This window comes from Chionomys nivalis, chromosome 2, assembly GCF_950005125.1.
Source record: "Chionomys nivalis chromosome 2, mChiNiv1.1, whole genome shotgun sequence".
NCBI lineage: Eukaryota > Metazoa > Chordata > Mammalia > Rodentia > Cricetidae > Chionomys > Chionomys nivalis.
The window spans coordinates 35,619,281-35,754,665 of record NC_080087.1 but is presented as its reverse complement, the minus strand read 5'-3'; the positions used below and the strand labels follow the sequence as shown (position 1 = coordinate 35,754,665).

The following is a 135,385-nucleotide window of genomic DNA, read 5'->3' as shown; positions in this document are numbered from 1 at the left end:
TATTTGATAGTTTTGAGACAGGATATTTTTTTAGTCTAAGATGACCATGGACTCACTACGTAGCAGATAATGACCTAGAATATTTGATCTTTCTTTTATTGTGGGATTTTCAAGCAGAAAGATGGGACACCACTGAGGCTTTCTGTTTATTCGTGCCAGCACTAGCTCAGAGAATTTACATTCGAAGATGGAGCCCCTAGCCCAGAGGGTGTAGCCTTATATAAGCTACCCTAGTTCCCCTTCACATTCGGTCCCCCCCTTTGTCTCCCTTACATGGTAACATACATTCAGACTGGGTGATCTATGTTACAGGGCCATGGAGTCACAAACACCCTCATATTGCTATCCCTTAGTTATGAGAAAAACTTTACCACATTGCCTCCGCCTCCTGAATGCTGAGATTACAAGTTTATGCTGCCATACCTGGTTCATGTGATGCTAAGGATTGAGCCTGGGGCTTCCTGCTTGCTGGACAAGTAGTCTACCAACCAAAATACATCCCCAGCTGACATGTGTGCATCATGCTGGCAGCTCAAGCGCCTCTGCTTCAAGTGATGGTAGCCCAAGTAATTCTCTTGCCTCAGTCTTCTGAATCCTGAGCTTACAGACATGCTTCATCATGCCTGACTTTATTACTGTGAATTTATTGTTAATAGATGTGGAAATTTGTCAAATGCTTTCCTTTCTATCTCTTATGTCTTTTAGATGATCAACTTTAATTCTTGAGAAAAATCACCCGTTGGAGTCATAGACTGCTAAAGTTCCTTTAATCTTGTGTGTGTGTGCGTGTGTGTGTGTGTGTGTGTGTGTGTGTGGTGGGAGGTCCTATGGAATAGTACAGACTGCTAAGCACATGCTACTCCCTGAGAGCTCCTAAACAAGAAGCTGGTGAATCCCCAGTATAGCCAGGCAGAAGTTTAGTTTCCCAGCAAATGTAACGGACACATACAACCACTGTATATCATTGTTTACTGTGCCATAGCTCCTAAACACTGAGATGAACTATTCACTTTTCCTGTTGGAGAATAACCTAAAGCCTTATATTCAGTATGTAGCTTGCTAGGGATGTGATAAGAAAAACTGGGAAGTTTAAACAACAGAAAATTTGTGATGACAATTCTGGAGGCTAAAAGTCTAAGATGAGGGTGCAGTCAGGACTGGTTTCTTTTCTTTCTTTCTTTCTTTCTTTCTTTCTTTCTTTCTTTCTTTCTTTCTTTCTTTCTTTCTTTCTTTAAAACCTTTCTTTTATTTATTCTATGTGTCTTTTACATCATGTATCTTGATCCCATTCATTTCCCTATTCGTTTGCATCTGTCCTCTGTCCCTGCATCCGCCCTCCACCCCTGCAACCTTCAACTCCCAATAAAACAAAATTTTAGAGGAAAACAAAAAGGAAAAAATAAAACTCATCATGGAAGCTGTAGTGTGACACAACCAGACCCGCAGTAAACCCCTTTGTCCGTTCACTCGCAAGTGTTCATTGCCGAGAGTCATTGGTCTGGTTCGTGACCTCTCGTTTCTACTACACTTTCAATGCTGGGCCCTCACTGGAACTCCTCTTGGATGCCCTGTTGTTGCCCTGTGTCGTGAAGATCCTGCAGCTCTGTGTCTGCAGGTTAGGTTCTTTCAGATTTTCTGGTAGATCATAGATAGGGTGGATGTTGGGTCCAGTCGTAACCCTGGTTGGGTCTGGGCAGGTTCGGGGCTGGTCTGCCCACAGTTCTTCCCTATCCTCACCACCAGGGGGAGCTCTCCAGCATTGCCCTGGATAATTCGCCTCTTATAGCAATGAATGCGGAGTGAGGCCAGCTTTCCTGCCCTCGGGATTAGTTCTCCCACCTTTGCAACATCAGGGCCAGCTCTACTGTGCTGCCCAGGCGAAGTGCAGGGACAATTCTTCACCTCTACACCTTTAGGGCCAGCTCTATTGTGTTGCCCAAGCGAGGTACAGGGACAACTGTCGAGTGTGCTGCAGCTGGTGAGGGGCAGGGACAGCCCTCCCACTCTTAGGACTCCAGGGCCAGCTCCTCCATCTGTCTCAGGCATTGATGGGCAAGGAGTGGAGAGGAGGGCATTTCTCCTCTGCTGCCATGTCTCAGATGAATAACGGGGAGCTATCCCTTGCTCACAGCGTCAGGGTTGGGTCACCCTTACCTCGGACCACTGGGCAGCTATGCTGTGCTGCCTAGGCCAGAGACAGGGTTCACGTACCTGAATGCTGCAGCTGATAAGCCGGGGAAGCGGAGGCAAAGTCGTCAGCTCTCTTCATCTGTTGCAATAGGTAAGGGGCAAGCGGTAAAGGGAGGCATCTCTCCCACTCTCACACGGCCGCATGACGGTGGAGTCATTGGGACAGTTCTCCCACGATTACAACGTGGGAGCTGGCTTACCCACGCCTCTGCCAACAACGCTGCCTGTATTGTGTTACCCAGGTGAGGGACAGGGCCTGCTCTCCCAAGTGTTGCAGCTGGTGGGAGCAGGGGCAGCTCTCCCCATCTTGTAACCTCAGGACCAGTTCTCACACCCTACTCAGGCATTGATGGAAGGCAGGGGGAGGGTGGGGAGGGGACTCTCTCCAGCCTATGCTACTGTGGTGATATCTCATTTGTATTTTAATAAATAAAGTTGCCTGAAGGTTAGTGAAAAGCAGTCACACCACTCAGCCATACAGGCTGGACAGTGGTTACACACACCTTTAAACCCAGCACCCACACTAGTTACCCACAGAGGCTGGGCAGTGGTGGTGTGCACCTTTAATCCCAGCACTGGAGAGGAATATACGACAGGAGGAGACAGGTCTCACACCCAGTCTCATTCTGAGGGTTTGTGGAGGCATGGTTTTTGCTTTGAGGTAGAAGTAAGAGCCAGTGGCTGGCTGCTTTGCTTTTCTGATCTTCAGGTTGAACCCCAATATCTGTCTCTGGGTTTTTATTAATCATGCTACATGCCATGACAGGAAAAACAGGTGAGGGGCCAGCTCTCCCTTGCTCATTGCTTTAGGGCTGACTCACCCACACCTGTGCCAATAATAGGGCTGGTTTCTTCTGTGGCCTCTCTCCTTGACTGGTAGATGGACATCATCTTGAGTTTTCTTCTCATTGCCTTCCCTTTGTATGACTGCTGATGTCATTGCTTTGCCATCTCCTCTTCTTCCTCCTCTCCTGCTTCTAATTCTAATGATAGGTTTCATGTCTCCCAGGCTGGTCTTGAACTAACTTTGTCAAGCTGCCTCCTCTTTATGTATATCTATAGCCCTGTGCTGCTGTCAGTGGGCATCAGTCAGTGGAGAGATGTATAGCTGGTTGAGGTGCTGAGAATAAGAAGCTGAGAGCTTGGCCCTATCAGAGCAGCTGTCACCACAGCTGTAGAGGAGAAGAGCCAGCAGACAGGGAAGAATGCTGGGAAATGTACCTTCTGGAAGTGATATGGATATCACCATAATGAATTCATGGCACTTGTGGATACCTTCACCAGATCAACATCAAGCCAACCAATATACTGGCATAAACAGGCTAAATGATCTTCAGGCCCCACCCCTTGCTGAAGAGCTATATGCAGTAGATAGTTTTGAGGGAACGGAGAATCCTTTGATTTTAAAGATATGGCCACTGGTAGGCTTTCCATCCTCTAGGGGAAGGCACCACATCCATGCACATGTGAACAGTCCTGACTGATCTAGTGGGTTACAAAAGGAATAAGACATGAAGTGGGGAAGGGGGCATGTTGAGACAATATGCTGAAAACTGGAAGGGCAAATGGGAATATATTCAGTGTGTACATATATGAAATTCTCAAAAATAAAAAATTAAAGATGAAATTATACATTTACTTATGTATTCATGTGGAAGTGCTCTGGTGTGGGTGGGGACGTCAGAGGACAACTTGTGGGTTTTAGGGATTGAACTCCGGTCACCTATGTTTGCCTTTACCTGCTGAGCCTTCTTGCTGGTCCTCTTTTAAAACAAACCTCACCTTTTTATACTTGTTTCTTCTGAAGACATTTTCTAAGTTAAATCCAAGATTCAGTTTTAGCTTAGTTAAGGTTCCTAAAAGATTAAGGGAAACTCTCAGGTTGCTAAGGGTGACAGCATGGAGATGTCTCCGTCCCTGCCACCACTGATAATTGTGCACAATCGTCCTGATCCAACCTCCTTAAATTTCTTCTAAGTGTCTTTCTTATATAGACTACAGTTAGTAGGTCACACAACAGAGTTTCAGCCGCCCAGAAATATTGTCCTGGCCAATACTGGAAGCAGAATATGAAAACAGGACATCTAAATACTGAAGGACAAAAAGAAACTTCAAGGCTAAGGCTACAACTCAGTGGTTGAGCATTTGCCAAGTATGCTCAAGGTCCTGGGATCAGTCACCAACCCTTTTAGAAAAGACAGAAAAAAGAAGAAAGAAGGAAAGGAGAAGGGAGAGAGAGAGAGAGAGAGAGAGAGAGAGAGAGAGAGAGAGAGAAAGAGAGAGAGAGGAAAGAGATTGAGGTCACAGTAAAGAAACCTAGTAGACACCACGTTAACCAGCTGATCAAACATTATCATCAATGAGAAAATGTGAATCATGTAGCTGCCTGATAGGATGTCATGAGAACATTGTGCATTTTTTCTCTTCTGCCAACGTTGCATAGTGTTAATCTACTTCATGAGGAAATATGAATAGAATGAATACTTACAGACATTCTCTGAAGCAACTGCATACTTCATGGAGAAATAGCAAGCTAAGATCGATGGGTACTCTACAAGCTAACTGGTGTATTACCTCATGAGTGAAGAGAGTTAGGGAATGGCTGAGAAAGGCTTCGAGAACGAGAGGCCTATTCAGTGACAGCTAACACAACCCATGACTCTCAGCAGCATTTCTTATACTAAAGGAAAGTTGATGAAACCTAAAAGAGAACTTACGATTAGATGGGAGACGCAGACCAATGAGAGTCCCTGACTTTCATAGCTGCGGCAATATAGAAAAGTGCCTTTGCTTTGAGCACGTGTACATACTAAGCAGCTGCGGGAAATCTAAGAACAAGCTGACAACTCACTGCCTTAGCTCTGTCAGAAATTTGGGGGAACCAGTTAAAACAGAACGGTGGTGTTGAGGTTTGGATGTGGAATGCCCCCAATATACTTTTGTGTGTGAATGCTGCCCTACCCGTCTCTGGAGAAAGTGGGTCTCTAGTGATGGCCTTGACACTTTATAGCACAGCCTGTTGCACTCCCTGCTCACTCTCTGTTCCCAACAGTAGACACAATGTGACTGGAGGCTTCCTGCATCTACAGCTGGGGGCTTCCTGCTCTTACACCTGGTGAATTCCTGCTCCTACACCTGGGGGCTTCCTGCTCCTGCAGCTGGGGGCTTCCTGCTCCTACACCTGGGGGCTTCCTGCATCTACTCCTGGTGGCTTCTGTGGCTATAGTTGTAACTTCCCTGCCATGATGGCCAGTTACTGTGAGCCAAAACAAACCACTTATCCCTAAAGTTTCCTTTGTCCAGGTATTAACATTTTTGTTACGTTTATTTATACATGTTCATGTGTGCACCCACATGCCACGGCATATGTGTGTAAGTCAGAGGACAATGCACAGGAGCTGCTTCCGTCCATCAACCACGTGTGAGTTGAGGAGGGAACACAGGTACTTGTGAAGGAGTTGTATCCCAACAGGGAGAATGCAGCTAAGACATACAGAACGAATCTGTCAGGACCATAGAAAAGGGTGATCATCCAAAATGTTTTTATCAAAAGGGATGCATAATCTTTCCTTGCCGAGTTTCTCACGTGACAAATGCAATCACCCCCCCCTTCAACTATGGGAATATCCAAACCCACAGATGTGCAGATCCCTCATAGACAATGATGTAGGCAGGCAAAATGGCTCAGCGTGTAAAAGCACTGAAACGTGAAGTGTGCAATTTTAAATTAAATAGAAACATTCAAATAAAATTTTATCACAAAAGGCAATAGAGGATCAAGTGCAAATGGATTCTGAGACAGTTTCAAATAAGGTTATGGTCAGAACACCTGCCACAGTGCATAGTATGTCTGAATATACACAGAGGGTGGGGATGGAGAGGGAGAGACAGAGAGAATAGGGGAATCTATGTAAAAATAAGATGAATAGCTAAGCAAATATTTTCTTATATTTTATAGATAAAGGAAGTAGGAGAGAGGAGATGAAGAAGGGATGGAGGGCCTATGGGAGAAAGAGCAGGATAAAGGATGGGGGATCAAGAGGAAGAGAAAAATCTAAATGCAACCATTAAGGCAACTGAGCTCCAACCCTGACACCTGAGTTCCCCCCTCAGAACTCAGGTGGCAGAAAGAGAGAAATGACTCCTGCCAAGTGTCCCATACCACTCCGTGTGTGCACTTGTATGCAAACACACAGCACACTAAACAATGCCAGACTGTGTTAAATAACAGTATGTTTGTAAGATTCAGTGGTTTTAATGGCAGCAGTTTGACAAATGATCCTAACTACCTTGATAACCTGGCCAAGGTCAATACAGTTTCTTTTACGCTAATCTCAATTAGTAATATTAGCTCTCATATCACACAGTAAATATGAATAGATGGATAGATATCAATTAATTAATATGAGTTGTACAATGAATTCCAGCTAAAGAAACAGCAGCAGAGTTCAACACAGGAATTCGTGTGTTGTCTGTATTGATAAGATAATGAATTTAAGCCAGCTGCTGGAAGAAGCTGCTTCTGCAGAAGCAATAGGGAAGAACTGGGTCCAGAGCAGAACCTTCAGGTCCAGGTCCAAATGAGTGAGCAGATAACCAGCAGACAGACTTCTAATCTGTCAAAAGAGGGCCAGAGCTGAACTGAAACTTCAGGATAGTTGAGAGTTCTCTTTTCCTGACACAGACCTATCTTGTATCAGATGGCAGATGGGTGTGGGACATCGAATCACCTTGATAGTTGTTCATCAATTTATGGAGCCCAGATGGGGGAGTCACACCCTTTCCTTGGTCCAGCATGTCAGATAAGTTATTAGGCCTGGTTTCTCTGATATGATTTTAATATGCCCATATGTTCCTACAATCCCAATTCATTGTGAGAAATGTATAGGGTGGCATCCTTCCTGCTTCCAACAAATCATTTATCAGTCTGTGATAAGTGGGTGGCTCTGAATTGATTGTGTTTTTGTGTGGTTTCTGCATCCACCCTGGTTGATTAACCTGGACGTTCCTTAACCCACTCAAACTGACACCCATCCTCCAATGTCAAAATTGAGTCCAAAGTTGCCTGTAAAATGGAGTCCCTCAGGGCGAGGCATAGCCTGAAAAACCATTGCTTTATAGACGGTCAAGAAATTGAGCACACGGCATAGTCTAAACTCAACAAAAACAACCAGTTTTCTGCTGCTGAGGCTGCAAATTGCCTTGGATGTATCTAAACCAACACAAATTTATTACTTTATAGTTCTGTTGATTATAAGTTCAGTATTAGTCACTCTAGGCAAAAGTCCAGTGTCCGGTTATCAAGATGTCTGGAGCCCTCTCTGAACTTGGTAAGAAAGAGTTTGTGTTATGGCTTTTCTGGCTTTACTGGAAGGCACACACATTCTTTAGCTAATAGCTTCCTTCCTCCACTTTCAAGTTCAGAAACTTCCCAGATTTTTGGCCTTTTTTTTCCTCTATTTACATCCTTTTCTGACTCTCAGGAAGGTGGACGCTCCAACTTAAACAAAGAAAATGAGATTTTCCTTTCTTCTATTTTGTTTGAAAAAACGCAAGTCTCTTTTCTGAGCCTATTAACGCAAAGGCTAAATTCTGTTTACCAGACACAACTGGAAATAACATTTTACCAGCTCTCTCCACATTCCTTAACTCACTCAAATTGTCATAAAATCAAGTGCTACAGTAACTTGGACCTAGTACTGGGGAGCGACCCACAGGGAGAGCAGAGAAATGTAGGGGATGTGGGGTTTTTCTTCACTAGCGGTAGGGAATGCTGGAAGCAAATTATTTCTGGGGTTTGGCATGGGAAGTAAAGGGAACTAACTTTATTTATTTATTTTTGGGTTTTCGAGACGGGAGTTTCTCTGCGGCTTTTAAGTCTGTCCTGGAACTAGCTCTTGTAGACCAGGCTGGCCTTGAACTCACAGAGATCCGCCTGCCTCTGCCTCTGCCTCCCAAGTGCTGGGATTAAAGGCGTGCGCCACCACCACTAACTAACTTTGTTGACATCAAGGTATGAGTTGGGGGTGAGACTAATAGACTGAAACGACACAAAGATCTGCAAAAGTCTCATACTCACCCGGGTCAAGCTTACTGAATACCTGAGCAAACTGTTTGCATCCAGGTTTATGTGTACACACACATACATAAACACATGTACATATAATCACACATGTGAATGTACATGCGCGAAAACACAACTACAGTTGTGGAGTTGCAGGAGACATTCCTGGAGAGCCATTCTGCATATCCTTGTAGAGGAACATCATGTAGCCAGTTCAGTGTCTGTGTTTGTAACAAACAGTGCGGGTCGAGGCAAGGGAGGTGGCGCAGCAGTACCAAGTGACCTGGTGAAGAATTCAATTCTAACCAAAAGGAGACCTGGCCTTCACCTTGGCTTCTAGGAGATCATGCCCTCGGAAGGTGAAGTCTGGAAGAAGTAATTTGGCTTCTCTAGGGGCATGGGTCACCTATGTGGTCTAACTATGAATCTAACAATATGGTCTTAACCTTGAAGTATCACTTCGACCTCTGGAAAACTGAAAACTGAGATGAGCTACAAAAGCTGTTAAATGGTGTCTATGTGATGAAGTCCTGATTTAGCTTAATTTCTTTTTTTTTTTAAATTGAGCTATATATTTCTCTCTCTTCCTTCCCGTCTTCCCCTCTCCCCTTTTACCCTCTTCCATCCTGGCTTAATTTCTGTCACTGTGAAAAATACCCTGACCGAAAGCAACTTAGGGAAGAAAGTATTCATCTGGCTTACAGTTCCCGGTTATAGTCCATTATTACAGGGAAGACAAGGTAGGAACCTAAAGCATCACAGTCAGGCATTGAAAGTAAATATGTGTGACACCATGACATGCTCACATCTACACACAATATAAATAAATATGTTCAAAAATTAAAAAAAATACAAACAAGCAAACAAAAAAGAAAGTAAATGTACGGATCTTCATTTGCTTGCTGCTTTCTTCCCTCTTACGTGGTCTAGAATACTGGCCCTCAGGAGGTAGGAACAGGAGGATGGCAAAGTCAAGGCTACCTGGGGCTACACAATCAGTCAGTATCTTAACAAACAAATATTCAAAAACAAGGTGGTGAGAGCTGACTCATACAGCTAAAGGCAGGGTATCGCTTCAGCCAGGGAGGCTTTTAAAGGACTCGAATTTGTTAATTTATGTCTTAGCTTTAGGTGTGGACATTATCTTTTAAGATTATTATATTTTCACCAGTGAAATCAGTCATCCATAAGGAAGAAATGTGAAACTTATACATAGCTTAAAAGTAATAGCCGGATCTAAGGCACAGTTACACCCCCTCGTGGAAGGTGCGGGATTTGGTTCAGCTGGTAGAGTGTTTGTTTAGCATACACAAAGTCCTGAGTTCAGTTGCCCAGCCCTGTGGAACCTGTGCATGGTGGTACACTTCTGTGAGGCAGTGTCAAGAGGTATAAATAGAAGGATCAAAAGTTCAAAGTCATCCTCAGCTGCACAAGGAGTTTGGTGGTAGTCTGGGTAACACGAGACCCTGTCTTTTTCAAATAAAGCCTCAAGTAATAATAGCAGCAGTAATAATAAACCAAATATTTCAGGATAAATATCTAGTGTGCCCTCACTGGATGAAGATGGGAACATTGCTAACACCTCAGTGTCCCACGTTTTAGTACCATCTCCTTCCTCCACCCAGAGGCAACACTTAGAGGTGGGTCACTCTCTTCACTGTCTTTAGGTTTTCATCCAGTAAAAAGTGCGTCTTCTTTAGCCAAAGGTGAGTAGCAAGGGAACAAGTGAGGTATAAGGTAAGGACTATGTGACTATTGCTAACAAAATCTCCCTGGAGAATATAAGCTGGGCAAGGGGTCTCAGCCAGAGCCTGACTTTAGTTTCCCAGAGGTTTGTAACGGTAATTTCCCTTCTGGGAAAAGCCAGTAGAACAGATCAGAGAGTGAATAAGTCTTGGGAAACACAGAGTACACAGTGGTCTGGGTGTCTCCCTGCCTATCGGATAGTTAGCGCAGATACAGCTGCTGGACTGGTTAGCATGTGTTTCCCAGTTTCTAACCTTACCTCTTTGCCTCTAGAACCCAGGGGCAATGTTCCTGTGCAATGAAACGCAATGACTGTCCTTCCCTTACTTAAGCAGTCAGACCGTCAAAGGTGAGGGAGAACCTGGGTAAGCACAAAGTACAGACTCTGGTCAGCTGGCTTCACGGCCAGACTCTTGGGTCACTCTCTACCGGTCTGAACTGGTTTCTTCCTTTGTCCCTGCACATCTGCTGTGCTGTATTTTCTTTTGTTGCCCTTCTGTTTAATTTCTGGGCTGTTCTGCTTTGATCTAATGTCAGATCACCAGCTTCCTGTAAGCGGTGTCTCCTTGTTCTATAGTGCACTATCTCGTTTTGGTATAAAGGAGGGTGTAGAGTCAAAAAAAAATGCATGTCTTAAAATGTTCTTGTATTTTTCTCTTGAACAAGAGTGTAGGCTGTATGTGGAATTATAGGTTGAAGGTGGTAATTTCTTCGAAGGAGTTGTTCTCTGGTCTTCTCTCTTTTATCACGGCTGTTGGGAAATCTTAAATTCTTTTGATTCTAGAGAGATTATAGGTTCCTACTTTTCTCTTGCCTGAAGCTTAGAAAATCCAACCATTACTACTGAGAGTTTTGGCACACAGTGGCCCTTTAAGTCATAAAACACATTTCCTTTGGGTCTAGCAAAATTTCCTCAACTAATTAGTGGGTGATTTTTCCCTTTTGACTTCTATCTCATTTCAACTTTTATTATTTAATAGAGGCTAAATTCTCTATTCTAAGATTTAAATATCTGTTACCGTATGGGCTGGTTAGTTTTTCTCAACTGGACACAAACTTGAGTCACCAAAGAAGAGCGACCCTCAGTTGAAGAGCTGCCTCCAATAGATTGCCCTGTGCATGTCAGTGGGGGCATTTTCTGGATTAGTGATTGATGTAGGAGAGCCCAGCCCACTGTGAGCAGTGCCACCCCTGAGCATGCGGGTCTGGTAGCATGAGAAAGCAAGCTGAGAGAGCTGCAAAGAGCAACCCAATTAGCAGTGACCCTCCCTTGTTTCTGTTGTAAGCTCTTGCTTAAGTTGCTGGCTTAACTTCCCTCAATGACAGATCATAAACTAAGAGGGAAAAAAATCTTTCTTCATGAAATTGCTTCTGGTCAGTATTTTAAACCAACAGCAAAACAGCAAACTGTATACCAAGTATCTAAAATATGTTAAATTTGTTTTCCTCTAAAATTTCTCCTTGTACTTGTTTTATAGTCTCTTTCTTTTTATTCCTTTCATTGTCCTTCCTTCCATTCCTCCCTTCTTTCCTTCCTTCTTTGTTTCCTTGACAGGATATCATGTAGCCAAAACTGGCCTCAAACTTAATATGTAGCTGTAGACCATCTTTAACCATTGGTTGTTTTGCCTTTACATTCCTAGTGATAGATTGCAGTGTGAAGTACCACACCCTGTTTATGTGGTATTGAGCAGTGAACTGAGGGCTAAGTGCATGCTAGGCAAGCACTCTATCAGCTAAATTACATTCCCAGCCAAGAATTTCTTGATTCTTCATATGTTTACTGAATTCTGCAACCATTAATGCAATTCTAGACTCTTTTTTTTAAAACTAATGTATATCTCACTCTGTAACTCATGCTGGCCTCGAACTTGGGACCCTTCTGCCTCTTCTTCCATAATGCTGACATTACAGGTATGCACCACTTAAGTGATAGTTCTTAAGTTCCTCCATTCCTTGTATATTCTTTGTTACCTTATTTTGATTGTTATTGCCTTTTTTCTGCTGCCTTTGTGTTCATGATTGAGAGTAGAGACAGAAAGAGCTGGTGGAAACTCTGATCTGATGGGTGGGTTGATTTTAAACACCAACCTGTGGTGGCTTGAGGCATGTTACCTTGGGAAATTCCCAAGGTTGAACATTCTAGGCTTTCTCTTTTGGCAGGTCCGAGTCTGCAGAACAGACACTTTCAGTGTAATGTAGGTGAATAAGATTATGAAGGCTGCCAAATCTCTGCTTCCAAGTGGAGCAAGAAGTCTGTGTTTTCAGCTTTCAGTGTGTGCAGGGTCTCTATCATCCTGCTTATATATATTATATATGTATGTATGCACACAGATGGATAGACAGATGGATGGATAGATACTGTTTTTATATCTTTGCAGACTGAAAAGAAACTTAAATATTTCTCTGAACCCTGTCCTTAGAAAAATGTACTTCTTCCTTTGTTCCCTTGGTACATCAATACCACTTGTACAGCATGCACCACACTATACTATGGCCTTCATTGTTTGTTTCTTTACATGAAAGCAAATTCAGAAGCTCAACATTCTTACACCTGCTAAGTCCCAGCACAAAGTTTGTGGCTTGGTGGTTTACGTTTACTATTCATTACCCTAGATGATATAAAAGCCTTCAAAGTCCCCATATTTCCTGGACATAGCTTCCTCTGAGGTAATGGCTAGTTCTAGAATTCTGGGTATTGAAAAAGACTGGATCACCAACAAAATTATACCTACTAAGGTTTTCAAAATTGCTGTGGAACAATCTTTGTGCACTGCAAATATGTATTGCTCTCATTGGTTAATTGTCAGAGTCCCGCACTGGGGCGACATCTCTGGGTCTAGCTTTGACGGGGTTTGTACCTTCTAGGGTAGGGGCATGTGTGTTAGAAATGTGAGACAGAAAAAAAGAGATACAAAAGAAAAAAGACAGAGATGCAGAATAGGGTCAGGAGGGCAGTCCAGTGAATACTGAATTTGTCCATGTTTATTTCCCATATGCTTATATACCCCAATCCAAAGGGGGGGGGGGAAGAAGGCAAAAGACTGCTTTACCATGATACAAAAAATAAACAGTAATTACCTGCTTCAATACCTGAAACATCAATTAAATCTACCCTGAATTAACTATTCTGTTGTTTAAGCAGGATATGCAGCGACCACACCTTAGGCCCAGCATCCTGTAAGCAGCCACCCCGTGGGTCAAACCTCCTGTCACTACCTTGGAGAAGCAAGAATAGGCCTGCGCTCTATGACCTTCCATCAAGGAGGAACAGATCCACTTCTGTGGGCTCCAACAGTTAATAAAGAACTGGCTGGCCTACAGCTTGTCAGGAAGAGATTGGGTGGGAAAGCCAAACGAGGAGAACAATGGGAAGAAGGGCAGAGTTTGAGGAGACGCCATGAGATGCTGAAGAAGCAACATGGGAAGTTCATACATGAGGTAAATGAGGCTCAGTGAAGCACATAGATGAATGGAAGGGGGTTAATTTAAGTTATAAGAGCTGGCTAAAAACAAGACTAAGCTTTCGGTCAAGCATTTATAATTAATACTAAATCTCTGCATGGTTATTTGGGAGTGGGTTGGTGAGACAGAGCTGATTGGCAAGACACAGAAACTTACTCTGACAAATGGCACCCAAACATTCGTTCACCTACCTCCACATAAAACCTGAGAAAGCTTTAAGAAAAAGTTCCAAACACACAAAAATAGAGTCAAGTGTGGCTTCCTAGTCTCACAGTCTCATGTGGGCCACAGTACAGAGACTTGTCTCCCGGCAGCTGCCTATGGGATGGAACCAACTGCCAGTGGCCATGTGCTACCACCGTGTGCAAAGCTGAGCAGTGCCAACAGTCGACATAACAACTCAAGACTAGTCTCATGTGGTCAAAAAACAATACAGATGCTCAATAAAGACAGACTCAAACAAAAGAAACTTCTAAACAGGTTAGAGTATGTTTAAACATACGCATAGGATTGAAAGAAACAAGGGTATATACAGTCATAGATTAAGACATAGTTTAAAAATAATAAAGTACTTAAAAAGAAATAAAGTAATAAAAATTATAAGCCACATGAGGATGGAAAATACACAGGGGGTCTGGATCCTGTATGTTATTGTGCTGTCTTTAAATTTTTTGATTGCTGAGGAACAAGTGTTAGTTGCTAAGACACATTGGATTATGGAAGATGCTAGATTAAACCAAACTATATAATTTAAAAATATCTTGACTTCAAAATGGAATTCAAAGAATATATTGTTTGGAGAAAGAGCTTCTGCTTTTGTTCCCACAGAAAGTGAAAAGCTGTGAATTCTTTCAAGGTTAAAGATGATCAGGTTTGATCGAGGAAGACCCCGCCTCTGAAAATCCTGAATTCATACATTAAGAAATAAGTCTATAAAAGCTACAAGACGCATGATGGTATATTTTACCTGCTCAAACATAAAATAAAAAGTAATTTTGTTTTGGGCTGACTTGTGTACAATGCACAGTTTATGCATAGTCAATATTGATGATACCAATAAAAGTTTATGTATTTTCAGAGCAGGAGGACAAACACCAATAAAGATGAAATGCCCAGGTGATCCAGCATCTCAAAATGCATATATTGCATTCTTCAGAGTTCTGCATCCAGAACAGCTTCAAGGCTGATGGTTGAGAAGATCCAGCCTTACAGAATACTCAAGCCAAAACTTAAGCATTATCATAAATTTTCTCAGGTTCCCCCAAAGATGCCTGAGCCCCTAGACAACAGGAAGCAGACTAGAAAAAGCAATGCCCACATTCCCAAAAGGTGAATTATGGATGTTTGTTATCATTTAATGGGGCTGGTTACAAATTATTATTGGCTATAGTCAGGAAAAAAAGCAAGTCAAAGGAGTTAAATTCAAAGATCTGTTTCTAAAAGGAAAAGGGGCAATATGATATAGGAATGACAGGAAAAACAGGTAGATTATTAAATCCACTTTAAACCTGAAAGGAACTATTTTTCTCAAAATAATTTACGTTGGTATGGATTTTGGTTTATTGGTACAAATTTAAAGTTATTTTTCTATACTATATGCATGCTCTACTCTTGCTTGGGGTATTGTCATTATAAAGCTCATTTAAAATTGTAAATGTAATTCTTGTCTCACAATTGTTCTTATTGTCTATAGTTCTAGTAGGCTAGAGCTGAAGCTTTTCTTTTTTAATTAGACAAAAGTGGGGGATGCTGTGGAATAATCCTTCTGTATACTGTGAGCATATGTTACTCTCACTGCTAATAAAAGTTTATTGACTATAACTAGACAGGATTTGGGGGGCAGAGAGAGTGCTGGGAAGAAAAGTGGAGTCAGGGGAGTCACCGGCCAGATGCAGAGAGAAAACAGGACATGTACCAAATGAGGCAACAAACAATGAGTCGTGTGGTAGAATTTAGATAAGAAATACATTGATTTGGGTAATAAGAGTTAATTAGTAACAAGTCTAAGTTGTCAGCAGAGCATTTATGATGAATATTAAATCTCTGTGTGGTTATTTGAGAGCAGTTGATGGCACAGAGATGACCAGCAGCCTGGAAAAAGAAAGTCCACCTACACAAAATGTGTTGCAGTTTCATTTACTAGACATTTATGTATTGGGCTTAAGTCTCTGTGTTGTTGTTGTTGTTGTTGTTGTTGTTGAAACTATTAAATAAGTTATTTGATAAATCTTCCTTGAATGTCTTGTAGTTGACAGAGGTCTCCATAATAAAAAGCAGAAGTGATTTCATCCCTGTCACCAAAGAGTGGACAATGCCAGAAAGGAGTTCTAGGGTTGAGGAAAACAGCTCAGCTCATTCCATGTTTCAAAGAAGTGGTGTGGTCCGTACTTAGTCCAATCCATGGGCTGCACTAGGGGACTGCTCTCCAGGATTCTGGAGAACTCAGTCAACATAGTGATTTTAGCCTATCTCTCTAGGGGACTTTTCTAGAATTTGTCATACATGATTCCCTCACAAAAACACCAAAGACAAGAGGAATCTATGAAAACCTGAGACATTTTTAGAAATAAATTACTTCTGAAATTTCAGATGAACAAGAAAGGTTTTCAAAAACTTTAATGTTTGTTTCATTTACAATATCAATTGGATATAAATTTTCATGTTTACATGGGAAAGCCCAATTTTTTTCTACTTTAGGATTTTCCATAATTATTTTTGAGGTACTTCTAAATATCCCGTTACCTAGTAGGAAGGTCTGTTAAAACTCATACTTAAAATTGTCCTAAAATTTAAGGATTCTAAACCTTAAGTTAGAAGCCTTAAGTTTAAATCTTTAGTGGTTAATGACCGCTGCTAATTCAATAGGCTTTGTTACTTAGTCTGCTTGCCTTTGATCTGATAAAGATCAGACCCTGACAAGGATAATACTTAGAAGAGGCTCCCAAGAGCCTGTCCTCTATTAAAGGCATTGTTTTGTATAGCATAAAGACAAATTCTATACAGTATTTCAAATATATATATATTGGTTTTTCGAGGCAGGGTTTCTCTGTAGCTTTGGAGCCTGTCCCGGAACTAGCTCTTGTAGACCAGGCTGGTCTCGAACTCCCAGAGATCCGCCTGCCTCTGCCTCCCAAGTGCTAGGATTAAAGGCGTGTGCCACTACCGTCTAGCCAGTATTCCAAATTTCTAATTCATAATTGGTAATGAATGGACATCAGTTTAACATCTGGAACACGGCTGTGTCTCGGATGTTCTCTGCTGTCAGATGTACAAAGATCTGTGTTCAGTGTGCACTACAGGCTTGTACACTACCTGTCCCTAACTAACCAGCTACAGAGCACAGCCCCAGGAATAGCAAGGAGCCCAGGAAATGCCTGTGAAATACCATTGCATCCTATATAAAACTTGGTAGGGCCCGGGTCTCCCCTTGAGGACAGTTTCTGGTCAGTTAAGTAAAGCATTCTGTTTGTTCCTGTGCTCCCCCTGCCCTGCCTGGTGATTAGCTGTAGGGCATTGTTGACTCCATCTTTGGCATGGTAATTTCCCACCTGCCTGGGCGGAAATCCTTGTGCAGCAGCTAGGTATATAAGGACTTCCCCAAGGTTGAATAAACAGCATTCGACTGGTCTCCTTTCAAATGACCTAGATCTCTTTGTGTGTTCTTTCAATCTCCAGGCTCTTGCCCGACTTGCATATGGTACAGTGGCATGTGAACTGTACCGAGGGTGTAACACAAAATTGGGTGTTACAAAACTTAATTTTATCAAATAGCTCTTCATATACTTCCTTTCCAGGATCCCCATTACAGTTGAAAATTAATAATGGTCCTGCTTATGCTATCAAGTGATTTGAAAAATATTAATATTAATCATGTTACTAAAATCCTTCTTATTTTCCACAGGGGCAAGCTATTGTTGAAAAACACCATCAGATACTTAATTGACAAATTAAAATAAATAAAGAGGGGGTATGTACACCCACCTAAATACTCATATACTATTTGGCATGCTGACTTTAAATTTTAAAAACAATTTTATGCTGCCCAAAGACATTTGCCCTAAAGAAAACACAACCTAAAGTAATGCTAAATTAAAAGCAAGTGTTTAATGTTCTAACATTGAGTCGAGTTTATGCTTAGATCTTCCCCAAAAATGAACAGTCACAGATGGCTCTTGATCTGATCCTTCCAACCAGGACATCCAGAGATCATTAGACAAATGAAATGTCTGAAGGCAGATGACAAGTTCATCAAGAGGTGATGTCCTAAGAGAGAGAGTAAGCTGATAACTTGGGGTGACATCAGGACTTTAACTCATCAAGATGAGACTTTGGGAAAACAAAACAAAACAAAAACCCAAGACTAACCCAAAATTGATACTGTTCTGTTTAATGACTGTAATGAATATTAATTCTCATCAATACAGAATCCAAATGCCTTTTATCAGGGGAGATAAAAGGCACATCTGAAACAGGAGACAGTACGATATTGCTTTGCCATGCTGAAGTCTGTTTATAAAGGTTTATGTAGAATAGGTCATATTACACCTATTTTGCTTACAACAAAATATTAGCAGAAATTAATCCACAGATGGATGATTGGGGATGGTCTTCCTCTTTTCTCCATCCTCTGTTACCTATTCTTAGAATTATGCTTACCTGTATTAATTAGACTAGTTATAGAGGCAATGCATTCAGCATTGGCTGCTATTATGGCCACTGTTCTTTCTTTAAAAAAATTAGAAATGAGGAGATGTTGGGGGCACAAAGATTCTTGTGCCCACAGATCCCTAGGGAAACCAATAATGCTAAACACACAATGAAGAATAAAGTACCTGTTTTCCTGCCCAGAAGGCTGGGAGTGGATTTTATTAATAAGTTGGTGACCTTTTTGCTGTCTGTGGTAGACCTCACCCACCTTTTGCTAGAGGGGCAGACTTCACCCAACGCCCCCCACCCCAGAACATTTGTCCCAGACTCTTCCCTCCCTGAACCGTTACCCATCCTTCGGGGAGATATTTCATTTCTTTATGGCCTACCGACCTCTATGCTATCAGTCAGAGACCATGCTAGATTCTAGGCCTCTTATAAATAGATCTCATCCTCATGATCACATGGACTTTGGAGTTTCTAAGCAGTCACACCTTAAGCTTTATTGTATACCTGAAATTGAGATAACTGTTGCCTGGAAACCTCTTCCCAAATGGTACTGTGTTTTAAATATGCTGACACTGAACTGCCTTGCATTAGACTCCTTGGAGTCTGATACAGGGAGATGAAGTCAGTCTGAACGGGGTATTCATTCTCATCTTTTCACAGGTTCGCTTCTCTGTCTGACACCTGCAGAGACCTTCCTGTAGCAAGCTTTCTTATAGTACTATCTTTGGACTTCCAGCCCACAAATAATGACCCAGAGATTTTTTTTAATTAATGATGAAAGCTCAGCCTTAGCTTAGGCTTTCCCCACTAGGTCTTATAGCTTAATTAACCCATTTTGTTTTTTAATTGACGTTTTGCCACTTGGCTTGGTTACCTCTTCTTAGTACAGCACATCTGACTTGCTCCGAGTCTATTGCCAAAATTATGTTCCTAGATTCCTGCTTCCAGTTTCTCTCTCTCTACTGGAAAATCCTGATTATTCTTTCCTGCTTAGCTATTGGCCATTTAGGCTTTTATTAAACCAATCAGAAGGCACATTAGGCAGAGACAGACACATCTTTACAGTCTAAACAAAAGTTCTGTAACCCCACCCTCATCTGTTCAGTATTGTTTTTATATTCCCAGGTTATAAAAATGATGGGGTTCTCCTCTCTTTATTTCCTTCCCAGTAGCCATGAGCTGGGTGACTGCTTCTACCTAAGCATCTTTTCCCCGATGTCCTACTGTGCCACAGACCCTAAGTTACAAGGCCTACTGACATGGACAGAAAGCTCTGAACCCATAAGCCAAAATCAACCCTTCTTCCGTAAGTGATCTCAGATACACTGTGACTGTAACAGAGAGGAAACATAGAGATGAAAGCAGAAGGGAGGAAAGAGGTTCTGGAAGACATGAGATAATTAAATGCATTGTGAAAATATGGGGATAGAATCAGTGGTGTCTCCTAGATAACAATGATGCAAAATGAAGCTATGTCTTGGGGAGAACTGGAAAACAGTATCTGAAGGTGCAGCTGTAGTCTCAGAACCAGCAAACATCTGGGGTCAAAGGCATACAAATTTTTTGAACCATCAAGGTTGGGGATTGAAATCAAGGTAGTGGCTGAAAAACCAAGAACAAAGATCCTAGTGTTCTAAGTAAAGGGGAATTTTGTTTTTAAATGAGGCAACAATGCTTCATTTAAACATTAAAAACAAAACCAATGTAAACAGAGGTAAGGTTCTCCAATGAATTTGATTGGAAGCTGGGAGATACAGGTCTCAAGGAGCTGGCTCACTCTTTCACAAGGTGGTAATGTCCAAAACCCACAGGACTGACCAGAATGGACCTGATGGAGAAGAGGCTAAAGCTGTTATCTCAAGATTAAATATCCTATCCGGTGAAGTTTTGTTTTTATTCCTGCCCCACCTTTTTTTTTTTTTTTTTGGTTTTGAGAGATAGGATCTCATGTAGCCCAGGCTGGCTGAGAAGTCCCAGTGTAACTGAGGATGGTCTGATCCTCCGGATTCCACTGCCCAAGTGCACTATTACAAGTGTTTGTTGTCATGACGCCCGGTTTCATGTGGTGCTGAGGAATGAACTCAGGGCTTTACAAATTCTAGGCAAGTACTCTACCAAGTGAGGTATGGTTCAGTCCTCAGGTTTTACTCTGACCACTTCTGAGTGATTAAAGAAGGACCATTTACATTCCCATCATCATCATCATCATCATCATCATCATCATCATCATCATCATCACTATTTCAAAATTTGTTTGTTTGTTTTTGCATAAGTGCATTTGTGAGTGCAAGCATATGCCAAGAGAGTGCAGGAACCCATAGAAGACAGACGAGGAAACTGTATCCTCTGGAACTAGAGTTACAAAGATGGGTGCTGGGAACCAAACCCAGGTCTTCTGGAAGAGCAGCCCCCACTCTTCACTACTCAGCCACCTCTGCAGCCTTTACTTCTATTACTGAAGGTAATTTAAGAAAAATCAACAGCTTATAGTTGTTACCACGTCTACAAAATATCATCACAGTAACATGCTAGAATAGTGCTAGACTCACTAACAACATTTAATTGTCTCCGAGTTGACAATTAAAATTAACAGTTGCAAGTAGAAAACTCAAGCACGTCACAAGCAGCCGAGGTTTTCAGAACCCAGAAGCCTGCACGAGTTCAAGATGTATGGCAAATGCTTTTAAATCTCAGTGGCTCCCATTTTAAAACATCTTTTGATACAGGCTCAATCTTTCCTAAAATTTGTGCCATGCAACAATTATAAATTGTATCGCATTTCTGAGATATCACTATCCAAGAGATCTTATCCAGGTGACCAAACCTTTCTGTCTTTATCTGTAAACTTTATTTGCAAGTTTGGTTACATAAAGAGGGTGTTTGCTGCAGGGAATCTGAAAATGAACCCATAATTTAAAAAAAAAAAATTTTAGCTGGCACTGGCTGTATGTAAAATCCCTGAAGGACTATTACAAAGTACTACTGACTTACCAAAGCTCTAGAAGATTCTACTTAAGAAACACAAATTTCAAAATTTAGAACAATAGCAACAATAATAAAACTTAAAAACAGACCAAGACACATCAATGGATGTTGTCTTAGTTAGGTTTCTGTTGCTGTGATGAAAAGCGACTTGGGGAGCAAAAGGTTTATTTCATCTGACAATTGTAGCCTATCATGAAGAGAAATCAGGGCAGAAACTCAAGCAGTGTGGAACCTACACGCAGGAACAGAAGCAGAGGCCACTGAGCAATGCTGCTTACAGCTTTGTTCCTCATGGTTTGTTCGGTCTTTCTTATATAACCAAAGACTGTCTGTCCAGGAGTGACACTGCCCACTGAGTTGAACTTTCCCACATCAATCATTAGTTAAGAAAATGCCCCCACAGTTCTGTCTACAGACAACCTGATGGAAATATCTTCACAATTGAGATTCCACTTTCCCAGGTAACTCTAGCTTGTGTCAAGTTGAGAAATATTAACCAACACAGTTGACTCCTTGTCAGCTTTGTTAAGTCGGGAGCATAGCCCCCAGCCCCTGGCATCTGTCCCAGCCAACCTGGCCTGGGAGTTGTATTGGTCTGGACTCCAAATCCCAGCATTCCAGGTCCTGACCACCCCCTGGGGTCAGGACCACTCCCACAGGGTATTTAAATGAGATCCCAGAGGAGAAACACACGGTTTTCAAGTCTTCATGAGCTCCCTGCTGTCCTGGCAGGGAGCCAGGACCTGGAATGCTGGGAGTGTCATTCTTAATAAAACAATAGGCATTTTGATTTGGTTTGATTTGACCTAATTGGATTTCTTGCGCCGGCAAAGCTGCCCTTTTCTTATTAATTTTTACTTATCAAGCTTAACACACAAATATATCACCATCAAACCATAAGCTTTCCTTTCGTTCTGCCCTTAAGATCTCATTAATATTAATATCAAAATAGCAAACACAATCCAACTTTTAAAAGTCCCATAGCCTTTAAAAATTCCAATGACTTAAAAGTTGAAGGTCTTTTTTATAAGTACAAAGTCTTTCAACAGTAGGGTTCTGTAAAATAAATAGCAAGTTAAATATTTTCTTACTACAAGAGGGAAGAGCCAGGGCACAGTTACAGTCAGGTCCAAGCAAAACCAAAATCCAACAGGGAAAGTAACTGAGTGTCTGGTGTCTGCGGCTTACTCACAGTCTTCAGAAATCCAAAGGCCTGGACAACTTCACTTCCCTGGCTCTGTCATTTACAGAACACACAGCTCATCTTACAGGCTCAGCTAGCTACTCCACAAATGCTGCTCTCCGTGGTGGTCACCCCACAGTCCTGACAACTCCTATATGCAGGAATCTCTTCAGGCTGCACCCTCACCAATGACTTCCCATCTTCTCTTCAGGGACTCTGACTCTGACACAGGGTTCCTAGCGTCAGCATCTTTCCATGACCCCTTCGATCCCAGGTTCTCCGCTGTCGGGGAAGCTGCACCTTCCCCAGTCTCTCACAGCACCCAGCCTCAGCTGCTCTTTTTGGTTTGTTTATTTTTGTTTTTCTTTTTTGAGATAGGGTTTCACTGTGTAGGCCTGGCTTTCCTTGAACTCACTCTGTAGCCCAGGCTGGCCTTGAACTCAGAGATCTGCCAGCAAGTGCTGGGATAAAAGGCACAAGCCGCCACCACCACTCTCAGCTGCTCTTCAACCCGACAGCTCTGATGTGACTGAACCCAGTAATTTGGGAGAGACTCACATACATACATTATCAAGTTCTGCCAGCTTGAGATGCAGTTTTTTTTGGCCCCCTCTGGATTACAGGGTGGGGAGATGGTAAATTAATAGGAAGGAGGCTGTGAAAAACCAATGTGCAGACCTACTGTGCTCATTGTTGTTTTTTTTTTCAACTTGACACAACCTAAACATATCTGGGAAGAGAGAATCTCAAGGATTTGGCCTGCAGAGAAGTGTGTGGAGCATTTTCTTGATTAATTATTGATGTGGGAGATCAACCCCTGTAGGTAGTGCTATATCTGGGCAGGTGACCATGGGCGTATAAAGAAGCAGGATAAACAAGCCATGAGGGGCAAGCCTGTAAGCAGTACTCCTCCATGGCCTCTGCTTCAGTTGCTGCCTTGAGTTCCTGTTCTGGTTTCCCTTAAGAATTGATTGTAAGTTGTAAGATGAAATTAACCCTTCTCCACAAGTTATTTTTGATTACGGTGCTTATCACAATGATAGAAAGCAAAATAGGGCATCTACTCTCTGGTTAGCCAACTGAAAAACACAAAATAGAGTTTGGTGGCAGATGGCTAAATAATGTTGATCTTGTATTTAATAGACCACTAAAGGAAAACTCCAGTGCCAGGTATGGGATCCCTCCATGGGAGTTGTTACTCTAGGAGGCTCCAAAGGCCCTTTCCTCAAATGTAGGCTTTTGTAATGTCTCTTGATTGTCCACCAGAAATAGACGAGATGATCCTACTGCCAGAGATACCAGACATCTTGAATATAAAACATAAGTAAACCAAGGTGTAACTGAGCTGGACGCTTCCTTTCGGTTAGATGGCTTTCATAGTGTCAGATGGTATCTTGTGACCTGCTAGGGAGGAGAAGGCAGAAACTATCTGACCCAGCTCTGAACATTGAACTGCAATAACAAACTGCCAGGCAAATGTACCCATTGGTGTAATAGCGGTACAAGTATTGTGAGGGTAATTAACTGCTCCCCAATTGAGTTTATAACCTCCCCTGTGAGAGGGAATCCATACCCAGTCTGTAAGCCCAGTCAAGAACTCATGTCTAAAGAACTCATGTCTTAAACTCCAGCATGAAATAAACTAGTGGTGCTTGGCTAAGTTGGCACAGCTTCAAATTTTCTTATAAATATCTGCATTAGTACGTGCAAGGAAAGGGTATTATCAGCCTTAATCAAAGAAACTTCTGACTACAATGAGTGGAAGGAGGTGAAGGTAGAGACACATGGTTGCCCATTTATATCATTTATGCCATCCCTTTAAGGTTCAGGGAACTCTGCAGGAAAAGGAGCGAGTATGAGCCAGAAGACAAAGGCTTGTGAAGTGCCATTTCTAAGCATCACATGGCTATGGCAATCATGAACTCATGGTAAGTGTGCTCATTGACACTAGGTTACACAAATCAGGGTCAGAAAACAGTCAGCCTTGAGGGGGAAAGGGGCCACAGGGCTTTACCAGTTACTGATCAACTATTAGCAACTAGTGCATTTTGGGAGAAAAGGAAGCATAGTATGTAGCTGTATATTTACCAATGAGTCCACCAGAGTCTAATGGATAGTTCCAAACCTATGGCCACACAGAAAGACCTTGTTAATTCTGGAATATAAAACAAGACAAAATGTTAAGGATATGGGAAAAAAAGAAATTTGTGGAGAAATGGGAGACTAATGGAGTAAAATGGAATTAAGAGAGGGTGTATTGGGAGAGAATAACTTGAATGCATTATATGTATGTATAAAATTCTCAAGGAACAGAATTTATTAATTTAAAAAGTGTGCAAAACCTGGATTTGATTATCTCAATGGAATCTTCTTAGCATTTTTTTTTTTTTGAATTTTCAAGACAGGGTTTCTCCGCAGCTTTCGGTTCCTGTCCTAGAACTAGCTCTTGTAGACCAGGCTGGTCTCGAACTCACAGAGATCCGCCTGCCTCTGCCTCCCGATTGCTGGGATTAAAGGCGTGCGCCACCACCACCCGGCTCAATGGAATCTTATTAATCTGAAAATATTTCTTTTGTTTTAGCAGTGAATGATCCTACTTCTATATATTAGGTTTGAGTAGAGGAGGAAATGATGGAAAACAATTAGAAAAACCTACCAAGCCATCACAAGAAACTGGCTTTGTGATACAGATGCTTTACTTGAGAGAGTGGCTTTAATAACTTGACAAGAAGGAACTTGACGTGCTTCTTGGAGCTATTCTTAATGTTTCTGAGTATTTGTATAGCAAAGCACATTCTTTTCATATTTATCTTCCACCATATCATATAGTTAGACAAGTTAGCCTAAAGCAATGTTTTCCATGGGGTTTACTCCACCTTAAGGGTTTTAAATAATCTTTATACAAGAAAGGAGTTCTCATGGTTTGTTTGACAAGGCTGTGATTACAGGACTAGCGTTCCATGATACCTCACTTTGAGAATCACTGGCTTAGCATCATCAAAACTTGAAGAGTTTGTTATGACTTTTGACCCCACTGTTACTAATTTAGTTTTTCCATCAGTCTGAACCTTCATCTCAGTGCAGAGTAAACATATTCTAATGATTCAGTCTATATATATATTACTATCCTTGCTTTTGTATTTTAAATCTTGTAATCACAAAGTTAGGAAAATTCTTGAATCCTCTCCTCTGTTAAACACCATAGATTTATCCATTTAGGCTCCTTGGCTCATGGGCCAAATAGCCTCTAAGCATTTCCATTGGTGATTATGGTTGTGGGAAATATAGCCCTTTAAACTTTTCTGTCTCCTTTCTTTTTTGTTCCACTGCAAAGCGTGGGTCAGACTTAGCTGACTACAGTGCCTGTGCTTGGATGGCCACAATCTCAGCGGTAACCTGGGTCATTTCTGGGCTACATGCCCTGAGCTCTCTTTATTCTTCCCACCTGCTCAGCAGTGCAGAGACTACAGCTAGGGAACCACAGCACTGCTGCTTGCAGGGGCAAAGGTGAGTCCTCATTTTGGCATCTCCAGACCTGGAGCAGCCTGAAGGCAGCAACGGATATGCTGCTAGTGTGGGGTTGGGAATAAAATATTTACAAACTCTAAAAATCTTTTCCTTTGTTGTTGCAAGGGAGAGGGTCGCTTGATTGTCCCAGTTGCCCGACTAGCTTACACCCGAAGTAGCCACACAAAGGCTGTATTAATTAAATTACTGCTTGGCCCATTAGCTCTAGCCTCGTATTGGCTGACTCTTACATTTTGATTTAACCCATTTCTATTAATCTGTGTATGATCACGTGGCAGTGGCCTGCCAGGAAAGATTCAGCATGTCTGACTCTGGTGGCTCCATGGCAGTTCTCTGACTCTGCTTTCTTCCTCCCAGCATTCAATTCTGTCTTCCCTGACTGCCTATGTTCTGCCTTATTAAAAAGCCAAGGCAGTTTCTTTATTCATTAACCAATAAAAGCAACACATAAACAGAAGGAACTCCTACACCATTTCCCCTTTTCTGTTTAAACAAAAAGGAAGGCTTTATTTTTCACATAATAAAATTAAATATAACAAAACAGTTATCAAGCAGGAAGTCAGCTAAAATATTTATATCTACTTTATCTTTTATCATAACTAGGGAAAACTATAACTATAACTATAAATTCTTCAACTCAATCAAAGACTCCAGAAAGATATAATATTACCTAAGTAAACAGGAAGTGCATTGTAAGCAACTTCCAAAACTCTAGAATTGAGAGAGACATCTCGCTGCCTGGACAGTCAGACAAAGTTTTTCTGTACTGCTGGGGCATCCATATTCAGCATAGAGGCCCATAGTACCCAACAGATTTTTTCATGAAGCAGGAAATTTCAAAGACAGTTTAGTTATTTTCTTCTGTATCCTGCAGAATGTCTCACAGACTCTCATGAAGCAGGAACCCCCGAAGGATCATCTCACCTTGAGGCAACTTCATCAGTCATCTCTCTGTGGGTACTGAATGTCCAGTGAAGCAGTCCAGGCAAGAGCAGTTTCTTCCCCAAATGGCTCAGGAGCCTCTTTGATGCCCATCTTCCTCTTGAAGTAATTGGTGCTACCAGGAGCAGACGTGTTTCATTGTCATGAAAAGTCCTAAGTTACTAAAACATTTTAAATGCCACATTCTGAAGGTCTCTGAAAGATTTGAAGAATACCTATCTAACTGAAATATATCTCTATACATCTAGAAAATCTAATTAACATGACTACAAGCTTGACTATTACAGATGATTATCCATTAACAACCTATACTTCTTAATTATACATTTTTTAAATGAACTGCACGAGCACATCTCAGTCAAGAGTAGAAATATACATACAAGATTGACCTTAAATTTGTATCAATAAACCAAGATCCATACCATACAAATTATTCATATCTGTATCATATCCTCCTTTAAATGTAAATAAACATTTATAGACAATATTTGCGAATATGGTCACAGTTCTATCCATACTGCTTCCTACTGACTGGGAGCTCTGTTACTCAGGTTTTTCATGGTGTATCCTGCGTGCTAAGTTCATCTCAGTCAGCAGTTGCGCGAAGTAATTTTTTGAGGGTATTCACGGCAATCTTTCAGGGAGATGTGGTCTACCATACCATATTGGTCTAGAAGCAATCCACAGGTTCTCATCTTCTGTCAAAACAAAAGAAGAACCTCTTTTCCCAAGTAACATGTCATCAGACCCAAATTCTGAATCAAGATGCCTTTATAATATACATGCTGGTTTAGCTTAGCAGCCCATACAATGAAATGTCTCTCTGTACTTAGCTCTTTAGTCAAAAAATTAAAAGAAAACACAATTTTGGCTTTAAAGCAGCAATAATGGTGGACATTGCTGTGGCTGCCATAGTGGCTATGGCTGCTGGAGTTGCCATTAGTCAGTCAGTTGATTCTGCTAGTACAATGGATAGATACCTTATAAGGGCAGGTTGCAAATGCCTTGGCCACTCAAAATAAATACTGCAGTTAAATTTGCAATTGGTTTTAGTTCAAGACCACTGTAAGGTTACAACTTAGCAGCTACTGTGAAAATGCTTAATGCTGCTATTCATGGACCCTGGAGTGCACAATTTACAAATTAACTCATAAGATTATTCTAGTTAGCAACACCAGGGTCCTCCTACCAGTGCTGAGACCTTACTTTTAGGTTAGGGCTCCAACTTGCAGGCAGACTCATTAAGGATTGAGCAGGCTCAGCCTCTTTGGAGTGCTTATATGTGCTGGACTGTCATCTTCATGTTTTCATGGTGCCAGAGCCAGAGGTAAGCTCAGGTCAATGTGGCCATTCAGAGAGTCCTCTTAACTATTGCCCAGAGGATCTTTCAACATAAATCTGGCTGACACATGGTGATGGGTGACTAGTGAGCCAATGACAGGAAAGGTTGTTTTGGGGGGCTGCCCCAACCTAAGACAGGAAATGTGTTTTGACCTGGATGCTTTCCCATGACGGGTAAGGGGTGTCGCCTGATGTCCAATGCCACCTAAGACAGGCCTAGTCATGTAATTTATAAAAAAGGGGGATCTGTAGAGACCACAGGTCTACCCCTCCTCCCGGGACTCGTATTGAGGCTAGCTTGCAGTTTCTGACTAAACATCTCCAGCAAAACATCCTGTTTGTTCCAGTGCTTTCTTTGCCCCCCCCCCATGGTTAACTATAGGGCTTTATTTATTTATTTATTTATTTATTTATTTATTTATTTATTTGGTTTTTCGAGACAGGGTTTCTCTGTGGTTTTGGAGCCTGTCCTGGAACTAGCTCTTGTAGACCAGGCTGGTCTCGAACTCACAGAGATCCGCCTGCTTCTGCCTCCCGAGTGCTGGGATTAAAGGTGTGCGCCACCACCGCCCGGCTATAGGGCCTTTTCTAAACTCCATCTTAGGCCTGGTAATTTTCCACTTGTCAGGGGGGATTCCATTGTGCAGCAGCTAGGTATATAAGGTTTTTCCTAAACTTGAATAAACAGTATTCGGCATTCTCTCCTCACAAATGACCCATGTCTCTTGTGTGTTCCTTTAATCTCCAGGTCCTTGCCCAGATCGCCAAACTGTACCATAGAGAGTAATGCAGGTGTTACAATTGTAGCTATATGATATATTATATACTACTGAGGGAAACCACAAGAAAGATGTTATCTGAAAAGTGAGAAAGACTTTGGTACGTTGTCTGGAAAGCAAGGGGAAAAGCAGGAGATTGAAAGAATAAAGAAGGAAAAATGGATTGAAGGTTTATAAAAAAATTATAGAAAGTCAGAATGGATGTGAACTAAGTTTGCTGTGGTTTTCTCATACCTGCAAATACTGAACATGATTGTTTTGTTGAAGTCTTTTTTTCAGGCATGGAGCTGAGACAGAAATGGTTTTAGATATTTTTGTTGTCTCCTCTACCCATCACTGCTGTGGCCACATTTGCGGGCCTGATTTCAGAATTTATCTGAGTTCTGGTGACTGGATTTGGGTTAGCAGAAATTCGGATGACTTTTTGATATATGTAGTGTTAAAACTGTTTTATGCCATTCTTTTTTGTTTGTTTATTTATTTTTGTTTTTCGAGACAGGGTTTCTCTGTAGCTTTGGAGCCTGTCCTGGAACTAGCTCTTGTAGACCAAGCTGGTCTTGAACTCACAGAGATCTACCTGCCTCTGCCTCCTGAGTGCTAGGATTAAAGGCATGCGCCACTACCGCTTGGCCATTTTTTATTGAAAAGTTGGCTCATGGGTTGCCCTGACACAACGACAAGGAGAAGAAAACAAAGCAGAACAGTCGCATTCTGTAGCTTCAGATTTATAAGTTTATTTTGTTAGATATGGTCAAAAATCTGTTAAAATCAAAATAAAACTAGTTAAATGTTAATTAGTAACACTGGGAATTGACAACTTAAAATCTATGCATGGATAATTTTAAAGAAACCATAAGGCATGATTCCACTTAAGTTTTGAATTTTCATTTTGCCAGAGTTTAAAAAAAGAATGCTGCAACATGTCTCTAAGATAGTTTAGATTGGGATAATTTTTTTTATCTTTGTTTTTTTTATTTTTTTTTTATTTTTTATTGTTTATTTATTTATTAAAGATTTCTGCCTTCTCCCCGCCACCACCTCCCCTTTCCCTCCCCCTCCCCCATCAAGTCCCCCTCTCTCATCATCCCTAAGAGTAAGTAAGTGGTCCTTGGACTTCCCTGCCCTGTGGGAAGTCCAAGGACCACCCACCTCCATCCAGGTCTAGTAAGGTGAGCATCCAAACTGCCTAGGCTCCCACCAAGCCAGTATGAGCAGTAGGATTAAAAACCCATTGCCATTGTTCTTGAGTTCTCAGTAGTCCTCATTGTCCATTATGTTCAGCAAGTCCGGTTTTATCCCATGCTTTTTCAGACCCAGGCCAGCTGGCCTTGGTGGGTTCCTGATAGAACATCCCCATTGTCTCAGTGTGTGGGTGCACCCCTCGCAGTCCTGAGTTCCTTGCTCGTGCTCTGTCTCCTGCTCTTGATTTGGACCTTGAGATTTCAGTCCGGTGCTCCAATGTGGGTCTTTGTCTCTGTCTCCTTTCATCCCCTAAATGTTTTTCTTTGGGTTCACCTTCTTAATTAGCTTCTCTAGGACCACGCATAATAGGCTCAACGTCCCCTATTCATGGCTAGAAACCAAATATGAGTGAGTACATCCCATGTTCCTCTTTTTGGGTCTGGCTCACCTCACTCAGAATGGTGTTTTCTATTTCCGAAAGACCTCAATATCAGTCTGAACACACTGAACCCGATAGAAGAGAAAGTGGGAAGTACTCTACAACACATGGGCACAGGAGAACACTTCCTACGTACAACCCCAGCAGCACAGACATTAAGCGCATCATTGAATAAATGGGACCTCCTGAGACTGAGAAGCTTCTGTAAAGCAAAGGACACTGTCACTAAGACAAAAAGGCAACCCAATGACTGGGAGAAGATCTTCACCAACCCCGCAACAGACAAAGGTCTGATCTCCAAAATATATAGAGAACTCAAGAAAGTAGACCGTAAAGGGCTAATCAACCCAATTAAAAAATGGGGCACTGAGCTGAGCAGAGAATTCTCAACAGAAGAAGTTCGAATGGCCAAAAGACATTTAAGGTCATGCTCAACTTCCCTAGCGATCTGGGATAAATTTTTGTATGATGATTCATGTCCCGTTCTGAAAACAAGGTTTAAAATACACACATATTGGCTGGAGAGATGGCTCAGAGGTTAAGAGCACTGACTGCTCTTCCAGAGGTCCTGAGTTCAATTCCCAGCAACCACATGGTGGCTCACAGCCATCTATAATGAGATCTGGTGCCTTCTTCTGGCATGCAGGCCTACATGCAGACAAAACATTGTACACATAATGAATAAATCTTTAAAAAAAACACACACACACTCACACACACACACATACACACAAGATTTAAAGTATTAAAGCTGCACTTCAATGTTTTTATACTCAAAAAATGTACCATGCTCTGCCAGCTAGACTTTGTTAATTTAAGAGTCTCCAAGGTGATGATGATTATAAAGACATAATGGAGACATAGGAAACAGCTGAGGTTTACAAATATATGGTACGACTAGAGTCCCAAAGAATGTGCAGTTGCAAGAATGGACCTTAACAGTTTTAGAAATTCCAGTGCAAGGTGATAGTCACCAGAAGTACTAGCTACAGTGAAGTAGAACATGCTGACATCTAAAAGACAGGCTATGTTTATGCCGTTGAAGACTAAGTAAGGAGGTACTTTATTTTTGATATTGCAGGAAGACATTTAAGAAATTTTAATATTTTTAAGACCAGTTAAGGCTATGGGACATCTGTGCTTATAAAATATTTTATATTGTCACTATTTAAGCTTAAAATAAAAGGCTAAAAATTAGGGTCAAAGTCATAAGCACCAAAAGCTAACCAAAAATGGAAATGTTCATTTCTTGTGATACAGAAGAAAATGATCTAGGCAGTTTGACAGAGGGCTTGGAACAGTGTCCAAGCCTGTGAATCTCAATCTTTTGAAGGTTGTAATTTTTTTGTATTGATATGTTGGAGGGAAAGTCACTTGTTGGTTCCCAGCTTAGACCCAAAATAATCACACAGAAACTGTATTATTTACATCACTTCTTGGTCCATTAGCTCCAGCTTCTTTTTGGCTAACTCTTACATATTAATTTAACTCATTTTTATTAATCTGTGTATTGCCACGTGACAGTGGCCTACTAGCTAAAGTTTCGGCATGCCTGACTCTGGCAGCCAGGTTCCATGGTGTCTCTCTGACTCTCCCCTTCTTTCTCCCAGCATACAACCTAGCTTTCCCTGCCTAGTTCTGTTCTTCCTTGCAATAGGCTCAAAGCAGTTTTTTATTCATTAACCAATAAAAGCAACACATAGACAGAAGGACCTCCCACACCATTGATACTAAGAAGAATAGCAATTGAAAAATTGTTGTTTTCAAAGGCTCATACTTAACAGAGATAAAACTACAAAGTCCTTTTCTCGAGGTCAGGCATTCAGATAAAGCTCCCATTCCCATTCAGGTTGCTTGAAAAAAGTTCTTATTCCATAAAAAGGGTGTCACACTCCTTATCTTTGGCAAAAGGAACTCATAGCACTTCCCTAACACAGCTGCAGTGCCTTAGAACTTGTCAAGGGCAATGCTAGTCCTTCAGCTCCCTCTTGTTCCCATTTTGACCTGTGACCTTTTCCTTCCCTTCCCAGGAGACAGCATTAAAAGCTGGACACAAACTTGTTCTGTTTTTACCCTTGGAATGAAAAATTCAGTTTCTTTATTATCTTCAATTCAAAATCATTATTTTTTAGGGCTAAACCCGGCAGAATATAAAGTTTTAGGCTTATGAAAGCTGTTAACTTACTATAGACTGTTAGGAAATACAAAGTAGTCAGTCATCCTTAAAGTACTGATATAATTAATTACTGGGATAAGCCTTATTTAGGTCCCTGTATTTGTTTTCTAAGTCAAACTTAGAACACGTAATGAGAAACAAAGTTTGTCTAATTAGCTATACCTAGGCAGCCCTCATACTTCAGAGATCTGCAGAATATGGCATTTAAAATAATGATTAAAAAGTTTATTGTATTAGATAGAGACTCCAAGATCCTAGCAGTGACCCAAGGTCTCCAAATAAGATCATGGGACACCATGATGTCTTCACCTGGATTATGATGACACTGACCACTGGCTGAGATGCCCCAGTGCAACACCTGTTGCCAGTACCCGGTCCAAACTGTGGGCAAACAGCAAGACATTGGGTAATTGATTGCACCACTTTGGTATAGACAAAATAGGGTCAGTCTTTTCCATGTCCCTCTTCCACAGGGGGGAAAAATTGCCTTATGGGACTGGCTAAGACTGTAAGACTGCTGTTCTAGATACTTCTGCCTCCAATGCTATGGAGACCTGGGTATGGCTAACTGTATATGGACTCTGGTCCCTGTCAGCTTTTAATAGATTTGTAAACTACTTGGTGTGTACTCAGATATAATTTAATCATCCTTTTGGGATTTCTGATAGTACTGATGGTTAGGCTAGCTATAACTTTGTTAGCTTAGCTTAGCAGCAGCAGGCAACAAGACTATAGTCAACTTGTTAGTTCATTTTATGTATATATAGAAGTCAAGCTTTACTTTTTCTAAGGCTACTAGATCTTCTTGATTAAAAAGGATGTTTTAAGAAATATAAAGTTCTGAAGATATAAAAGTTCATAAGCTTAGAGGGTCTAAAAAGTGACTTAAGATTAAATACAGATTAAGATATGGAAAATGTTTCTGATTTCTTTCCCTTCCATGATATAGTTCTGATAAGCTGATAGAGTAATGGCTACTTACTGTTTGGGTCACAAGCTCAAGATTTAAGATTTATTCTGGTTGTCATTTAAATATGAACTTAAAGGTGTTTCTCATCAGGTCAAAGGCATCTCTGTACAATTCATACCTGGCTCTCTGGAAAACAGAAAAATATAAATGCTTCTAATCAAAATCTGTAGTTTTTGCTAGGACTCAAAGGTATGAATCTATGCCTCTATTTACAGATATCCGTTATTTGCTTTTGTCTATGATATGAATTTCAGTATGGGCCTAAAAGTTTCAAATGCATTATTTTCCTTTAAGTACATAAATTTTAAACTTCTATTCCTAGTTTAAACTTATCTCAATAAAGTTCGACTTGGCTGGCAGACACATCTAAGCATCAGCTGCTGACTACAACCTGCTCTGAACAACTGCAAGCCCTGGACTTCTGAAAGCTGATGTGAACCAGTCCAGCTGAAGTGAATGCACCCTGTCTCTTCAACAGAGACAATAAACCAGATGCTTCCAATAAGTGCCCCATTGCCTGAGTTTCCTCCTTATCTTTGGCTAAGCTTTCAGTCTACTTGGGCACTGTTGACAATGCCCCAATGTCAGCTTGAACTAGTTGCAAAATGGAACAGGTCATCCCATGTTCCCTTGCCCAAAATAGGTTGAAAGTCGGAGACAAGGAGGAACTCCCTGGCATGGGGGACAAAATGGCTACCTATAATGCCCGTTGATATAGCAGACCAGGGGATATTGTGTACTAGTCAGGCTTGTTCCGAGAATAACCTATGTCACTCATAAGGAGTTCCTAGAACTCATGCAGCAAGGATGAAGCCAGCCCTCAGGGTTATGGAGACCTAAGAGAGTCTGTGACAGCCCTCACCCTTAGCCTACTTTTGGGTGCTACCCTGGGGGGATTGGGTACAGGAATCTCAGCACTAGTAACCCAGAATGTCCCTGGTGGAGGTAGTTTTGCAGAACAGGAGGTGATTAGCTCTTCTCGTCTTACAGCAGGGTGCTCTCTGTGCAGTACTAGGGGAAGAATGTTGTTTCTTCACAGATCATTCGGGAATCATCAAAGACAACATGGCCCAAGTTAGAGAAGAACTGGCAAAGTGGAGACCAGGCAGGGTTGGTTTGGAACCTGCTTTAGTAGCTCCCCTTGGGTTGACCACTTTCATCTCTACTCTCTTGGGACCCTTAGTAATTCTGCTTTTGTTATTGCTTTTTGGGCCTTGCATTCTTAACGAATTAGTGAAATTCATGGAAGACAGGTTGGGTACAATACAACTTATGGTCCAGAGATCCCAAATTTACAGTCCCCTCAGGATTGAAGATGCTTATGAGTTAACTGTCAGGAACCCATGACTGGGTTCACTATAGTTACTAGAACAAGGGGGAATGAAGGACAAAAGTTCCTCCATTTTGTCCTCTCCCTCCACCTTGTGTCTTGTGTAAGCTATTTTCCGTAAAACATTCCAGTCCTCCTCAGTGATGGCTAGGGGCAAAAGTAACAGGGTAGCCACCTGGAAAGTACAGATAACTGTAGAATGTCCCACCTGAAGGTCAGCCCATAAGAAAACTTGACAAGCAACAGTTGAGGGTGAGGTTCGAAAATAAAAAATTTGTGAAAAATCCCTAGGCGCAAGTCAATCAGGATTGAACTCGGCACCCCAAACCCTGCTAATATAACTTTGCTGGTTTTTGCCTTTAAATAATGCTTTCTAGAAGGGTGGAAGGGTATCTCTTCTTGCTGCTGAGCTGACAAGGTCCCTATCGGTTTGCACGATAATAAACCTTGCTTTTGCATTTCGGTGAGTGGGTCTCCCTGGTGGTCTTTTGGGGTCCTCATGGACTGGGCACAACAGCTTACAGTCAGAGATTAGTCTGTTATCATCATGGCAGGGAGCATGATAGCAGGCAGGCAGACAGTACTGGAGAAGTAGCTGAGAGTTCTACATTCTGGTCCTTAGGCAGAGAAAAAGAGACAGAAACAGAGACTGGGCCTGGCATGGGCTTTTGAAATCTCAAAGCCCAGTGCCAGGGAAACTTTCTTTAACAAGGCCACATCTCCTAATACTGCTAATCCTGTCAAATAGCATCAATCCATGGTGACTATGTATTCAAATATATGAGCCTATGTGAATTATTCTTATTCAAATAACCACATATACTATTTTGTATTTGTTTTAAAATAATTTTTTTTGCTTGTTTGTTTTTCAAGACAGGGTTTCTCTGTAGCTTTGAGGCCTGTCCCGGAACTAACTCTTGTAGACCAGGCTGGCCTCGAACTCATAGAGATCCACCTGCCTCTGCCTCCCAAGTGCTGGGATTAAAGGCATGTGCCACCACTGCCCAGCCTAAAATAATTCTTAAATTGTGGACATTATAAAATGTAAGACACAATCTTCACAGAATGAACAGACGTCATGGTTGTTTCAGGTTTCCATTATAGCTAAACATTTTCTGTTTTATTTTAGTCAATTTATTGACTTAATTATATATTGGGAGGGTTGTTATGTGTTCATGAGTGCAAGTGCCCTTGGAGGTCAAAGGCTAAGAACCCCCCAGAAGCTAGAGTTACAGGCAGTTGTGAGCCTTCTGATGCAGGGATTTCGTGCTGAAAATTGAGGATGAGTCCTCTATGAGAGCAGTATACACTCTTAATTGCTGAATCTTCGCTTTAATCCTTACATTTTTTTTAAGTAGTTACTTTATTTGTGTGTATGTGTATGTGTGTGATTGTGTTCTTGGAGCACTGTTGTTTACATATGTGCGCATGTGTGTGGCTAATACTCTTGGGGCCAGAGGAGGGCATCAGATCCCCTGGAGCTGGAATTACCGGCGTTTGGGAGCAGCCTGATATGAACGCTGGGTACTAAAATTCTTCCTCTGAAGGAGCAGAATGTGGTCATAACTGCACACCATCTCTCCAGCTCCCAAACGCTTTATTAAATGCACTCATTTTCCACCGTAACCTGAAGTCTATATAAATATACCAACTTCCTGTCACACGGCTTCTTGTTTGAGGTTACTTTCAAGGAAAACAAATGATCACTTTCTCATGTCTCTAAAGTCAGCACTTGGGAGACCGAGAGAGGGGGACTTGGAAAACGTGAGGACACCAGGCAACTGTGTAAGATCCTGCTTCAAAAGAAAAGCTAAATCAAAATGCAGAAAAGCAATGGAGCTGGGGGTGGAGCTCACATGGTAGAGTGTTTGGTAGCTGGTATGAAATCCTGGGTTCAATTCCCAGCACTTGGCAAATTGAGCGTGGTGGCCCTTGCTGTATAATCCTAGTACTCGGGAGGTAGTGGATCCTGTCACAAGCAAACAAACAAAACCAAAACAAATATTAGATTTTAAAAACATTGATTAATGTATTATGCATGCTATCTACATATCCTGTCTACTGTAGACTATAATATCTCAGGCTAAAGATCAGTTGTCCACAATGCCTCAGAAATGGACTTTACTCTGTGGGCAACCCTCTTCCGCCACGGCTTTCCCCTCTCGGATTACCCAATCACTCCAGAGCTCTGATCTCTGGTATTTAAAAGGCAGTCACAGCTGTGGCCCTCAGGACAGTTTCTTTTTTCCCTGACTGGAGAGAGGAAAGAGCATTATTGTCTTCTTGCTAAACAGGTTTGCAGGGCCACTGGAACAATGGACTCCAGGCTAACCTTAGCCACAGAGGAGCCCGTTAAGAAAGACAGTCTCAGGAAATACAAAATCCTTTGTGTGGTGAGTACAGTTGTTGATTTTAGTCTTACAAGCTTGGTGGCAGATGTGAGGTGCATGCCTCTCTGCTTGTGCTTGCTCGTGTTGCTATTTAGGTTAAAATATTAAGTAACCGTGTCCAGCTTTGTCCTTTCTGACTGCAAAGCAAGTTAGCATTATTAATTACAATCCGTCAGAACTTTGGATTATAATTGGTGAGTATTCTGCTAAAAGACAGAAAACTAGAACACTTTGCACTGTTCTTTTTTTTCCCACATGTTTATAGTTAGAGTTCAGGCCATTTTTGAATGGTATGAATATTGCAAGAGCAAACATTCAGTGAATGAAATCATTACCAGATATGTTTTGGGGAACTTGATTTTATCAGTATTTTATTTCTACTTAACTTCCACGTAGAGATAGGTTTTTGTTGTTTCCTTTCTCATTTTCATCTTTTCATATTGTCTATCTACTATCTACCCTGTCCCAAAATATAATGTTAAAAAACTCTTTGGTTTTATTAGTCTGTTTTTGCCCTTCATCATCAAACTTTGGGAGAAGTGGGGGACTCTGTCCAGCACCCTAATTTCTCATGGCTCATTCCAGTGTCTGCTCTGTTTGTCTTCCCGCCCCCCCCCCCCCAACAACCCTGCACCATCTCCACTTCTAATTTGAATGGCCCTGGCTCTAACAACAATGCGTGGATGCATGGATGTTGTTGAAGCTTACAAGGAGGCTCGTCTTGCCTCCTTGACAATGTTGAAATGCTCATCTTTAAGACTTTCTTGTTTTTTTTTTTTTTTTTTTGGCTGATCTAACTTTATCTTCACTGAATGTTTTCCCTCATCTTATCCGTTTTTTTTTTTCTTTTTTCTTCTGACAATCTCTGTGTTCTCTTGTGATATTAAGTCATACCTGCCCTCCACCCAAGACTAAGCCATAATCTCTGACTTCTTGCCAGGTCTTGCTACCTTACCTTGCTCCTATCCAGCACCACGTCTGTCTTACTGTGGTTTTTCCTCTGACTTCTCTAGGCTAGCACAAGCCACCACTCCTTTCTCTAGTGTAAACGAGAGAAGGCAGGAGCAATGAGCACAGTGATAATGATAATCTAAACCCTCAATCAATTCTCAGTATTAATCTTTCCAGGAATTACCAAGTGCTCTTTGCAACTTTTATGCTATTAGCTTTATCTCATCTTGTCAACTCAAGGAATCAAAATCCCTTGGGAGCAAAACTTGTGTCCTCTGTGTATTTTTCTTTTCTTACCGAGGCACCCGTGGGCAGGCACACAAGCTTGGGTTTCACCTTACAGAAGACCTCCACTTCTCTTTCTTTGTGAGACAGGGTGTTTCTCTGAGACCTGGGGCTTCCTGGTTAGGAGAGTCTGGGCTGTCCTTGGAGTCACAGGGATGTTCTTGTGTCTTCTCCTCAACAGAACATGCCACCAGGCCACACTCTTTTGTGATTTGGCTTCTGGATACTGAACTCAGATCCTTGTGTATTTATTTATAAGATACACTCTATACTGACTAAGTTATTTCTAACCTGGAGATTTCTTTTTAAATCTTTCATGCTCAACTTCCTTAGCGATCAGGGAAATGCAAATCAAGACAACTTTAAGATACCATCTTACACCTGTCAGAATGGCTAAAATAAAAAAGACCAATGATAGCCTTTGCTGGAGAGGTTGTGGAGAAAGGGGTATACTCAACTCATCCATTGCTGGTGGGAATGCAAACTTGTGCAATCACTTTGGAAAGCAGTGTGGCGGTTTCTCAGGAAATTCGGGATCAACCTACCCCTGGACCCAGCAATACCACTCTTGGGAATATATCCAAGAAATGCCCTATCATACAACAAAAGTATATGCTCAACTATGTTCATAGCAGCATTGTTTGTAATAGCCAGAACCTGTAAACAACCTAGATGCCCTTCAATGGAAGAATGGATGAAGAAAGTATGGAATATATACATATTAGAGTACTACTCAGCAGTAAAAAACAATGACTTCCTGAATTTTGCATGCAAATGGACGGAAATAGAAAACACTATCCTGAGTGAGGTGAGCCAGACCCAAAAAGAGGAACAGGGGATGCACACTGTTTGTTAACAGACGTTAATTATTTCCCTTGTTTTCTGATGGACAGCACAAAAACAAAAGCCATGGCTAATGAGCAATGAGGCACTTAAGGATTTCAAAGTTCTACTGGATGCCAGAATCATTTCCTACAACTGTTCTCCAAGGAAAAGCCTAGTGAAAAAAACAAAAACAAAACAAAAAAAAACACCCTGGGAAAGAGGACAGTAAACACCTCCCGTGGTTTTAATCACTGCTTTCATTCAATATGGAGTTAAGCATACATTTGAATTATTAAAGTGTTTGAACTTTGGACATGTGTAATAAATGGTGTGCAAAACATTTTCTCATGGAATTAGGATGTATCTTCGTCACTAGAGTCCTGGTTTAGCATGCACCGAGTCCTGGGATTGGTCTCCAGCACTGCGTTAGGCGGGCATGGAGGCACAAACCTGAAGCCCCACAAGTAGGGTGGCAGGGTGATGAGTTTAAGGCCATCCTTGGCTACAGAGTGAGCCTAGGCTACAGAAGAACTGCTTTCAAAAGCAGATACAAACAAAAATAAGTAATTTTTTCCAGATCTCTTTTTATCAGATATTGAATAAAATAACATGCTTTGGTCATTGTTGCATCTGGTGTCTTTTGTAATCAGATAGTGAATTTTGTAATTTTGCAAGCTGCTTGTACTTAGTATTGACCGATGAAGGAAGGATGTTTCTCTGCCATTTTGTCTATATTTAAAAAAAAACATAGAGATGACTTCTCCTTCTTTTTGTAATAGGTTCTTCTTGCTTTGTTGGTGATTGTGTCGCTTGGATTAGGCCTGGGACTTGGGCTCAGGAAACCTGAACAGCAAGGTATATCCCCTGGCATTTTTTTGCCAAAAAAAAAATCAAAAATCAAAATCAAACAAACAAAATAAACAGTCTCTTCATTCTTCTGGCTTTAATTCATTCAAACTTGTTTTTCCCCAGGTCTGTTTGCCCCACCTCCACCTCACCCTATTTGCCTCATAATCAACTTTACTCTTTGTTCTTTCTGGACTGTACTCTTTCACCCTCACGTGCAAAATGCAAAGCAAAGTAAAAAGAACTCTGGTAACTAGTTGTCGGCATTCTGCCTCAGTTCCCACTGTAACTATAAATACCCAATGACTCTGTCCTGCCTCTGGACCTCTGCTGTGGCATCCTCTTAATGCCACTAAGTCCAATCCCTTGACCTCTGCTTTCTCCAGCCTTTAGACTTTCACTGTATCAGCCTCTTCAGCTCCCAAAGTCTTCGCTGCTCTGCCTACCTCCTCTGTGCCTTGAGAGTGTGTTAATATTGTCCATCTTTCACCTCCCGCTATGTGGTTAATCCATACCAAATTCTTAAAATGTAGAACATCATAAAAAGCTTCATTTTTTCCTTATAAGAAGCAAAAAAAAAGGAGATACATGCGTCTAACTATAAAATCATATTCCCTTTGTTTTTATCCTACTTGTGTGAATATCAAATATACCATTTATAAATAATAATAGCATTTTCTGTAATTATAAAAAAATTTATTTAGTATCATACAAATGTGCATGATATTTATGCATGTGGTGTGTGTGTGTGTGTGTGTATGTGTGTGTGTGTGTACACACCACATGTGTAGAGACCAGAAGACAAGAATCTGGGGAGTTTGTTCTCTCACTTTTTCTGGGGTTCTCAAGACTGAATTCAGGTTGTCAGGCTTGTACGAGAAGTTCCCTTAACTTCTTGAGCCATCTTATTGGCTGGTCTTCAGTAATTCTTAGTAGATTGTGTTGGTGTTTTTACTAAGGTGAACTATAAGGCTGTTTTTAACTCATTGGATACCCCTTTCCATGTGCATTTGGCTCCATTGAGAAAAATCTTAGCATCTCTTTGTTAGGGAGGCTCTTGGGAGAAGCTAGCTGGCAGTTCTCCAGCCATACTGTCATTTAAGAATTTACACACAGTTCTTCCATGCAACACAGGAACACTGCAGAATTTTTTTTTTTTTAAAGTGAATACTAGCTGGAAAATTCCCGCCGTCTTTGTGGCCACTGGACTGCTGTGTCTCAGGAGCGCGCTGCCGTCCCTGGCTGGAATGATCCTTAGCAAGCTGCTTCAGCGGTGTTCTTCATACAAATGGGCATCATTTCTTGACTGTTTTGTCCTCCAGACTGCATAAGTTGACTGCAGAAGGCATATGCTAATCTCTGAACAAAATCCCCTATTGTCTCAGATCTTTCTCCTGTTCCTTACTTCCTTATACCTACTGGCTGGCTTCCCAGATGGTTCACCTTTCTCCTCTCCTCTTCGTCTCAGGTTCTGAGCCTTCCTGCCAGCATCTCAGTCTTCCCTCTTCTCCCACTCAGGGCCCCTTCCACCTTGTTCATCCTTTTCATTATTTCTTGCAATATAGCACAGTCAGCTCAGTTATTCTTTATTCATTCATGTCTAATCCCTTCAGCCCAAACGTGGAACAATTTTTAACCATTCTCCACTCCATGTAACCCTCATTTGCAATGTAAATTGTTCCTTGTGTGGATTTTAAAAACGCGTGTGTATTCTTACACACTTATCGTCATGCGTGCACATATCTTAGTCACTAAAAATTGAACGTTATCTTATGTTCTATGATTTTCTAATTAGGATATAGTGAAGACAACAGACTAAAATCCTTTCAAGAATGTACATTTCTAGACTGAAGATGAAGCCCTGTTTATACAGTTGGTTCAGTACTTGCCCAGCTCGTGTGAAGACCAGGGTTTGGTACTCAGGACTACATAGACTGCATGGGGTGCACACCTAAGGTCCCAGCACAGGGAGGAAAGTAGGCAGGGAGATCAGAAGTTGAAGGTCATCTTCAGCCTTGTAGCATGGAGGAGGAGTGTGTGTGGGTATGGGTGTGTGGGTGTTTCCAGGGAATGAGGATTGAAACCCAAGCCAAGAATATGAAACATTAAGTCAGACTGGTGTGTGGGAATGGATGTGGGTATGAAGGAACTTTTGAATTTTGAGCTCATGGAAGGAAAGAAGCGGGGATACTTTCCAAGAAAGAATGTGTGTGTGTGTGGGGGTCCTCTTTCCCTCTCAGTCTGTCAGCTGTCAGTCCGAGAGGGGAGAGAGGCAGAAGGGCAGACAGAAAGCTTTGTACACGGTTTGTGAGCACAAACAGAGGCCTCTGGAGACAGACGGTGAATCAGCTCAACTTTATTCCAGAGCATAAGGGATATATAGGACTTGGGAGTCTGGGAACAAAGCCCAATTTTCAGTAAGTGGCATGCTATTATCACAGGCCTTGGTATGTGGCAGTGGAGTTCTATAGCAGAGCCCCCAGCACAAGTCTTAGCAGGGATCTCTGTGAAGGGTCAAGCTAAAGATGAATCAGGCATCTGAATTCCTTCAGTCTGAGCCCTGAAGTCTGGAGTAGGCAGTAGAGTGGAGAGTCCCTGGTTTTTACCCATTCTCTGATGTTTAGCCTTGTTCTTCCCACCCTACCCTCACTTGAAAATGCTTGGCCTTCTATCATTGACAGCTCTGTTTTTAAGGTTCTGGGGCAAAACCTTTGCCTTTTCCTAGATGTCCTCCCATTTTGTGCAATTGTAATTCCTTCTTTCTGTTAATTCTCTTTCTGTTTTTTTCTCTTGCTTCTGTCTTCTGTTTTTTGGAGTTTGGAAAAAGCGATCCTCACTATTTTTGTAAAATTTGTGGGGGGGTTGAGAAGTTGAGATTGAAATGCAAGTCAAATATAAATGAGAAAACGGTATGATTTATGTTTCTCTTCTTGAATAATAGTGTAAGTATTTCTCAAAGTCATTAAAGCCATGATTCTCAGCCTGTGGGTCTCGATCCCTTTGGAGTTGCATATCAGGTATTTACATTATGATCATAACTGTAGCACAATTACAGTTAAGAAGTAGCAAAGAAATAATTTTATTGTTGGGGGTCATCACAGCATGATTGCAGCATTAGGAAGGTTGAGAACCAGTGCATTAAAGTCATAAATAATAGAATATTAAAAGAACTCTTGGTATACAGAAATGTTTGAGATGTTTAATATATATGTATATATATATTCATAATAACTTTAACCTTCTATTTTTATTGTTTTTATTGCACCATGAATTTTTCTCTGCTCCCTATTTCTTCCTACTTTCTTCTGTGGCCCCCATGCTTCCAATTTACTCAGGAGATTTTATCTTTTTCTCCTTCCTACGTAGACCCATGTATGTCTCTCTTGGGGTCCTCTTTGTTGCCTAGGTTCTCTGTGGTTGTGAACTATAGGCTAGTTTTTCTTTGCTTTATGTCTAAAAGCCATTTATGAGAGAGTACCTTTTATATTTGTCTTTCTGGGTCTGGGTTACCTCACTCAATGTGATGTTTTCTAGATCCATCTGTTTGCCTGCAAATTTCAAGATGTCATTATTATTATTTTTTTTACTGCTGAGTAGTATTCCATTGTGTAAATGTATCACATTTTCTTTATCCATTCTTTGGTTGAGGGGCCTCTAGGTTGTTTCCAGGTTCTGGCTATTACAAATAATGCTGCTATAAACATAGCTGAGCACATGTCCTCGTGGTATGATTGAGCATCCTTTGAGTATATACCCAAAAGTGGTATTGCTGGGTCTTGAGGTAGGTTGTTAAAGAAGTTGGTGGGAATGCAAATTTGAACCTTCTAATGTATATTGACATTATTTTACTTTAAGAATATTCTTGCAGCTGGGCATGGTGGTAAACACCTTTATTCTTAGAACTTGGATGGTAGAAGCAGGTGTCTTCATGAATTTGAGGCCATCCTAGTCTAGATGGAGAGTTCCAGAGCAGTCAAAGACACATAGAGAGCTCCCACCTCAAATAATAATAATAATAATAATAATAATAATAATAATAATAATTCTTGTAATTACAGACAGTACCTGGGAGAACTTTTGTGAATATGGATAGTCATAGCTTTTTCTGGAATAGAATAAGAAGTGAAATCGCTGAGATTAAAACAAGAAAGCATAAAAAAGATATAAATTTTAAACATATGCAAATGTATGAATTCAAATTTAAAATGTCTATGTAATATCATCCACTAACAATTCATGAGCAACCTCGCTTTATTTTTATATTTATCTACTGCTTCCCTTCAATATTATCTTAAAACAAAAGTCTGGAATTATTTTATTTTCAAAAATATTTCAGAGTGTATTTCTAAAAGATATAAGAAGCCGGGTGGTGGTGGCACACACCTTTAATTCTAGTACCCAGTGAGGCAGAGGTAGGCGGATCTCTGTGAGTTCGAGGTCAGCCTGGTCTATACAGTGAGTTTCAGGAAAGTCAGAGATACAGAAATTTTAGATTTTACATTGTAAAACAGAAAACTTTCCCTTTTTTTTTAATAGAGTTTAAAAGTCATTGCTTTGACTTGACTGGATAAAAAGATCCCATAATTTATTCACAATGATTTATTCTGCCATCCTGCACAGCTATAATGCTTCCTCCTCTGAGATTATTACAGTTATATTCCTGTAGAAATTTTATGTAGATATATTATTTTAATATGTATAAATGATATATATGAAACAATATAATTACATTAATTATATAATAACATGCTAATGTTATATTTTTCTCACAGTCAGCCACCCTTTCTCCTCTTTCCTTTCCTTTTCTTTCCTTCTCCCACCTTTTTTTTTTGTTTTTTTTTTGTTTTTTTTTTTTTGTTTTTTCGAGACAGGGTTTCTCTGTGGTTTTGGAGCCTGTCCTGGAACTAGCTCTGTAGACCAGGCTGGTCTCGAACTCACAGAGATCCGCCTGCCTCTGCCTCCCTAGTGCTGGGATTAAAGGCGTGCGCCACCACCGCCCGGCTCTTCTCCCACCTTTTTAAAATGAACACTTGAGTCCTTTGTTTCACATGGTCATATAACTTTTCCAGCTGTTTTACCTCTTTATACCTATGGCAATATAGCCTATGGACTGAATTACTGCAAAAATTCCACCATATTTTTCCTATGTTCATGAACCTTTTGTAATAGTACTTTGAAAATAATCTGACTGCTGTTTCATACATTTTGGGGTCAAATAGAGTAGGCTCAGTTTGAGAGGTCTGCCACTTTGAGAAACACTCATTTCCATGCCTTTCCCCACTGTCTTCATCCTGCCTTATTACTCTCCTTTCTTTTTCTAACATTTCTTTTTTGGTACATTTTGAAATGAGTGGTCTACAATACTCTTCTTGACTTCCAAGACCCTTGTAGTTTGTTTGGCCTCTACAGTTACCAATTTTTGTAAATGAGGCAAGCATATCAGGAGACTCCACCTTGCCCCTTGCAACTGATCAGTTGTCCTAGTATAATGAAACTCGCTATTACTTTGTTAACATTTGTTTGAAAAGTCTTTTATTAATGCAAAGTCTCTGCATCCATGTCTTTGTTTCCCCAGCCTTTCACTCTGATACTCATGGCATGGTTTGAAATATAACAACGCTAAAACAGCACTTTTGTGTTCTGGGGCTGCAATAGGTAGATTACTTGCCTACCATGTTTAAGGACATAGCGTTCAGTCCTCAGCACCTTGTACTGTGGGTGTGGTGGCATGTGTCTCTTATCCCAATGGTCAGGAAGATGAGTCAAGAGGACCAGGAGTTCAAAGTTACCTTGGATTATTTAGAGTTTGTCACCAGTTTGGACCACATGACACCTTGTCTCAAAAATATAATTTTGAATGGCAAATAAATAAATAAACTTAAAAATATGTATTGTTTTCCAAGGAAGGGAGATAATGCTTGCAGAACTAAATTTTCCCAAACATACTACCAAGTAGTCTTTGCCTTCAAGTGACTCTCTAGGAATACAAAGCAGAAGCAAGTGTCATAAGGAAATTGTACATAGTATGTTTTTAGTTAGTTCTCATTCAATTCATAGTAAAGATAACTAACATTTAGCAAGGCACATACTTGGTTCAGGGTACATCAAGGAAGATGGACAGAAATGTCCTAAGAACCAGAGGTCGGAGAGGACTGTTGTAAAACTGTCTCTGGACACGACAGGACTGATGTGACCAGGAACCCACAGAGGCTGTGGTTGCCTATCCAAGATCTATTTATTTTTTTATTTTATTTTTTTATTTTTTATTTTTTTATTTATTTATTTATTTTTATTTTTCGAGACAGGGTTTCTCTGTGGCTTTTTGGTTCCTGTCCTGGAACTAGCTCTTGTAGACCAGGCTGGCCTCGAACTCACAGAGATCCGCCTGCCTCTGCCTCCTGAGTGCTGGGATTAAAGGCGTGCGCCACCACCGCCCGGCCCTAACCAAGATCTAAACAAGATCATTCCTGTCAACAGGCCAGCATGGATGGTGGTGATCATAGGGAGATATGATTCCCCACTCCTGTTTGAGAAGTTATTCGCAACTTATGCTTGCTGGGGAAGAAGAATCAGTTTTTTTTTTTAAGCTTTTGACCCCTGGTAGGATGACCATGATCTGGTACATGGCCCCATACTAGTGTGTGTGTGTGTGTGTGTGTGTGTGTGTATGAGTGTAAATGAATTGGATTCAGTGGACTATAAAATTAATAATAATAAAAAGACAGAAAGTTTGGGGTGGGGTAGGAGTTGGATCTGAATCTGGAAGTAGTCAGGGAAAAGACATGAGGTTAATATGATCAAAATATAACGTGTGCATGTGTGAAATTCTCAAGTACATAATAACATACATTAAAATAACCAACATTCTTCTTGTTTAGCCATGAATATGCTGGTGATTTCAAGACTAGCATCACTAGTTTATCTCTCAGACTCCCTAGTGGGTATCTATTTGCTCAAATACACAGAAGCACTGAGCTTAAGTTGTTTAAAACTCTCGCCCTGCTTGTCAGGAGTCCCAATGGGTGGGGCTATATCCCTACATCATTATTCTTTTTATTCTACATATAAAGCTTCTCTCTAATGCACTTTCCTTTTTCTAGATTACGTTTGTGTTTTTTTTTTGTGTGTGTGTACTTTGCTGTTATCTTCCTTTAGACTCTCATCTTTCTGATTGTTAGTTTGGGTCAAAATCCAGTCACTTGCTTTCTAAAATGCCAATCTGAGTTGCTCTTACTCTTTAGCAATTTCCCCTCATCACAGTTTGGCCTCATGCTTCTTAGCTTGGCATAAGCAGCTTTCTTCTCCCTGCACCAGTCTGTCTATGTGTTTGAACTCTGTTAGCCATTCCGAACCACTCATTGACCTTCTTGGCTTTGCTAATTTACAAAAGCCCCACCCCCAGCCTGAGTGGAGTCATCCTGCCCCTTGCTAGCGTTGATCCTACCCTCTGTGTAATCCCATGCATGACTTGTGTATACCTTTTTTTCCTTATTCAACACAGCGTCATCACACTGAACTCTAGTCTAGTCTCAGTCTGGGCTAAGTGCGTCTATATGTTCTCACCGTCTAAGGATGAAACTCCAGCCGACTTCTAAACGTTGCTGTTCTTTGCCTTTCATTTGACAGGCAGCTGCAGGAAAAAATGCTTTGACTCTTCGCATAGAGGACTGGAGGGCTGCCGATGTGACTCAGGGTGCACAGGCCGAGGGGACTGCTGCTGGGACTTTGAAGACACCTGTGTGAAGTCAAGTAGGGGCTTTAGCAGTCTGTCCACTAACTTATTAGCTGTGCTGCCATCATCCTGATCTCCACCCTCCACCATGTGTTTGTTTCCAGGGCTACCATAACAAAGTACTATAGTCTAGGTAGAGTCTGGAGGCAAGAAATCCAAGAGCTAGATGTTAATAGCATTGTCTGTGGAGGACAAGAGTTTTGTGCCTTTTCTCTGGAGTCTGGTTGGTCATTGGCAAGCTTCGACATTTGTTGACTGGCAGTACCCAAACTTCAAACTCTGCTGTCACTGTCACGTGATCTATGACTCCTCACATAGCCTTCTTCTGTGTGCTCCTGTTTCCAACTTCCCCTTTTTATAAGTAAACAATATCAGGGCATGGTGGTCCATACTTGTAATCTCTGTACTCAGGAGGCCAAGCAAGAGGGGTTTCTGTGAAGATGAGGCCAAACTGGGGTCTATAGTGAAGGTTTATCAAAAGGAAACAGCAGCCGGGCGATGGTGGCGCACGCCTTTAATCCCAGCACTCAGGAGGCAGAGGCAGGCGGATCTCTGTGAGTTCGAGACCAGCCTGGTCTACAGAGCTAGTTCCAGGACAGGCTCCAAAGCCACAGAGAAACCCTGTCTCGAAAAACCAAAAAAAAAAAAAAAAAAAAAAAAAAAAAGGAAACAGCACCAAAACAGAGAGAGAAGAGGAGAAAAAGAGACGGAAAAATGTCAGCCATTGCACTGAGGATTGCCTTACTGACTTCACTTTCCTTGATGCTTTGCCAATTATTTGTATGTATTTGCAAGTATTCACATATAACAGGGATTAGGCCTTCATTATCTCTTAAGACTGCACAATTCAACCCACAGCATCTTCTTTGGATGTCGGCACAAGACGAATTATCATAATTTTCCCCTTCTCAGTGCAAAACAAAGAAGCCCACACTTTGACTGCAGATGAGGTATAACTGTACAGAAAGTGAAATGATACATAATGACCTGGGTTTATATTTATCTCTAGGATGCTCCTATTACTTCTGTCACCAATTTCCTTTCTTTATTGGCTGTCCTTAGACAAGGCTGAGCAAGGCTTCTCTTATATATATTCATAATGCATCAGTGCTCTTGATGCGTCACCATGTTGAATTCCTACATTTGAGTGGGAATAGGGCTAGGGTCCCGATCATCTGCAAACTCAGAGCACAGGTTCAACTTATGAAGCCTCATTTCTCTCTGTATCCAAGCAAGGAAAGTGGAGTCATGACTTTTTTTTTTTGTTTCGTTTTGTATGGTGTATTATCATTTATTGAAGCAGCTAAGTCAAGAGGTTGACTGTATTGTAATGACAGAGGGGGGGAACGCATGGCATTTGCAGTCTTTGTTTTGTTCACGTAAGTGCTCAGGACTGACTTGCATGCTTTTCCAGCTCAAATATGGACGTGCAATTCTTTCCGCTGTGGGGAGAGCAGACTGGAGTCGAGCCTCTGCTCCTGCGCAGATGACTGCTTGGAGAGGAAGGACTGCTGTGCTGACTACAAGACTGTGTGCCAAGGTAAGCAGAGGGTGCTGGCGAGTTGGCTTCTCTCACTGTGTGTGCATGCGCGCGGCGGGGAGCGGGGAGAGAGAATATTTAACTATTACTCCTTATAGAAGAAAAGATAGAATATATCTCATAGATGGATTAAAGAGCCTGGAGTCTTGTCATCATGGAGACAGCAAGGTGTTTATAGTCCAGTGAACATACCACGTATACTTGAGGTTTGAGATACTAGATGACAAATTGCAAGAATAAAGTGTGTGGCGATGGTTACATAACATGGCTATCAACTGTATGTTGAACAATCTGTGTCCTGAGTGATCTAAGGACTAAGAGTCCTTAGGGATTTATTGCCAATGCAAGATCCCAACACAAATCTGTGACTCCTGGCCATGCCAACTTGCTTCATAGAGATTAGAAATTGTTGGAACCTCATTAATGCTTCAGAACACCCGATGAGCTATGAAAATTATATATTGCACAAATATTAAACTTCTTCACACTCCAGACCCTGTTCCTGTGACTCTACACTCCATTGAGTTAATGTTTTTAAATAGAGAAATCAAGTTGGATTCTAAGTTTTGAAGCAAGAGGCAGAAATTAAAGTGTAAATGATGCTAGAGCTGGGACAACTCTTCACCTTAGATAAGGTAGACTCTAGAAATGGTGGAAGGAGACCATGGTGCTTTCAATAAGAAATGTCTCCCACAGACTCAGGATTATAGATGATTGGTTCCCCCAGTTAGTGGTGCTATTTGGGGATGTTCAGGAGGTATGACCTTGCTGGAGGATGTGTGTCACTGTGGATGGTTTTTCAGAGCTGAAGTCCCCCTACCACTTCCAGTTTGCTCTCTCTGCTTTGTATTTTGGTTAAGGATGTGAGCTCTCAGGGTTTTGCTCTGGCTGCTATGCCACTTGGGTTTAAGCGTTCCTGCCACGACAAATTCATATTCCTTTAGAACTTTAAGTTCAAATAAATTCTTTCTTCTTTAAGTTGTCTTGGTCATGATGTTTGACCACAGCAACAGGCAGAGAAATTAACACACAGGCCCAGACCAAGAGACTTAAGGCAAGGCTTCTTTGCTTTTTAAATTAAGACAACTCCTCAACTTAGGTAAGATATATAGTTCTGACAAATTCCAAGACAGAGAAAGCAAGGTTACCGGAGAAGTTCCCTTCTAGACCTTTTGTGTAGATAAGGACTTTCAACTGGTAGAATGTCCAGTCCCTACTGGCCCATGGCTGAGCTTTTTGGTCAGCACTGACTACTGGGTCAAGGCAAGGTTCAAGGGAGATAGATAGTCTGCTTCTTCCTGAGTAGGATGCATTTGCAATGCTGTGTTTTTAACACAGGAGATGGGGACATGCTCAGGCCCTTATTAATTTCTTATTTATGACTTTTCTGTGACAAAATAGGTGTGAGCCTTGGGAACCCCCCCAGCACATTATCATTTTATCCTTCATTTGGGTGACTCCTAACTGTCTTAGAAATATAACTCGCTATAGTCAGGAGCAGAAAGAATATTTTGTGTTGATGTATGAGTCATCTTATATGAAAAAGAATTAAAAATAATAAAAAACAGGCTTACTGGAAAATAGCCTAAAATGGTAACAATTTCCAAATGCTTAGTAGTGAATATTGAGTCATACATTTTTTCTGAGTATTTTGAAAGGCAAGTATGGTTTCTGGTTGACTTAGTTTTCTAATTTCACTGACCGTAATTTTTCTTGTCCTTACAGTCCTCCCTTGTCTTGTCCTAGTTTTGCAACTTTAATATATTATCTGAAGGCTTGTGCTGAGATCATGCACAATTTCTTCTGAATTCCCTGCTTGACTTTTACAGGAGATGGGGTTGTTATAAATAGTGCGGGAGTTTAGCCTTGTTCACATTCATTAGTCTGGTGAAAATAATCACCTGTTTATTTTCAAATTAAATTTAGATATTTCTCACTCTAAAGACATATTTACTTGTTTATATTTAAACAAACAGCTTCAGAGAGTAGTGTAACGATAATTAGAATCATTTGGGAGCAAGAACTTGCTCGTGGCTTTTATATCTTGGCAAATTTAGAAAACTTTGAACACTGTGATTAATTTTCACGTGCAGAGGTCGAGAGAGCCATCTGATGTGTTCCTCATGTCTGTCCACACCTATCTTCAGCCCTTATCATGCCATGGCCAATCCCATCTTATACTGACAAAGCATAATTTTTATAAAGGTGGCATGACTTGCAGATAAAAGCAGAATGAGCAAGGCAAAGGTTTCCTGACTCAGCAAGATAAGCCACTAGATGGTAAATCTGCTTCAGAGAGAAGCGCGTATTAAGGATGGAAAGATCACTGAAATAAAATCACTGAAATTGTAGCCTGGGGGGTTGAAATTGTTTATCCATTTGCATAGCAATTTGGTATTTATTTTCTATTATGCAAGAATTCATCACTGTATATTTTTACTTGTTTTCTACTAGGTATATGTTACCATGAGTTGTAAAAGGAATAACCAGATAGACTCACATTTATCTAGGTAATTGAGTGCTGTATAGACTGTGGATTTTTAGGTAATTCCCAGTGGGAGACTAGCATGGAGTCTAAGACCATGATGTGCATATCTCCAAATCTTGCATTTCCTTTTCTTTTGCTTTCTAAAATAGTTTTACAGATATGAGTGCTTACCCCACATATGTCTGTATACCATGTCTGTACCTGTTTTCTGTGGAGTCCAGAAAAAGGTGTCAGATCTTCTGAGACTGAAGTTAAAGATGGTGTGAGCCTCACTGTGGGTCTGGAAATTGAAGTCTGGTCTTCTGCAAGAGCGGCTAGTGCTCTTAACTGCTGAGCTATCTCTCTAGTCTTGTATTTTCTTTATTTTACTTTTTTTTTTAAACAAAAGTATACACATCACTGTCTTCCCTCCTCCTCTGTCTCTGTTTTTTTTTTCTCTCTCTGCCTTTGTCTCTCTCTGTTTCTGTTTCTCCCTCAAAAGTTCAGATTATTACCAAGATGGCATTAGCATCACTTCTCTGGAATATTTTCAGTATTTGTCTAAGAAAGATAAAATTTATTAACCTTATAATACTACCTATAAATATAATTACTTCTATTCATCAAATATCTAATCTATACTCAAAATTTGCTCTTTGTTTCATAATAGATTTTTTAAAAGATGTAAGCAAAAATCAAATGGGTGCTTGCTATTGCAAGTGACTGATAGATTTCAAGTCTTGTAAAAACAAACAAACGAGCCATGCTTCCCCTCTTTGTGCCTCTGACATTTTATATGCTGGAGAAATGAGATCATTTGTTCTAGAGAGTTTCCTAGTCTAGGCTTTGCTGATTGAATGCCTTGTGACTTACATAATTTATCATTCCATAAATTCCAGAAATGTAGTAGTTAGAGCCAGAGTACTGTTGAAACTCTGGTATTTATTGATATATTGTAAACTATATTTTGTAAGGAATGGTGTTGCTTCCATTATGATGTACATTACGCCTGCCTGTATCTTCTGTGGGAGATGGCATGAGAAGCTGCACAGAGTCACATGGGTCTTCTGTCATTTCTACTTTGTTAGTTAGCTGGAATGCTCTATAAAGGAAAGCATTCATGCCGCAAACTTTTCTTGTTAAGATTTCTCAGTATTTTTTATCTGATAGCAAAGATCTCAGTTAGCTACTTCTTTTCTTCATGGTTTTCTTCTTCTCTTCTTTAGGTTTTGTGTCAGTATTTATTAAATCTATTCTATTATAGCCGTTGTGAAAATATCTTTCAGGTGGGGTGTAAGAAAAACAGACCCATTAATGAAGAAATATTCTTTCTACTGAAGGACTCTTCTTTGTTTCTCTGGATAGGGTGGCTTCCCTTCCTGGCACTCAGCAGTGTGGATCACTGGTCTCACGTCTTTAGAGGCCACTGCCCTCATCACTACATGACATCGGGCATATTGTGTTCTGGAAGAAGTTAGTCATCCAGTGATAACAGTTAAAGAGTTAGAGAAGATACACCCAACAAATCCCTTCTTTCTGTTTGTGTGTGACAAAGCTGTCCTAAACAATGCAATCTGCTTTGCAGGAGAAGCCCCATGGGTGTCAGAAGCCTGCGCCACATCTCAGGAGCCCCAGTGTCCAGAAGGGTAAGCAGGAATGGCACAGGACTTCAGCTCCCTTTAGTCATACGATGCTTTAGGAAGAGGCCAAGTAGAATTTCCACACTCTCTTCTCCAAATATAATCATTCGTAGAAGTTTGGGCTCCTAGTGGGTTCACACTCAACAGACATTTGTTTGCTTTGCTGTTGACAAATCACTTTCGTGTTTTATTTTATTATGTTCATGCCCCACAATAACTAAACACATTTGTTGGCGTATACCCACATTCCCAGGGTCTTAGGGGTAAGATTGGAATTCAGACTAAATTTACTCCTGCCGGGACTGTTTTCAGTCAATTGACATCCTCACAATAGAAGTATCTTCCAATTGAGGGAGGGGAAGGGAGTTATGGAAAGAAAGGCTCTCAGTGACAAGAAGACCTTTGTCAAGTCATGTCCACCCACCGTGCCTCTCCTCCCACATATATATGACTGTTGCTCCTGGGACCTTGGTGGTGCCTAGAGCCATGTCCCTTGTCACTTCCCCCTCAGGGTGAACTTTCTTTTCCTCCTTTGTCCCATGCCCTTACTTTTCTAGGCCCAGCAGTTAGGGATGACAGTGGGGTGGCAAAAGATGAAAGGAGTACCGGGCTTTATGAAGAATCAGCGTTTTAAAATAGCGCCATTTTATTTAAATATGTATGGAGCCTGACATGGCGGTATGCCAGCATAAGGAACCCCAGCTACTTGGGAAACTGAGGCATAAGGATCACTTGAGCCAAGGAGTTGGAAACCAGTTGGAGCAACAAAGAGAGTAGATGTCTTTCTTAAAAAAAAAAAAAAAAAAAAAGGACAGCCAGGTGGTGGTGGTGCACGCCTTTAATCCCAGCACTCGGGAGGCAGAGGTAGGTGGATCTCTGTGAGTTCGAGGCCAGCTTGGGCCACAAGTTTGGGCTAGTTCCAAGACAGCTCCAAAGCTATAGAGAAACCCTGTCTTGAAAAAACAAAACAAATAAAAAAAATTGTATTAAATCACAGCTCTTGAAACAGAGATCTTGGAAATAAAATGTCTGAGTTGATAGATACTAGTCTAAAGAGACCAGGTTCTTGGAGAAGAACATACAACTTTTTATTTTATTTTTTAAAAAACAATCTTTTTTATTTTACATACCAATGAATCCCAGTTTCCCCTCCCTCCCTCCTTCCACTCCCCACCTTCTCCCCATCTCACCCCCCATCCACTCCTCAGAGGGGGTAAGTCCCATGAGAAGTAAACAATGTCTGTCACATCACTTTGAAGCAGGACCAAGGCCCTTGTCTAGATTGAGCAAGGTGTCCCTCCATAGGGAATGGACTCCAAAGAGTCAGTTCATGCACTAGGCAGAAATCCTGATCCCATTGCAATGGCCCCAAAATTGCCCAAGCCATACAACTGTCACCCAGATTCAGAGGGCCTAATTTAGTCCTATGCAGATTCCCCAGTTATCAGTCCAGAGTCCAGGAGCTCCCACTAGCGTGGGTCAGCTGTTTCCGTGAGTTTCCCCATGGTGGTCTTGACCCCTTTGCTCATATTATTGCTCTTCCCTCTCTTTGACTGGACTCTGAGAGCTTGGCCCAGTGCTTAGCTGTGGGTCTCTGTGTTTGCTTCCATCAGTTACAAGATGAAGGAAGAACCCACAACTTTTAGCACAAAAATTTGGTAGAAGTTTGAAAGGCTTCACTGGCCCAGGGAAGAGAGCAGAGTATTTTTAATTTATTTTATAATTAATATGCACATAAAGTACACAGAAATATGGAAATATGGAGCAGACAAGGATAGTATCTGAGTTAAGCTTATAAAATGTTTATTACGTATATTAATTATCCATAACAATAGATTCCACTTTGACATTTTCATACATGTACATAATATATTTGAATTGTGTTCTGTTGGGGGCACAAAGGTTGTGCTACCCACAGATCACTAGTGAATCCAGAAATTTCAAACCCAGAGGGGCCTCTATCTCTCCTTAGCTCCCAGTTAATAGAGCCCTTAGGGGAGATGTCACACACATACTTTATGACCTCCTAGATTCTATAAGCCCACCCTCATGATGGCATGTATTTTGTGAGGGACTTTGTAAATGCTCACACCTTAAGCTTTACTGTGTACCAGGAATTGGAATGCTTGTTGCCTGGAAACCCTTTTCTAAATTGTACTGTGTTTTAAATATGCAGACAATGAGCTGCCTGGCATCAGACTCCCCAAATCGGAGACAGACTGACCAAGTCAATCTGAACGAAGTTTTCATTCTCACCTCTTTGAGGCTTATTTCCCTGCCTGGACACCTGCAGGGTCCCCTCAGTATTCACCCCTTCACCCTCTTCTTGTCTCTTTCACTCCTGTTGACCCCTTTGTTCTTCCAGCTAGCTTCCTTTAACCCACTTTCTGATCTTTTGTGTGTATGTATGTGACCAATGCATTTGATTAGGGCCCTTTGTAAGGGTGTGGGTGGGAGTTGGGTTACAAGAGCTGCGCCTCGCCGTGTCTACAGCATTCAAGAAAATGTCTCTCCCTCCCCATCAAACATTGTCTGCATATATCCTCAGGGAAGGACTGAGGCTCCCTAAGCAGCTCCCCTTCAGTGCCAGGGTGTTGATAGGTCCAGTCATGTGGAGGTTTTGTGAAGGTAATCATAACGGCATGAGTTCAAGATTGCAACAGCCATGTCTGGAAGTCAGTATTACACACATGCATGCACGCACGCATACCCTCATCGAACTTTTATATATATATATATCTGTCCCTTTTTTCACGTTTCCTGAGCCTTGGAGTAGGTGACATAGACATCTCATTTGTGACTAAACATTTAAAAATTTATTCTCAGCACTTTGACCAGTTATGAGTCTCTGTGTTCACTGCTGACCTCTGCAAAAAGATGGTTTCTTTGACCAAGACTGACTACAGCGCTGTTCTATAAACAACAGTAGCAATTTAGAAGACAATTTGATAGACACAGCATGTCCGTACCAAGACAACAACACTTTCCCCTAAGTTCACAGGACAGATCGTCCTTTTTCTTTGACCGTGTGACTGGTTAATCTCCCTTCTCCTTTCTCGTGGTTAAATTTAGGGAAACCCTCACTGAGAGATAAAGTTCCTGCCTCTCTGTCATGCTATTTGACTTATGCCAGTTTTTCGATCCATCAGTCCTCTTCAGCAGCCTCTAGAAGAAGAGCAAAGTTGTACAACAAAGCTTGAGTGCTTGTTTTACCCATGGAGCTTTGCACTAGGCACTTCTGACCTTTATCCAGGAAGCGGAATATTAGCGACACGGGGATGGAGAGATGGCTTGGTAGTCAATGGTGCTTGCTGCCCTTCCAGAACACCCTGGTTTGGTGGCCAGTGCCCACATCTGTCCATATATTTTCTAATATAAGCAGCACCGTGCCACTTTATTTTTAAAAGTATTTGTTTTTAATTTGCAATCACGTGTATAAGAGTGAGTGTCCATATGCAGGTCCATGCACTGACTGCAGTGGCTACAAAAGCCCGAGGAGGGCATTGGATTTCCTGCAGCCGGAATTACCTGTGAGTCATCTGACGGGGATGCTGGGAGCTGAATTCGGACTCTCTGAAGAGTAGAATGCACTCTTAATTTCTGAGCCGTCTCTCTAGCCCCTAGTTTTGCTTGTTGCTTGGTTTGTTTATTGAGATAAGGTTTCTCTGTGTAGCCCTGGCTGTCCTGGAACTAACTCTATAGACCAGGCTGTCCTCAAACTCAGAGATCTGCCTACTTCTACCCCCAAGTTCTGGGATTCAAGGTGTGAACTACCAACCCTCCCCCATTTTTTGACATATTTTCTACATATTGGAGTTCAAATGGTCCAGGTTTTTCATTTTATTTATAAATCAAGATATATTTCATATATCCTCCTATTTTAAGCATAGGATACAATAAAACTTGGACACAAACCTCAATAATTAGCAGTGAGAACACATAAGATACAGAATATTTTCACCTCCCCAATGAGATGCCTTGTGTCCCTCCCAGGCCTCTGCTCCCTGAAGGTTTCTGAGCTCCTTTCCCACTGAGCCCTGATTTAGACTTTCCCATCAATGGAATTATATCACATATCCTCTCATGTTTGGCTCTTCTGGCTTAGCACAATGTTTTTGAGACTCAAGCATGCATTGATATCAGCTCTCTCTGGACATGTGTGCAGGACACTGCCTATTTAAACATTAGTCCCGTTCTCTTGTTGTGCGATTGCTATTGGTCACTTGGCAGTCACACCTCCTAGAAAGCCTGTTCCCACCTCATCAAGACTAAATCTGGTTTCCTTCTGTGTGCTTGACACTGTACCGAGATTCAGCTCCTGGCCTTCGCCAGCTTCCTCTCTGATTTCATTTCCTGTGTCTTTTTTACACCTTTAGACTCAGCGTCTAGCACAATGCCTTGCTTTAAATTCTGTTAATTACTCTGCAACAAATAAATCTTCTCTGAAACCAAACAAACTGGTTTTCTGGTTCCCCTTTATGGTTTCTTCTACAACGTGAAAACAATGGCAGTACTAGTAACTTTTTAAACGTTACTCCGTCATAGTGAGAAAGTAGAAGCCATTTTGTTATTTTACCTAGCACCAACATTCAGACTTGCTTTTAGTCATCTTTATGGTAGTTTATTAGAATTTCAAGGATTTACTCTAACAAAATTTCTTTTAAAAATATGTCTTGTTAAGAAGCCGTGGGATATATAATTGCTTGAACACAGAGGTGAAAACTGCTTTGCCATACTCACTGCTTTCTCTCTTTTTCTCGGTTTGTTTTTTTGAGACAGGGTTTCTTTTCTATAGCCTTGACTGTCTTGGAACTCACTTAGTAGGCTGGCGTCAAACTCAGAGATCCCCCTGCTCTGTCTCCCAAGTGCTGGGATTAAAGGCATGTACCACCATGCATGGCACCATATCCATTTTTCAGGCACTATAATGAAAAACAAGTCTACTGTGTTCATAGTTGCTATTTGTGAGAAAGCCACACTGTGTTCATAGTTGCTATTTGTGAGAAAGCCACACTGGAAAACACCCAAATGCCTGTCAACAGAGGAAGCAATGAGGGAATGAGTTGTGATTCATTCATGCTTTGGAAACTAAACAAATGTTACAAGGAATGGTATATAATTTTAAGCCTCAAGATAGATTAATTTCGAATATGATAAATGTCAAACAAAAGATAGTGTAGCCCATATAATATATGCTGTGTGATTCAATTTATGTATAAATTCAGTATCAAGGTAGGAGCAATAGTTCCTAAAAGTCAAGCTACTTACTGCTCATCCTGGTTGGAGATGGTGTTTGCCAAGAAGGTGAGTAATGGGGAAAGGAATCCGGGAAACTTCTGGGGGTATTGTTCATGTTCTGTTTCTTGATCTCAGTGATGGATGGCTACATGTTAGAGTTTGGCAAGTCAAAAAATTTTGAAGGTATGTGTCAATCACATATGAACATGTCTATCATGTAGGCAAAAGTCAAAAGCTAAAGATAAACAACAAAATTTAAAAATACAGTTCATGCCTGTAAGTTCAAAACTGCTATTGAACAATTTATATTAAAAACTTGTCGAGAAGAGCTTTAAAATTTGTGGATGTGTGTTAGCATCCCAAGATGTGAGCATAGAGTCAAAGAACGAAACGTTAGCGTGAGAAACATATCATGAAACCGTTACCACATTTATGTCCTGGGAACATCCAAAAGGTGGTTGAAATTCAGCGACTGTTGCTTGACCTGGGACTGTTTTTCTGACTGTATCTTCTAAGTGTTTTCTAATGTAGAGAATGATAAGTAGTACTAAGAGAGCGGATGAAGTTTCTGATTTCCTTGTTCAGGTTTGACCTGCCACCGGTTATCTTGTTTTCCATGGACGGCTTCCGAGCTGAGTACTTGCAGACCTGGAGCACTCTGGTGCCGAACATCAACAAACTGAGTAAGTCTGGGCAGGCGACAGAGCGCCACCGATGAAGAAACCCACTTCTCCTGTCTCTTCCCCTCGAGCAGCGTCCGTGCTTTGTCCTACCCCAGGCCCTCTCCAGATCTCAATGATTGACCCCGTTGCTCTGTATATTTTCACTAGGGAAAGGTTTTCCTACATTTGGTTCTCCTTGCCTTTTTTCTTAAGTAGCATGCTCATCATTTTGTTTATTTCGCTATGTCCCATGTTCGAAGGTAGCTTCCGAACTATGGAACTCCATTATGTATACCAAGTCAAATGTGGCATTTATCAGAACTGGGTTCCGTGGCTGTGAGTCAGGAAGACAAGGGCTTGAAGGAGCCTGGGTTGTTGGGTCAACCTGGCATCTACCAACAGTCCACTAAAGTCTCCAATGTTCAAGCTCCATCCCCACTTCCAGTATCAGATTGCATAGAAAGCAGATCGGTCCACCATTCACAGCTGGGAGATGTCTGTCAGGCAGTTTCTCTTCTCCCTCGCTGCCCTAGCTTGTCTGGAAGATGGTCGCTTCCTAGCAGGCAGGACTGCCATCAGCTCACTGCAGGGCTTTAAGTTATGATCCATACGATCCTTATTGACACACTGCTACGCTTCTGAGCTAGGGCACTTGGCCCTCATGAAAATCAACACAACAATAGTAAATAAAAGCCTGAGGTCACAGTCTCCGTTCAGACTCCTGGGCTCATAGCATCCACTGCCCTATAGTTCCTGTCTTTCATTTCTTTTCCCCCAGACTATCTTTTATCTCCAAAATTCTTGAATACAGTCACCATTTTATTGATTTCTTATTTTGATTTTTCTCCAGACTATTGGAAAGTGACTTTGTAAGTCTGAGTAAGATTGAATTTTCTGAGTCTCAGTTTCCTTACTGGTAAAAAGAGGCGACCAGAGCTGATTTCTTTGGTTTATCCCGTTCCAAGATGACACAGAGAGGCAGCCTGCTTCTCTCTGCAACACAGCTGCCCCCTCATTCAGACAGATCTTTGGCAAAGGACTGAGAATTTTCAGTGCAGAGCTCACCATTCTCTGCTGAACTACTTGGGTCTGGAAAGTCAACCAACACCTCTCATCTAAATTTACTCTCATCTAAATTTACTTGGTAACGTGGACCTGAAATCCTGTTGTCAAAAGGGAATTTGATGGAAGGTTGAACTGAACCTGTTTTCAAGTGGAGTTAGTTGATTTTATCATCCCACTGATAATTGGAAATGACATTAACAAATATTTCAACCAGAGTTTCTGGTTTCTGCTTTAAATACATTTAGTCACGTATTTAGTTCATCTTGTTAGCCAATGTGTCAAGACCTCCAACACAACTACTTCCTTGTCAGTTTCTAGGGAACTGGAGTATAATTGTTTGGATCTGGAATGCCCCTCCCCCACAGGCTGTACTTTGAATACTTAGGTCTCAGCTGTTGGCTTTATTGCAAGATGTTTGGAAACTTTTGCAAAACGTTTAGAGCCTAACTGGAAGAAGTCAGTCAGCATGTCCTTGGAGTATTGTTTCTGGCTTCTTCTTGCCTCTCCTTTGCCACTTGTTGCCTAACAGGAGAAAGAGAATTTCCTCAGTATACATTCTTGTGTGTTCTGCTCAACTCACAGAACCCAGTAGCCAAGGACTGAACACTGAATCCTCCGAAAACAAAAGCCAGCCTGAATTCTGTTTTTCTAGTTGTTCATCCAGGTTTTGGTCACATGGACAGAGAGTTAACTAATCTATGGATTAAGAGCAGGTATTAGGAAATAAAGTTAGCATCATGGTAGCCTTGAAATAGGCATCACTCTTAAGGAAGTCCAAGTGCCTCGCTTCAGTATCCCATCGAGATGCTGAACTACAATGCTTGTCAAAACTGAGCATGAATTCAGACCACACAGCAGTGAGTCATATCAGTAACTTCTAAGTGGATGAGGATATGACTCCCAGACTCATACCGTAATGGGCTTATGACATTATTTCATATTAGTGTGAAAGACTGTACACATAGCGTGGCTAGAGACAAGACCCGGAACCTTTCCAATGGTATGGAATAGATCTGACTTGGGTTGGAAGCTTCCTTCTGGAAAGTTAGGCGAGAAGCTGAGGCTAAAGTAAGACTACAAGTATCTAGTGGAGAATAGAAGATTCATCAGGTTTCTTATGTTGGAGTTTTTGGAGATTCAAGTTGGCAAGGCTGGCATTTACAGACAGTAGGCCTCTACAGTCTCTGCACCAGGCCATTGCTTGCTGCCTTCTGCTGTATTTTAACAAGAACGCTTGACTCTAAATCTACTACTGTAAGTGTATGGGACAGTGTCGTCTGTAAGCACAGTGGTTACAGAGGGCCTTGAAAATGCCATCATTGTACACAACAGATTTATATATACTGGTTCACAGTTTGATAGCTTTTTCCATACTGTCTGAGCTTTTGAATCAAACTGAGTTTCATAGTTAACATACACTTTAAAAATATTATATAGTTAGCCACTCCCCATCTTTTATGGGTGCGTGCATTTTATATAATTACTGATATGGATAGATTCCTTGTTTCCATTTTATACAAGATTTTCTGCCTGACACTAGTTCTTCTGTTCCTTTTTCCCCTTTTTGTTGTCTTTTCTGCTTAATTTTTAAAATATGCTTTGATTTTTTATTTTCTTTTGTATAATTTCTGTACATATTTTCTTTGTATAAATTACCATTGCAATTTATACATTTTTATCATATTATAACACCTACTTTACAATAGGAAATTTGTACACAAAACGCCACACTTTTCCCTCAACATACAATTTATGCCACAATTTATGCCTATGTATATTATATATTCATCAGCTTATCATTTAGCTACAGTTATTTCAATATTTTGCTTTTTATCTTTTAGATTGGCATTAGATGTGATTTACCTTCTACTTACGCATAATTAAGAATTTCTGTATTGGTCCGTATGTTTGCTTCTGCCCATGCTTTCTTGTCTTCTCATATGATTTCATCTCAGCATCCTTTTCAAGACGAGGGCTAATGAACTCAGTCTTGTCTGGAAACCTGTTTCTCTCTCTCTCTCTCTCTCTCTCTCTCTCTCCCTCTTTTGTTCTTTTCTTCCTTCTCCCACTTCCTCCTTTCCTTATCTTTTCATGGAGAACTTGGATAAATTGTTCTTGTTTGATAGGTTTTTTACTTTTTCTAGTTTAGCATTTTGAATTCATTATTCCTCTCACTTCTGATTTTCTTCTGAAAAATATTTACTTATACATATACAGAGGCTCCCCAGGAGTGCTAAGTCACTTTTCCTCTGATGATTTCAATGTGTTTATCTTTTGATAAATTTATTCTGATGTCTTTTAGGCTCCTGTCTTCTGGGTTTCTGTAGGTGTTCTGGGGTTGTATATATATCCTCTTTCCCAGATCTGGGTGTGCCAGCCTTTATTTCTTTGAATAGACTTTTCAGCTCTTTATCTTTCTCCTTCTCTTCTGAAAATCCCAAGGTGTATATATTGGTCCCCTTGAGGTTGTATTGGAAAACATTTCATCTTTATTTTCTTTATGTCATTATTTTTAAATTTTGTTCTTCTGTATGAATCATTTCCAGTGAATGAGCTTTTCTGGCCTTTTCTTCTTGATCTAGTCTGAATTTGTAGTTCTCTAGTGAAATTCTCAGTGAAGTGATTACATTCTTGGGTTCTGTTTGGTAAATCTGAATATCTATCTATGTCTTTTATGAAATTCTGTTCTTGAACATGAATCAATAATGAGCATCTTTGCACTATATGTTTATAACTATCTGTTAGCTAAATCGTTAAGATCAACTTCTGGAAATTTGTTTTCCTTGTGATAATGGAGAGTCAGTTTGCTAATTAGTGTTCTAGGTACAGTCATTATCTTGGATCTCACTGGCTTCCAGGAAAGTAGACTGGTTCCTGTTAGTGCTTGAAGGAAGGTTTGATGATTAATGTCAGTTGTCATCTTGATGAGAGTCAAAGCCATCTGGGAGATGGGTCTTTGAGCGTGTTTGTGGGGATTCTCCTGATCAGGTTAACTGAGGTGGGAAGACCTACACAAAAGGGGTTGTACCATTTTCTGAGGTTGAATCCTGGACTACAGCATGAAGAGACAAAACAAACAAACAAACAAACAAACAAACAAAGCCATGCCAAACACAAGTAGTCACTGTTCTCTTTCCTAGCTTTCAATACAATGAGACCAACTACCTACTCCCCCCCCCCCAAACAAAGGACTGTGAGTAAGAGCAACTCCCTTTTCCCTTAAGCTGCTCTTATTGGTTATTTTATTTCAGTGTCAGGAGAAGCAAACAAGACACTGGGCAAAGCAGAAGCCATTCCTTAGAGGAAGCCCTGAAAGAGGTATACAATTAGACATAATCCAGGGGGAATCTCTGAACTAGGGTGCATACCTTACTCACTCTGGGCTAAGGCAGAGTGAGGAACTGGGGTGAATGTGCCCATGCTGGCTCAATTCTTCTTGTTCTCTTCAGTCCCTGAAGAATTAGTATAGGCTAGGTCATCCCGGTTCTTTAAGACAGGTGAGATATAAACTTACACTTGGGTTTTAATTAGGAGGTTTGTTCATTATGTGTAGTCTAATTTTCTTCCTCCCTGGAGAGAAGAGGTCCCCAGTGGCTCCTATGGTACATGATACTGTGCTGAGCTACAAGGAGTTCCAGAAGTTGCCAAGTGGCTATGCTCACCATTGTCCTCCTGCCCTTCAGCAGCCTCTGAAGAGGGTTCTGGAGTTCTCACACAGGGGATTGATTCAGTTGCTACTGAATGACTGTGCTTGTGGTGTGACGAAGAAGAACAGGGCTTCCTACCCTTTCAAAAAGTTCCCAACATTGCTCCCTCTTTAATCTTTCCTTTTCCCTGTGCTGTGGGCTTAGACATACTTGCAAACCCTGAGAGAACAACACCCTACAGAGCTTACAGAGTCCACTGGGTTCTGGATGGGACCTAGGTTAGCCCATTTGACTAGTCTATCCAGAGGGTACAAGATATATGAAAAATGGAAGACACATGTCTCAATCTGTGAATGTCGCTGAGCTGTTTGTATGTCATTAGCTTCTGTGTATGCGTGTGTATGTGTGCGCGCGTGTGCGTGTGTGTATAGCACAAAAATAATTCATATTTTATCAAGATTGCTTTAAAGCTCCAATCTGCATGTTCCTCAACTTGGTCTGATCCTCATTTAGTTTTCTGTTTTCCTTGCAGTCTTAAAGACTGTAAACCTGGTTACAGGGAATGAGCCTGTTCACATTTTTGGGTTGTTTTTTATTTAGAGTTTTCTTTCTTCTCTTGTGCGTGGTGTATGCGCTTGTGTGTTTGTATATGCCATGCACAATATGTTGTAGAAGCCAGAAGTTGCTATCAGGTGTCTTCCTCAAACAAATTCTGTCTTTATTTCAGAGAGAGGGTCTCTAGCTGAACTTGGAGCATGTCAGTTTGCCAAGGCTAGGTGACCTGAAACTTCCAAGGATCTACCCGTCTCTGCCTTCCCAGACTTGGGGTTAATGGTTCACATGGCCATACCTGGCTTTTTATGTGGGTGCTGGAGATCCAGACTCGGTTCCTCATGCTCCTGCAGCTAACTGAACCATCTCCTGTCCCTAAAATTTTGTTTCTCTGAAAGTGTTTTTTATAAATAAATTATGTGAACAATTAATGTTTTTAAGTAATATTAGAAAGTACATTGTCAAAGCTGAGCCTTGCTCTGAGGACCTTTCTTTCCCCTGTGGAAGCAACCCATCATGCCCCTTTCAAAGCATTCTATTGGATCATAATTCAGATTCAGGAGACGCTCTGCTGGGAGGCTGTGCTTCCTACCCTGTCCTCTAGCGTCCTGGTTCTAAATCATGGCAGAAAACAGTAGCCTAAGTTTGAAGGTAGTCACAGATGTGTCCTGTTTGCCACAGGTTAACCAGGGTGGTGGCTATTTAATTACGGTTCATTTATAGTCAGTATCTATAAGTCTTTAGAAACTTGAGTTGTCCCACCCATGTTCCAAGGAAATCAAAACAGGAACTGATTCTACATATCTAGTCATTGTATAATTTTTTTTCCTCTCATGTCATTCTTTTAATGATGAAAGTAGATTAGATTTCATTTTGTCATAGAACTTCATGAGCATCCAACTTATAACTCCCTAAGGAGGCGATCCCTCTACCTCTCCTCATCCTGTTAGGGTCTCTACACTGTGGGCTCAATATGGGTGGGTTCCCAGGAGATTATGAATGGGGAAACTTCTGGATCCTATTTAAAAAACACCAAACAAAGGCTGGGAAGTAGACCAAGTTTGTGTCTGTTTAGAAGAACATTGTTTTTCAGCTGCAGAGCATGTGACATTTTGGCCATCAACCAATTTCACTTTGTGTTTTAGCTTAAATAGGATCTATAATGGGAAAGTTGGCTTTTCAAAGGAGAGGTCACGGCACTCGGGATGGAAACACTGCTTGGGTTTCGCGGCTGCCAAGGAAATAGCAATGTCCTCCAGTGGGGCTGACCTCCTTCCACGGGGCTGCTGCTCACACTGCAAAAGGAAGAACAATGGGAGCGCAACTAATGTCATACTCTGTGAAAAACAGCTTGCAGGAAACGCCATAGATCAGCGGAAACTGAACCCAGAATAACAAGCCGTAGAGCGAACTCATTTTGCAGATGTTGCTTGGTGGCATGGGCTCGTGCAGCTATATACTGCAAATGCCTTTTCGGGTGTGGAGGCAGGTCTGAAGAGCCTTGTTATTCTGAGTATGTAAAATCTGGAAACTGCCAGCTGAGAGATAAATGCCATGCAGAAGTTGTTACAGTAATGACCAGATGCATAAAGAGAGGAATCCAACAAAAGGATGGCAACAGTGTGTAGTGTGCAATTCAGGGTACTTTTAGCTGAAAGGGCAGCAAATTAGGGCTCCAGCTTTGTTTCATCTGATCTAACACACGCTAAGAATGGAGAGCTTTAATTTTTAAATCATTCAGAAGAGAAGAAGAAAAGATTGCAGCATATAAAATTATATGAGATTCAAATTTAATGTCCACTTATAACATTTACTGTACCTCGGCCACACTCACTTGTGCATGGATTACCTGTGGTGTCAAAAATGAAGTTGAGCTGCTGCAGCAGAAACCACATGGCCTTGAAAAACCTCTTGGCTCTTCCCAGAAAAGAACCCACTCATCTCCTAAAAATAAACTTTTTTTAAAAAGTAATGGACAAAGTATAGGGGTCAGAATTCCAACCTCTTTCCATCTTAACCCACCTTTCAGTTTTCTGGCTTTATAGGAAACATGCTGGTATTTGCTTACCCAAAATATTCCTGAGAAAGAAATGACTCTAAACTCTTACTATATTTCCTTGCAGAAACATGTGGAATTCACTCAAAATACATGAGAGCAATGTATCCTACCAAAACCTTCCCAAATCACTATACTATTGTTACGGTAAGTGTTTGGCTCTGGTGAAAAGCTGACGCCATAGACAGGAAATATCGAGCCATAGACATATCGAGCAAGAGCTGGCAAGCTTGTGCCACATGCTTCCTAAGTACATGTGTAATGATATGTGATCAGGTCGGAAAGGCATGGTTCAGTGTGAGGCCAATAGAGTGCCATGAGACATTCATTAGCCACAAACGCCCCTAGCATTAGGCTAACTCACCACTGTGAGGCCACGGCCACCTCCATCATGTGAGAAATATCATTCTCCTGGACTTTTTGATTGCCCTTTACTTAACTAAAGGTCAGCTGGGTAGGCAGTGTATAAGGACAGACACTTCTATGTGGAAAATTTTAGTCTCTTCTAGTTTTTTTATGATTTTTACTTGACAGAATTTTGTTTCATAAAAGGACTCATTTTGGTGACATTTTAAAAAGATTAGACAACTAAAGCAAATGAATTCGCTCCAGTAAATGAAAACAAATATAGGTAACAAAGACACAGAGTTGGCTTCCCTACTTTGTTCATTGCTATGCTAAAACACCCAAGGCAATTGAAGCAAGCAAGAAAAGGCTTATTCTGAAGCACAGTTTGAGGGGCTATATTCAGTCATGGTAGAAGGCATGGTGGCAGGAGCTGGAGGCCGGTTGGTCATGGTCATGACTAGTTGGGAATGAGAGAGAGAGAGAGAGAGAGAGAGAGAGAGAGAGGGAGGGAGGGAGGGAGGGAGGGAGGGAGGGAGGGAGAGAGAGAGAGAGAGAGAGAGAGAGAGAGAGAGAGAGAGAGAGAGAGAGAGAGAGAGAGAGAGAGGAAGAGCAGGGCTACAAGACCTGGTGAGATGGCTTGGAGGGTACAGGTGCTTGTCACCAAACCTGACAGCTTGAGCTCTGTGCTCAGGATCCACTCAGTGAAAGGAGAGAACTTGACTCTTGAAAACTGCTCTCTCACCTCTTCACGCTTGCTGTGGCATGCTTATACCCCCCACACACACAATGCACACACATCCGTGCACAGATAATAAATATATAAACACACACCTGTACCCAGTGAGCCACTTCCCACTTCTCCCATCAAGACTTTACCTTTTAAAGGCTCCACAGCCTTCCAGAATAGCACTATCAAACAGGAACCAAGTGTTAAAACAACCGAGCCCCATGTGGGACATGTAACAGTGAATCCCCAACGGACATCAATGTAAACCATTTGCTTGATGCCAGTCATTTGCTGCTGAAGCCAAGAAATGGGCTTGTAGGGTAGAGATCTGCACATCTTCCTGATACTTAGGTTTGTGACTAGACTTTTACATTGAGAGATATGGGGTTGGAAATGTAGCTCAGTGGGAGAGCGTTTGCCGACCATGTGTGAGGTCCCAGGTTCAATCCCCAGTCTGCAAAAATAAATATATGACAAGTCAGACTTTGGCAGGGTGGTGGTGCATGCCTTTAGTCCCAGCACTTAGAAGGTAAAGGCAGGCAGATCTCGGTGAGTTCTAGGCCAACCTGAAAGTGAGTTCCAGGAAATCAGGACTGTTACACAGAGAAATCCTGTTGTAGCACGAATAATAAAAACCCAACGACAGAAATTGGGGTTCAACCCGAAAATCAGAAAAGTAAAACATCCAAGCCACTAGCGAAGTCTTAATCTCTACCAAGGCTGGGCTAACACAGACATAGCAGACTAAGCCTCTCTGTCCTCCCGTTTTATATTCCCTCTAGTGCTGGGATTAAAGGCCTGTGACTCCCTAGGATTGGGATTAAAGGTGTGAGTCACCACCACCTGGATTTGTTTCTGTATTGATCTTGATCAAGCCCAGGGTGGCCTTGAACTCTCAGAGATCCACCTGACTCTATCTCCCAAATCCTGGGATTAAAGATGTGTGTCACCATTGCCTGACCTTTAGTGGCTTTAGCTTTGCCTTTGGCCTTCAGGCAAGATTTATTTTCAAAGTACAATTAATATACCACTACATCCTGTCTCGAAAACAAACAAAAGGATGGCGTCCTTCCTATGTTATGAATACGGATTTGTTACTACTGTGACATGCCTGTATTTTACTAAAGTATTCTTATTTTTGTAACAAAAATTATAGGGCTTGTATCCAGAATCTCATGGCATTGTTGACAATAATATGTATGATGTGCACTTCAACAAGAATTTTTCCCTTTCTTCAGTGGAGAAAAACAATCCTGCCTGGTGGGGTGGACAGCCGGTATGTACCATTCTGCTCCTGGTCTCCAAGCCTCTCTTTCTGTATGCCAATGGCTCAGGCTTCTCATTTTACCCCGAGTTCCTCATCACCCATGTAGTTTCTAATGGCTGAAGATTTTACTACTATTTATTATTATCATTTGAATTTAAAAAAATAGTTATCGTCATTTATGTTGAAATATGGGTATTGTATCATCAATGTACCAACCCTCAGCTTTCTCAAAAAGATAACTATTTCCCCCACACTGTTTTGCAATTTCTTCAAAGGTAAAGAACTACGCGATGTTATCAGTGTGAAAGAAATAATAAACCGCTCCTACCTTACTACTTATTTTTGAGGCAGATTGACTGATTATAAATTTTAAGTTACTGTAAAAACAATCATGAATGGTCAGTCAAGAGTTGTTATCAGTAAGCCACAGTGTTTGTACCTAACAGTTATTCTATTGACTTTCACTCTCTATAGATTTGGCTAACGGCAATATATCAAGGTTTAAAAGCTGCTGCCTACTACTGGCCAGGATCAGATGTGGCTGTCAACGGCTCCTTCCCTACCATATACAGGAATTACAGCAAGTACTGAGATAAGACTCTCTAGGGGGAGATCTATAGGATCAATTTTCTTGTTTATTTATTTGCCTTAAAGACTTTTTCCATTTCTTTGTTTGTTTGTTTGTTTGGTGTGTGTGTGTGTACTGCACTCAAGTGTGCCATGGAGTATATGTACGAGTCAGAGGCCTCATTTCGAGAGTGAGTTCTCTTCTTTTCTCATAGGGGTTTGAGATTGAACCCAGGTCACCTAGCTCAGCGTCAGGCACCTTATCTGTTGTAGCTTCTTTTTGTTGCTCTTTTGTTGCTTACCCTGACACAAAGCAACTTCTGGGAGGAAGGGATTTATTTAAGCTCACATGGTCAGGTTAAAATCTGTCACTGAGGGATGCCACAGAGGCTGGAACGTGAGACACTTGGTGGCATCATATCCATAGTCAAGACTTGGGAGTGAATGGGTGCACGCATGCTCACCTGCCTGCTTGTGCTGAGCTCAGTTATTCTCCATGCTTACAAAGTTCGGGAGGCCCTGCCTAGGGACTGGTGCTAACCACATTGGACTGGGTTTCTCCATCAATTAATTTAATTAAGACATACCCAGAGGCCAACCCAATGCAGTCAATCCTTCATTAATATTCTCTTTCCTGGTGGCTCTAGGTTGAAAATTAAAAGTAATGATCATAGCCTCTGGGCCACCACACTGTCCCCTTTTCTTTTCAGTGTTAACAGCTGAACCCTGGGTCACATGCATACCAACCCTACGCTTTGCCACCGAGCTCCACTCAAGGCCCATTTTGTCTAATTTTGATCACAGTTCTATTCTTTCAGTTGTTGAGGACCAAGATCTTAAGAGTTGTTGCTTCTGTTCTCATATCCCTTGTCCAGTTTGTGAGTCCATGCTTTTGACTCCACAGATGATGCAGTCTGAGAATCTTCTGTTACCTCTGTTTTGTACTTCCACCCCCTTGCCTGGAGCCCGGGAGCCCCTCTGTCTACACCCCTCTGCTTCTTATCCCCTCTGATCTATTCTCGTTCATCAGTCAAAAGGGTTTCTTTTAAGTACAAACCAGTGACAGCACTGGTTTGCACCCAAGATTTTAATGGCTTTCAAATATCCAACTCTGGGAATGTGTGTAGTTCTAAGGGAACATACAAGGGCAGCTCTGAAAGGGTTGTATCCAGAAAGCCAGTAGTAATGTGACATTCGTAGAAAGAACATTTGGATCTTTCGGCTAGTCAGACCCTTCTTTTTAAGTACACTCTGCTTATTCTTTCTAATGAGCTACTCTATTCTAGGAAATCTGGTAAGGGCAATATCAAAGAGGTAGCCGCAGACGCTGCTTTAAGCCAGTTTCGATGGATTCCTATGTGTTCTAGTTTCTTTTCTGCTACTGTGGCCAGCACTATGACCAAAGACAGCCTACAGGAGGGAAAGGTGTATTTTGTTTACATTTCTAGGTCACAGTCCACCATTGAAGTCAGGGAATGCACTCAAATAAGATCTTTGAAGCAGAAACAATGGTCGGATGCTGTTTGCTGTGTTCTCACAGGCTCTTGCTTAGCTCACTTTCTTATTCATCTGCCTCGGGATTGTACCACCGACAGCATCTGGGCCCTCAATTCATAATCAAAGCCATGTCCTACAGATATAACTACAGGCCAACTTGATATAGACAATTCCTTCACTGAGATCCCATTCAAGTGATTCTAAGCGGCAAGCTGACATAGAAAACCAAACATCACACTATGCCAGCCAGAGAGAAAGTCTTTGAGGCCCCTCACTCACTGATTAAATTCTATTTCAAATACATAAATACTGTCTGTCAATAAGCGTGAATGTATAAATGAATAAAAGTGACTAGAATGAATCGTTGATAATGGATGGTTTTCATTTTGGCTGTGGGAAATTAAAGGAGAAATGAGTAAGGAGGAAAGAAAGAATTGTCTTGATTAGAAAGAGTTTGTTTTAAGTCTTTTTGAAGTGCTGACAATGGGGGAGTGTGCCGCATCCCTTTAAGTGCCCTACAGAATGGATGCCTGAAGCTGTTAACTCCCCTCCCTAAGGAAGAATACATTGAAATATATTTGATTAAAATTTCAAAACTTTTCATTCCAGTTCTGTCCCATATGAAACCAGGATCTCTACGCTGTTAAAATGGCTGGATCTGCCCAAAGCTGAGAGGTAACCGTCTGTTGACGAGTGCTCCATTGTGGTGTACATATGGGAGAAACTGGAATGTTCTGTACCGTTGCTGGTGGTTTTTCAAAACCTCGGAATTAATTCCCTGTCTGTCCTGTTTTTCTGTCCTTCCTTCCTTCCTTCCTTCCTTCCTTCCTTCCTTCCTTCCTTCCTTCCTTCCTTCTTTCCTTCCCTTCTCTTCCCTTCCCTTTTCTTTCCTTTTTTTTTTCCCATTTATCCTTCTTTCTTTGTCTGTCTGTCTTTTTCCCTCTTCCTCCTCCTGCCTCCTCCTCCTTACAACCCCTTCTGGTATTTTGAAAGGTTTAGTCATATGCTGGCCTGAAACTCACTGTATAGACCAGGCTGCCTTGAACTTCTTGCCATACTCCTGCCTCTCCATGCTGAGTGCTTAGATCACATTCTTTCCAAATGAAACCTTTTCCAAACTGGTTAAGTGATTAGCACTTCAATGGTTATGAGGGTTTGGAACTGTCTAGAACCACATTATAATTTATTTTAAGCCATATGTAGCCCTACACCTTGTCCATCTCTATGTCAGACCTAACATCCTATGACTAACATGTAAAAACACCTTTTGGAATAGACTGACTTAACAAGACCCTAATTTCCACCAGTGAAGAGCTAAGAATGTGATCAGTAGCTTCTAGGGCTAATAGCAGAGTTGTCTTCATTTTTGCTGCAGGGCTTCTCTCTAACACCCTCACCAATGCATTTGAAAGGGTCTTGATCTGTGGCTTTCTCTATTCTGTTACTATACAGACTTCATGAAACTGTTTCTGTGTTGGACTGTATAATTTGGGGTAAACTAAGTCTGTGCTGGGGTCATGGTCACTCATATTTGGCTCCCCAATAAACGCTCTTGTCCTCTTTGAGGTGAGAGATGTGTTTTGAGTTGACACAGGCATGTGTCACTTACACTAGCTATTGGCATTGCTTTGCTTTTTAATGAGCTCTTCTCAAGAAGTATTCCTGCGGACAGATACTCCGGTGAGGGAGGTTGTTGACAGTAACAACTAAGGTAGCATCAGTCCCCAAGAGGAGAGGCAGAGAGCACAAAAATATAGAACGGAGGCAGACATGGCAGAGGCTCTTGCACTTGTTTCCTTGGCTAGCCTCCAGGAGCTGGAAGGGCTGTTGCAAAGCCAGAACCACAGACCAGAAACAGAGGCTACTAAAAGAGAGCATCAGGTAAACAGAATCCAGCACATCAGAAAGCAGCCGCTGGCAAAGGAGCTAGGCAGAGAACAGAAAGTCAGTCAAAGGCCAGGCACTAGGAAGTAGAAAGGGCTGGGCACATTTGAGAGAGGTCTTACCACAAGAGCAAAGGGATGCTTTCACAAATGAGCCACAGTAGTGCCCGTTCTGGGAAAGTATTACTTGCTTCCCATTAGGAGACTCAACTCCACTCAAGCCAAGAGCATCCACTGGCCTGCGCGGGGGCCTTAAAGAGAGAAAGAGGCAGGAACAGCCGAATATGCTCAAGACCCTTAAGACTCTCAAATCCATCTGTGTGGTTGCCCCAAATTGTTAATATCATATCTTCTTTTGTTTCAATTTTGTGCCTAGACCCAGTTTTTACACCTTATATGTAGAAGAACCCGACTCAGCAGGGCATAGCAATGGACCAGTCAGTGCCGGGGTAAGCTCTTTTTGTTGTTTGCTTGTTTGTTTCCGAACAAATGGAGAATCATCCAGCCCTAACCTACAAAATAAGATCAGATTCTTAAAATTTTTTTTTTTTTTTTTTGGTTTTTCGAGACAGGGTTTTTCTGTGGCTTTGGAGACTGTCCTGGAACTAGCTCTGTAGACCAGGCTGGTCTCGAACTCACAGAGATCCGCCTGCCTCTGCCTCCCAAGTGCTGGGATTAAAGGCGTGCGCCACCACCGCCCGGCTTAAAATTTTTTACCAAATACTCACACTTAAAACATACTTGAGATCAAGCAACCAAAAGTCTAAAATCAACATTTTGGTTTAATAGTTTAACCATGAAATTGTTAAAAGTTCTGGGAAGGATAACTGCCTAATTAACCATAAATCTTTTCTATTGTTTTTATTGCACTCTGCATTTTTCTCTGCTCCCCTCCTTTCCTCCCCTCTCCCCTTCTTTCCTCTCCCTTGACCCCTACCCTCCCAATTTACTCAGGAGATCTTGCATTTTTCTCCTTTCTATTGAGATCCATGTATGTCTTTCTTAGGGTCCTCTTTGTTGTCTAGGTCCTCTGGGGTTGTGAATTGTAGGTTGATTTTTTCTTTGCTTTATGTCTAAAAGCCACTTATGAATGAGTACATATTTTATTTGTCTTTCTGGGGTTTGGGTTACCTCACTAAATATGATGTTTTCTCAATTATCCATTTGTCCACAAATTTCAAGATGTCATCATTTTTCACCCCTGAGTAGTATTCCATTGTGTAAATTACCACATTTTCTTTATCCATTCTTCAGTTGAGGATCATCTAGCTTGTTTCCAGGTTCTAGTTATTATTAATAATGTTGCTATGAACATAACTGAGCACATGCCCTTATGGTATGAATGAGATTCCTTTGGGTATATAACCCAAAGTGTTATTGCTGCGTCTTGAGATAGACTGTTTCCTAATTTTCTGAGAATTTGTCATACTGATATCCAAAGTGGCTGTACAAGTTTGCACTCATGATGCAGGAAGGTCATTTGTCAATAAACAAACTGCCTTGGCCCATTTGATAGGCTACCCCTTAGATAGGTGGAGTAAACAGAATAGAATGCTGGGAGGAAGAGGAAGTGAGCTCAGACTCGACAGCTCTGCTCTCTGGAGCAGACGCCATGCTCCCCTCTCCCGGGCAGATGCAGGGCAGCTCCTCTGAGAGACAGACGCCATGCTCTCTTCTCCAGAGCAGACACGATGAAGCTCTGACCCAGGATGGACGTAGGCTAGAATCTTCCCGGTAAGCGCACCTTGGGGTGCTACATACATGAACAGAAATGGGCCAAGCAGTGTTTAAAAGAATAGAGTTTGTGTGTCTTTATTTTGGGGCATAAGCTAGCCAGGCAACCATGAGCCGGGCTGTGGGAAGAGGCCCACAGCTCTTACTACACACTCACAGCAGCAATGAAGGACTGATCCCCTTAGCCAATATCCTCTCTAGCCTAAGCTGTCATCAGTGTTTTTGATCTTGGCCATTCTGACAGGTGTAATATGGAGTCTCAGAATTGTTTTGATTTGCATTTTTTCTGATGGCTAAAGATATTGAGCATTTCTTTAGGTGTCTTTCAGTCATTTGAGATATGTTTGTTGAGAGGTCTCTATTTAGGTCTGTACTCCATTTTTTTTTAAACTGGGTTATTTTTAACCATAAATTTTAGTTCTTTTGATTGGCAATCTGATGAGGACTTTGATGTGGAACTCTTAATTCACATACTGAGAACTCAAGGCCAGATACTGCATGAGCACTCAGCATTGAAGTGTGGACATTTCAAGTGAAGTCACTGCCAGACTCTTGTGGTGTTCTCCACTGTCTACCCTACCCACTGCCACTCAGAGCTCATCACAAGCACCCCAGGGACTGACTTCTCTCCTTATCACTGGAGTGACTGCTAATACCAATTTCTTCAGCAGCTAGACCATTCTCAAACAACTTTTTCACTTGGCTATTGTACTTAAAATACTATTTCTGGCAAACAAAGCAATTGTCTTTTCTAAACCCTACTGAACCACCATTGTTTTGTTCAAAATGTGAAGCTTTAAAAGCTCCCAGGGGTAAGATATCCTATGGAAACTCATTGAACAATTGCGTCCACTGGAAAGTGAACATGTTTGTTTGGGCCGTCTTCCTTTACTAGTTAGCAGTAAAGTCTTTTTCCTTCTTCCCGCTAAGCAAAAATGGTTCATAATGCAAGCCCTGCTCAGTTCTCACCACCTGTGAGCCTCTTCAGTCTTCAAGTACCATTCCGAACCTAATGCAGCATCTCACACTTATTCTGGTGCATCTTAGAGTGAACTTAATGCAGCATCTCATACTTATTCCGGAGTATCTCAGAGTGAATAACTCACTCACTCCAAAACCCTTCTTCTGCTTCTTCTCTGTTTAGCTGTTATCTATATGTGCTGCTACACGTTTAAGATTAATCATTTGAAAGGAGCACTGTCCTGAATTTATCCACCTCTGCATCTGACTGAGATTAGGTGCCATTATCTTTTTCTTTTCTTTCCTGTGCTATAGTTTTAAAAGCATTTATTCTTAAGTTTTAAGAATAGGTATGAAAAGTGCTGCAGATGAGGAAAACTTGAGTGCTCAGAGGTGTCTAGGAAGAGGCCCTGTTCTAGTAGTTGCGGGTGGGATTGTGGGTTGCTGGAAGAGTATGTTAGTCAGGGTTTTCTAGAGAAACAGAACTAAGGTGATGGACACACACACAGACACACATACATGTCCAAAAATAACTTATTAAGTGTGCTTTAAAATGGTAATGACAGGGGCTGGAGAGATGGCTCAGTGGTAAAGAGCATTGCCTGCTCTTCCAAAGGTCATGAGTTCAATTCCCAGCAACCACATGGTGGCTCACAAACATCTGTAATGGGGTTTGGTGCCCTCTTCTGGCCTGCAGACACAGACAGACAGAATACTGTATACATAATAAATAAATAAATAAATATTTTAAAAAAATGGTAATGACAGCCAAATCACACCAGAGACACTGAGAACTCAGGAATCATTTTGTCCTTGAAGCTTGTGCCTCACTAATAGGAATAGTCCCAGAATGTCTGTCTCTTGGTGGGGAGTCACAACAGTCAGCTACTCAGTCCATCAGGTGAGATGCCTCAGTGTTCTTAGTTTGGCATCGAGAGCCCAGAAAGTCAGAAGCAACAACAGGGCAAATCAGCTTGTAAGAGGGAGAGCCAACAGAGCAAATGGTGAGATGATCTTCCTTCTGCAACGCCCACCCCCCCCCCTTTTTAAATCTGAATTGCTACCAGAATGTGATGCCCACTTTTCATATCAGCCAAGTCAATTCCTCATGCAAGGCTTCCTACTCAACAATTTTAATTTGTGCCAAGTTGATGTTAAAATCAACCATATTTGTGAATCTCCCCCTGAGTAACAAAAAGGAAACGGAATTTGCAGATGGCCTGGTAGAAGGAGCTGAGTATGTACTACAGGACCACACAGAAGGGCCACATGCAGACCACTGCCCCCCTTCTACAAACAGACAGCACCATAATGGTGAAGAATGGTGGCAGTAGGTACCATTATGGTCCTTTTCTGCAATCAGTCCTGTCTGAAGTGCAGCATGGCTAGGACCTCACATCCATAACTAGGACACCAGGAATCAGAGGAGGCTATAGAGAAGCCGAGAGAAGGAGGCAAACACCCAGTCATGCATTCCAGAGAAGGGTTCAATGAGAAACATGTGGCATTGTTATTAAGAGAAGGGAATGGCCAGTTCTATACATATTTAGAGATCATTTTTATTGGGCAAGAGGGATGCAAGAGAAGGAGGGAGAAACATGTTAGTCTCTGTAAAAGTCTAGAACAAAGAGGGCTTGGACCAGGGAGGAGGCCAACATCAAGGCTGGAAGAAGAAATGGTTGAGATTCAGTTAGAGGATAAATGGTGTCGAGATGAGTGAGAAATTATGTGTTTCTGCTTTGTGTCACATGCAAACAGGTGAGTGATGGGGGTTCCACTGGCATTTATAAGCCTACCTCAGGGACATGTTGCAGGGAGATGTTTGCTTATCTAATTGAAGTAACTATGATGTCCAAATAAATATAAGTTTCCAAATGACAATTGAATATGTAGTGAAAGCTGAAAGTGGATAAGGATCTGGGAATTGGTGGTTTATAGCTACACACAGAAGTGGAAATGTCATAAGGAGGGAGAGAAGAGTGCAACCAAAATCGAGATGAAGACAAAACCTACGTAAGATCACAACAAATGGGGGGAAATAGATGGAGGAAGTTTGATAGCTTTGCAATTTTAGTATTATCATCATTATTGCTATCTGTAATCACATTTTAATTTTTTTATTTAATTAATTTATTTATTTATTAAAGATTTTTGCCTCCTCCCCACCACATTTTAATTTAAAGTTCCTAAATCTTGTGAATTAAAAGTGTTCTGCCCCAATCTGCAAGGTCCCCCAAAAGCCAACAAAGGAGACCGAGTCCCGTGTATAAAAGCAAAGAGCCCTTTATTTTATGCAAGTTTGCAAACTCAGTCTCTCCATATGTCCAACATATTGGCATAATCAGAGAACCCCAAGCTCAGTTAGAGTTGGGTTTTTATAGTAGTAAAGGTGGGGGTGAGGGGTTTCTGAGGTTCAGGACCCTGACTGGCTGACATTTGTCTAGGGGTGTCCTGGTGAGTATGTGTTGGCAGGTAGTCCTAGCTACAGCTGTTGGAACATTAGGCATTTCCTTTGGATGGTCTGTTCTTGGGTGGTGTTCAGGTAATCTCAGTTTATGTTTCTTCCTGCAGCCTGATATTGCTTCAGGGTAAACTACTGAGACTCAGGCCTCCATTTAAATTCACTGATGGCTGAGTCCTACTCTGGCAGGTGATAATGGTTGGAAGTAAAGAACTTCCTTTGGGTGATCTGTTCATATTTAGCTTATCATGGCTGGCTCCTACAAAAAAGCACAAGGTTGTTTTGTTGTTGTTGCTGTGTTTTTTTATTTATTTATTTTTTTCTTCAGCCCATGTACTAAATTGAAAGCGCGTTTAAGGATAAGGTAATGCCCTAGTTTACAAAGCCATCTCGAAAGGATAAAGAAAGTAACAAGTTTTTGATGTTAAAGAAAGCCTTTATCTTTGCTGTTAAAGATATTTTAAATTACTAAAAACTTGATAGCTTAAATGATATATAATGGGAAGCTTACACTTGAGAGGGCTTAATGAAAGGGTGATTTAGAGGGTGTTAGGATTTTGGTATTGAGGAAGCCATAGGAGTCCAGAAACTTCTTTTCTCTTTCTTCCCTCTTCTCCCCTTTCTTCCCCTCCTTCCCTGATCCTGCTCTTCCCTCTGCTCATTCCCCAGCCTTCTATTCTCTTTCCTTTTCTCTTGCTCCCTCCACTCTCCTCCCTCACTCTTCCCTTCTCCTCCTTTTCTTCCTCTTCCTCTTCTTCTTTCATCTTCTCCTTCTCTTCTTCCTTTTCCTTCTCATCCCTCTTTCTCTTCCCCTTCCTCCTGGTCCCTCCCCTCCCCTCCTTCCCTCTCTGTTGTAATAAGAGCGGCGGGGCTGCGTCCTGGCACCCGGCCGCCCGCATGTCCAGCTTAATGCCCCGAAATAATTATGCGGAAACTGTATTCTTTTAAACACTGCTTGGCCCATTAGTTTTAACCTCTTATTGGCTAGCTCTTACATATTGATCTAACCCATTTCTAATATTCTGTGTAGTACCACGAGCTGGCTTACCAGGAAAGATCTTAACCTGCGTCTGTCTGGAGTGGGAGAATCATGGCGACTCCCTGACTCGGCTTCTTTTTCCCAGCGTTCTGTTCTGTTTACTCCGCCTACCTAATTTTCTGTCCTATCAGGGCCAAGCAGTTTTCTTTATTAATTAACCAATGAAAGCAACAAATAAATGCAAGACCCACCTCCATCACCTCTCCCTTTCCCTCTCCCTCCCCCTCCCCCCCCCTCTCTTTCCTTCTTCCCTCTTCCATAGAGTCCTATGATGTAACTCAGGCTGTCATTGCACTCTCAGTCCTCTTGCCTCAGCCTCCTCAGTGCTGTGCCGTTGTCATGGTTGCTTTGTATGGAAGCTGAAACAGTTACAGACTGGTTTTCATGAGTCAGTAAAAGTCACCTGTTCCTCATTATTCAGTAAAGAATCTTTACTCTTTAGTAGGATGAAAAGTTGGGAGGAACAAGTCGTTCTGAAGAGAAAATTAGAGACAGATTAACTTCAGTGTTGATAATGTTCACACACATGGCAGATATTAGAGGGATAGCAAGTGCCCCTGTAGAGGAACATATGGAGGGAGGTTACATCTTGGAGGATGGTGGGCCTTTGGGAAGGCATTGCTGTGTAGGACTTCCAGCCAGCTGGATTCTCTGCAGCTTTGAATTCAGTTTCACAGGGAAGAAACTGCAGATCAAGAGCACAATTATTCACTCTGGTCTTACCAGTTAACCTGTTATACCAGGGCTTCATGTTCCTTTCCTATGAGTTAGCCACCATGTGATGAGTTAGGATATAGGGATCGTGCCTTGCAAGAGTTCATTTTGCACTTGGGGTGGGAAGGCTACACACACTAGTGATTTCAAGACTGGGAAGTGCAGTGGCAGCAGTGGCAGCACTGTGTCAAGAGCTGGGGGAGGACAGAGGGTGAGAACTGGCTTTGAAAAAGCATGGGGTAAAACCGGACTCACTGAACATAGCAGACAATGAGGACTACTGAGAACTCAAGAACAATGGCAATGGGTTTCTGATCCTACTGCACGTACTGGCTTTGTGGGAGCCTAGGCAGTTTGGATACTCCTCTTAATAGACCGGGATGGAGGTGGATGGTCTTTGGACTTCCCATAGGGCAGGGAACCCTGATTGCTCTTAGGGCAGATGAGGGAGGGGGACTTGATTGGGGGAGGGGGAGGGAAATGGGAGGTGGTGGTGGGGAGGAGGCAGAAATCTTTAATAAATAAATAAATAAATAAATAAATAAATAAATAAATAAATAGGAAAAAAAAGAACTGGCTCTGAGCAAGCTTGGGAGATGTGGGTAGGATGGTGATGTGGAAAGGGACATTGGCATCTGGGGCAGTGACAGACAAATTAGACTGAAATATCCTGACACTAAGAGTCAGATGAGCATCTTGAATTTGGTGACAGACTAGGGTTGGTTTCAGTCTTTTTGTCTCTTAGTAACCGTTGGCTGTGAGTAGGTTAAGCCTTTACAACAGGACATTCCACATCTATGAGTGCTTTCTGGGAGGATTTTATGTGAGAATTAGCTAATGTCTTTAGTTTTGTCTGGTTTGTAAGATACTGTTTCTAAAGAAGAAACAAAGACAATAGTTGTAATAATAAGAGAGACAAGACCCATTTCCCTGATCTGTTACTATGCTACTTCCCTTTTCACTAAAGAGGGCTGGAAAAGGACAGCTTTGACAATTCATTAAACTTTAAGTCAGTTCAATGCACTTTATTGATAAAATAAAGAGAAATTGTGAAACACAAAGACTACAAAACAGTTAAATGAAAATGAACCCTAAAATTTGCTAGTTAGAGGCAAGCATTGTTTATATGGCTTGGTATATTTCTGTTAGTTTCCTGCTCATATGTTTTTACTTAGAAAGGGCGAAATACTTACATTCAAAACCAAGGTTATGTAACATGAATGGTGGAGTTTATAATCTGATTTTCTTTTGTTAATGTTTAATATAGTGTTGTGAACCTTTTCCTATGCCTTTATTTTCTTTAAAAATCTTTCATGGGGGGCTGGAGAGATGGCTCAGAGGTTAAGAGCACTGGCTGTTCTTCCAGAGGTCCTGAGTTCAATTCCCAGCAACCACATGGTGGCTCACAACCATCTGCAATGAGGTCTGGTGCCCTCTTCTGGCATAGAGGTGTACATGCAGAAGGAACATAATAAATATATCTTTTTTAAAAAAAATATTAAAAAAAAATCTTTCATGGGCAGGGAGAATAGTTCAGCTTGCCTAACATGACTGTGGCGGTGAACCTGAGCTTCAGCAAAATATACACACGCACACACACACACATGCACACATGGTTTGTAAGTACTATAGCCTATGCAGCTTAAAATTTGGGTGTAATTAATTTTTCCTAGAATTAAAATTACAAGTCAACAGCATTGTAAGTAGACTTTCCTGTCTAGACCACTGATCAGTTCTGTCCCACCACTCACTCCCCCAATAACCACACAGAGACTTAATATTAATTATGATTGCCTGACTGAAAGCTTAGGCTTGTTTTCAGCTAGCACTTATACCTTAAACTAACTCATTTCTAATAGTCTATATGTTGCCTCAGGACTCGTTTACTTCATGTAAGTAGGTACCTCCCATTTTGCTCACTCTGTATCTCCTGGTGACTCCAGGGTAAAGGAATATTCCACGTAATATGACAGGTTTCTTTGCATGTAATATTTGCCTAGAAATTGATTTATTTGATTGAAAAATATATTACTTTTTAATAGTCTGGTCCCCCATTGTCACACAACCTTTTCAGAATGTATGCAACCCTTTGGCTCTTTTAGAAGGAACCCAGATTTATACCTCTACTATTAGGAATTCTTTTTAAGGTTTTTTGTTTTTTGGGGGGGGACACTAGCTTTTGTAGACCAGGCTGACCTTGAACTCACAGAGATCCTTCTGCCTCTGCCTCCTGAGTGCTGAGTTTAAAGGCATGCACCACCACCGCCCAGGTCCATCAAGCATTCTTATGAAAACATCTGTAGCCGAATGGTGTTTGTTGATATTCAATATTCCTTCATATAGTATATGCCTTTAGTCAGACTTTATTTATAGAAAATGTGCTTCAACTTTCTTCTTAATTATTTTTCAGGTAATTAAAGCCTTGCAGTTAGTGGATAATGCTTTCGGAATGCTGATGGAAGGTTTGAAACAGAGGAATTTGCACAACTGTGTCAATATAATCCTGCTGGCTGATCATGGTATGGTGTTTTTTTTTTTTTTTTTTTTTTTTTGGATTTTCGAGACAGGGTTTCTCCGTAGTTTTTGGTTCCTGTCCTGGAACTAGCTCTTGTAGACCAGGCTGGCCTCGAACTCACAGAGATCCACCTGCCTCTGCCTCCCGAGTGCTGGGATTAAAGGTGTGCGCCACCACCGCCCGGTGGTATGGTGGTTTTTTTAAACCCTATTTTATCATTGACTATATTTTATCCTTCTAAAGATAATAAAAAATGATAGTGATATTTTAAGTCTGGATTTTCAGATGTAGATGCTATTGAAAAAGTAAAGAATGCATTTTGTGGTAGACCATGGAAAGATTTCTACCTTAATTATTTAATAGTTCTCTGTATTTTCTGTCTATAAGCTTTATTTTCTGAAAAGTAGAGTCGAGTAGAGTTAATAGTGCTTATCAGGGATGTGGGCAGTTGTCATGCAGTCTACGAAGAGCTTCAGGCTGCCTTTTAGCCATGGTTTCTTTGCAGCAGTTGGCTACACGTTAAAGACTGCTGCACTTCACTGAAGTCTTACTGAGCTCTTGCATTTCTTAAATTACATGGCAGGTGTGTGCTTAACCATCCTTCTTGCCTACAAACTCCCTGTCTCCTTTTGTTTCCCAGCTCAAGGTTAACTCTGGAGTTTGTTTGTGCTCAGTAGGAAAGGAAGCGGATCCCCCTTCCTGCACACCAATGCATGCATTGTTAAGCCTTCTCCCTGCCCCCCTGACTCCCACTGTAATGCACATTTATAGCTTTTAAAATAATCTCCTATACTCTTGTGCTGTTCTGAAAGTGTTGGAAGAACTTTACATGAACATTTTATTAAAGAAAAATGTTAAAATTAAAATTTTAAAATGCAGTCTTAAGAATCAGCCCATTAAAAAAATAAATAAATCAGTAACAACTGGTTCTGGAGAACATGATGTTTCAATGGACTTCAAATGTACCTTCAAAAGCAAACCCTTTGGAATCCTTTAATTCATCTTTATTAAACAAATGATCGACTTGTTCTTTTCCTACTGAGTCTCCTCACCCACTGCCACAGTTTTCAAGTTCTGCCATTCACGGAATAACAATTGAATAGATTTTACAAATCCTCACTTCACTTGTGTTTGAAACATATATTTGACATTACCAAAGACAGACAATATTTTTTTTTTTTTACCATTTATATACGTCTAATGAGTTTTTGATTTTATTTTAGGAATGGACCAAACCTACTGTGACAAGGTGGAATACATGACAGACTACTTTTCTCAAATAAACTTCTATATCTATCAAGGCCCTGCCCCTCGCATCAGGTCGCGCAATATCCCTCAGGACTTTTTTACCTGTAAGTATGAAGGAAACAAAGGGAGGTGTTAAAAGAGTAACTATAGTTATCAAGTTCTGAGAGCCTGTGGCAACCATAAGTTCCTCTTTAGCTTTTTGGCAAAAGCCCACAGAAGCACACGAGGCACCCCCAAATGTAGTTAGTCTACACAATCCGTGGTACTCCCTCACCCTGTTGGGTCAAGACGAATTGTACTCCAGTCTTTAATTCTAAAGTAGTTCTTTGATTTAAGAAATTTTCACAGTTTTTTTTTTGCTGTCACAGTTATTGATAAACAAATATGTGTGCCAAGTTTGCTGAAGTTGTGTGTATTTTGGCAGTGATTTACATGTAATGTGACTTATCTTTTTGTTTTGAAACAGTTAATTCTGAAGAAATTGTCAGGAATCTCAGTGTAAGTCGTTTTTAGAAATTTTATGATATATTTTTATGCCTAGAATATATTAATGTGCATTATCATTATTGCTATCATTGTTGTAGTTGTTGCTGTTAAAATACAGCCAACAGATATATTCCTATTGTATGGGTTTTATTAATTTACTACTCTTATGAATGACACAAATTGTTTAAGTATGCATGGCAAGCAGTCAGAATAAAAACAGGAGGATGGAATATGAACTATTGAGGATAAAGAAACACTGTATACGCAGTGATTAACGTCACCTGGAACCTCTTGCAAATTCAAAGCCCTGCTAGCACAGAAATTCTTCAGAATTGGGATACATGCTGTGTGCATACTGGATGGCCTTGGGCCTCAAAGTTTCTTCTGACCTCTCTAAATACACTTGCTTTCTTTTATTTCATCATTTAATGATCTGTATGCTGCGGAAGTTCTTGTTGGGCAAAAGGAGCGCATCTCTAATATGTGAGAGGTGCCAAGGGTTGAGGAAGGCAGGCTTTGAGGTCCTTTCCCATGGCATCACATATGCAGGCTGGGTGTGGAGCTACACGGGCTGGAAGAACTGGGCTGTGCTTCTCCAAGTGCTTTCTTATTCCTGGGAAAACCTAGTAGGGCGGTCTCAAGCAGACCTGAACTACAACCTCCACTCTGTGCTAAGGATGATGAGAGACACGCTTTAACCTTAAATCCGATGTCTGTGCACCCAGTTCTCAAACACAAAGACTAACCAGGTGCTTCCTCAGAAGCTGGAGTACCAACCTGTCTTCTCTAGAGTCACCTCAACTGCACATCCAGAGCAAACCTGTGGTCAGTTCAATCACCTGCTGATCTCAGAGGCGCTCTGTTCTTTCATGGGGAGCTGTACTTAGCACTGCCAGAAAGCGACAAAAAAGACAAAAATACTGAGGTAGCAGAAGTCTAGAAAAGATTTTGAAATAGGCAAACAAACAACAGAACAACAACAAACTGGCAGAAGTGTGCAATGAGTACTTCCTTTCTATAAGGCGGCCTCAGAGTTGGTGCAGAACACACCCAGACACCAAATGCTTGGCTCCAAGGAGATTTACTACCCTGGAGGGGCAAGCAGGGGATTGGGGGGATGCATCTGCATTGGACAAGGACATCTGCTGTTTCTTAGGGAGTAAAGGAAAAGTCTGTGCCAGGGTGAGATGGTAAGTTCTGATTGGATGGGTCAGCCAGTGTAGTCAAAGAGTGGATTTTGGCCACTGGACCTCGGTGTTCGGGCTCAGGATTGAGTTGGTGGCAAAAAATGAGAGAATAACCCCTGGGAGCTGGCTTTAGGAATAGGGATGTAATCTAATGGTTTAGCAAGGGAGAGGGCAAAACCTACCGGTGCCATGTTTGCCATGCTTGGACCTGTTAAAAAAACTCATCACTTTCCTCTCTCCTTTGATAATTTTCTCTAACTCTCCTTCTGCCTGTATTTCTTTTACATTTTTACATTTTGCTTTTATCTCCTAATTCCTCATTTTCTTCTATAAATTGCCTAAGAGATAGCAGGCACTCAAGCTTGATAGTTAAGATGAGATACCGTGGTTTAAAATACACGAGAATAAAGAAGGAAATCTCATTTCCTCATCTTCTTACTTATATGTTGATTTTGTCCCGTTTTCTTTCTCATGGACGGTATGAAAGTTTCTTTGTAATTCTGTTTCTCATTTCTCTATTTTTTCTTTGCATGAATAGACACTAATGTGATTTTCATTTTTAAAGTTTTAAAATAGTAATTATTGAACAAGTTTTCAAATAAAATTTTACTAATTTGTGATGAACCCATGAGCTTTTCACAAATAGAGTATCTTTAGTTTCAAAAGCTATTTAAAGTGATTTGAAAGCCTATTTATAAAGTCAATTTTGATAAGACTTTTTGGTACAGTTAAACTGACTTGTATATTTGTGTCCATATCTGTTAACATATGCTACTTAGACTCAAAAGTTGAAGTTGTTATATAAATCTACTTAATTTTCTGTCAAAAAAGGGAGGAGAAATTTGTAGTAGATTAGATAATATCCAAGCATACAAATTTAAGAAAGACATCAGACATTCAATCAAAATTTAAATTTCAACATAAAGATTGCACAATGAAAAATATAATATAATTATAATTTTATAATTATAATTTAAATTTATAATTATGATTATAATATGATTATAAAATAAATATAATATTTGGCCTTGTGGATAACAGGGTTAATATTCCTAGTTTATTACCTAATCTTGAAACCACTTACTTAGAAAAGATTTTTTTTTAAAAAAAATTATGTGTATGTTTGCCTGAATGGCTTTATGTGCCCATGTGCTTGCAAGATGCTGAGGAAGTCAGAAGGTATGGGGGTTGCTGGCACTGGAGTTATAAGTGATTGGAAGCCACCATGTGGGAGCTGGGAGCCTCACACAAATAGGTCTTTGGCAGGCACAGCAAGTGCCCTCACTGCTGAGCAGTTCTTCCAGCACTAAATTTACTTCTAAAAATTGTTAAAATCTTTTGCTTTAAGGCATTTTTGTTTGTTTGTTTGTTTGTTTGTTTTGGATAGGGTTTCTCGGTGTAACAGCCCTGCAGACCAGGCTATCCTCAAACTCACAGAGATCTGCCTGCCTCTGCCTCCCAAGTGCTGAGATTAAAGGCATGCACCACCACCGTCCAGTTTTAAAAGTTAAAGCTTATCCTTTCTTTCCAGTGCCGGAAACCTGATCAACATTTCAAACCCTACTTGACTCCCGACTTGCCGAAACGACTGCACTATGCCAATCATGTCAGAATCGACAAAGTGCATCTCATGGTGGATCGGCAGTGGCTGGCTGCCAGGTTTGTGTCTCCTCAGAGCCAAACATCTTTGTCTGTGTGCCTATTTAGTCCTCCCCTCCCTCCCGTTAGGAGCAAATGTCTCTGACCACCCACAATGCCTTGGCCTTTTCTTGCTACCCGGCACTTCCTCTTTGCCGATACTTTTGTGACATGGTGGCTGTTCGCGTCTTAATTTTCATACCAGATCAAAAGATGGAGGGAGGTTGAAGCTGCTTCCAGGTGCTTTGGAGATGGGAGTGACAGCGCATGTGTACCCTGACAGAGTAAAGGCTTTGTCATCATCCAGGCTGAGTGACATCGGAATGGTTAGCTGACCCTTTAAGACTATAGTCTCTCTGGCTTCCATAAAATAGTCTTTTAATTGCCAGGGTCACTAATTAGTGGTGACACTTATTTCTGAGTAAAGAAGCCAGAGAACAAATACAGATCTACCTTCTTGTCACGAAGTGATTCTGATTTTTGCTTTGTTGTATTTTTTGAGACAGGTTTTCCCTACGTAGTTCTGGCTGGCCCGAAACTCAATATTGAGGCTGCCTGCCTCTGCCTCCTGAGTGCTGGGATTAAAAGTGTGTGCCACCACACCCAACCTGATTCTGAGCTTTAAAATATAAATTTAACATTTTTTGTTCTATATGTATGAGTGAATATAAACAGGATCAGCGTCGTTCTGTATTTTCTGGCCTCATGGGTATCAGTGCAGCACAACGCTGGTGGGGAAGGGGCTGAAGGGAGAACAGAGGTTAAAATACACGTTAGACAAAGAAAGACAAGTTAAAAGAGGACAGGGTCATCCGTCTCAATATGCGTGTGAAGGAAGAGAAATTGGGGACTTGGCTGAATTTATTCTGTGAAAATAACAGGGAAATGCAGTTTGACCAGACTGCGGTTCCTCGTTTTGTCACTAGAGGGCAATAGCCTCTCCTTGAGAATGGGTTTCTTAGCCCTTTGTGTTCAAGCCCACATTTTCGAAAAGCATGTCCTTAAGATGTGTGAGCCAAGCCGGGCGGTGGTGGCGCACGCCTTTAATCCCAGCACTCGGGAGGCAGAGGCAGGCGGATCTCTGTGAGTTCGAGACCAGCCTGGTCTACAAGAGCTAGTTCCAGTACAGGCTCCAAAACCACAGAGAAACCCTGTCTCGAAAAACCAAAAAAAAAAAAAAAAGATATGTGAGCCAACCTAAACTACTATTAAATATAAGATGTTAATAATTTAATACAGCTAAATGGAGATGCAGTCGCCAAATATTTACTCTTTGGGGTATGAAATCAAAGAAGTTGGGAGGCCGTTGGTACATCATGACCTAGAAGGTGGGTCCGGCCACCATGATGCCTGTAAACACAGTGTGCCAAAGCCCAGTTCCAAATGATGAGCTCTGTACCCTTTTCAAAAACTAACAGTGAGGTCTAATCTATGGTATCAGCCTGTGCGTTCAAGGCTTGGCTGCCCACGTAGCTACTTAATAAGACTCGAAAAAACTAATCTTTTGCCTACCAAGTGTTTTTCTTTTGTGGAATAAATTTTATTGGCAACTGTGTGTGTATGTGTATGTGTGTGTATATACATGTGTGTATGTGTATGTGTGTGTATATACATGTGTGTATGTGTATGTGTGTGTATATATATGTGTGTATGTGTATGCGTGTGTATGTGTGTATATACATGTGTGTGTGTGTGTATGGTGTAGCGCATTTGAGTGCATGTGGGTGCACAGGTTCCGGTGGAGGCCGGAGGATATCTTCCACTGTTGCTTTCTAACATGGTTTGAAACAGAGGCTCTCACTGACCTGGAGCTCCCCAGTTGGTCAGGAAGCTCTGGAGATCTGCATGCTTTCCCAAGCCCCAACACAGCACTAAGACACAGGTTACATAAGTGTACAATCATGCCAGGCTTTTATGTGGGCGCTGAAGATCTGACCTCAGTTCCTCATGTTTGTATGGCAAGCCCTTTATCCGATAAGCCATTTCCCCATCCTGGAAAAAATTGTATTTTAAGAATTCACTTTCTTAAGATCTTGGAGAAAGTAGAAAGTCCTTGGTAAGTACCAGGAGACTTGAGGTGAATTTAACATTAATTTCAAATGCTAAAATGTGAAAAAGTTGACAAATTAATTAAATTTGAAAAGTCATTTAGCAAATGAAGTAACAGCTTATGGAAGAAATTCCAGGAAGATAATAATAAACATTGTCAAGTTGCAGAATTTATAGACTTCTTACCCTGTTATTAACAACTTCTCCAAAGTATTCCTTGTTTATGGCTTCATATTATTCCTAGACATTGCCCCCTTAAAACAGGAATCAGTATTTCCCCAAGTTTCAAAACTCTATTCCTAAATCACTGATTTCCTAGTCACACTGAACTTGATATACAAAAATGAGTCTGACCATAAAATCTTATACAATTTTGTTTTGCATTCCTTATTTTGCTTGTGTATGTACGTGAGCAAGCATGTGTATTTGTGTGTGTGTACAGAGGTAGAGGACCGTTTTCAGGAGTTGGTAGTCACTTCCCACCACGTTAGTCCCGGAGACTGATCAGATTTTAGTCAGGGTTGATGGTACGTGCCTTTATCTGTTGATCCATCTCCACCCTCCTTGAAGGTAAAGTCTTTGAATCCATACCTATTAATATCTCTCCTTGTCAATGTCCAAGAGCTAGCAAACTTTTGGGTTCTCTTTGTAAAGGCTAGAAGTCTCGTTCTTTCAGTCTTACTCTTTGGTTTATCGAAGGCTGTGATTTTGACCATGAAAACATACATATTTGGTTGACAACAAAAAAAGTGATTTTGAAAACAGAAGCTAAATAAATAGCCATTAAAGTCTGACTTAGAATAGCATCTTCTATCAGTACCCTGACCAGTGGATAATAATGTCACATCTTCACAGGGGCCCATCGAGTTCAAGCTGTGGAGGAGGTAATCATGGCTACAACAACGAATTTAAGAGCATGGAGGTAAGACTTCAGCTTTTAAATAGAAACAAGGCACCAGTGAGATAAGAAATACATAACACAGAGGGAATATATGGTTTGGCATAGAGGGTGAAGTGCTGTGGTACAGAGTAATCGTAGAGCAGGGGCAGGCTTGGGGTAGGTGTCTCTGAGGATGATTTAACTAGTGGGAAAGAGTTGATGACCCTGGGTGACATTTGAGCAGAGACTCCATGATAAAACAACTTTTCCAAAATTAAGGGGAACAGTGAGTGTCCCATACAAAAGAAATAACCAGTGCAGAGGCCCTAGTTTGGGGCAATCATCGTTTGTTGGGGACAAGGAGCCTTGGCAAACTACTGGAAGCTGTTGACAATGGCTGCTGCTGGTTGGGAAGGAGGAAGCAAGAGAATAGCTGGGCGTGCAGGTCTGAAGGGCATAGTCATTGTGCAATGAGAGATGTTGAATAGCAGTTGAGAGTCATGCTGGAGATACAGCTTGCATCACGGCTGAGAGGAATTGGTGCAGATAACAGGTGGAAACTGCTTTAAAAATCATTTCTCCTCCCTAAAAGAGATTCTTACAAAAGCCTGAGGAGCAGAGAGGGGTTGTCCCAGAAGGAAATGTGTAATGAGTCTTTCTCTGTCCCACCAGCCAGCTCCCAAATAATGACACGAAGGCGTGTCATTAATTATGGAAGCTTGGCCTTTAGCTGAGGCTTGTTGCCAACTAGCTCTTATAACTTTAATTAACCCACATTTTTATTAAGCTATGTTCTACCATGTGACTTTATCTCTATCTTATTCTGTGTGTTAGACTCATTCGGCATCTGGCTTGTCTCTTCCTTTTCTCCTTCCCAGAGTTCACTCTGTCCCCAGAAGTCCTGTCCAAATTCTTCCTGCCTAGCTATTGGTCATCTAGCTCTTTATTAAACCAATCCGAAGGTGCCTTGGCAAAGACATATCTTCACAGTGTAAATGAATATTCCGCAACAGAAATGTATGTTTCTTTCTGCACTTTGTGAATTAGATGTCATCTAGTAATAACGTAATAACTCTTACCATGTAGGCAATCTTTTTGGCACATGGACCCAGCTTTAAAGACAGCATTGAAATTGAACCATTTGAAAATATTGAAGTCTATAATCTACTGTGTGGTGAGTATGTTTAAGTCAGCTCACAAAAAGGACACGGAGTTTGTAATACATTTCTAACTTGAAATTAGGGATGAATTGAAGGCTGCCTGCCCTGCATTAAGAAGATGGAAAGCAGAAAGACAAGGAAGATTTCTTATTCAGAATTTTTCAGTTACTTGAGTGACTCCTTTTGCTTTACTACTAATAATAAATTTGTATCTTAGGAAGCCAAGATTTTGAAAAATAGTTTAGTGATTTTTGATAATTTGAAATTATCAAATGATAATTTGAAAAAATTAGAAAAATAAAATAACAATTCTAATTTTTGAAAAGATAAACATACTTAAGTCCTAGGAGATATGTCAGTCAGTAAAGTGCTTGCCGCACAGGCGTGGGGACCGGAGGTCAGACCTTTAGCACTCCTGTGGTCATTGATAGAACAGACTCAGGCAGATCCCCGGGGCTCACTCCCCAGCCAGTCTAAACAGCTGGTTCAGCTTCACTGAGTGACCAGGTCTCAAAGAAGGAGGCGTGTGTGTGTGTGTATGTGTGTGTGTGTATGTATGTATGTATATATACACACACACATATATACAAACTCAACTAAAACGTGCCTTCCTATTATTACAAGAGAAGTCTTCTGAAACTAAACGGGGTAATAAAGTCTCATTTTGCTCAACACTTGTTATTACACTAAGTGTTATAAAACTGTGAAGAATTAGTGGTCCAGGAACCAAACCTCCTTCTACACGCTTGCCTTGGTCTACGACACCAGCAGATTGTTCACTTAGACCGCCTGAGCAGGGAGGAGCTGCAATTTCACTGTCGGTTGGACACGGACAGATTCACGATTGTTTTTCTTAATCTTGTTCTTGGCTCGTCATAACTGAATGTGACTTAGAGGGACAAAAAGTCTCTGTTTGAACACAGGGTGGGGGTTGGCCAGGTGACTCAGCAGGTAGAGAGGTGCTTTCTGAGTCCAGTTCTGTAATACACATGGGAGAAGAAGAGAAAAGATTCCCACAAGTTGTCCTCGGATCCCTGTACACGTGCCCTTCCCCATCACAGTAAATACGTTAAATAGACAGCATCCAAATACATGCATAAGGGTAATAAGACTTTAAAAACTATTTATCACAGCCCTAACAACTTAAGTTCTTGGTCCCTGGAGCTGGGCTTGGATCAGGGATTCTGGCCTTGTTGGGGTGATCAGAAGGTATTGGATAGGGCTCCGGGAGGTCTGCGGTGGTAGGCTTTCTCGGGAATCAAAGATTCATAGCCCTGAATGTGCTACAGAAAAAACAAGTTGAAGAAGTTAGGTTAAGGGAGCGTGTTCATTCAAACTGGTCCTGAAATAGACAAAGGAAACTCCCTCTCATATCTCTACATGTATCTCAGGGACTTTAGGGTACAAAGAGCTTTTAGGAAGGGAGAGAGGCAGGACCCGGAGTGACGATGGTCAGAAATCTGTGTGCATGGTGTGTTCCTACTCATTCCGGGAAACGTGTGCTTTTTGTTCTAATGAGAGCCTCATAGCAGGCTTTGTTTTTGCTGTCACCCTGCAAAGGTCTGAGGGTCCTTTGCTCTACCCAGATAGGAGTCGTGGGTAGGCAGGGAGGAGCTCTGCAAGCGCTAGCTTCTAGCAGCTTCTATTTCTATGTAGTTCTACCGGAGTTTGGTGAACAGCATCAACCATTGTAGTCAAAGCAGCAGCAGGTAGCGCCCTCTAGTGTTCATTCTTTATGTAGGTCATGTGTATCCGGCCCTTGGCAGCAGGAGTGTACAACACTCAGGCTGGACTTTGAGATCCTAGGTTGAGACTTGACAGCCCTCTGCAGCTTCCTTGGTGGCCAAGATCCGCATGTTCTCTTTTCTGGCTCTTTATTGCTGTTTATCCTTCGTCAGTGTTGACTGTCCACTTTCTCACCACGTGCATCTTTTTCTCTACCCTTATTTATGCCCCAGCTGCTTTCTCAGCTTGGTTGGTGCCAGACTACTCAGTGTGGCTGCCTCTGCCGGGACTGTTTGGGTCACCTAGACAGGTCACTCCGGAGGTTGGGGTACCACTGTTAGTTACTGCCTTCTTCAGCTGCAAAGCAATCCCCTGCTTTGAGGCGTTCACAGCCTGGTTTGCGGCCTGCTCGGCATTGGCTGCCACCGCTATTCTATTGCCTCTAGTATTCGGCTGTCTTCCCATGGGCTCTGTGGCCGCTTTCTTTGTGCTACAAATCCAGTCTGCAGTACTGACAATAGACCAGAGGGACCACTCATGCAAGACAAGCCTTATTGGGGGTGTGGGTGGGGTGCTGATACTGTAGTATCTTGGGAGAAGGCGGTGCAGGAGACCACCCCCCAGCCCACTCACTGAGTGACCTGCAGCGTGTTTGGACCAATCACAGTCATTTGTCTGGACCAATCACACCTCCCAGAACCAATTACCGGTTTTTTGAGACTTGTGCTTCTTTTCCCAATTGTAGTCACGGTTAGATGGAGGGGAAGTGTCTCTTCCCTGACGCAGGTGGGAATGACTGCGGGATCAACTACAGTTCGTTGTGGATTCCAACAATACAGCGTTTTTTTAGAAAGTATTTGAAACTTGGCTCTGCTTTCAGGAGCTGAGCACGCCAGCCGCAGTCTTGGGCAGGAAGGCACCAGTGGAGTGTTTGAGATAAGCTGGTGTTAGAAAAGGATTCATGTTGGCTGTTAGACAGTGTCCTTTCCCTCAGCGCAGCAAGGACAGCAAGAGACAATCAACAGCTGCTCACTGGGGAGCCGTATTGCTCCTCCCCCAATGTCTTTGCTCATTTAGAGAAAAACGAAGAATTTATTATCAACACTAATAGTGATTTTTAGTAGATTTTAACAGATTTGAGAGTATTAATGCTTGGGAAAAGAGGCTTGCTTTTACCTGTCTCACCAAAGCTAGTTAACTAGACTTGAAGAAGACCCTCTCCAGCAAAAAGGGTTAGATAAGCCAAGTCTCAAATGACCCCGTTATCATCCAGAGCTTCTAAAAATGACGATGCCTGTAAAGTATTTGATATAACTTGTTTTTATAGGAAAAATAGAAAAAGTTCTCTAAATAAAGAACAAAATTTGTTGTTTTTTTAAAAAATTATGCTAAGTGTGTGTTTGCATGGGGACAATTTACAGGAATCGTGTGAGTCCTCAGGATGAAACTGAAGTCATAAGGGTTGCCAGCAAGTGCCTTTATTTACTGAGCCATCTCACTGACCTCTAATTTAGGTTAAAAAATATCCCTAAAGAATTTTTGTAATTACATAAATAGACTGTAAGATTTTAAATTAATTTTCCAGAAATGTATTTTTACTAATAGTATAGCTTTTTAAAGAAGTTTATTAATTTTCATTATGTACATGTATGTGCGCCTATGTGAATTTTTGTGCACCACGAATGTACAGATACCGGCAGAGGGCAGAGAGTGTTGGGTCACCTGGAAGTGAAGTCACAGGCAACTGGGAGCTGCCATACCCGATGCTGGAAATTAGGGTCATCTGTGATATCATCCGGTGCTTCTAACCACTGAGCCATCTCTCTAGCCCCAGAACATTGTTTTAGCACACACCTCTAATCACAGGACTTGGGAGGCCGAGGCAGGTGGATCTCTGGCATTTCAGGCCAGCCGGGTCTATACAGCCAGTTCCAAGTCAGCCAGGTCGACACAATAGGATCCTGTCTCAACAACAACAACACTAACAATAATAACAAACAAACAAACAACAAAGACTATAGCTTTTAATACTTAACAATCACAGTGTGCTTAAGGGGCAAAGTGATTGTTTAAGTAACGCAGTTCGTCCCTAGAGAAATAAGTTCATGGAGGTTACCGTGGTTCATCATGCAGAGTGCTTCCGTGTAGACAGACAAGAGGCTGGTGACTTGGGGGAGGGGGGTGATGGAGGTCAGTGAACTAAGTCCTAATGTAACTACATTGTAGCAGACTTTATAACAGACGTTAAACTCCGGGTGGCTTTTTCAGGCCCCCATATCCCACAAAAAGAATTGTTCCCTTCCCCGTCCAAGTTAATTTGAACTTATTACTGTTACTTTTAAAAAAAAACAGATCTCCTACACATTCAGCCAGCACCAAACAACGGCACACATGGGAGCCTAAACCATCTTCTGAAGGCACCGTTTTATGAGCCGTCGCATGCGGGAGAACTGTCAACACCTTCTGTCTGTGGCTTTTCTACCTCACTGCCTCCAGACACACTGAACTGCTCATGCTCTGAGCTGCAGACGGTAAGTAACAGCTTCATGTCTTTACAAGGATGTAAAGGGGCCATGGAGTTTGCATTCTGACTGGGATGCTTACTGAGTAACTGTCTGTTGTTTCTCTGACCCTCAAGAAGTGAGAGAGTACAGTGGAGGGGCTCTATGGTTAGGTATGTGAGTGTGCTCTGGGAACAGGACAGCATTGTTGAGAAGGGTTCGTTTTCCTGTGTGTGAACTCACCTTAGACATTCAAAATAGTAATGTTGACATTCTCTTTGAGTTCCCATTTAAACCATTTTCTTTTTAAAAAATATTGGTTTCATATACAAGTGCTCTATCGGCATATATGCTTTTATGCCAGAAGAGGGCATCAAATCCCTGAGATGGTTACTGGGAATCAAACTCTGGAAAGGCAGTCAGTGCTCCTAACTGCTGAGCCATCTCTCCAGCCATTTCTTTACAGTTTAAGAATCAGGTACTCTCTTCAGATACTTAGAACAGAGGGAGTAGGGGTTCTAATCTGGCTTTAGACACACTCAGCAGTGTGTGTGCTGGTGGCATTGTTTTAACAGAGGTGCAGAATCTACCAGGACGCAGTTGAACACTGGAAAACTGGCAGTATATACTGCGAAGTTTTTTTTTTGTTTGTTTGTTTTTAAATATAGTAAGCTCTGCGCTAGGTTCAAAAGTAATACTTCAGATACCAGGACGTTGGTGATAAGGAAAAGTTTCATTGCTAGGAGGAGACCAAAGGACAAGGAATCAGAAGAATAACTTTAAATGTAAATAGTACAGTTAGGAGTTGCTCCTTATTGTTGTGGATGAAGACTTTAAATGGACAAAGTCCAATAATATTTCTGAAAAAAATGGTAAATCCATCGGAAAAGGTCCTACTAGGGGTGTGGAGTTCTTTTCTGTGTGTATATCTTCAGATGGTGATTTCCTACTTCCTGTTCCAGATAACTTCAATGGAACTGCGATAAAAATCATTAATAACATAACATGGGCAATGTGTTCTATATTTTAGAGATAAAGGGGGCCCAAGAGAAGTGAGACAGCAAGCCTATCTGACTGTAACCCCAGAGTCCCTTTCTGTAAAGAATGCCTCTTGCTGTTTAAAATGTGGCCCCAGAACTGGCCTATATGTCTCTTCTAGGTTGGAAAGACATGCATAATCTCAGGCCATCCTCCAGGCTTGCTGAATCAGAATTTTTTTTGTTTTATTTATTTATTTATTTATTTATTTATTTATTTATTTATTTATTTTTTGAGACAGAGATTCTCTGTGTAGCTCTGGGGCCTGTCCTGGAACTAGCTCTTGTAGATCAGGCTGGCCTCGAACTCACAGAGATTTGTTTACATCTGCCTTCCGAGTGCTGGGGTTAAAGGCATGTGCCACCACCGCCCAGTCCCAGAATCTGAACTTTAGCAAGTCCTTCAGGCATCTGTATTCACAGGAAAGTTTGAGAAACATCAGGATGTAGCCATTCCAACTTAATCCCAGTTGTTATCATAATGCTTTTCCCAATTAACAATATCTTTGAAAACACACACACACACACACACAGTGACAGAAATACTTCTGTGTTTCTGAGTAGTGACATAATTGGAATTTAAAGACAAATTAGTCTTGTTTCTTTGTTCAGTGGTAAAGCACTTTGTGCCATTGCTTCAGAAATATTCTTGGTCATTCTTTAAAACACTGACTTATTTCTTCCCTTCTCTCTCTCACCTTGCAGAATGATCAAGTAGAGCAAGTTAATCAAATGCTAAATCTCAACGACGGAGACAGTAAGTCAGCAAAAACTGTGAGCTAACAGTACACAACATTGCCCTTTGAAGGGTTTTCAAACTAAACTCATAAAAACTTTTGAATGTAGATTTTAAGGACGCTATACAAGAGGAACAAGCAAACACATGTAGAATTCTAACAATAGAGTAGCTAGCTTGGAGCTACAGTGTTCCCAGGAACATCCTTGAAATGATTGTGCCTCATCCATGTCTTCTATTCCCTTTCGAAGATATGAACAGATCACAATGCTGAGTTTGAACCTGATCTCTGTAGCTTTCCTACTGTCTCCCCTCAGGGCCATCTAATTTTGTTGTATCTTCATCTACAGTAGTTGTACCTACCTCATGTAGTTGTAAAGTTTTTTAAAAGTCTGTGGAGAGAATTTGGAAGCATCTCTTACATCACTGTTACCATTATGTATTATTTTCTAAGTATTAAAGTTAGGGTACCTCAGCTGCATCATTGATAAACTCGGGATACAGTCATTTCTTATATCTATAGAGATTGTTCTTGGACCCCTTGAGGATGCCCTGAGTCTGAGGATGCTGAAGCTCTTATAGAAAATGGTGTAGTGTGTGCATGTGACTTCTGCATATCCCTGCAGAAACTTTACACCATTTTTGAATTACCTACAATAACCAATAGCAATATAAATGCTATGAGAATAACTATTGGTATATTATCTGGGGGTGAGTGATAAGAAAAATTTGCCCATGTGCAGTTCAAATGTAATTTTCTAGATATTGTTCAGATGTTTTGAATGAGTTATATAACAGCATACAATCACAAACACAGAAACAAACTCTCTTTAGTTCTCCAGGATGTTAAAACACTGTAAACAAGGTGACTTTGACAACAGAAATTTGTTTCACAAAGTTCTGCAAATGAAGTTCAAAGTCAAGGTGCCAGCAGATTCCAGCAGGAGGTTCCTGCTTCCTCATCAGAACCTCCCATAGCAGAAATGGATAGTGACTCTCTCCAGGGTCTCAGCTCTGAGGGTCAAATCCCACTTACAAGGGTTACATGTCACAGCCTGTATCACCTATAAGTTTCACCTCCAAACACTATTCCCTGGGGCACAGGATGTCAGCGTGGCTATGACAGTTATTAAGGGGAATCATCTGCCCTCCAAAATATGCATGTTTGGCTGTGAGCTTCCTTTGCTCTTAAGCTGTATTTTGTGAGCTCTTCAACAACAAGGAGCTAAAGAAGGCAGGCTTCAGGTCTCTGCTTAGACCCTGGGTTGGCCCAGTTACTTGTTCGAACTTCCCCTTTGCGACGGGCACAACAAGATGATAAGCCATCTCGTAGGGTTGCTGCAAACTATTAATCCATCTCTCTGACACATAACCCCTATTGGGAGAGTGGAAGTCACTGTGTACCAATTTGCTGATGTCACAAATGTTTTATGTCCTCTTTGTTTCAGTCACAGCAACAACGAAAGCAAATTTGCCATTTGGGAGGCCCAGGGTGATACAGCCGAACAAAGAGCACTGTCTCCTTTACCACAGGGAATACATCAGTGGATTTGACAAAGATATGAAGATGGCCATGTGGAGCTCATACACGGTTCCCAACCCGGTAAGCTTGGAGCCCGGTGACCAGTGGGCAGCGGAAAGATTTGAACTCTAAACTCTGTAAGGGTTGGGTCCTGGTTTGCTGAAGAGTTCACAAAGTGAGCACAGACTCCCTGTCACTTACAAGGAAATGCTACAGTTCTGATAGAAAGACCCTTATAGGTGGCATATGGGTACAGAGAAGGAAGACTTTGTGCTGTACCTGGAGAAATTAGAAATAACAATTTAGGCCAGTTTGCTGAGTGGTAAGGAGGGAGGAAAGGACGACTCAAACAGAGGCAAAAGGACGATCATACTATCTTCCTGCCGGGCGGTGGTGGCGCACGCCTTTAATCCCAGCACTTGGGAGGCAGAGGCAGGTGAATCTCTGTGAGTTCGAGACCAGCCTGGTCTACAAGAGCTAGTTCCAGGACAGGCTCCAAAGCCACAGAGAAACCCTGTCTCGAAACCGCCCCCCCCCCCCAAAAAAAAACCCTCATACTATCTTCCTGCTCTCCCTGGAGTAGGTGGTAGGTGCACCTTGGAGGTGATGGTGACTTATATAAAACTTCTTGTCCCTCTGATTATCTAATAAGCATTTTCCTGTGTGCTGTGAGCTGTGAGAAGCACAGTGTAAATGCTGTCTAGCCCTCCCTGGAAGGACCTAATGCTCTAGAACATTGTATGTACATATGTTCTGTGTCACAGGTCTCTTTAGCCTGAAGTTGAGGACTTGCTTAGGTAAATATCCTTCCCTATTTACTCTTTGACAAGCTCCTAGTTCTCTAAATGGCGTTGAGATGGTTGGGTACCCGTCTGAAGAAAATATTAGGTCTCTTTCTCATGCTATACAGAGTTAGCTTGCTGACTGACCTATAGGCCTAAATACGATGGGCAAATCTGTATGTTTTTCATTTATATTTTTATGACCTTGGAGCTTTGGGGAATAATACTAACAAAATTACAAGGGAATTTAATTAGACCATATTCATGCTATTATATGTAGAAATGAAAATCATAGATGCAACAGTGAATTTCTGTTGGATATAGAAACAAGGGACGAATAGCATGAATAGTAATTAGGGTCTAAGACAGACAGCCAACCCCTGTACGTAAACAAGAGGATGGGAGGCAGCTTAGAAGATGCACAGTAAAAGTGATTCAAGTCATTCAGTCTCATTAGCAATCAGGGAACTGTGGATGAAACCCATCCTTGAACTCCTTGAGCGGGGGGAAGGGTTTCTTTCAAGTCTACAGGACGGGAACTGCTCACTGAACGGTATGGATTTGGTGAATTAGTCTCAACACTGTAAGGACAAAGCTGTACCACCAAGCAGAAGAGTGAAGAAATAGCCAGGAAGTCGTGTGTGTGTGTGTGTGTAGAAAAATCGTAGTATTTAACAGTCAAAAACTCATGACAAACTCTAGCTATTCCTCCTCTTGCTAAGGGCACCACTTCATTTATAGAAAAGAAGTAACTGGCTACATTTAGTTTATCTACTCTTACTCTTTTTAGTCCAATTAAGGATATTTGCAGAAAAATAAGCATATTTTTCTACTACCCGTTAAAGCTGTCTGGGTCCTGAAAACCAGCTTCACAGCCAACAATGATTCAGTTGTGACCATTGCTAACGGGGTACCAATGTTTGTTCCCCAATGTGGTAAATGTTGTGCAGTTACCTGAGTTCCTACATAGGCTGGTAGCCCCGTTACTCTCTTAACGGGCACACTATTCAGGTGTTTGTGCTGTGTTTTCAGTTTCCCTTAAAATAATTCCCGGTTTGTGTTTGCTTTTGAGAGGGCCAGCAAGTTCAAGGTCGGTCTTCTTATCCAGTCCCTGATCATGAAAAGTCCAGGGGCAGGGCTTGCTTGGAGTTAAGGGGGATGCTTGTTTTTGTTTGTTTGTTTGTTTGTTTAACATAATAATATGGTTTTATAGTTGAATGATTTGAAGCATTTAATACTTTAAAACTGGAAGATAAAAATAGAGGAAAGAAGCAAAGTAGTATAATTAACATTGCCATTTTATCTGTTTATATGAGGAAGGAAACATAATTTCTTTGTTATAATATTTCAAAGAAGAAAACATGATAATTTGTAGTCTCTTTGGTGTATAAAAAGAACTGAACCAACAAGTGTTTTAAAAAATAATCATTAGCTAACAGCCAGTGTTTTGTGATCTCATTTAATGGTTTTGTTTTTATACCTAGAGAGCAGTACTTTTCTCTTAATTGATAAAGAACAACAATACTAGCTATTGAAAGCGCTAAAAGCAGTCCTGGGTGCAAGGCACATAGTAGCCATGGCAGGAATACGGGCTTGTTATGGACTATTTCAGAATTATCATATAGTGATCTAAAGTGATCTAAAGGGATGCTTGTTTTTGATGCTTCCTCTTTGTGCCTAGCATTCTTGCATTTACTAGGGCAGTGGGGGATGCCAAAGGCAGAGATTGTATCTGGGTTCAGGCTAGGTGATCAGTAAAGGCCTTCGTTGTATTGTAAAGTCAACATCTGTGTTACCAAAAGACCCTGTCCACTCTCTGATCCCACAGAGGTGTTTGTGTATTGTTGCCCTCCACGTGACAGGATGGAATTCTAGCAATTTTCTGCTTTCTAATTCAAAAATTACTCTCTCTGTGTGTTGTGGTTGAAGAAAATTACATAGGAGGATGTTTGGAGCTCCATGTAAAATGTCATAGATCAGCCCTGCGTTTGGGGCGCAACTGGTTTGTCTTTAAGTTTTACGGCGTCTGTGTTTTTCTGTGGTTTAGGTGGGTGTTGTCATTTTGGTTGTTATCACAGAAGAGTTCTGGGGGAGGAATTGTGACTTGAAATCATGGTCCTCCCACAACAACTTCTGGAAACATTAAATCTGGTCAGGGTTTGTTTTGATGTTGCTTCTGGGCCTACTCAGTAGGAGGATTTGAGTTACTTGTCTAACTAGATAAAAAAATAATGAAAATAAAGCAAGAATTATGGTGGTTATTTAAAGAAGATACTTCATCAATGTGGTATGAAATTGAAACTTTTTTGATTAAAAAGTTAATATTGAAAAATACCTGTCATTTTATAATATAATATACAATATATTCTTATATATATATAAGCACTATACACACATACACACGCTAAATAATGTATGTACACATCTCCCACATCATTGGGAACTGTGTGTGTGTGTGTGTTTGTGGGCGCACATGTGGCTGCCAGGTCAGAGACAACCTTAAGTACTGATTCTCATCTTTTGTCTTGTTGAGACAAAGCCATTGTTATTGTTGTCCATGGCTGAGTAAGTGCAGATAGCTGGACTTCAAGCTTCCAGAGTCTCTCCTGCCTCCACTCCATCGTGCTGAAGGAGCCTCAGGATTGCAGACGTGTGCTACAGGGCAGGGCTGGGGATCAGAACTCAGGGCTTCATACTTACTGCAAGTCCTTGCTACTGAACCAAGTGGGAATTAATGCAAAGCCCTCTTGGGTTCTGAAAATTATGAACTAATCATGTTTGTAAGTTTTTAAATAGCTAGGGACAATACATGTCCTAGACATTTTTTTGAACTACAAGTCATTTTAAATTGTACCATCAGGTAAATAATAAAGTTGTGTGCCGTTGTTGACTTTGCTACAGGACACACTACAGTGCAGTTGGTTGTTTGTATTGCTCTTTGGCTCTTTGAGCCTCCCACCTCCCAGTTTCCAAATAATCACACACATGGAGTCTTTTTCTTATTTACAGATGTCTGGTCTTAGCTTGGCTTATTTCTAGCCATGTTTTTCTTAAATTATCCTATCTACCTTTTGCCTCTGGGCTTTTATCTTTTTCTGTTTCTTTTTTGGTTGTTCGAGACAGGGTTTCTCTGTAGCTTTGGAGTCTATCCTGGAACTAGCTCTGTAGGCCAGGCTGGCCTTGAACTCACAGAGATTCACTTGCCTCTGCCTCCTGAGTGCCGGGTTTAAAGACACGTGCCACCATCGCCGAGTTCAGAAAGGACATTTCTAATCCAGCCCACCGGCATAGAACTGCTGCTCTAGATGGCCTGACTTCTACTTACATGTCATATGTACATACATGTTTTTATGTATCTATTTAAATAACACAACCACACATAATAGAAAACATATAATTGTTTTTTCAGAGACTGCCTGAATTTGCTTAATACAATTATCTCTTGTTGCATCTGCTTTTCTTGCAACAACGTACCTTTATTCTTCTTTCTGACAGAATAAATTCCATGGTGCATATGTAGTATGTTTTCTTTCTCTATGCCTCTGCACAGCTGCACTGAATCATCCTGCAGTAAACAAGATTTCCACTATCTCAGTGGAGTGTTGGCTTGGAGCCCTTTAACAAACACCTAGGAACACAGCAGAGTCATATACGTGGTAGATCTAGTTTTCAGTTCTCTTTTAAAGGAAGTTCCATACTGTTTTCAAACTAACTTCTGAGTACTTCTTGCAATTTCTTCTGTGTCTTCATTATTAATGTTTCTTCACAAGCTTTAGAAGAAAGCTAAGACAACAGTACGTATTTAATATCAAGATGAGAACTGTACTAAGCTCCTGGGAAGTGCTTTCCTACTGAAGCATTGCACTGTGCCCGCATTTCCAGTCCCCGCCTGGCTTCCCCAGTTCCCTTACCATCAACTGTCAGTCTCACGGATTAGATAGACACCGTAGCTAACATTTGCTGTAAGCACAGCACACTGAATAAGAAACAGGACAAGCTTAGGGTAGTTTTCTTTTGAAATGTATTATTTCAAGATTATTTCTTCAGGAAAATATCCATCAAGTATAGAATAAAAATATCAAAGCCCCTGAAAAATGGAAGCAAGTAGTATTTTTTTTTGTTTTTACTTATTTATGAGTATGTATTCTCAAATATGGTGACACATAATGCATTGTCATCATGCATGCGGAGTCCAGTCAACAATCACATTTGCGGAATAATTCTGTGGATGAGGTTCAGTATTAGTCTTTAAATGTGATTAAAAATGAAATTATACCCTTTAAATCTATTTTATAATTTATCTTACAAACTTATTCTACTTAAAAAATAAGGATGTTTGGCGACTGGGGATGTAGTTCACTTGGTAGATTGCTTGCCCAGAAGGCATTATCTCTGGGTTTATTCTCCAGCACCATATAAATAAGACTTAGTAGAACATGCCTGTAATCCCTTGGAAAGTGGAGGTCTGGAAAGTTGTCCTTGTCTATATAGCAAGTTCAAGGCCAACCCGGTATGCCTGAGACCCTTTGTCATATTCGTATATGTTATATTTGTGTTATAATGCATCTATTATATACAATGTATAAAATATATTTCTATTTTATATGTTTAGATAACCACAGCTCTTTGTATGCTTATTAGAATTTCTCGCCCAGTTTAGAAACAATGTAGTTAATTTTTATCTACACACACACACACACACACACACACACACACACACACACACACCAACTGTCTGGATGGTGCCTACAGGGCCAGAAGAGAGTGTCGGATTCCCTGGAAATGAAGTTGCAGACAGTTGTGAGCTGCCATGTAGATTCTGGGAACTGAACCAAGGGGCAGCCAGTGCTGCTAACCACTGAGCCACCCCTCCTGCCCAGCGCTTTCCACCTACATTTATTTGCATGCACAAACATAGCCTTACAGAGAAGTTCAATCCTGAAAAATATTTTGTTTTTCGGCAACAGTTCCCATTCTTTCTTTACTCTCAGTTCAGGTTTTATTCTGCAAATGTTCTCTTCCAAGGTATATTTGATTTGTCCTCCCAACATCCCCTAACCAGAAGGGAAGCACACAAGAAAACATAACCGAACACATCCATCCCTGTTGCTAGCGTAGATCTGATTCACTAAGAAAATAGGAAGAGGGTAAATGAGAACCAGTCTAGGGAAGTCACAAACCAAATAAGGCAGTGGGCGAGCCACAACTGTGGGTGTAATTTTTTCCCCTTCTCTCTCTTTCAACAGGGAGACACATCACCTCTTCCTACCACTGTCCCAGACTGTCTGCGGGCTGATGTCAGGGTTGCTCCTTCTGAAAGCCAAAAATGTTCCTTCTATTTAGCGGACAAGAATATCACCCATGGCTTCCTCTATCCTCCTGGTTAGTGAAACACTTTTTTAGAGCAACAGCTCGAAAGCCCTCAATCAGCTGGATGTGGCGTGCGCGTTAAACATATACTTCCCGGCCAAATGACCTGCTTGGGCTGCCTAAGAGGCTTCGATGGTCACCGGCTGGCCAGGGGTGGTATAACCGGTTTCCTTAAAGATTAATAAATTTTTTTTCTGTGGGAACCACACGTTAGCTGTAATGAGGCCCAGATGTTTAGAGAGTTCAGTAGGTTTAAGTTTAATTTTACAACTGAAGGATATTGGGAAAGTGACGCAAGCATCTAAGACAACATTATCTCTGGCATACCGCCTGGGCTCAGGTCCTTGCAGAGAACACAGCTGCGTCTTGGTGCAGAGAACAGGACCTGAAGCCTGGTCTGTCAGCTTGGCTCTGTATCTGAGAGCTTTGAACTGTAGATTAAGGAGCAAAATGAATTTCAAACGGTTTTGATTTTTTTTTTTTTAAAGAAATGATCTCTCTTGTGGTCACATGAAAACCAGTGGCTTTTTTTTTTTTAAACTCAAACCTTTTTTCCTGTTTGTCAGGGAATGTCGTTTTTATATTTTCGTGAGAATTTCAACAATTTCAGTTTCTGGGAATGGTTTTACTCCTGGTATGTGACTCTGGTTTTTAAATCATGAACAAAAATAGTTGACTAATAGATTCATGCTTCAGGGATTTGGAGTTATAGATACCAAGAGGCTTATGAAAGCAAAGAACTAGTCAACTGAAATCTTATATTAAAGTATATGTACATTTGTTTTACAGCAATCAATAGAACTTCCAACAGTCAGTATGATGCTTTAATTACGAGCAATTTGGTTCCAATGTACGAAGAATTCAAAAGTAAGTGCCTAGCCTCCCCAGTCCCATACTGGCCATTCGACTTATGCTGGATCTATGCTGGACCGTCACTCCGTTCTGACCCATGGCTCTGCCCTGGCCTTTGTACCCAAACTTCTATGGTCAACCTGTTATTATCTTTACTTTGAAACAGGGTCTGGATAAATTGACCAGACTGACCTTGAACTTACACTGTAGTCCAGGCAGACCTTGAACTTGTTATCTTTTTTTCTAATCCAACAGGGTAGTTGGGATTAAAAACCTGGTGACATATATGTATTAATCTTAAACTAATAAATTGACTCCTTAGACTGCCAAACTGAACCTATGTTTTGTTGCTTTAATATGTTATTGATATTGGATCCTTTTATTCTGTTAGTTTAAATACAGGTGCAAAACTTTTGATGTAGTTTCTTTGTTGGTTTTTTTTTTTTTTCATTTTTATTTTTTTCGAGACAGGGTTTCTCTGAAGCTTGCATGCCTGTCCTGGAATTAGCACTTTTAGACCAGCCTGGCTTCAAACTCACAGAGATCCACCTGCCTCTGCCTCCCAAGTGCTGGTATTAAAGGCGTGAGCCACCACCGCCCAGCTCTTGATGCAGTTTCTTTTCGACTAATTACAATTTTGACTTGCTGTTGGAAATTGATAGCTTTTAAAATTTTTGTTTTTATTTCTTAACTGTTAAGAGCTATTCATAAAGCTAAATTTGACTAACATTCACATAAGTAGTGTAAAAATACCCCAGAATGATTAACAAGACAGCATGTGTGTTCCGACTATTGTGTCATGGTTGAAGGAATTTGGAGACACATTTTGCTCTAATTTTGAGTCTGAAACTAAAGCAATAAAGAGTTATCATCCACATGGCTGTTTATTTTTGCCACATGAACTACCGTGTAGCCCATCCGGTCACCACTGACAGCTACCGAGGTGGAATGCGATTCTATTTAAATGCACCAACATAGGAAAACACTTCCAGCTGCTCGGAAGAAGCAGTTGCTTTAAAACGCCCCGTTCTTTCACATTTAGAAATGTGGGACTACTTCCATGAGGTTCTCCTCATAAAACACGCTGTGGAGAGAAATGGGGTGAATGTGGTCAGCGGACCAATATTCGACTATAACTATGATGGCCATTTTGATTCTCCAGATGAAATTACACAGTAAGTAATTTGACTTTTTGATTTAGCAATAGAGTATTAAAAGAGAAAATCCCAATGCTTTAGTTATGTATTTGTGTACTCTCTATATTGTGTAGTAATATACTTAATAGCTGCCAATTTTCAATTTACAACCCTAAATATTTAGCAAAAAAAATCATATAGTCAAAAATTAAACTAGTGGACCCTGCAAGAGTTTTCAGGCAATGGTTTATACAAAAATTATTGAAAAAGTTATAAACTGTGGGCCGAGACAAGATGAGATTTTCTGAAAGAGATGTAGAAAATCAAGGTAATAGCAATAAAGATAGATTCGAACCAACTATAATTGGGAAAAAAATGAAGTAAAGACTAAGTTTACCTTAGTATACTCCATAGATGCAGTGGGAAATTCACAAAAGTATTTTTCAATAGAGGGTGTAAATAGATTTCAGTAGAAACCAGCTGAACCGAACTACACACCTTAGTACTAACCCTGACTATAGTAGACTGTTGAGAACGACTGCTGTACTCGGTGTGCTTTAGCGCTTGGCCATTGCAGGATGAAGCCTTACCCATTCCTTCTTTTATTACCAAAATGTCAGAAGGAGAAAACTGGACCCCTGTAGCATCCAGCCCAGATATGCAAAGCTCGGCTTCTGCGTAAGCCTTCTGACAAAGTGAAGCCCAGACTGAGCATGGCGCCAGCCCCTACTCTGCTTGCTGATCTTTCATTTCACTGTTTTTCATTTGTCTGGTTTGGAGGCCAGGTCAGAGGTAACCCAGGCTGGCCTTGAACTCACCTAGTCACTGAGATGTTCTTGAGCTCCTGATCCTCTTACTTCTGTGTCCCAAGTGCTGAGGCCATAGGTATTTGCCACCATATCTGACTTGCATTTCATGGTTTAGCTGATTCTGTTTCTCATCATTTGGTAACCCCAAATATTCTCATTGAAATAGGCCAACAAATATTTTGAGAGCCCTTTACTACATATGAGGTAGTTTTCTAAGCATTTGCATAGGTGTTGCTTCATCTACAAAACAACTTGAGGGTAGGTTCCCTTAGCCTCTAGTCAAAAATGAGGAAACCAGGGCTTAGAGATAAGTAACTTGTCTAATAGATTCTTATCCAGCAATCTGGAAAAGCCGAGTGGGAATCCAGACAGCCTGACTGAGTCAGGAATATGTTGCTGCCCCTACAAGTTCACACATTTCGTCTAGCACACCCTTACTTTACACACCAACTTTAAAATGTGCGTTCATATTTGTGCACTGTCAGTTACCTGGATTTACCCCACAGGTGAGCCCTCCATGACAAAGTTGATTAAACGAGTCTCAGAGGAGCAGATGACTCCACATGTGCAGGGGAGGGGCACAGCCACAGGGATCAGGATCCTTTGTTCTTAGCTTTGCACATGCAGGGGAGGGGCACAGCAGCAGGGTTGGGGGTCCTTTGTTCTTGGCACCTGCTCCATTAGAAGATACCTCTATGAAGTGTGAAGCCAACAGACTTGGGAAATACAGAAGGCAGAATTCCTTGTATTCTAATATTTTATTATAATGATAGAATGACCACTCTAAGAATTCAGCTAAGAATTTCTGGCTCACTGAAGTGGGAGACATAGTTGCTAAATCTATGTTTTCCATACAATCCATGCTCTCCACTTATTCCTTTTGGCAGGTCATTCACCTTGGAATTTTCTTAATGCTATATATATATATATATGTGTGTGTGTGTGTGTGTGTGTGTATACAAATATATGTATATATACATATATATATAATTTATATTGCCATTTATACTGATGTCAATTCATTTCAATGATGTTTTCAGGTACGTAGCCGACACTGACGTTCCTATCCCAACACACTACTTTGTGGTGCTGACAAGTTGTAAAAACAAAGCCTACACACCCGACAACTGCTCTGGGTTGCTGGATGTCCTGCCTTTCATCATTCCACACCGACCCACCAACGTGGAGAGCTGTCCTGTGAGTGTGACAGGGAGAATCGGGGGCCCAGGAAATTATACTCACATCTATCTCATCTGGGCTGCCACAAAAGCAGCTCTATCTAACACATGGTTTAGAGCTTTGTGGCTAGAGTTTGGCTTGTCCAAACTCTATAGATGTGCGAAATATAGAATTATTATCAAGCCTGAATCTGACATGTAAACAAGTGTTTATAGCTGAAGGTCTTTGTGTGTGTGGTGTGTGTCTGTGTGTGTGTAATACTAACTCTGGTAATAGAACTAGTTTTTTTACTCCACAAGCATTGACATTTTACACTAAGGTTTACATTAAATTAATGTTTCCATGAATGAATATAGAAATAAAAATTACAGCACCTTGAAGCATGACATATTAAACACACACACATACACAGGGAGTGGGAAGAAGAGGGAATTACAATTTGGAATATAGCAATATGATTGATATATTTATAATGATAATTATGAGATACTAATGTGGTGGGTTAAAAAAATACTTGAATCAGCTGCTATTTCATGCTCACCACTGAACAAAGATAAGGTGACATGGGGATCATCTTCCATTGTCTACAAGAGTATAAATTGGCATAAACATTTTAAGGAATGTTATGCTTAATATTTTATAGAGTTATAATTACATATGTTCAAAAATCTAACAATTTCATTTATATACCCTCAAGATATCTTCTTAAATGCAAAAAGAACATTCCAAGTTATTCATCATAATATTATTTGTAAGCTGAAAAAACCCATTCCTATCAGCCTGGTAATTTTGAAAAGCTGCATTAAATTATGATGAAGAAATATCAGACATTTAGGCAAAAACAAATGACCCTTTTAAAACTGTATTCATCATTGTAGAAAGATTATAAACTTTGATGTGGTTGAAAAATTACTCGAAGATAGCACTTATGGTGCCTTTGGTGTTAGTTTGAAAACACAAACCGATGCTATGTACTATATACTGATATGTAGTAACAGTTTAAAAACAGGTCAGAGTAATAAAGACTCATGTAAGTTGGCAGTGTTAGCTCTGAACCTAGGAACAAAACAGCAGCACCTAAAATATATTTCTTTAAAGATATTTGTATCTAGGGGCTAGGGAAAGAGCTCAATTAGTTGATAAAGTACTTTCCAGCCAAGCTTGGGGACCTGAGTTCAGATCCTCGCTACTTGTATAAAAAACTAGAGAGTGTGCTGCACACATGCAATCCCAGCACTGGGAAGACAGAGGAAAGAAGATCCCTGGAACTTGCTGGCCGGCTGGAATAACCAAATCAGTGAGTTCCAGGTTTAATGAGTGACCTGAAAAATAACGGGAAGAACAGCTGATGAAGAATCACAATATCAATGTCTATTCTCCACATGCATGTGTGCAACGCACACATATGAACATGTATGCACACACACACTTGTGACTACAGCAAGTACACGGTGGGTCTGAGTTTATGGTGGCTAGTAATTTTGTAGTACCTTTGTTGGATTAAATAAAATTTAGTCATATCAATGAAGAGCCATGACAATAAAAATAAAATAGAGTAATAAAATACCTTTATGCTAATGAAGCAGTTCTGCGTTTCACTTTTCAGGAAGACAAAACAGAAGACCTTTGGGTGGAAGAGAGGTTTAATGCACACGTTGCTCGGGTCCGTGATGTGGAACTTCTTACTGGCCTTGACTTTTATCAGGAAAAAGCACAGCCTGTCTCTGAAATTTTGCAGCTGAAGACATATTTACCCGTATTTGAAACTATTATTTGAATGAATGTATAAAGCAATTAGACAAAATGAAGAAATTTTCTGTCAAAATAATCATGAAATAAAATTTTCTATTTTTTCTTAATCCTTAAAGTCTTATTGCATATTTTCATTATGATCTAGCCTTTTAATTTCTATAAACAGCTTTTAGAAAATCTTTTTGAAAATAGTTTTATTTATCCTCAGCACACTCCTGTCCTATGCACATGCATGTGTGCTGATACCCAAGGAGGCCAGAAGAGGGCGTTGGATCTCCTAGCGCTGAAGTTACAGGTGGTGGTGTGGTTGCTGGGAAAAGGATCCTGGGTCTTTTTCCAGAGCAGTGAGTGCTCTTAACACGAAGCCGTCTTCCCAGCCCTTCTATAAATTACAGAGAGACAAGACTCAAGCTGGAAACCCCTCCATACGTCCAGCAGTGTGATGGTATTCTGTGCATAGAATCCCTTCCATGTTCCTCTGTTCCAACACGACTTCAATATAGATGGTAAATTCTGGGCTTTAGTTCCCTCTCTATTTGTAGATGAGTGCTGGATGATTACAACCCTGAAAACCCGGTTTGCCTGCAAGAGTCTCTGGTAACGGCTACATTGTTGAGTACTTGACCTAGAAGTAAAAAGGCCAGTTTCTGTTTCTCCTAGCGATTATATAAAGTTGTATCTCCCTTCTGTACCTCATTTTTCATAATAAAGAAATATGTAGGACAGCATGGTGATGCATACCTTTAATCTGCCCTTGGGATGCAGAGGCAAGAGAATCACTGTGACGTTGTGGCCATCCTGGTCTGTATTCTGAGTTCCAGGCTGGCCAAGGTTACATAGCCAGACTGTCTCATGAGTGAACAGAGCAAAAACCTAAGAAATATGTAAAGCTGGGCTGTAGCTCCATGATGGGAGCATGCTTTCCTAGCTATGCAAGGCTCTGGGTTCAGTCTCCAACACTGCCAGAAAGAGAAAAAAAGGTGAGAAAACCAGAAAAAAGAAATGTGTGAGAAACACTATTATGGAAGAATGAATACTGTGACTTAGAGGACCATGGACTTCACAGGAATGAGTACTGTGACTTAGAGGACCATGGACTTCACAGCAATGAGTACTGTGACTTAGAGGACCATGGACTTCACAGGAATGAGTACTGTGACTTAGAGGACCATGGACTTCACAGGAATGAGTACTGTGACTTAGAGGACCATAGACTTCACAGGAATGGGTACTGTGACTTAGAGAACCACGGACTTCACAAGAATGAGTACTGTGATTTAGAGGACCATGGACTTCACAGGAATTGTAAGTCCAACTATAATTTTCAGCAAGATGTGACTGCCTCACTGAATAAGGTACTGAGCCACATGGCTAACACAGATAAGAATAATGGGTTAATAATGGGCTATATAAGTTATAAGAGTTAATAAGAAGCCTGAGCTAATGGGCCAATCAGTTTGTAACTAATGTAGACCTCTGTGTGATTTCTTTGGGACTTAACAATTGTGGGAACTGGGCAGGACAGAAAACCTCACACAACATTTCAGTATTCTGTCTTTATTCTAAAATAAGATTTTACCTTTTAAATCTAAAAATAGAAACACTAAAGTTAGCTTCAATAAAACTATTAGTTAGAGAGACTAACAAATACATGGAAAGTTGCAAAAATAGCATCTAGAATGTTTGTATAACCCTCCTTTGACTTTCGCCAATTGTGAACATTTACACTATAGATGTGTGTATATGTTACATATATGTATACATATGATATGCTACATAATATTTTAAAAGAGCTTTGTGAAAGTACATTGCAGTCATATGACCCTTTTATTCCCAATACTTCCGTGTATTAACACAATCCACCAGGAAATTTAATGTCAATACTGTACTGACATATACTTTATAGTTTACTGACTTAAGAAATTTCACATTTGAATAATAGTCTTCATAATATTTTCTTTTCTGGTCCAGGATCTGAAGCAGATTCATTAACTGCCCTATGCATTCACTTCTGTTTGAGGTTACCTGTCTCGAGGAAAAAAAAAAAAAGGATGTGCATTCATGTCTCAGATTTTAATGAACAGCATTGATGTTTTTAAAGAACCCTGGCCTCCTGTTCATGAGGATTTGTTGACATTTCCTCATGATTAGTCTTCTGCTCTCTACTTTGGGCAGTGACATTACACGGGTAGCATTTGCCCTCAGTACTTTATATTTACATGGGATTGATTTGTGTGGTTGTTACTGAGACCACACTGCTCATTTGGTTTGGCTGGTGCTTACAGACCTGTAAACAGAGATCTGTATACACAGTATTTATAATATATGCTGTTATGTGTAGAAACTATTGATATCCTATACATATTATGTTAGGTTGTTCCCACATAATTACTAAGAGACAGCAATGGATAACATTGCAAATATGAAGCTTTATGCTTTGGGAAGTGTATCTTCTTTGTGAGTTCTGTAAAATGGTTAATATGTAGGTCTACATCTTTAAGAAATGTAGAGAATATTGGTACAGATCTTACTAGCAGGCCTTTTCTTAGTTCTGAGTTCAATGAAGCATGGTTTCCAACCCAACCCAACATGGAAATTTTCATCTTAAAAGTAGTATCTATTTACTGTAAGACTACCAGAATAATATATACATGTCCATTATGTATTAAATAACACATTCATCATACATTTACATGTATAAATATTAAACTCATATGCAATCTTTCACAATCAATGTTACAATGTTTAAAGTCTATTGATCCATGACCTTTGGCATGACTCTCCTTTAAGACACAATTTTAAAATATGGGATTTGGGGAAAAGTCCTTTCATGTTACTATGGCTTAGATGCAAATGTTTTCTTCCCAGATAATTTCTAATTTTTAGGAAAATGTGTTTTCAAGACTTAGGAATCCCTTTCTTAAAAAGAAAAAGAAAGGTGTAAAAGTAGAAAAGACATGATAGGGAGGAGGAAGAGAGCAGTCAGAGGGGTGGGAACGAGAAAGGGTAATGGAGCAAATATGCTCAAAATACATTGGAGACAGGCATAAAATTTCATAATGAAGAATGTTGTATAATTAATGTATGCTCATTTAAAACATGGAAAAATAAAAGGAAGACCATTCTATCAGAAAATAGAAATTACTGAAGCAAGCAAGGCAACTACTGTGTGACATTTCAGTAAATGACATGTGCTTTACAGTCTGGTACTGAGGACCTGTGTGATGGAGTTCATGGTCAATGGCATGGGAGTGGTGAGAAAGAATAATTTGAGTATCCATGGTGATCATGCATCAGCATTTATAATTTGCTGTTTTACTTTTATATAATAGAATTCTGCCATCTCAGACAATGTAACTTTCCCCTTTTTCTGTTGACAGTAAAATAAATTATCAAAAAAATTTCAAAAGGCTTATAATTTTTTATTTTGGACAGATTTTTTGCCTGGATGTGCATGCATCAGAGCACCAGGTGCATGCCTGGCACCTGTGGTGGTCAGAAGAAGGCATCAGGTCACTTGGAACTGGAGTTAAAGATGGTTGGGAGTCTTGTTATATAGGTGGGCTTATAATGTAGCTGAGACGCCTACAATGGAGTGGGCAGACCCCGTGTGGCTTGTAGTTTGGATCATATGTAGTTTGATAAACGCGCATACGAAAGAGGGCTGTTTCTGTGAACTCCTCCATTTCAAGAATGACAATGAGTGGTCATTGTAGAGAGGGCACTTCCTAGCATGAAGAGGCCAGCTAAGGTCTTGGGAACAGAGCTGGGAAGAAAGAGAAACTCTAATAAGTTGGTTTATTTTCTAAACTTAGTTCAAGTTTTGAAAACGTATTTTCTTAGTGCAATTGTATCCTAAAAAAAAAAAAAAAAAAAAAATCAAAAACAAAAACAAAACCGAAAACCTTCCAGGAAGGGTTTCCAGCGTCCTAGTTCAAGAAAAAGAGAGTCTCTTCTTCCACAAAGAATCAGAACAAACCGTCATTTTCTGGTCGAGTAGAGATCACCTTCCCTGCCGTGCTGGTTGAATAGACAGACGAGGACAGGCGGGCTAAAGAGGTGCGCCTGCTCACAGGATGAAGTTCACCGTTAGCCACTAATGTTGCAGGAATCTAACACAAGAGTACCCATTAGTGCCTGACCATTTTGTAACAGCAAATGGAGTTTCTGGAGGCTCTGTTTATGCTTAGAAACTGGGTTGATCTTCATGTCAACTCCATCTGGTTTGGGCACTTGAGTTTCTTTCCAAATTAAATTTTGGTTCGCTAAAAATGCCTCTTGCTCCGGGGAAATCGTCCTTCCTCCTCTCCCATCCACACCCCCACATCGCCATGACTTGTTGTCTGTTTACTTTTGGAGGGCCGGGTATGGGAATGGAAATGGATTATAAACTGAAACAGTTGTCAAAAACACAAACAAGGCTCTTGGAGGAAATGACTTCCTTTTTGCACCGTGTCCCTGGTGGACCACAATCACTCCCTTAATCAGGGAACTGGGATTTGGGTAAACATTCAGACAGCAGCAAACCTCAGCCCTTCAATGACAGAGAATTGGGGCAATTTAGACCATCCCAAACCCACAGGATGAATGTAGCTGGAACAACAACTAGAAAAGTATGCCCACGGGATGTGGAGTTAAAGGACCTCCTTTATCCTGGCATTTTTTAATTTCTTAATGTGCAAATTAAGGTTCGTAGGTTTAGAAGTCTGGGGAGGCCAGTTAGTGCATTGCTGAACTGTCAATAACAGCAATTTGTAGAGGCAAGGAAGGACTATAGAGCAATTACCTTATTTTTCTTAAAATTAAGGAAGTTCGCCTATTGACTATTGCGAAGAATCCTGTTCAGTCTCTTTAGCATGGCACCTGCTCTATGTGTTGCTGATAGTCACCTAAAGACTTATCTATACAACATCTTCACCTGAGTACTGTAAGACAGCGTTGTCTAGAGCAGTGGTATTCAACCTTCCTAATGCTGCGGCCCTATAACGTAGTTCCTCATGTTGTGGTGACCCCCAACCATAAAATTATTTTCATTGCTATTTAATAACAATAGTTTTGCTACTGTTATGAATCGTAATATAAATCTCTGTGTTTTTGTTGGTCTTAGATGACCCTGCGAAAGGGTCTTAACTTGATTTAACCCACAAGTTAAGAACTGCTGATCTAGAGGATATGATTTCATCCTTACATTGTAGTCAGTAGGATGGGGTTAAATTGTCTCCCTGCTGCTGTGAACCATGTAGACTCTTTATATTTTACAACTGAGTTTTTTCTTTTCCACAAAAGGTGGTTGCTTAGTGCCTGCTTCACAGGGAATAAGTTACTAGATACAGACTGGGTACCACAAGGTATGGTATGTCCTCTTGGTGGCATATGAAGCTCCCAGAAGTAACCAGGAAATTCTTCTTGAGTTAGGCACAGTGTCCGCAGATCTGTGGACCATGCCTGTTTCTTGTTGCCTCTGATATGGAAGTTTGACTCCCTCATTTCCTGCAGGATGAGCCAGTCCCATTAAAAGTATCCTCCATCCTGTTTGTGGTTGCCTTGAGTTTTAATTTTGGCCAGTGTCAATGGCAATCCCTATTCACTGGTATATCCTTAAATTTTAAGAATAATTAAATCTGCCACATTCAGAGATAGAAAATATCATGGTCCAACTAATCCTGTTACTTGAACACATTAAAAACAAAATCAAAAATTTACACTGTACTGGGCACAGTGGCGCAGACAAACTGGATGCAGCAATCAATTCAGGTAAACGCTTCAGGTGATCTGGGTCACCGCTCAGAAAATAAGCTTGTTCTGCAAGGATTCCATCAGCTGCCCCCTTGGGATCTGTCTTCAGTCTTTCACAGCTTTTAAAGCGAAATTTCATAACTCAAGAGCAACAATGTAGACTCAAATCTTCATTTGATGTGAAGAAATCCATCCAAAGACTCTACACTGTCTTCCTCATTGCCCCTCCCTGTCTGGGGTCTCTTTCCTCATTCAGTCCTTCTGGCCATGTCTAGCCTATTCACGATTTCATTGCATTTATTGCTTCTTTTAGTGTTTATTTAATCTTTCGCATTGTGGCCCCTAGGGAATCTAAGCAGACAGAGAGGGAAGGTAGGGAGAATCTGAGAGGTGTTGGGGAAGGGATAACCGTATCAGAATACATATATGAAAACATTTATTTATGTATGACAAGCATAGTACATAAAAATATACTGGAAATGGCGCAAATTAAATTTTAGTATTATTTCTTTAGTGTGAAGTACACTTCTGGGAAGATTGTTAAATGCCTTGTAGAATTTTCAAAATGTATTATTAAAATTGTTGTAGGTTGACAAGTAGTTTTAAAAAAGTAGTTCGAAGAGCCGGGGTGGTCCTTTGCTTAGCTTTCCCAATATTCACATCGTATGTACCTACAGTGAAGTATGAAGCCCAGGAAATGACACAGTGCTGTTAACTTCCATGGCCCTTGTTCAGATACCCTTGGCTGTTATATGCACGCTCAAGGCTTTAGTGTTGAGCATTTGCACAGTCTAGTTTTTCTACACAACCCCGAGAGGTCAATACAGTTGACCAAAGTGATGCTTAGAAAACAGGGAACCATGGCTCAGTGTGCAGCCTCTTTGCTGAGTATGGGGATGTCTAAATGAGTAGCTTAATTCCATGGTCCTGAAAGCTTTTTCCTCTGGACTCTTAACTGTTTCCATCGAAGGTTTGCTACATTAATTTTAGTTCTTTATGACCTTTTTAAAATGCATATATCCTTAAGAAACAATTTTCTTCAGTTCTTGTTCCCATACACCAGGTCAGAATGGATGATAGCTGCCGGAGGTCACAGAGAAGTCTGTGAGGATGAGATGCTACCCTTGGGGGAGGAACCGGAAAGGGTTGTTTAGGGCACATGGCAGGGTGGCTGTATTTATCAAGAACAGAGCAGCCAAGCAGGCAACTCACACTGCATAGCTGAACTGGTTTTGAGGAACAATGGCTAATAACGAGATTAAGTATCAAGATGGTCATCTGTAACCATATACCTTGAAACTCCAAAACAGCAAGGGCAAAGGTAGAAGAATAAAGCTGTCTTGTGTTTCAAGGACCAGCTAGGGGAGGCAGCACAGAGTGCCCAGAGACTGGAAGCAGCTGTCAGGGCCGGTGACAGCGCCAAGGTGAGAAAGAAAGTTTCCATATAACTTCAATAACCAAGCAGAGTCAGAGTGACTCACTCCCCGTCTGCAGTTCAGACATATTGGATGGAAACTTTGCAGGCTGGGTTTTCCTCCTCTGCCACCCTGACTTTACAAGCCACGGCCCCCATGCTTGGAAACAGTAACTGGGCCATTACTAAACGGTTGCTGAGTGATGGCGTAAATAGCTGGAAAAAAAAGCTCGAATTTGGATTCATGAGAGCCTTCAAGGTAAAGCTTTTCACCCCCTTGCTCTGCATAGTTTTCAATGCTGCTGAGGTCTGGAATGGTCACAGATGAGAGGAAGCTGTTTCTGTCTTTTGAGCCAAAATTCAGCTAAATGAGTTTACAGCAGTACAGGAGTCTTTTTTTTTTTTTTTTAGGTTTTCTTTAAAAATAACTGTTTTGTGGCACTAGGTTTCGATCCTAATACATGAACTGGCTTTGTGGGAGCTTAGCCTGTTTAGACGCTCACCTTTCTGGACGTAGATAGAAGACCTTCCCGCAAGGCAGAGAATTTGGACTGCTCTTCAGTATTGAAAGGGAGGGGGAATGGTGTCCGGGGTGGAGAAGAGGAGTGGGGATAGGGGGAGGGGAGTGGGGGGAGGGAGCAATATTTGGGAGGAGGGGAGGGAAATGGGAAACGGGGAGCAGGTGGAAATATTAATTAAAAAAGAATAAAAAAAGGGGGGGAAAAAGAAAACAGATTGAAAAGTAAAAAAAAAATAACTGTTTTGTAATGTTCTATGAGACATGATTGCAATGTACTTTTAAAAACGCTATACTGCCCAGCACTTGGGAGGCAGAGGCAGGCGGATCTCTTGTGAGTTCGAGACCAGCCTGGTCTACAAGAGCTAGTTCCAGGACAGGCTCCAAAACCACAGAGAAACCCTGTCTCGAAAAACCAAAAAAAAAAAAAAAAAAAAAAAAAAAAAAAAACCACTATACTGTATTGTGTATCTTTAAGTTCTGTGGCATATTTGGATGTACATATACATATCAAATATCATAGTTATAGTTATATCATAAATATATAGTCCAGAAAGCACTGTCACCATCTCTCATGACAGATGCATCTAAAATCTCCCCTCTTTACAGAACTCTTGAATGTTGAAAGGCTGTACAGCAGAATATTCCCACCCAGACGCCCTGGTCTCATCACCTGGAGCTCCAGAATTGCCAGCTCCAAAGTTCAGGGCCAGGGTAGCCTAAGGTCAGGTTGAAAGGGTGCTTGTTCTGTTTCTCCTAGGCTTTTCTCCACATGTGTTTATGGGCATATGAGCATCTGTATCCAGCTGATGAAAATAATTTTTTCTTAAGAATTTTACCATTACCACCATTACACTACACACACACACACACATACACACACACACACAGACAAACAGACACATACGCATCACATACATATACATACTATGTACATATACACAGAAACCACACATGCACTCACCTTTACAAACACATGTATTTTTATAGCAAACATTTTTTACTTCATCTTGTTGCCTTCCCTATTCATTTTTGCATAGACTCCAGGGTCAGACTTGACTGACAAAAACAACGGTCATTAACCTGTTTGCTGCCTGTTTCGGGTGCAGTTTTGATGGGACTTATTTGTCAAGGATACTGTTGACTCTGTTTGGCTTTCTTTCTGGTAGCCGAGGAACTCAAGTTATATGAGTTAGAGTTGAGTTAGTCAATGTGATAGATCTAAATCTTTCATGGCAGGAAACACTTTCTTTGCTGATGGACAGAAGAGAGACAGGGGGTTGGGGGTGACCAGGAAGCTTAACTTTTCTTAAATTCCTCTGGGTGATGTGTGATGTGATTTGTCTGCCTCACCTCTCTTAGAACTCTAGGACTTTTTGGTGTTAGGTGCAGAATCCTGCACAGAATAGCAGAGTTGTTCTAAAGATGTAACCAGATGGTGAGTTTGACGTTAGGATGGGCACATGGTGAGATGAGACACAACCAAGGAAATTGAAGCACATCTGAATTTCTTAGATGTTAAGACAGCATTCTTATTAATTAAAAAAATGACCTTATTATTATCTGGCTATCCGCCAGTCATACTTTATATCTGCATTTTTAGGAGTCAAACTAAGGAGAGGTGATTACTTTCCTATTTATTCTTTCTCACACATGCCTTTTTTTAAAAAAAAAATCCATGTCATTAACAGAAATTCAAACATGTTTAATTTTTTATAAAGAAATAATACACAATACAAATGAGGATGTTGGATATTGCAACTAACAGGGGAAAATCAGAATTAAAAGGACAGAATTAAAAATCAGAATTAATTAAATTAAAAGGTGTGAATTTAGACACCCAGATTGAATTTAAAATATCATCTTAAAATCTAGAACTAGCATTGTTTGTTTTAATTATTATTATAAAAGAAACAAGCACTCAGATTATCACAAAAGCACAGCAGGTCACTGCCAACAGCAAGAGCACATCTTCCTGCTTTGTCACTAGAAGAACTCCCAAGAGCACTGCAGCACTGCGAGATGTAAATCTCACAGCTTCAACAAGCTGTGTGCTGCATCATTTTAAAATGAATTGACTTAAGCTAAATCTTAGCAGGCATCCAGCATATTCAGGAAGTCTGATGAGAGTTTTTGCCAAGTACATCATTACTGGCCACAGTCTGTGCAGTGTGAGTCACCTTTGAAGTCTTTCCTCTTACCCTCCCCCTAAGCCACCTCCATCCCCTTCCCCTGGTGTCCTTAAACAGGGTGATTCACTCTCCCTGGAGAGTCAAGTGGATACCCTGGAAGATAGGAGGCAAAGAGGAGAATGAGAGAAGTACAGAAATTGAATGGAGAAGAATTCCTGCTATTTCATTCATTTTTCGAACTTCCCAGTGTATTATCCTCATTTTCTGCTGGGATGGGGAGGTAGCTCACGCTGTAATACAAGTTGTCAGAACCAGTGGAAGCTGAGTCTTCTTAAGTAGCTAAAGTTTATCATGTGCCTAGAGGCTTCGCTTCTAAGAAGCAAGCTTGAAAACCATGTGGCCACAATTGAAGGACCGCTCTATAAAATGTATTATAGCGTTTCCTGCTCCTTTAAACTGGCTGTTCTAAATATACCCAAGCATTTACCAAAGCCCCTGTTCATTAACATGAGTTTGCTCTGCCCTTTGTTTAGTCTCCTTCTTCTGCTTTGTTGTTCTTTCTCTCCCCTGGGCATTTTTTTTTTTTTTTTTTTAATTTCACTCCTGCATTTTTTTTTTTTTATTTCACTCTTTCAAGAATGCTCCATCCTTGACTTCTGGTTTTTGCACGTTTCTTCTTTCCTCGCTTTTGTGCGACTGTTTATATCCCTTTTCTTTCACTTGTCTCATTTTCATAAGAAACAGTGTGCTATAGGTTGAATACTATCCCCATCTGATTTCCTATGGTAAAGTCTTAATTCACACGACGCCAGTTTGTGACTGTATTTAGATACAAGATCTTTACAGGCGTAAGGAGTGACCATGAAGTATTATGATGGTCCCAAAGTCAGTACAACTACCGTCTTCTAGGGAGAAGTTGGACATAGATGGTTATGGGGGTGGGAAATGATGGACAACAAAGCATTAGATGGCCATGTATAATCTGAGGAGACAGATCTGAAAGTTGCTTGTTTTATAGCCTTCAGGAAACACCAATGCTATCAACAACTTATCTCAAAGTGCCTCCTAGAACTGTGAGAAAATAAAATTCTACTATATAGGTAATTCAGTCCATGATGATTTAATATCATAGCTCTAAATAACCAATATCAATTGTCTTAGAAATCATATGGTAACTTAATGTATGATAGTGAGCTATAAACGGATTTTATGGGATAGTTTAAGAATGAATCTCCTCTTATATGCTTTACAATATGAATATTAGCTGCCCAGGTTATATTTTAGTGTCTTCTTAGGTGCTGGAGTTCATTCAAGGATTTTTGTTTTATTTAATGAATGTATAGTTTTCGAATCCTTTCTGTCTTCCAGTCATGGTACCAGATGTAACACCACAAAGTAATATCACAGTCCTCAGGGACTTCAGGGTGTTGACTGTGGATACAGTCATGTAAGAAGATTGCTGCGAGAGATTATAAGCACACAGAATGTACAAGGACCAAAGGAAGAAGTGAGTACTTTATCAGAAACCACTTACACAAATGACCACTCTTGAGCTCACAGAGGGAATAGAGATAACTGAATTGTAATTTTCCAATTTATATTAAAGCCCCAACCCTCAGGTGATGGTATTTGTAGATAGTCTCTTCAAAGGTAGCTAGGATTAGACAAAGTTCTGAGAGTTGAGCCCTTGGCACAGCATTCAATAGCTTTATACAAATCCATAAATTCCTGGCATTGAGAACAAAGAGCTCTCATCAGAAAGTGATTATCCTAGCACCTTGAAGTAGGACTTTAAACCTTCAGAATTTGGGGCTTAATAAATTTCTGCTGCTTACACTTACCGGTCTGTGTTGTTTTGTGGTGGTAGCCAAGTTAAGAAGGTACAGAAGCAAAAGCTCTAATTCATGCCTACTGGCTTAACTGCTCATTGTGTTGCTTATTCAATTGTTCCAGTATTTGTTCTTTTCTTTTGTTCTAATATTATAAAACAACCAACTAGTAACAGGAACTGTTAAGGCAGTAAGTAGATAAACAGGCCTTGCTCTCATACAATATACATTTTAGTGGAAAGTTAGATAATAAACTGGTATGCAAATAAGCAAAGTGCATGGAAATTACACAAGTGATATGAAGAACAGAAACAGGGACAAGGTGAAGATTCTGGGGTCCTATAGAGAGAATACATAGGGTAGGTCTACCAGAGGAAGACAGTCAGTTAATCCTGAAAAATGAAGAGGTAGATACCCACCCATACATGCATCCAGGAGAGTGGTCAGATTTGATGAGAACAGCAAGGTCCAAGGCAGAATGAGCTCCAAGCTCTCCAGGACCAAGGGCAGTTGTGCAGCTAGAATCGAGCAAATGGTCGAAAACTGCAAAGGTTAAGACTAACTAGGTCCAGAGGGCTTTGTATACCATCTCAAAGAACTTAAATTTGACCTTGTGTCAACGGGGAAACTTCTAACATACTAAGAAGGGGAAGCTGTTTTGTTTGCTCGATGATAATACCAAAGATGCATTTGTGGGCCAGGCATGGTGGCACACATCTTTAATCCCAGCGTTTAGGAAGCAAAGGCAGGCAGATCTTTGTGAGTTAGGTCAAGGCCTGCCTGGTCCACACAGTGAGTTTTGAGAGGCTTCTGTGATGGTTCAGGCAGGAAAGCTGAAGGCCTAGAAATGAATAGACAGAGACAGAGACAGAGATTAAACAGAATAGGGAGAATTAAGACACTTGTATGAACAAAATGTGACATGAACATGTCCATGAACCTGTAGGGACATCCTACTTCAAGGGGGCCATATGAACTTACCTGTCTCATAAAATTAAATCTTGGAAGTAATGTTGAAAGTTTTAACAATGATGTTATTGAAAGAAAGGTTTAAGAATATGGAAGATAAAATAATATTAATACATATATAATTAATAGAAGGTATAAGTCATGTGTGATATTAACATCAGTTCTGGTGGGGGAGAGAAAAAAAAAGAGGTCAAGAGGTGGCATATGAAAGTTCCTGTGATATTTATATATACCTTGATGAAGAGGTAAGTGATAAGACTTATTATAGCTGAGTTAGTGTAGGAGGCTAACTTCATGGGGTAAGCATGAAGAATACACTTTTTGGACAAAATACAACAGACTGGGAACAGACACAGAACAGATTCCTGGGGACTGGAAAGTCCATGATCAAAGAGCTCCCTGACTTCTGATGCCTGTGAGGGCCACACCTTCTTAAACAGCCTTCTCACTCTTCGGGCACACGAGACACCGTGCGAGGAGCTATGTACGAGTGCTCTACAAAATGGACTAACCGCCACCTCCACCTCCTGACCTAATCATAAAGGCCCCACCTGTGAATATCACCTCGGAAATTAGGATTTTAACAACTGAATTTGAGAGGATTCAACATTCAGATCCTAAAAACACAGTCACATGATGAGTTTAAAGAATTAAAAAGGAGTGGCAATATTGTGTCATCTGGAGTCCAGAGGAATGTAGGATTGTAGGTGGTAGTTATGTACGTAAGTGCACAGGTGTGTGTGGGAGGTCGGACTGTGTGTGTGTGGTGTGTGTGTGTGTGTGTGTGCGTGCATGTACACGTGTGTGTTTTTAGGCTGAGAGAACTCAAGCCTGTTTTGATAAGCAGAGTAGAAGAAGCCTGTACAGGCTCACTTATGTCACTTATGGGAGTGGGCGTATAAATGAATAACATACCAATGGGTTTAATTTCTCTTATCAGCTGTACAGAGACAAAAAGCCAGATAGCTTGGCTTATGGTGAAATTGAAGAATACATTCTATTGCTCATGGGATAAGAAGCTGACTAAAGTTAAGAAAAAAGTGAAGGTCTTTGAGGAACCTGTCTAACTCCATTTTGAAGGCAGGAGCTATTGTGCTGTATTTTTAAAAGTAAGTTTCTATTTACCATGAGTGTTGACTGAGATTTCTGTCCTGCCTGGTTCCTGCAGTCATTAAGTCCCACAGAAATCACATAGAGGTCTACATTAAGTATAAACTGATTGACTTAGTATCTCAGGCTTCTTATTAACTCTTTTTTTTTTTTCTAGACAGGGTTCCTCTGTAGCTATGGAGCCTGTCCTGGAACTAGCTCTTGTAGACCAAGCTGGTCTCGAACTCACAGAGATCCACCTGCCTCAGCCTCCCCAGTGCTGGGACTAAAGGCGTGTGCCACCACTGCCCAGCTTAACTCTTACAATTTTTATTAGCCCATAATTCTTGTCTATGTTAGCCACGTGGCTTGGTACCTTTTTTGGCAAGGCAGTCACATCTTGCTTGCTCTGTGTCCTGGCTTCCTCTGTGTTTGGGTGACAAATACAGACTGAATCTGTCCTCTTCCCAGGATCCTCCTGTTCTCCTGGCCCTGCCTAGACTCCCTGCCTGGCTACTGGCCAATCAGTGTTTTATTAAAATACAATTGACAGTGTATATACCATTGTCCCACAGCACTTCCCCCCTTTTCTTTTAAACAAGAACTCTGAATCAAATCTCCTTTGGTTAGCTTTTCTCCTGACCATTATCCATAACAATTTGTACCCAATATTCTAAACAAAGGCAAACATCCACGATCTATTTGAGGGGAATGTGGGTGTAGTTTTCCATGCTACTTCCTGCTAATTGGGGGTACTGATAATCTTATGGGAACCTAAAGAAAATTTTGAATTATGGTCAAGTCCTGAAAGGAATATTATGTGAGGCTTGATCATTTTAGTCAGCAGACTTGAAACTGTTCTAGATGCAGAACTTAGAGGAGACTCCAATGTTCTCTGAAATGTTTAATCACCTGGACCATCTGCTCCTATTGGAAATTCTTTATGGAGTCTTCCTTGGTCAAACCTGATTTTTCTTAGCCCAGAATAAGTCCACAGCCTCTCATTTCCCGTGGAAAGAAAAGCAAAACCTCTTCTCCAAAGTAACATACTTTTTGACTTAAATTTTAGGTATTTTTAAATATGTATGTTGGATAATCCAGCAGCATTTATAATCAAATATCTTTTAGCAGTCATTGCTCCTTCCTCAGCTGTCAAACAATTTAAAGACAACACAATAACATACAGTATCCAGACTCTGTGTATTTTTCATCTTTACATGGCTTTATTTTAAGCTCTATTTCTTTTATTTTTATTTTTAATTTTTGGATTTTTGAGACAGGGTTTCTCTGTGTATCTTTGGCTCTCCTGGAACTCACTCTGTAGTCCACACTGTCCTTTAACTCACAGAGGTCTGCCTGCCTCTGCCTCCCAAGTGCTGAGATTAAAGGTGTGTGCCACCACACCCAATTACTCTCTTTCTTTTTTGTTTTAAGGACTTTACCCTTTTTCTTTTCTCTCCCAAGCCTACATATATTTTTAAATGCAATGTAAACCATTTAGAGGTTTCTTTTGTCTGAATCTGTCTTTATTGTATATCTCTCTTTTCCTGACCACATGAGTCTTTTATTTTTTTTTATTTTTATTTTTTTTTGGTTTTTCGAGACAGGGTTTCTCTGTGGTTTTGGAGCCTGTCCTGGAACTAGCTCTTGTAGACCAGGCTGGTCTTGAACTCACAGAGATCCGCCTGCCTCTGCCTCCCAAGTGCTGGGATTAAAGGCATGCGCCACCACTGCTCGGCTCACATGAGTCTTTAATTTGCTAAGCAATGTTGCTAGTTTTAAAGCCGTGGCTTTGACAGCTGGATTCACCCCATTCCTTAGGCTTTTGAGAGTCTAGCCTCGTGGCAGAGGTACTGGCTGGAGTCATGTTTATTGCCACAACTCTATGGAGTTTCAAGGTCCATGCCTCCACCAAGAAGCATGTTGTAGGTTATTCATAAACACCATTTAAGTGTTTTGTAGGAGCCTCTTAAAAAGTTTTCAAAGTTTTTGCAGCTAAAGCTGAGTCAGGAAGCCTTTCTTAAATGAGATGCAATTGTCTCTAGCAAACAGAGCCCACATAAGAAAATGCTACCAAGAAGCCATGCTTAAAATTGTTATTTTGTGTCTAGAATTACTTCCCAAGCTCTCTCAGGTTTTCTGTGGATGCAGTTGTCCACACATTGGGTGCCATTCTGTTGATTGAGCTTTCCTGCCTGGTTCCCGCACATGAGAGCTGAGTTCCTCTCTGCTTCTTGGAACCTTACCTTTCCTAACCCATGACTACCTTGATTTGTTTTTAGGAATACCCTTACCCTCCTTGACCTTCCCTGACCTTTCCTAATCACATGGTGACCACAGGATGTTTTTAAAAGATTTTTTTTTGTATTTCCTTCTTGCCCCATTTTTCTCTCTTCTGTAAAACTCATGACTTTACCCTTTAAAAGGGGCCCAAAAGATGGTTTTGGGGCTGCTCTCCTTAACCTGACTTAGGAGGCAGTCACTGGCCAGATTTTGGGTGCACCCCAATTAAAAAGTTCAAACTTGTTTCAAATTTGGCTCAGATTTGTGATAGTGGTCTTATTTTTGCCCTTGGGATTATTTTCTAAAGAGTCCCAGCAGTATTCAGACCACTCACCCAAATTCTAAATCCAGACCTTTCCAGAACTCTGGGGAGTGGGGTGGGGGGAGCTTCCTTAGGAGGCATGTGCCTTGAGACATTCCAAGGCTCTGAGGCTGCCTTCAGTTCCTGAACTCTGCAGTGAACTTTCATGCTGAGAAAAGCAGCAAGCATCTAGGGAGTCCTCTTTCTGAGTCATAGTCTGGTTCTGTTTTATGGGATCCCTATCTGGGACATGGAGGGGGCTCTATGGGACCCCAATATTCTCCCATTCAGTGCAAAAATGAGATGTGACACCACCCACCTGAAGTTCTTCGTTGATTTTATGTCCCATTTGTCTTGCCTTTGTATGTCTAGTCTTGCCTTTGGCTTTGTTTTTACTGTCCTCTTTGTATTTTCTCTGTTAATTGGTTTATTTTGGACTTGGGGCAACTGAACTGGCAGACAGTATGAGTAATAAGACTAGCAAGTCTAACAAGCCTCTAACCTGTGTTCTAAAAATTTTTTATTGATCTTGCCCCCCTATAGACAAGGATTATGGTTATCCTATCACCAAGAGTCACCACCAAACATTCTATGACTCTGAATGGCCCATATTCAGGGTTGACTGTCCCTCCCAGGGTGTTCTTTGCAGTGATTAACATCAGATAGCCTAGGCTATGGTGAATGTTGCCCTGGGTAAGCCCAGCAACCCAGAATAGACTGAATGAATCTTGCCTATGGCTGAAGAAAGTTCCAATCCAACCCCCTGGGTGAAGGTGTATGTGATTATAACAGACAAGGTGGCCAAGCACTCATAGTCAGCAGATGGACTTTTCCAGAGCCTGTAACAGAGACCAATGAGCTTCTTCTGAAGACCATTCTGCAGGTCTCACAGGAGGAAGAACCCCTTCACCCTCCATATAACCATCTTTACCCTCTTCTCCCCTCCTCACCGCAACCTTCACCTTTGCCACCTCAGTCCCCACTAAGGCCTCACTCTGCCCACTGTCTGTTCCTATTTATATCCCACCATCTAGTTCTTCCCTACCTCTGCCTGTCTTCTTCCTCCACTACCACCCCTTTCCCTACCTTTCCCTATCTTTTCCCCTACCCACACCTGCCAGGGAGTCCCATATGGCCCTCCCAACTTCTTGATGTAGGAGAGTCATCTGTCTATGTGTTACTTTCATTGGTTAATAAAGAAAACTGCTTGGCCTGATAGGTCAAAACATAGGTAGGCAGGGAAGATAGAACAGAATTGTGGGAGAAAGAAAGCAAAGTCATGCAGATGTCATAGCTCTCCTCTCCGAGATGGATGCAGGTTAAAATCTTCCCGGTAAGCCACCACAGATTACTAAATATGGGTTAAAGCAAGATGTGAGAATTAGCCAATAAGAGGCTGAAACTAATGGGCCAGGCACTGTTTAAATGAATACAGTTTGTGTATTGTTATTTCGGGTGTAAAGCTAACCATGCAGGAGCCGGGCGGGACGAAAAGCAGGCCTGCTAGCCTCATCACTACAACTTCTCCTCTGATTCTGGTTCTGGGATGGCACCTCCTTTAGTCCTTGCTCCCCTTTGGTTGTTTCCTGACAATTGTTACTTGTATGTCAAAGGCTCTACCATAGATCTCTACAACTGGAAGAACCAGAACCTCACTTTCAACACTAGACCTGATTTCTTAATTTCTCTAAATGATTTTATCTTTTTAAATTATCTCCCCACATGCAACAACTGTCAGCAGATTCTCTATACCCTCTTCACTAACAAAGAAAAGGGACTGAAGCACACCCCCTCCCCCAGAATAGCTTCAATGGCCGATGGCTGGAGAGCAGAGGTGATTGACCCTGCTCTGCCAAGAAGGAGATGACCAATGGGACTACAACACAGAGAGGTAGGAGGTCACTCAGTGAATACCACCAGGTTCTGCTAGAAGGGATGAAACAGGAAGCCCAGAAGGCCACTAACATATCTAAGGTAAAAGATGTGAAACAGGGCCCAGCTTTCCTAGAGTGTCTCCTATATGCCTATAAATTATATACTCCTACAGACCCAGATGACCTGGAAAATCTCAAGGCAATTAACTTTGGCCTTTGTTACTCAGTGACAGTCATAGAAAGATATAAAAGATGGATGTATTTTCAGGAAAGAACAGGTTAGAACTATTAGAGATAGACCAGAAAGTGGCAGCAGAGACTGCAAAGATTTTCTGATAAAGAAGATAGGGTATGCTTTCTGGCTGTATTGCAAGCCCCAGCCACTCTCAACTCTACCATGATAAAAAAAAAAAAAAAAAAAAGGACCAATGTGCCTACTGCAAAGAAATTGGTTATTGGAAAAATGAGTGTCCATGCCTGGAACAGATAGGTCTCCCCACACCCAAGCCAATACTAGCTATAGAGGATTAGCAAGGCTGAGGCTCCTTCCAAACAGGCTCCCAGGAGCCTAAAGTAATCTTCACCATAATGGACCAACCTGTAAAATTTCTGGGGAACACAGGGGTTACTCATTCAGATTTAACAGGAGTCCCTGAGACCCCTTACCAACCAAACAATATAAGTATAGGGGGCAGCAGGGGATGCCAAAGAATACAAATAAACCACTGACTGAACTGCTAACTCAGGACAAAGAACTGCAACTCATTCTTTATTGTTATTCCTGAATGTCCCTACCATTTACCAGGATGAAATCGCTTGAACAAGTTCCAAGCAACAATATTGCTCTCGAGAGACTCTTCTAGGTTGTAATTGGGAGGCTCAACTAAGGTTTTTAAGAATAACCTGCCCAATAAGAGGAATATCTGCTCCTCCAACATCCAACCCATTCCCTGGAAGGTGATAGAAAAAGCTGCTGATCCAGGAAATTCCTAGTGTTTAGGTAGAAGACAGTCCCCCTGGCTTGGTGAAACATGTACTGCCTAGCATGGTGCAGCTAACATCTGGGGCAATGCCCATTGAGTCAAGCAGTACCCCATCAGTTCAGAAGCCAGGGACGGGACTAAGATTCACACCAGGCACCTCCTTGAAACAGACATACTTATTCCTTGCCAGTCACTCTGGAATACCTCCTTGCTGATGTCCAAAAACCTGGAACTTAGGACTGTAGACCAGTACAAGACTTGATAGAAGTGAACAAGAGGGTAGAATCCATTTACTCAATTGCTTCAAATCCCTATACTTTACTTAGTTTATTACCACCAGAACACAAAGTATTGGACTTAAAAGATGCATTCTTCTCCAACCCTCTGTCAAGTCATTTTTTCATTTAAATGAACTGACCCCGAACTTGGGACATCAGGACAACTAACCTGGACCAAACTGCCTCAAGGGTTCCAAAACTCTTCCTTGTGTTCTTGCTGTTGAAATCTGCATCATGATAGCCCTATGGCTGTTTTGCTATTTTATTTTCAACCTATGCAAACAGAACCTAAATGCATCTTGACAGGGGAAATAAAAGGCTCCCCTATCATGAGAAACATCCTGATATTGTCTTGTCATGCAAAGGATTGTCTTTATCCACCAGGGCCCATAGTTTGGACAAAAGAAGGGGAACAAACAATCTTTAGCCATATGGATGTAGGATACACGGGATGAACTAATCTAACTGATCAATCCCAATGTAGTAACACAGACTTCAGCATAATCAAATATTCTTTAAAGGTTTCTGATAGTGCAGGTGTGCTCAAATAAGAAGGGCAAGGGAAAATTCATTAATCACTTCATTTGAACTTAACATGCCCAGAGTAACCCTACATGTAACTAATAATGTGGAATATAATCTCTGGGTCCATCCAGCACTAAAAACCCAATGAGAAAATGCCTTCTGTGTTATATGAGATCCTTCTATTGCCAGTCTCTAAAAATAAGTTTGTATTGAATAGGGGTTTCTTAAAAAATGATAAAAGAGAAATGGGGACAAAATGGAACATACCCCTACTCATGTTTTAAAGGCCGTGACTGATGCTCCCAATTGATAATGTCTTTTTCCTCTACTGTCTATGTTCTGATTTCACCAATGTCCCTTCCTGGGGTAATTCCACTTCTTATCACACACTCACCTTTGGTAAACAATTGCTCTTAGCATGGACTTTTTTTTTTTTCAGTGAAAATAGAACTTATTTTGCCCTCCTAGCAGGGTATAAGTGTTTGTGTGGGATAAGACATGCTACACCTATTTTAATCAAAAAATCTCTACAATTTGTTAATAGAATTATGTGAGCTTTTCCTGAAAATTGTGATGATTTTCTCTATTAGATCCCAGTACAGTTGCTGCTATAGCCGCCTTTTGATTACCTGTCCTAGGACTTGCTGGACTACAAAGAGAGGTCCTTCACATAGCCTGCCTAATTTCAAGAGCTACAAACCTCACAGCAAAAATTTTAGTAGAAATTAATCAAGAAATGGTCGAACTGAGAACAACTGTTCTTCAAAATAGAACTGCTATCGATTTCCTGTCACTTTAACATAATATTGGTTGTCAGCAAGATACTGAAATATGCTGTTTTAATAGCTCTGATTTCTCTCATACTATTGGCATGCATGTAAAGAAATAGACGAAATCTCAAACGAATTTAGACTGGCCAATACAGCTAATGTGGTTCTGCCCCTTTACTTGCTCTCTAGTGTTATTCCTTCTCCTTATCATAATTGGGCCTTGTGTCCTCCAGTGTGTCACTAACTTGGTCACTTGTCAGAGAAACAATTATAGAATCATTGCTACTCAAAGATATTATTAAGACATTCCCCTATCAAAGATTTGACAAGGAAACATAAGTCAAGCGGAGAATGAGGAACATGCCTGACTCCATTTTGAAGGCAGGAGCTGTTATGTTGCGTTTTTAAAAATAAGTTTCTATTTGTTGAGAGAGTAGAGCTGCCCTGTTTCCTGGAACCTGACCTTACCCAACCCATGATCATGGTTTTTTTTTTTCTTTTCTTTCTTTCTTTCTTTTTATTTATTTTTTTTTAGAATACCCTTATCCCTGACCCTATTTAATCTTCCCTGACGCCTCCCTAATTATATGTGAGTCTATTTTCTATCAAATCCATCCAATCAATCTCCCTACAAACGTATGTGTTTGACATATCTGTACGTGCCTGTAAACTTCTGCATGATTTCCGTGCCACCTGCAAGTATTACAAAGTGAAGAAGGATGGAGTTGAAAGTTGAGAGGAAATGACATACAAGGGATTTGTACTCAGGACCTGAATCCTATTTATTGAGCCCCAGGACCTTCAAACTGATTGTTTTGCAAACTAACGGGCATGACATACATCAAAGTGCTTGGAAATTGTAAGATTTCTAAAATGCCCGATTCTGTTTATTGAAGGAAAAATGCATCTTTGCAGGAAATGGAATAACTAAAGCTGGGGAATAGCAAATGAAACCAGGAGTGAGTCGGAGACAGGGGACACATTGTTATCTAAAGTTATTTTAGTTATTTTGGGTATGAATTGGCTTTCTGTGGGCAACATTCTGTTTTCTTCATGTTTTCTGTGGCCCTCCCAGTGGGATGGTGCTTCCTGCTCCCTGGAGAATGAAATATTCGGTGTTCCTGGTTGTGGACATTGTGAGGATAATTTTAGTGTGATCGGGGACATCTAGTGGGCAAAGCTGCTTTCTGGTTAAACATAGAGACTCGCTAACTCTAGCAAAGCCTTTTCTGGAAGAAGTAAGATCAGAACAGTGTCTTCCTTATGGGATTACTATGAGAATGAAGAATGCTTGAGATCTATAAAGCAGTCGGAGGGGACTGGCGTTTGAGAAGACTTATGAGTATTAGATGCATATATAAGTCTGGGCCTCAAATGTGTCAGCTTTGACAGCACATGCTGGCTTTTCCTGTGCTTTCTGCTTATGGTCCACATGACAAGCAGTTGTTCAGAGCAGCCCTGAGCTCACCACTGCTCCAGGATAATAACTGTCTTCACCACTGTCTCATCTCATAACCTGGAGACCAAGACAACAGAGGGGTAATTGTTTACATCATCTGATGGGAATTATTAAGCATTCCAGTGTCTGTACATTGGGGTCAGGTTTTGGTGAGACAGGGAAAGCCCGGGTCACTGGTTCTCTTAGGAGTTAATGGGGACTCTTCAGTCTGTTCTGTTCTTTTGGGAGGTCTTCATGGCACCTAGAGCATTGCTAGGGAAACCATTGATGAATGCCATCTTTCTCGAGAAAGGTATCCCCAAAGCCTTAATCAGTGTTTATTTTGAGCTTTGGCAACTTATCTTGAGGAAACAGTTGGCAGATGCTCAATGCTGTGTGCATGGCAGTTGTTGGGGTGCGCCTAAAAGTAACAAGGAAGCTGATGGTAAGGGATGGTGCCCAGGTTCTGCAGTCAATAGGGTAGCAGTTCAAGAACACGTGTAGCTTTTTCTATGGAAACTCCCGCACAGTGTGCTGGTTTTAAGTAAAAGCCATAAATAGAATTTGAAGCATTTTTTTCCCAAAAAGATGTATTTAAATGTTTGTGTTTGAATAGTAGATGAAGAGCTCCAGGTATTGAACAACTGCCGAGAGAAGGGGAATTAGTCTTCCCCAGGAATGAAGCCCTGGTTGGTTATCCAGTACCAGCTGAATATCTCATACCAAGTTGTCAGCCCTGGAAATATACAGGATGAGCAACTGTATAAGGACTCAGCAGGCTGGATTTATATATTTATATGCATATGCATATATATGTACAAATATATAAAATTAAAGAAAAAGTGGCTATGAGTTTGAGAGGGAGTGGGAAAAGGAGAGACATGTAATATACTACATATATATGAAATTAAAATGATAAATTTAATAAAAAACATAAAAGCTTTAGAGATAAACAAAATTACTTGATGGAGGAGTTAATTTCATTGGTTAATAAAGAAACTGCTTTGGCCCATTTGATAGGCCAGTCCTTAGGTGGCTGGACTAGACAGAATAGAATGCTGGGAGAAAGAAGCCGAGTCAGTGAGTCATCATGATTCTCCCCCTCCAGACAGACGCAGGTTAAGATCTTTCCTGGTAAGCCACCTTGTGGTGTTACACAGATTATTAGAAATGGGTTAGATCAATATGTAAGAGCTAGCCAATAAGAGGCTGGAACTAATGGGCCAGGCAGTGTTTAAAAGAATACAGTTTCTGTGTAATTATTTCGGGTATAAAGCTAGCCGTGCAGGTGGCCGGGTGCCAGGAATGTAGCCCTCCACTCCTATTACAACAATTACTGATGGCAATTGTTTCTGATTTTAAATTTCCTATTTTTGATGATAGGTATTTTCTATACCGCCTGTAATAATTATCAATGGATACATAAGAACAAGCAAGGAGAAATTACTTTGACGAGGAACGTTGTTGGTTGCTAACTTTGGTCCTCAGACTCTTTGAAGGACAGAGTTTCCACTGTTTAGGAGCCTTGGTCATCACAGTGTCCTCAGCTCTCTGGCAGCGAGGACAGAAGTCGTGGCTTGTGTGAAGGTGAGGGGTGAAAACACTTGCTGAAAAGCGGAACAATGGGCGCTCACATCTTCCTCCCTCCCTCCTCCCTCCCCCTGTCATTCCCACTGGGAAAGAGGATATCAGTGGCACAAGGTCAAATGTACTCCACTATCTGAGGCCTCTAGGGGGGGAAGAAGGAGCGAACAACACTTATCGCAACCTAGTAATCAATTGCGAGCTCTAACCCACAACAGCCTCTTTGTGCTAAGCCAATTATCTCGGTGGAAAGACTACCTCTGAGCAGGGCACAACAGATGAGTCTCAGTGATTCCCACCAGAGTTTGGAGCTTTTGGCTAAGGGCTCCTAGGGGTGCTGCCAATACGCCTCCTAAAGCTAGTCTCGGGCATTTCTGGAAGATTTCCAAAGCCCCAAGAAAGCGAACAGGAAGTATGCTGTCCTCTTTTCAGCATATTGATGCAGCCTGAGTTCTTCCGGGCTGAGCTTCCAGCCGTGGCTGCCGATGAATCATCCAGGAGACCTGATGTCACATCTGTGGCTTATTATGTAAGATTCCCAACATGGTTTCTCTTCATTTCCAGCGGCTAGACATCCCAGGTTCCAGTCACACATTTCCCACCTGGGGTTTTCTCTTTCCTCAACATTCCACAGACTGACTTCCAGCCCATGGTTCCGGCTTAGGCAGAAGAACCTCAGCTGAGAGAAGCATGTGGGCGTGTGAGCTGAAGTTTCCAGGATAAAACAAACAAACAAACATACTCCCCAAAACATTCTGCCAGTCTGATAAAAAGAGTAATGGTGGAGAGCTGTTGCAGGTTTAGAATCAAATTATCTTGTTCTTAATTTTTTTTAGCAATTTCATATATATATGTAAAACATATTTACATGTACCCCAGTTATCTTCCCTTCATCCCTTCCCTCCTACCACTGACCCACTTCCTTTTTGTGTCTTGGTATCTTTTGGTTGCTGTTATTATAGCCGTCATGTAAAGGGTTGCCCGCATAGGCATGAGTGGGAGGTTATTTACTTGAGCAAGTGACCACATC

The 135,385-nt window shown here is 41.0% G+C and overlaps 1 protein-coding gene across 1 annotated transcript; it reads left to right on the top strand.

Annotated features, from left to right (window-relative positions):
* The first annotated feature begins 37,244 nt into the window (after positions 1-37,244).
* Enpp3 (ectonucleotide pyrophosphatase/phosphodiesterase 3) lies at positions 37,245-110,694 on the top strand. Its single transcript, XM_057756154.1, has 25 exons — positions 37,245-37,369; positions 40,207-40,282; positions 47,900-48,022; positions 49,420-49,545; positions 53,598-53,658; positions 59,476-59,573; positions 66,940-67,019; positions 69,104-69,223; positions 69,689-69,798; positions 71,888-71,953; positions 73,538-73,610; positions 82,480-82,588; positions 83,808-83,936; positions 84,299-84,330; positions 87,037-87,164; positions 90,048-90,114; positions 91,159-91,246; positions 95,310-95,488; positions 97,201-97,252; positions 98,680-98,834; positions 104,782-104,917; positions 105,695-105,772; positions 106,800-106,932; positions 108,743-108,899; positions 110,488-110,694. The coding sequence occupies exons 1-25, from the start codon at positions 37,292-37,294 to the stop codon at positions 110,656-110,658; spliced, it is 2,625 nt and encodes an 874-aa protein (XP_057612137.1). The 5' UTR covers positions 37,245-37,291; the 3' UTR covers positions 110,659-110,694.
* Positions 110,695-135,385: the final 24,691 nt, after the last annotated feature.

Excerpts from the sequence above, each read along its gene's own strand:
- Enpp3 (XM_057756154.1), top strand. The coding sequence starts at position 37,292 with ATGGACTCCAGGCTAACCTTAGCCACAGAGGAGCCCGTTAAGAAAGAC. Across the intron at positions 91,247-95,309 it reads AGTCTATAATCTACTGTGTG|ATCTCCTACACATTCAGCCA; the intron begins GTGAGTATGTTT and ends AAAAAAAAACAG. Across the intron at positions 105,773-106,799 it reads AATGTACGAAGAATTCAAAA|AAATGTGGGACTACTTCCAT; the intron begins GTAAGTGCCTAG and ends TTTCACATTTAG.